At 38.5% G+C, this 136,846-nt stretch overlaps 3 protein-coding genes across 4 annotated transcripts; 2 read left to right on the forward strand and 1 right to left on the reverse strand.

Moving 5' to 3' along the window:
• Positions 1-13,233: 13,233 nt before the first annotated feature.
• Positions 13,234-91,586, reverse strand: LOC134616411 (T cell receptor alpha chain MC.7.G5-like). The gene is made up of 7 exons (XM_065469544.1): positions 91,483-91,586; positions 87,919-88,229; positions 20,263-20,332; positions 15,195-15,401; positions 14,940-14,984; positions 14,745-14,852; positions 13,234-13,512 (listed from the first exon to the last, which is right to left on the reverse strand). Coding segments are annotated over exons 1-7 (798 nt in total). The 5' UTR covers positions 91,538-91,586; the 3' UTR covers positions 13,234-13,510.
• Positions 91,587-92,139: 553 nt separating this feature from the next.
• Positions 92,140-96,395, forward strand: LOC134616412 (zinc finger protein 658B-like). 2 transcript variants are annotated; one of them, XM_063461285.1, is made up of 3 exons: positions 92,140-92,312; positions 92,566-92,776; positions 94,992-96,395. In XM_063461285.1, the coding sequence occupies exons 2-3, from the start codon at positions 92,740-92,742 to the stop codon at positions 95,528-95,530; spliced, it is 576 nt and encodes a 191-aa protein (XP_063317355.1). In that variant the 5' UTR covers positions 92,140-92,312; positions 92,566-92,739; the 3' UTR covers positions 95,531-96,395. The 2 variants fall into 2 exon arrangements, with proteins under 2 accessions (XP_063317355.1, XP_063317354.1); XM_063461284.1 differs by lacking the exon at positions 92,566-92,776.
• A 730-nt stretch (positions 96,396-97,125) lies between these two features.
• Positions 97,126-100,969, forward strand: LOC134616387 (zinc finger protein 570-like). Its single transcript, XM_063461248.2, has 2 exons — positions 97,126-97,355; positions 99,093-100,969. The coding sequence occupies exons 1-2, from the start codon at positions 97,184-97,186 to the stop codon at positions 100,046-100,048; spliced, it is 1,128 nt and encodes a 375-aa protein (XP_063317318.1). The 5' UTR covers positions 97,126-97,183; the 3' UTR covers positions 100,049-100,969.
• The last annotated feature ends 35,877 nt before the right edge of the window (positions 100,970-136,846 follow it).

A 136,846-nucleotide genomic window follows, 5' to 3' on the forward strand; every position in this document is an offset into this window, starting at 1 on the left:
AATATGATATTAGATCTATGCTACAATAAACAGCTGTAACATGGATACTGTGTAAGGTTTACAGACTAATGATGCTTTAATGTTGTTATAATCATAAACTAATTATAATCAATCATCACTTCTCTGATGTCCGACATTCAGACCAGCAGAACAAGCTGTCACTTTGAATCACGTCTAACACTAGATTTTTACACACTCGTCGTAGTGGAGTTTGTTCCACAGAGTTTGTTCCACAGAGACAGTTTCACTTCTGAATCTTTCAGTCAGAATGAAAAAGAAGCTCAGACTGAAACCACGTTTGCTCGTCTGTGCAGCCATAATCCAACCATGACTAATCTTTAAACTGTGAGTCTTTACTGAGCTGTTGGTCTCACACGTTGGTGTTTGACTGTTTCTCACATTAAGCAACAAAAACATGACCTTAAAGCCTCCACCCAAAAATCCCCACAGCTCCATCACAGCAAACCAGTCCGTACAGACACACACTCCCTCAGTTATTTGTAATGAATGGATACATGAATGTATTATTAATGTATCATCTTTTTGTTTTTGAATCTCAAAAAGAAAAAAAACAAGTGCTGCATAAATATCAACTCTAAATACTGAAGTCGATTTATTTCCATGTTTAACCATCACGTCTCGTCTGTCATATATTCATATATTTTCTTTATGTCAGAAGATTAATTAAATGTTCAGTTTTTGGTCATTTATTTCACGGTTCAGGCTTCATAAATGTGTCTAAAGTTTTTAATGTGTGGTGTCAAACATAAGGCCAGAGGCCCAGAGTCGGCCCACTGCATGTTTTGGTAAATCTGTCTGTGGACGGTTTAATTAAGACTCGATTGCTTCACAATAACTTTAACTGTAATAGTTTTGCTGATCCAGCCAAAGTGACAGTTTTAGGTGAACATGCGCAGCAGCATTCAGCGGTCACTGACAAACACACACATCGGTCTGTGTTTGTTCCTGCGCACAACACAACGCGCTCAAACAGAGTTTGTAGCAAAGCTCCAAACGACTGTATGAGTCATTACTGTGTTTGTCACAAACACTCGGCACTAATAAAGACGTGAACAAAGAAACACTTTTCCAGTTTGATGTGGAAGAACTCTGAGCGTGTGCAATCACATGTTGTGTCCCTCTCAGAGCTTCCTGCTCTGCTTCCATCAGCGATGAGAGTCGCACCTGATTGGTCGCTACATTCTGCATGTAAAGTCCAAATATGAAAATAACATAATAATAAAGATCACAGCATGTCGACAGCGCTCAGCACTGACCTCTGGCCCTTTCCTGTGTTTCCTGGTTGGGTTGATGTCGTTCTCTCTGGTCTGCACACAGACTCAGTCCAACACCAGCTGAGGTCCAGATCAGGTGAAATAACACTGCTGGAGCTCAGTGAGGATCTTCTGTCTGAGAAAATCTGTGCAGCAGATTCAGTGTTTGAGCAGAAAGGATCACGTTTTACACGCATGCTCAGCTGTCAGTCTGCAAACATTATCTGTTTCTTTCAGTCTCGTCTGCTGCTCTCAGCACAAACCTGAAGATGCTTCTTCAGAGTTTTTGAATCCAGTTGTTAACATGTTGTTACTGTTTGTCTGCTTTAGCGTTTATATGTGGAAGCTTTAACTCAACAATCAGCAGATAAACATGTGATGCACAGATCAGAATACAGCTGCATTTCCCATGTGTCTGTAAAAGACTTGAGCTGTGCTGCTACACTAAAATAAACTGATGTTGCTGTATTCTAATGTATTATATATAATGAATATTTGCCTGTATTATAATGACTTTAAATGGTCATATTTTTATTTCTTGAGAGGCACAAAGTTCCTGAAAGTGTGCAGGCTGCTTCAGCTGCAGCTTTTTTTCCACCACGTGTGTTGGAAACATTCTGAGGTCGGGTTTTTCTTCTTCTGCGTCTGCTGCCGGATGTTTGTCAGGTTGTGAGGCGACCTCAGAGCCTCCCACCGCTGCAGCGCCGCTTCCTCGCTCTGCCCTGCTGCTGCTGGCTTCCTGTCAGCGGTGAAGCTGCAAAAACAACAAATAAAACCCACCAACAAACAGACACGGTGATGTTCGTGTGGTTACAGCCACGTCTCTGACACTCACAAAAAAACAAGGTCACACTCTTCATAATGAGGACGATGATGGTGACATCTGTAAACATCTGCAGGGACTCTAGAACAAAGCAAAGGACACACAAGGACAGTGATGTCACACTGGACAAGTGCAATGATGAAATGATGAATGATGAGTGAAACTGAAAGATGTGTGATGACAGTGGACAAAAGAGAAACACCAGAGTGAAACATGCAGGGCCTCCAGCAGCAGCACCCAGGGTGACGTCTGGGACCAGTTCTTCCAGTCTGAAACATTTGTTGGTTCATTTTCTGTGTGGAGCTTTTTACTAAATCAAGTTGTGTTTCTTCAAACTCAAACACAGAAAACATGAAGCAGGTCAGATTCCAGCAGACGGCTCTGATTGGGTTCATAATATCAATAAGGGAACATGGAGGCTCCGCTGCAGTGTGTAGCACACGATGAAACAGGAAGTCCTAATAAAATACACAAAGTAACGCTAAAATAATCCCCGAAGCATTTTTCTGTGTCTGTTTGTCGAGACATGACAATAGTTCAACACTTCTCACTGATCTGACTGCTGCTGTATATAAAACAGAAATCTCACATAAACTCAAAATCCTTCTAAAGTGTCACAACTTGTCAGCCTTCTTCAAATGCATGTGGATGCTAATTTATCAGTTTGTTTGTTTTTTGAAGCATTATCGAAATTCATTTTAATTTCAAAGCTACATGTGCAGAATCAGGAAAATTCACCATCTGAACACAAAGTCAAGGAAGCGATGAAATAATTTCAGATAATTACAGAAACAAATACAAATAAACTGAACATGTGTCCAAGTAAATGAATCTTCTCATCAGACTAACTGACATATTTGTAAATTAAAGAAATGAAACAAGCAGACGGTTTATTAAAAATAAAACTTTGTAATGTCGTTAAAGTTGACTCGTCTGTAACATCAAACTGTTAGTTTTAGATGATGCATTTTAAAGGCCCAGCCAAGGTTCGGTTTTGCTTCTGAGTTATAAAAGTCTATAATTACTCAGTAAAAGGATTAGAAACTGAAACTATATAGATTTTCTATTTATGACCATAATTTAGGTCATTTCTAATAAAATGTCAAATATAATATAAAATGGAGCTTCTAACATCAAAGGTAAGATGTGATTGTTAAAGCTGCTCCAGTTTTCTAACTGAAACATCTGTGGCCAAAACACAGAAAAATATCCAAATAAGACAAAGAGCTTCATTTATGCAACATTTTACTGAAACGTTTGGATTTTAGTGAAGATTTGGGAGCAAAACTTTTACTTTGGCCTGAAAAGTGTTTCCTGTTTCAGCCACAGTTTGAGTGCTGACCTAACCTGGTACACTAAACCCTGTGCACTGAAAATTCACAAGACTGCATTCTTTATTTTCATTTTCTAACATCATGTAACATCATCATAAATGTACACGTGTGTTCACAGTAATTATCTGTACTCGTGTGCGTTTCACTGAATACTGAACTGAGAGAAGGTCGGATTTCATCGGAGCAGCTTTGTCATATGTTTGAAAAAGAAATGAAAAAATGAGACAATAAATATTTCTGATCCTGTGACACCAACTGAGGAGGTTCTGACATCAGAACAACAGAAAAGCTAACGTCTGTTTTCTTTTTCCTGTAATCTCTCTCGACCCTTCGAGCTGGACTTTCATTCATGCTTCAGAATCTGTAGAAATCAGTGAAATTCACCCATGATAGTAAAGATATTATCAGACATAAATAAAAATAAATGGAGATATTTAAGAGTCAACAGTAGATATAATAAATTAGCAAATCACACAAATACAAGTTTGAGCTGCTCCACACTAACAAGAACAGCCCACTATCACAGAGTCATTCATTCTGTTCACGTCTCAGAGATGAAAAGCTGAGTTTGGCTGTTGGTGAAAAACAGAGCCGTGAAATGTGAAACAGATTTCTTTGATCATTAATATTTGCTGAAACAAGTGAAAGTGCACAGATGAATTTGGGTCTCCTGCTGCAGCTGTTGGCGTGTCCACCTGCAGTCGGATTTTTGGCCTCATCTCTGTGACGTGAAAACTGCGGCGGTGCCACTGGCTGCACACGTTTCATATTTAGGCGTCTGATCTGTTTTCTCACACCGATTGTGAGGCCACACCTGATCGTACATCCTTACCTCCAGCACCGCCTGACCTCGATTTCCCCGCCCACCCCCACTGACACGCTTCCTGTCCCAGCAGGCTTTGAGGCAGAAACCGCAGCCGCCTTCGTCTGTGACGCAGCCATCACGCTGCAGCTCGATCACATCGGGCGACCACATCCTGTGGAAACAGTGAGGCAGAAGATTTTCCAGCAGCAGCAGCCAATCAGATCGCAGATTCAAACACCTCCGCAGAATGACAGCTAATCTCTCACACTACAGAAAAATGTGTCAACTTTCACACTGAGATAAAGCAGGCAGATTAGAATACGGTGCTTTTGTTAATTATATGCATTCAGTTGTTGGATGTAAATGTGCCTGCAAATGTAAAACATCTGTCACAACCTTTCTGAAAATGAAAAACTGCAGTTTTCTGCAGAAAACAGTCCAAAACTCTAAAACTGTTCTTTATTATTCGTCCTTTAAATGAGCCTCAAACTGTTTTGTCTTGACACACAGAAGTAGAAAGTTGGCTTTAGGACAGGAATGCGACCGAGCTGAGGGCAGCATCTGATCAGACATGCACGGGGTTATTACACACATCTTAGATGAAAATGTCACACACACAAAATCACACAAATTTGACTTTAAGGAGAAAAGTCGTATAGCTTTGCATCACCTGCTGCTACTGTGACTCAAACCCGCACAGAAGAAAATGGACGGAGCGTTATGAGCCTGCAGACGGCTGCAGTTTAACTGAGACACGCGTGCAGTCATTCTGTGATCAAATGTTTCTGTTGTTCAATCCTGATAACCAGAAGTATTTGGACAGCAGGTCGTTCTACCCAGATACGTGGTATGGTTTATTATGGGATTCAACTCCCAGTTACTGTGACAACTGATGTTACCTCATGAAGCCTTGATCACAGTCAGTGTTTGATTGTTTCTTTAAATATTAACATCATCTAACAAACACTTACTTGTTGACACAGTGTGAGTGGAAACTGTTCTTAATGATCACTGTGTGCTGCAGGATTAAGATTAAGCATTATTAGAATATGTGGACGGGACTGCTCGTATACTTTGAGCACAGAGTCAGTGCGCTCAGACAAACAGGAAGTTTAACAGGTTAAATATTTCTTTTAAAATTTGAAGCATTTCTCATTTTTTCAAAGATATAAAACTTACAAAGACAAAAGGTTACAGTTTGCAGCTAAAATGTCTTAATCTGTACATATTATATTAAAACACACAGTATATATCAATAATGAGTGTGTTTATGTGTATATATGTACTTATATGTTTCAGCACACAAGCTTGCATACAGTATGTGTACAACACAGAGGTCAGAGGTCATGCATTCGGAGCGATGAACAGTAAAAATCTACCTCACATAAGGTTACTTCATTTAAAAACAGTTTGTCAGCTGCAGTCTGAACGTTTAATCTGCACGTTGTTACATTAAAGACAGAAAAGAATCTAAAGAATAAACACAGACAGATCCTCTCTGCCTGTGGAAAACAGGTGGAGTGGAAGTGGTGTGGATGTCTCTCTCACACACACACACACACGCACACACACACACTGTTTCCACTGAGTGCGGTTGTGTAACCTGGAAGTGTCAGCGATCAGTGATCAGACCGACATGATTCATCCTCACAGATCTGATGATCTGCACTCAGATCAGTAAACTGCACAAACAAATGAACTTTATATCTCACAACAAAACATCCCAATGACGAGAAATGTGTGATTGGACCGTGACGGTAAACACATCCTCTGTATCATTATGAAACCTTATGCTGTGTATGCACATGTAAGGTTCATCTAACCTGTTAGAAACTTCAAAGCACAAATAATCAAACTAATGACACTGATAACTATAAATCAGGGTTATCATGATACTAGACTTTCAAACTTGATACCAGGACCCAGGAGAACTCTGGATACTCCTCATACTTTTCTGTCCCATGGGAAAATCTTTGTCTCCATCCTGCAACAGCAAAAACAGTGAACAAGTAATTTATTTAAAAAGTTGTTAATCTTTCATTTATTTTCCAAATTATTTATTAGATTTGCCAAAATAACTCTTATTATTAATTAATTAATTTTTAGGGGTTTTTTTTGTTTTGAAAATCATTTAGATCATTTCATCACATTTGGTAAAGGTAAAGTAAAATCTAAATCTACAGGAGAGGCCAGCCACCCTTCAGAGGAAGCCCATTTCTGCCGCTTGTATCCGCGATCTCGTTCTTTTGGTCACTACCCACACTCGTGACCATGGGTGAGGGTGGGGACGTAGATCAACCGGGAAATCGAGAGCTTAGTTTTTACACTCAGCTCTCAGACTGGTGCAGCGGCTGCAGTGATGCAGACGCTGCACCAGTCCATCTGTTGAGCTCCCGCTCCCTTCTCCCGTCACTCGTAAACAGTCGTGAGATACTTAAACTCCTCCACTTGGGGCAAGAACCTGACCCAGAGTGGACACTCCACCCTTTTGCGGTTGAGGACCCTGGCCTCAGATTTGGAGGTGCTGATTCTCATTCCTACTGCTTCACACTCGGCTGCAAACTGCTGCAGTGCAGTTCCAGAAAAAAACACATTAGATAAAAGGTTTGCATGAATTTACATGTTCTTTATGTCATTGACAGAAATCTGACTCCCACAGATTACAGTCAATCTGTCAGTTACTGATACTCATCTCTACTTGTTATAAAGCACATCTGTCCCAGATTCAGTTTCTTCCAGTCCAACATCCAGTCCTTCCATAAAGTAAAGAAACCTTAAATTCTTCAGTATTTGCATACTTTTTTTTTTTTTTTTTAACTTTAAATCAGCAGTTTTAATTAAAACTTTGTTTTACAGCTTCAGGAAGACAAGACTTAGTTTGGAAGTGAGATTTTTTTTTAAGGAGAATTGAGACTCTGTAATTAATATACACTTTATCAGCTTTCATGATTTATATCTCTTTAAAATGAGACTGTCTTCAAATCTGAAACAAGTAAATATATTTTCTTTGTTTGCTGGTGACCCATCCCACAGCCTCACATCCACTTTGCACCAACGAGTGTATTTCTACATTATTTATTTAAGTTTATGTTAGAATGTACTCACAGGAGGATAAGAGCACACACACACACACACACACACACACACACACACACACAGTTATCTTTGTGTTGTTGTTATATTTTGCGCAAACAGGAAACAGAACAAACAACAAACCACAGAGAGAATCGCAGCTCGCTCCAGTTTAAGCAGCTCTGCTGATCTCAAACACTGATTACTGTTTTCTGCATCGAAGAATTATCTTTAAAATCAGCAGCCTGTTACAGCCATCTTAGGAGTCATGATTGAAAATAAAAATTTCAATTAATTAAAATGTAAAAATGGTGCAGTGAACAGTGCTGTTGACTCAGCAAGAAGGTCATGGGTTTAAATCGATGATGTTTGGAGTAACTGGCAAAAAACAGGTGTATGAATGTTTGTCCCTGTGTGTTTACCCTGTAAGCTGTGTATGGTACACACTGCCTTTAATCCTGTGGCAGCTGGGATAGGCTGCCGACCCCATCATTTCATCATAATTTCACTAAATCCGTCACGTTTCAATGCAAAAAATAAAACAAAACAAAACCAATTGAATTACCTATAATGTCCTGTTATTTGTTTGAATACTCACATTTTTTTAATCAATACTAAATGTTGTGGGTTACAAAGTAATGTTATTCTCTCTTTTTACATTCTGTGTGTAGTACAGAGGTAAACCTTTCACACTGATACATAATACAACTGAAACATTATTAATATGTCTTCACGGTGTTCAGTGTGAATTGGGGGCAACATTTCAATTGTTTTAATTTATTGATTCATTTTCAAAAAAAAAAGTCTTCAGATCAATTCAACTTTTATGAATTAAATTTATATTGTAAGGTAACGATTCTATATTAATACAGAGAAAAACACAACGATCAGATGACTCTCTATGCACTTTGGTGACAGTGGGAAGGAAAAACTACCTTTTAACGAAAGAAACCTCCGACAGAACCAGGCTCAGGGGGGAGGAGTGAGGAGCAGGATTTTGAATTCTGGATTTAACAGGAAGCCAATACAGGAGAAATCTGCTCTCTCTTTCTAGTCCCTGTCAGGACTCTTGCTGCAGCATTTTGGATTAACTGAAGGCTTTTCAGGGAGTTTTTAGGACTTCCTGATAATAATGAATTACAGTAGTCCAGCCTGGAAGTAATAAATGCATGAACTAGTTTTTCAGCGTCACTCTGAGACAGGATATTTCTAATTTTAGAGATGTTGCACAAATGGAAGAGGCCATCCAGGTCTTTATGTCCATAACATGCAACTGTTTCAATTAGATTGATTGTCATTTTAACTGACTTTTTATTTTTATTTGAACTTTATTGAATTTTATTGAATTTTATTTTATTTGTATTGTTTCATTTATTGTTGCATGTGCATTGTTGCTGCCTGTATTTGAGTAATTTCTGTAACCGTGAGACCTGGCCAAAATAGGCAGGTCTCCCTTGAAAAAGAGGTTTTTAATCTCTATGGGATCTTCCTGGTTAAATAAACATTAATAAAATAATGACTTAGTCCCAGGATGCAGTTTCTTCTTCACTCAGTCAGTAAAATTATAATTCAGATCAGCAGTGATGACAGACTGATTTATGACAGAATAAATGATGACAGAATCAGTGTGTAACTTTGCCAAAACAATGTCGGACTCTGTAGTTTTCTCTGGTCCCCTCCCCAATCAGACCAGGAGTGACATGTTTAGCCGCATGTTCTCCTTAAATTGCTGGCTGTCTGAGTGGTGTCCCAGAAACGATGTGGGCTTCATAGATAATTGGCAAACCTTCTGGAGGAAACCTGGTCTTGTTAGGAGAGACGGCATCCATCCCACTTTGGATGGAGCAGCTCTCATTTCTAGAAATATGGACAAATTTATTAAACCCCCCAAAATATGACTATCCAGAGTTGGGACCAGGAAGCAGAGTTGCAGTCTTACACGCCTCTCTGCAGCTTCTCTCCTCCTGCTACCCCCCAAAAACCCATCTCCATTGAGACGGTGTCAGCTCCCAAACAGACAAAAACAAACTAAAAACCAGCAATAAACAACTTAAACATAAAAATCACAAAGAAAGAAGAATACAGTATCCACCTCTGAACCAAAGAGTAAAACAGTGAAATGTGGATTATTAAATATTAGGTCTCTCTCCTCCAAGTCTCTGTTAGTACATGACTTAATAATTGATCAACAAATCGATTTACTCTGGCTTACAGAAACCTGGTTGCAGCAGGATGATTATGTTAGTTTAAATGAATCAACACCCCCGAGTCATTCTAACTACCAGAAACCTCGAAGCACAGGCCGAGGGGGTGGTGTGGCAGCAATTTTTCACACCAGTCTATTAATTAACGAAAGACCAAGACAGACTTTTAATTCATTTGAAAGCCTGATGCTTAGCCTTGTCCACCCCAGCTGTAAAACTCAGAAACCAGTCTTACTTGTTATCATCTATCGTCCACCTGGGCCTTACACAGAGTTTCTCTCTGATTTCTCAGACTTTTTATCTGATTTAGTGCTCAGCTCAGATAAAATAATTATTGTGGGTGATTTTAACATCCATGTAGATGCTAAAAATGACAGCCTCAACATGGCATTTAATCTGTTATTAGACTCAATTGGCTTCTCTCAAAATGTAAAAGAACCCACCCACCACTTTAATCACACTCTAGATCTTGTTTTAACATATGGCATAGAAACTGAACATTTAACAGTGTTTCCTGAAAACCCTCTGCTGTCTGATCATTTCCTGATAACATTTACATTTACAATAATTGATTACACAGCAGTGGAGAGTAGACTTTATCAAAGTAGATGTCTTTCTGAAAGTGCTGTAACTAAGTTTAAGAATATAATCCACCCACTGTTATCATCTTCAATGGCCTGTACCAACATAGAGCAGGGCAGCTATCTGAACGCTACTCCAACAGAGGTCGATTATCTTGTTAATAATTTTACCTCCTCACTACGTACGACTCTGGATACTGTAGCTCCTGTGAAAACTAAGGCCTCAAATCAGAAGTACCTGACTCCGTGGTATAATTCTCAAACACGTAGCCTAAAGCAGATAACTCGTAAGCTGGAGAGGAAATGGCGTGTCACAAATTTAGAGGATCATCATTTAGCCTGGAGAAATAGTTTGCTGATTTATAAGAAAGCCCTCCGCAAAGCCAGAACATCTTACTATTCGTCACTGATTGAAGAAAATAAGAACAACCCCAGGTTTCTCTTCAGCACTGTAGCCAGGCTGACAAAAAGTCAGAGCACTGTTGAGCTAACAATCCCTTTAACGTTAACTAGTAATGACTTCATGAACTTCTTCACAAATAACATTTTAATCATTAGAGAAAAAATTACCAATAATCATCCCACAGATGTAATATTATCTACAGCTACTTTTAGTACCATTGATGTTAAGTTAGACTCTTTTTCTCCAATTGATCTTTCTGAGTTAACTTCAATAATTACTTCCTCCAAACCATCAACGTGTCTTTTAGACCCCATTCCTACAAAACTGCTCAAAGAAGTCTTGCCATTAATTAATGCTTCAATCTTAAATATGATCAACCTATCTCTAATAATCAGCTATGTACCACAGGCCTTCAAGGTGGCTGTAGTTAAACCTTTACTTAAAAAGCATCTCTAGACCCAGCTGTCTTAGCTAATTATAGGCCAATCTCCAACCTTCCTTTCATATCAAAAATCCTTGAAAGAGTAGTTGTCAAACAGCTAACAGATCATCTGCAGAGGAATGGCTTATTTGAAGAGTTTCAGTCAGGTTTCAGAGCTCATCACAGCACAGAAACAGCTTTAGTGAAGGTTACAAATGATCTTCTTATGGCCTCTGACAGTGGACTCATCTCTGTGCTTGTCCTGCTAGACCTCAGTGCAGCGTTCGATACTGTTGATCATAATATCCTATTAGAGCGATTAGAACATGCTGTAGGTATTACAGGTACTGCACTGCAGTGGTTTGTATCATATCTATCTAATAGACTCCAGTTTGTGCATGTAAATGGAGAGTCCTCTTCACACACTGAGGTCTATTATGGTGTTCCTCAGGGTTCAGTGCTAGGACCAACTCTGTTTACATTATACATGCTTCCCTTAGGCAGCATCATTAGAAGACATAGCATAATTCTTCACTGCTATGCAGATGACACGCAGCTCTATCTATCCAAGAAGCCAGGTAACACACACCAATTAGTTAAATTGCAGGAATGTCTTAAAGACATAAAGACCTGGATGGCCGCTAACTTTCTGCTTCTTAATTCAGAGAAAACTGAGGTTATTGTACTCGGCCCTGAAAATCTTAGAAATATGGTATCTAACCAGATTCTTACTCTGGATGGCATTACCTTGGCCTCCAGTAACACTGTGAGGAACCTTGGAGTCATTTTTGACCAGGACATGTCCTTCAACGCACATATTAAACAAATATGTAAGACTGCTTTCTTCCATTTGCACAACATCTCTAAAGTTAGAAATATCCTGTCTCAGAGTGATGCTGAAAAACTAGTTCATGCATTTATTACTTCCAGGCTGGACTACTGTAATTCTTTATTATCAGGATGTCCTAAAAACTCCCTGAAAAGCCTTCAGTTAATCCAAAATGCTGCAGCAAGAGTCCTGACAGGGACTAGAAAGAGAGAGCAGATTTCTCCTGTATTTGCTTCCCTTCATTGGCTTCCTGTTAAATCCAGAATTCAAAATCCTGCTCCTCACATACAAGGTCTTAAATAATCAGGCCCCATCTTATCTTAATGACGTTGTAGTACCATATCACCCTATTAGAGCACTTCACTCTCACACTGCAGGCTTACTTGTTGTTCCTAGAGTATTTAAAAGTAGAATGGGAGGCAGAGCCTTCAGTCTTCAGGTCCCTCGTCTGTGGAACCAGCTTCCAGTTTGAATTCAGGAGACAGACGCTATCTCTACTTTCAAGATTAGGCTTCAAACTTTCCTTTTTGCTGAAGCATATAGTTAGGGCTGGACCAGGTGACCCTGAATGGAATTATTCATCTCTGGCTCTCTTCTATAGTGAGTCTTTGTCCATTCTTCCTCCCCTGACCCTCAAACGGTCACAGTAGCTGGTCACTCTAACCTGAGCCTGGTTCTCCTGGACACTTATAGTTTGTCAATAATTGAATTGCTTCATCAAACTCTGACAGTACTGTTCATAACTTCATCAAGTTTGACAAGGTCCTCAAAACTACTCACAGCCCGACACCATGACACGGCCTAAACCTGACAGGTAGCTGTATCACTGTTGTACCTCTCTCAAGAACTCTTCCTACACATTGATAAAGATTTTAATTTGTCACTCCATCAGACCTGTTGACACTGATTTAGAGCTGTTGCTGAGTAATTTGACACATCCCAGCCTTTTACATCCCATTTATCTTCATTAAGAGAGGCTTTGACAGTCACACTTCCATTGAGATTACATCTGATGAGGCTTCTGATGCAGCTCTCAGGTTCTGTGTCTATTTTCTGCCTAAATGTTTAACAGGTCACTGTGAAGTGACTTAAGCAACTAAACAACCAAGCAAACAAAAAGCTAATTTCTCTAAAACTTTCGGGGGCAAGAACTAGACTGACTGAGTGAAAAGGCAGCAAACGTCCAAAGAACACTTTGAAAGCCCGTCAGAGAGCTGAGAAATATTGCTCAGGGTCACTTTAGAAATCAGAAGAAAATAATGAGGAAATGAGGGAGAGCTCCAGATTTTTGCCCAGTTTGGTAGGTTCTTTGGAAAGTCTTGAATAAATTATGGTTAAACATGTGAACTACAGTCTGACGTGTTGTGAGTGGTCAGTAAAAATAGAATCATGCTATATAAATGCAAATAATCCAGGAAAAAAACAATCTCAGGGTCTTTTTTTAGCTTTTATTACCACATCACACAAGGAAATGATTGAAAGGACAATCTGTTAAACATAACTGTGACATTTACATCATCAAGTGAGACAGAGTTTAATTCATTCATAAAAAACATCAGTGACAATATGTAAAGATAACATAAAATCAAACTTTTTGGAACAATCAACAATGTATTAAAGGATAACGTCTATAAAGAGTTATTAACAGATGGTATGATAAACAGGTAATATGATATTTATACATGATATACACGCTGAAGCTCAGTGAACTTCAAGTTTCATCCAGTCACACAGAAGGTTGTCCTCTTGGGGTTTCTGTGAAGTTTCTGAAAGACAAAACATAAAAAAGAAATTTGATTCATGTGAACTGAACCTGCTTTAATACAAACAGTAAAAACAAACATGCTGCTGGTTTGAAACCTGACGTGTGTTATTGTCAGAGTTTCTTTTCTATCCAGGAGCGAAAGCAGATTCATGTTTACACATTATCTAAATATGAAAACTGACCAAAAATATTCCTGCTGTTTTAAAATAAAATGTAACTGCTGATTAAGACGTCAGTTAACTCTCCTTTTTTAACCTGGTCCTGTGAGAGAGTTTTCAGGACTTTGTTGACCAAACCAACACCAAGAGAATCATTTTCATATGTAACAGTTCCTGGTTTGTATGTAAAAGAAATAACAGAACAGCTTTTCATACAGACAGAGCTTTAAAGAATATCCAAGAGAAACCCATGCACTGTTACTGAACCACGTGAGTCACAGGTGAGGACTCTGTAATATCCTCTGCTGCTTCCCACACTGAATTTTTATCTATGATAATCTCAAAGGCAAAACAAAAGATTTTATAAGATCACCCAACGTTCATAAGACAGAGTTTAGGAAGTTTGACATTCACCTTGGTTTTATCCACATCCCTGATTAGACAATCAGGGAAAAAACAACTTGTTTTCTATCTCGAGGTCGATGCATAAATTGGATCTTCGTGTGTCGTCTTGTATCATTTCCACTGAGGCAACACAGTTCCATGGACTGTATTTGTCATGGTTTAGGATTTTTTTTTGGTCAGTTAAAAATATTTCATCAAATTTTCATGTTTAAATATTGGAAATTCTTTTTTTTGTTGTTGTTTAACAAGTCCAAACCGTTACCAAAATGATTTTATTCCCTAAACCTGACAGGATGTGGACTATGAATTCTGATCCAGCTTTGATTATCCAACAACTCACAATGGACATAAAGCAGATTTCCATTTCTTACATGCATTAAGTGTACATCACAGTTTGACTGATCCTGGGTTATTCTGCAGTCCTCAAATGTGTGAAAATTGGCAAATGGAGGTAAAAGTTTCCCAAATTCAGGCCCCATATTAACTGTCAGTGGTCTGTGTACTAAAACTTTACCTTCTCATTGGAAAATGAACAAAAAGGTTCAATAAAGCTTAGAAAACATGTTTGTCTCTCTGTGTGTGATGGAGATAACAGTCAAACAACCCAATATAGTTAAAGATCTCCCCAGTCACCAGGCCACAAACACAAACTCGTTTGTTTTGTACTCACACTGACTAATCCACAGCCGCAGAGTCATTATGATGTTAAAGATGATGGTCTTGATGAAGATCACTCTGAGAGCCAGGATGGTCAGAGACATGAGGTTCACCTTTGGATCTGCAAACAGCACAATCAGAAAAATGTCAACCAACAAACACAAACAGCTTCTTTCAATCCACCTGTTTAATCAGATCTAATACATACCTGGCTCCAAAACATCAACACATGCGCTGGCACGCTTGCCTGGTGCTGAAAAAAATCAAACAGATAAAAGTGGTAATTAATTCATTTCAAAGTAAATGCGCCTTTAATGCAGATTTCTGCAGTCTGACAATCAAATACAAATATGTAAGTTTACGTGTAAGATTAAAGGGTTATGTACACACTATATATAATATATTCTTATGGAAAAGTAAATTATATGATGAAAATAATTCCTATGAATTTCTTGATACTTACATTCACAAATCTTTGCATCGTTGCCTGTAAATATCACCTGGTTGTACAGATCCAACTTTGGTGATATCGCCACAGCTTTTGTCTTACTGAATTCCAAGCTATAATTCCAATGATTGGCTGTTGCATTGTGTCTGCTGAACCCAGTTGCCAAACATGCCGCATCATCGCCTTTTCCCAGTTTGAAATAGGATGGCTCGTACTCTACCCCTGAAAAACACAAACGAAGAACTCATGAACAAACTGGAATAATGTGGAATTATCTGCAGCTTCAGCATTCGCCTCAAAACCTCTGATCACTTGTTGACCAAAGAAACGAGGTTTAATGCAAAGAGATGAGTTCACTCACAGACACACTGTGATTCAAACATGGTCAAAAACATCTGAGCTGCCAAGATCAAACTCATCAAAAGGATCATCAGAATGATGCTGCACTCTGTAAAAGACCGTTTCTAAACTTTGTAAAACTTTGCTGATGGTATTTGTACAGTTTTCCATGTTATTCACACGAGAACACTTTCACTTAACTGCCTTCCCACTGGAAGTTTCTCATGTGGATTTACTTTCATTTGGTCCACAGCAGTACTCAGGGAATTTATTACTTTACCAGAATAAAATTACAACTTCAAGCAGCAGCTGTTGTGACTCACATGAGTACACATAGCCATCTTTTAGTCACTTTTATATCCTGAAATTATTTATGTGTTTTAATTTACTTATTTAAAGTACATTCATGGTGTTTAGTGCAGTAGTTTTATAAAAACAAATCATTTGTCTGTGTTGTAGTATTTAGTAATGAATAAATATAAATCTGTTCACAAATATTGTCCTTGAAATAAAATATTAAACTGGAGGTTTTTAGTTATGAGCGTCTGCTTGCTAAGGATTTATACAAAAGTTTATTTAGTTTAAAAATACTTCATACAATGAGGTGAAATAATGATCAGATATTACTTCATATTACATTAAGTGCAAAGTATTTCCTGTCATACTGAGATTATATATTTAACTCACAGTTTTGAATTCAGGGAAATGAAAAACATTTTATAATTTCAGTTATTTTTCAGGTTATGCAGACGATCCACTTACTTGAGGATGAAATTAATGTGATTCCTGATCCAAATATGACTTTGTAATTATTGTTATTCACACTGCAGCTAAACCAGTTACAAAAACCAGTGCAGCTCTTAACCATGTATATGTAAATAATACTAGTTCAGTAAATGTCTGTCATATTGTTTTACTGTAGTGTAATATATCAGTAACATTACAAGCATGTTTGAGTTGTTGTTAACACTATTACTAACAGGATACAGTTTTGGTAATAAAATGCAAGCTAATTTTAGTTACAAGTTACAAGTGCTGATAATGTATCTTCTATCAAACATGTGGGATTGGTGAAGTCGTGATTATTTATAACTTTAACAATGTGAGATTTACTAAACATCAAACGTTGATGTGCAGTTTTAATGAAAGGAAACTCTTACTCTGTTGTACTTTCAGCTCAGTTCCTCGTCCAAAGATGAGCTTTTGTGTCCCATCATTCACACACTGACTTACTTCATCACAGTAACTGAACAGGTTAAAGTTTCACCTGCTGTTTGTGGATCGAGGACATTTAAGTGCAGACGTATTCAGAACATATTCAGGACCAGTGTCTCTGGCCTGCTTAAACATTAAAAACAAACATTAAGCTTTCATGTGAATGAAAAGGATTATTTAAGGATATTAGTTTGCTCACTCATACCTCACCCTTAAAGCTGCACTTTGTAACTTAAATGATTATATAAATATACAGTGTTTGGACTCTTAGAATGAATAATAACTATCAAATTAAAACCAAATTAATAACTAATAACTTCTAGTAACGCCTCGTTTTTCTTCTTCTCTTGCAGTAAACACGACTCACTCACTGTCAGAGGTGATGAGTTTCATTCCAGATCCAAACTGTAGTTTTTCATCAGCTGATGCAGTCGCACAGTTAAAGAAGACTGATCAATAACTTATCTACACCTTACAGGACGTTTGTGTTCAGTGTCATTTTTCTCTTTGCATGTATTTAGATAAATGATCGTATTTAAAAAATTATTATTTACTAAAAATCTTTTTTGAGAAAAAATCTAGATTCCTATTTTCTGTGAATTTAGTAAAAAAAAATCATAATCGAAATGTAAAATGAGAAATGTTCAGTGATGTTTCTTTGTTTCATACTTTTCTCTATTTTCAGCTCGGTTCCGTCTCCAAACACGAGTTTTCCCGTCCCATCGTTCACACAGTGAAACACTTCTTAACTTAAACTCAGTAATCAGCTGAATGTCTGACATCTTCACAGTAACTAATAACATATAATTATAAGAGTAACGATATTAACAAGCACGTTGGATCAGTTGTGTATTTACCTCAAATTTAACCTAAAAGAAACTCAGTGATGATAATCTTGGTTATTCATCAACTTTGGTTTGCAGATGAAGCTGATCGCTTCAAGATTATTTTGGGTTGTTAAAATATTAACTTTTGAAATCTCATAAGAATACAATAAATACAATTACTCAGTGTTGTGCTGACAAACTGTGGCTCTGTAACAGACGTATTAATGTGTAATGACGTTCAAGAAGACGTCTGGACAAAAGAAAAACTGTTTCAAAGACAGAAATCACCCATTTAGTTCTAAGTCATGATTAATAAATGATAAATGGCTCACGAGTTTGAATAATCAGCCTGGTTCCACCTCCAAAGTGAAGTTTTCTGCCTCCAGAGTCAGTCACACTGCACGCTGCTACAAACCAAAAACCTCAACTACAAAACTGCATTTAGTTTAACTGGTTTGTTTGTAACAATAACTTCTGATAACTCAGTAAAGTGGTCTCTTACATATAAAACTCAAATTTCATGCATTTAGTTATTAAATTATGACATTTTGTCCAAAGACTTTCTTGAATACATCAAACCATTCTAATGTTTCTTTTAAGTAACTGCAGGAAATTTAAAGTTACTGCTGAATTATGACTTTTTTCAGTGGTTGACGTTTAAAGCATATTTTTGTGTGTAATGTTGTAGAGTTAATCTGAATGATGTCTCATTGCTCTGCTGTAATGTTGTGATTGATAACTTCTTTACACGATCTTTGGATTCTGAATAAAACGAGCTTACAGGCATCAACTGTGAGTTTGGTTTAAGAAAACAAAACCCTGACAAAGTAAATGACAATAATTTACCAGCTGATGTTACAATAACAGCTGACCTCAGTTTTATTTAAGACTGAATATTAATGTTGTAAAACTACCTTCAGTTCCATCTACAGTTCAGACTTACTGGTTTCTACATGCAGAGTTGTTCCAGTGCTGAAGAGGAGCTTAACACCGTCATTCACACACTGAGAACAGACTCAGCAAAAACCAGTGAGGGCTCAGTGGGGGGCGAAATACATGAAACCAATTTAAGGCTGGACATTTGTTCCTGTGTTTATAAAGGATGTAAAGCAACTGGAATTAAAAAACACATAATGTTACCATAAGGTAGACGTGGCAGACACAATATAACCATAATTACCAAGGTTACCAAAGTTACAGTCTCCATACTCTGTTAACCTCCACGTACTGAACTACTCCTTTGGTTAAACAGGGAAGATGGACTTACTGAAGCCATCAGGTCTGTGCCTTCACCACAGGTGAGTTTATAAAGCCCAGAGTCAGTCACACACTCAGAGACTGAAAAGATGCAGCACCATGAAGTGAAATACATTTAGGGGCCAGATGAAGAATAACCACAGAGAAATGTTTCTGTTCTGATGTCAGTCATAATGATTTAGTTCATCATGTATTTTAAATATATTATGTGATATTTATTCTCCTGTGAGAACACCATCTGACCATGATGAGGTCAGACTTTATAAACTGAAAGAAACCTAAAGTTATTCCTTTTATTTGTATATGATTTCATTTTAGTTGTTTTGATGGCTCAGCAGGAGAACGAAATGAGAGCAGAAGAAATTAGGATTTATTTTAAGTCTTCTTTCTCCAAACAGCAGTTTCCAGTTTGTTCATCTTTCTATCCACAACTTGACTCCATGTGTTTTGGAGTCAATTAATAAAAAAAACTGTTAACATTTTTTTTTAACATGTTTTTGTTTGTAAATCTTAAAACTGTTAAACTGATCCTGTTAACAGCTGTTTAAATGTTCTGACATGTGGCACATTAAAACTACATGTGACTTTTATAAATCATTCTTTTGCAACTGAATCAAACTCCAACACTGTCATGAATAAACTGTATTATATATTTGGATATGGAATATTTGAATTCGACTCACTGATGTTTACAGTCAGTTTAGTTCCTTTTCCAAACAGAAGTTTCCAGTTTGCTCCTGAGGCAGTCACACTGTAGAGCTGACCTCAGCATTAACTGGAGTCATAATCAAATCATCAAATCATTGATGATGGGACAACTTTGGCGTTTTGAACACTTTGTTACTTTTAGTAAGTTTTTTATCTGAGAGACAGTGAAGAGTAACAACATACAGACGTTTTAGAAACAGACTTTGTGTCGACTTTCACTTCACAGATATCTGTGGACTGCTGGTATCATTGTTCTGGGTAAAAATGGGGACAGTTAGCTGAGAAAAGTCAGCTGTATCATTTCTGTTCCCTAAATAAAAACGACTTACTTGATTCAGTTCTAACTTTTGTGCCCAAACCAAAGATGACTCTGGAGTTTCCGTAGCCAGGCACACAACAAAAAACACAATCACACAAACTGACTTCAGTTAAGTTTCCTGAGTGCACATGTCCACAAACAACATATTAACTTATTCATAAAACATCTTTGGCTAATAATATTTGACTTTTTATTTTATTTTTTACCAAATCTCATTTGGCTTAAAATGAAATATTAATATATATAAAAATGTAAGAGTAGCCAAAATCTACAGGTGACAGTTATATGCAGGTCAGAGTGTGATGACATGTGTATGTCAGGTAAAGATTAATAACATAAGTAATAATTACAGAACTGAAAGTTTAAAGTTTCTGTCCAAATAAATAAAAGATAAACTCAGATGTTTACAAACACTTACCTGACTGAACTATGAGTTTACTACCAGAACCAAAGACCAGCTTGTTTCCATAGTTGTTCACACAGTAACACTGACAGTGACATAAAGAGATAAGCTCTGACATAGAAACTAAAATTAGTGCTGATGAAATGTGGAAAAAGCCAAAACGCAGGAATAATTTTCATTGTTTGTACTGAGCTAAGTTGGTTTTTATTACTAACTGTGCTTTGATTTGATGAACTGCTGATAATAATTCCACTTACTGTCCATCACCGTCATTTTTATGCCGTTCCCGAAAACTATTTTCCAGCTGCCTGTCCCAGTCACACAGTGTGTGTGCGCTCAGCAAAAACTACCTGAGAAGGTCATCGTCTGTAAGAAGCTGTGCGCTAATCAGTAGAGAACTGCTAGATTATTAGATCTAGAGGTTGGTGGTAATTAATGTATAATGTTTTATATCTTTTTTAATATTTAAAAACCTCAACATTAGAACTAATTATAATATGAAGAATATCATTAAACTGCAAACAGATACATGGGATGAAGTGTGTTTGTATAGATGTGAACAGTTACAGTATTACAGTCATGTGACTGTTGGGTTTTTCTCTGTGTGTATGACTGTAGGGTCTATCTTACAGTATAAAGCACCATGAGGTGACTGTAGTTGTGATTTGATGCTGTATAAATAAAACTGAATTGAAAATTGAATCATTACAAGAACTGTGTTTGTGTCTAATAATAATAATAATAACAATAATGATGTAACATTGTTTGGGATGTGAAAAAGGACTTACTGGAGCTAACTGTCAGTGTAACGCCAGACCCAAAGCTGAGTTTGGAGGATCCAGAGAACGTCACACTGTGACTGCTGTCAGCACTTAAACCCAGAGGTGGACAGCTGCAGGTGAGCGTGAGTGAACGTCTTCACCTTTAGAGGTGTTTAAATAAATCATGAACTTCTTGATTAACCAAACTGCAAAATGAGTAAAAGCATTTGATTTAAAGTCATTGTCGACGACGCCACATAAAGGACTCAGTTGGTGTTTAGTTGCTGCAACATGTAAAACTACTTATCCAGCTAAATTACATGAAAATGATTTTTAATTCCAATACTTAATATTTACTAAAGTCACTCACTGGTTACTATGGTTACTTTGGTCCCTTCTCCAAACAGGAGTTTGAAGCTCGCCCCTCCAGCAGTCACACAGTGGAGTCAACATGAACATTTACCCACAGGAAGGATGGCAGAGAAATGAAAACTTTGTCTGGACGTCTTTTGTGTATTTTATATTTTGTTGTTTTATGACTGTTTCTCAAACCACTATTTAGCAAATTTGTTTAATCAAACTAACAAAACAGCAAAAATATAAACTGCACTTACTGGAACTGACGGACAGTTTAATGCCAGAACCAAACAGGAGTTTGGCACCTCCAGTCACACTTGGAGAAATGCTACCACATAAACTCATAGCTGACACAGTGAAGAGCAACAGGTAGTGAACATGTGCAGCATGTTTACTGATCTAAAATATTTCCAGTATTTGAAAATAATTAAAACTTTAACACGGGTCTGTTTTGAGTTTGGCTGCAGTTCTTCCAAATAATGATTGAAACATCTAAACTGCACTGCTATTCTAACTGTAGTGTCATTAGCTGAAGGTTATGTAATGGTCATTAGCGCTTTGATTAAGGACTTAATGTTAAGTATCTGTATTAAATCAAAAAGCTGTTTTTATTCACAAATCAACAAGTAGCTGTAACTAATGTGGGCAGTGTTTCAGTCCTGCACTGAGCTCTCGTTCTCAGTGTTTCACAGTTTTATCACTTTAACAAATGTACAGTATGTATGTTTTATGTTACAGGAAACAGTAAATATATTGTTTATATATTATTTGAATTATTTGGATACTCACTGGCTTCAGTGATTAATTTAACACCAGCCCCAAAGAATAACCTCCAGCTTGCTCCAGTAGCAGTCACACAGTCGCTGCTCTCACACAAATAACTGATGAGTAAGTGATCGACAGTGATGAACACTGAAGACGTGATCTGTGAGCTGCATATATGGAAAACCTCAACATGGACACACAACATCACTAGTACAAGAGATACTAGTATAAGTGTACGAGTATCACGTATCCAATGCTCAGACAGTAAATGTGTTTTCCCCAAATGTCAGTTTTTAGGTTTGTGAGCAGCAGTCAGAGAGTGGATGTGTTCCAGGCTGTAACTACATGCACCACTGCTCTAATCCAAACTAACACTTTTATAATCTGTCATTTATTAAAAAAGCACTTTGAGCTCTGCCAAAAAGCCCAAACAGAAACAGATGACATCTTTGTGTGGAAGCAACAGTTAAAAACAGCTGAATGTATCAAAGAGCTGAGGAAGCTAGTTTAACATGTTATTATCACTCATATTTCACACAGTGTTATCAAAGTACAAACTCCTGACACTCACTGGTTTGTAGAGTAAGTTTGGTTCCTTCTCCAAAGATCAGTTTGAAGTTTCCTGATCCAGAAGTCACACAGTGGATCTGCCCTCAACACAAACTGGCTGCCACTGCACACATGTGTGTGACAACACAACAACAGCTAATCTATACTTGGTTTTTCTAAAGGTAAATATAAACAAAGACTTATAATGTAAACTTGTACAGGACATGCTGCTGATTATCTGTTTCCTCTTAATGAAGGTGGAATGTAATGTAATATGAAGCGCCTTGAGGTAACTTTTGTTGTGATTTGGCGATTTATAAATAATATTGAATTGAATTGAATTGAATTGAATGCAAAATGAATTTACTTAATTATAAATTTGAGGTTTAACTTTTCTTTCAATCACTATGAGCTTTAATTTTTTTTTAAATCTAAAAATGCAAAATAAAAATATTTGAACATGATGAAGTTTGTCTGTACAAAGAAGGAATGATGAGATTTTTCCACCTGATTGTCTTTTCACAGACTGGAGTGACTGTGACCGCTTTACAGTCAGACTGACCAACACTGTTAGAGGATTATTTGATTTTATGCACTTGATCTATAACAGAAAATGATACTCACACAATTCAACAGTCAGCCGAGTTCCCCCACCAAAAACTATTTTTCTGTTTCCAGTTGCAGACACACAGTGCGCCTACGCTCAACAACAACTACGAGCTCACAGTTTCATTTGTCAGGATATGTGTGTGTGTTTCCCCTGATGTCTGATACATTTAGTTGATATTTGGACTCTCACAAATAATTATTCACTGAATGATCAAACAGTTTGTTGACATGAACCACTGGTGTTCCTAAATGTCACGCATCACTTTCCCGTTAATTGTAAATGTTTGACACAGCAGCTGTTTACTGCACAGAGATACTCACTCGTTTCTATGATTAGTTTGGTTCCTGTGCCAAAGACAAGTTTGTAGCTTCCAGACAGAGACGCACAGTGAAAGATATCAGCACAACCTCACGCAGAGACGGGTCAAACAGAGCAGCGATCAAAGCTAAAGTGTAACATATATCGACATATAGATTTTAAAACTTTACTGACAGACTGAACAATTTTACTTGTTAAAATTTACCAGCGAAAATTCAGTTAATAAAAATGATAAAAATAAAACATAAAACTTTTCATTGTGTCCTCCACAGAACTTTGATTTTGTTATCAAAGTTAGTTTAAATCATTCGGATTGGACGTTAAAGTCACTGAGATTAACATTTATAAAACATTGTTTTTTCATTATTTAATTTTTATCAGTGTAAAGCGCATCGTCATTATATTCAGTTTATTCTGATCATGGTTTATAGTACTGGTCTTACTGGTTTCAGTGTTCAGTCTGATCCCTGCTCCAAAGACCAGCTTGTTGTTTCTATTATCCACACAATAAGAAACAGCCGTACACAAACTCATAGTGACAGAGCTGATGTCATCAGCACACCAAATAACATAATAAATAAATTATGTTTAACCTTTGGATTTCATGATGTATCTTTTTATATCTTTTTTGGAGACAGAGTTCAAATCTGCAGTTGAAGATTTTGCATTTCTAATAAAAGACTTAACTGTTAAAAAAGAACAGAACTCTGGAGATTTCATTTCACTTAATAATAAATGAACTTGATGAAATATTAAAGTGATTTATGTTGAATAAAGTGTATATTATGTGTGGCTGATGGAGTTTGTCTGGTCAGACTCACGTGTTTGACCCACAGAACAAAATCTACCAGAGTCCTTTCAAACATCCATCATTGTTCTCATTCCTCATGTAGCAGCCATGTTTGGAGCTCAAACTATTTAAATATCGTTTATATTAAATTTCTGTTTGTCTGAATCCTCAGGACTTCTTTTTCAGTGACGGTTTCACAAAAGCTGACGTTTCTTCTACTTTAAACATTTATATATGTGATATATTTAATCACATGTACACTAATGATACAAAGTAACCTTAAGATTAAAATGAATTCAACTTACTGGCAGCAACATGTAGCTTTGTGCCTCTTCCAAAAATAATCTTATTAACATTCACACAGTTCAAAGTGCCAGTGCTAAAACATCATCAGTGCAGCTCTGCAGAAACCACCTAATCCCAACGCTGCCGAGACAGACTTCTGAAGTCTGAATATATGTTTCAAATATTTCAATCAATTGTCATTAAATCATCATGTTAATCATTCTTTAAAAAATCCCCATAGCAACGATGTTAGGGATAAATGAACTGGACTTTTAATTTGGTCCCACTTCCAGAGAGAAAGCTGAATTGTGGTGACTGTGACTTTCTTTGTATCATTTTTGAGTCCCTGAATATTGATTTGAATTGATATCATTACTTACAGGTTTCAACGACTAATCTGGTTCCTCCTCCAAACAGCATCTTATATCCAGCATTCACACAACATGAAGCTTCACAGCACAAACGTCTTGTTGGGCTTAGACTAAATATTTCAGTGTCGATGCTTCATACAATCAAACTCGTCAGCTTGATTATCATGATTCATCATTATTATGATTTAGACAATATTAACAATACTTGTGGTTACTCTTGATCACTTACTTGGATTAATGGTTAATCTGGTTCCCTGTCCAAAGATGATCTTACCAGCAGCGTTCACACAACATGAAGCCCGAACACACAAACTGAACACTGAATAACTGCAACAAGCTGAATTTAGAAACACTTTCTTCTCCTTTGTATTTCCTAATACTCCTGTTTGTTTAGAAATAAATAGAAATTAATAATAAAAATTAAAATATTTCATGTTTTTTATTAAACCACATGTGTCACTGGCTTCTAAAGATATAACATATCTGTGGTCTGGATCAGAGAACTTACTGGTTTCAATGGTTAATCTGGTTCCTTTTCCAAACATTATCTTAACTCCACCACCATCCTTCACACAACATGTTGACCCTTAACACAAACTCAGCACTGCTGTTTATTAGTTATGGTTTTACTTATTTCTTCAATGTTTCTGTTAGGCTGGTGTAATATTAACGTGCTGTGCTTGTATTTACTGATTTCAATGTTTAATCTGTTTATTTCTGTGAAACTAAAAGAGTTAAAATTCTCTTTTCTAGGATCTTTTATTTCCACACTTATCTAAAGACTGACAATTTTCAAAATAAAAGTATTACATAAGCCTAACATTTACTGAATCAGTTCCACATACACACGTTTTTCATATGAAAACAACAGTGTACTCTGTACTTACTGGGTTCCACAGTTAGTTTGGTTCCACTTCCAAATATAAGCTTAACTCCACTGCCATCCTTCACACAACATGAAGACTCACAACACAAACTCAGCACTGACTCTGAGTCCTCTCAGAAAGATAAAAACTCATATAATTGATCTTATTACAAGCGGGTTGTGTTTTTTATGTTAACAATGGATTATTGAGCCTTAAGAATCAATTATTAATATTGAGACCAAATAACTGGAAATCTTTTTTTCAAAGAGCTCTTTACAGCTTACATTTGTGACTTGCTGACACGAGTCGATAAAGAAAAATGATCTTTGTTTGATACTCACTGCTCTCCACAGTCAGCTTCACTCCCTTTCCAAACATGATTTTCCAGTTTGAGGAAGTAGTCACACAGTTCAAATCATCTCAACAATAACTGGAGCTATAAAAGCATCCATGTATAAATCTAGAAGAAATATACATATAAATTCTATTAAAATGTATTATTAATCAGTTAGTCTTATGAGTAGCGTGGACATAGAAAATGGGCTTTTCTGAAACAACAAACAGTCCACAGACAATAAATGTGTGACTGACAGTCAGACGGGTCCTGGATAATGAAACTAACACTAAAGGATTACAGTAAATCATACTCACACAAATCAACAGAAAGCTGAGTTCCCTCAGCAAAAAGTATTTTTTGGTTTCCAGTCACACAGTGCAGCTCCCCTCAACAATAACTCCGACACAGTTTCAGTTCAGGATTTAAATTTGCATATGTGTTATTAGATATTTAAGTCTGAATTAGAAATATCCAATGAGAGGTGAAACAAACAGTAATAAAAGAGAGAAACATGGATCCTATTTTGTGTCGTCCTCCGGACTTATTATTAGAAAACAGGAAGTTGCTGCGTGAATAATTACATGTTTGAATATTTCGTTTTAGTTCATTTTGAATTCAAACTGGACTTACTGGTTTCAACGTTCAGCCTAGTTCCCGACCCAAAGATGAGCTTGTTTCCAGTATACACACAACAGGAAACACTTCTACACAAACTCTACACAACTAACAGTGATGCCGCTCATATTATTAATTCATCTGACTCATCTGAATAAATAACACAGTTGTTGATATTGTAAAATAATGTAATATAAGGCAGAAACGTTCATTATGAGGTTCCTGTGTGTCAGATCTGTTATGGAAGCATTTTTAGAAAAACAGAACTGTAAAAAAGTCTTTTTAAACTTTTACGCTCCAAAGTTTAGAAACTGAGTGAAAACCAAACAGACTGAAAGCTCCACAGCAAACATGGTTTCACACACAGTTCATACTCTGACCAGTGACCCAGAGCCAGGAGCCAGAAGCTGAACCTGGAGTTCAGATTCAATCACATTTGACTTTTACTGATTGTTTTGTGTGAAACAGCAAAGGTGAACTTCAGACTGACGTTTCTCAGAGTCGGTTTTATTATTTCATTGTTAGTTTGTATCCTCGCTGGACCTGTTTTTGTTTTTAATGAAATGACACCCAATAACTCAGATTAATAAATATAAAGATGATTTGTTAAAAAACAACTTTACTTATATTACTTACTGGTTTCAATGGTTAATCTGGTTCCCTTTCCAAAAAAGATCTTATATCCACCTCCTCCAGTCACACAATGAAGAACTTCATAACACAAACGTCTCCAATGATTCATGTTGAAAAATCTAATCACTGTTTGGCAGAATTGCAGGTTTCTGACTACACACCATTCTTCTAGACTTATTCTTAACTTTATTTTTATTTTATGCCAATTTTATCTACTGTCCTGCATTTATCATTAGCTTTCAAATGATAAATCATCTGAATCAGTTCCACATACGCACGTTTTTCATATGAAAACAACAGTGTACTCTGTACTTACTGGGTTCCACAGTTAGTTTGGTTCCAGTTCCAAATATAAGCTTAAATCCAGCACTGCCATCCTTCACACAGCATGAAGACCCACAACACAAACTCAGCACTGACTGGGTTCAATGGTTAATCAACATGTTTTATATCATTTCCCTTTTGATTGAGTGATTTCTTTTCATGAGCCTTGAGAATAAATTGTTAACATTTGCAATATATGTTTGTATAATTATTAAATATTAAGATGACATTTATTAATAAAATGACCATTAAATACTATATATGTTGTTTATATCCAGGTTTTACTCTGAGCTGTGTTTTTCTTTGGTTTCCAGCTGTTTAAAAATATTTAATATTTACTGTTCTTATTTTAACACTGATCATAATTAATATCATTACTCACTGGGTTCAATGGTTAATCTGGTTCCACTTCCAAATGTCACCTTAGCTGCACCAAAATTCACACAGCATGAAACTCCATAACACCAACCTGAGACTGAGTCGTACTGAACTTGAACATGAATTTCATATTTGACAATTTTCTCTTTACATTAAAATAACTACTCTATGAGAGAAATGATCTACCATGTTATTTTCATAGTATTAACATTGGATCGATTCATTCTTTGTACAGGGATTTATGTGATGAGATTAAAATTATTACTGAATATTTCTTTATGATGGTTTGATGAGACTCAGATGAGGCATTAGAGCATCACTGCCATTGTCCATTTAAATTCATACATTTAATGTCGTATATTGTTTTTAATACTTACAGGGTTCAACAATTAATCTTGTTCCACTTCCAAAGCTGATCTTATTTCCACTACTAACAGTCACACTGCACACAGCTCCATGCCGCAAACCTCAGCTGTGATCATCTCAAACATGAAGACACGAGCCAAACTAACCAGAACAGTTATTAACATATAAATTCTGATGTTTAGTGTAAATCTGATGTGCAGTACTGTTTGGTTTTACTGAATACAGGAATTCTTAGTTAATGTATTTGAATGACAAAGACAACACAGCAGTAGTTACATCATTTTCCCCTGATTTCTGTCAAACAACCATATTTTATCAATATATTCACATATTCAGTCTGTTTATGTTTCTTTCATTTGTCAGTTTTATAATCCTGTTACTCATTTTCATCACTGTTGAAAGATTAATTAAATTAATGTGAACTACAACATTTGCTATTACTGTTATCTAATATGACCTGTATATAAACACTTACTTGGATTAATGGTTAATCTGGTTCCCCGTCCAAAGATGATCTTATTACCAACATTCACACAACATGAAGCCCCATGACACAAACTAACACAAACTAACACAAACTAACACAAACTAACACTGGATAGCTGAATTTAGATAAAGAACGGTGTCACCATTAATAATTACACTGTTCGATACTCTTTTCTAAGAAACAAATATACATTCATTCTTAATTTGTGTCTATTTTTAAAAGTCTCTCCTTCTATTTTAGAGATGCAGGTTTCTGATTTCCCAACATAATTTATCTCGACTTAATCTTAATTTTATTTTATTTCATGACAGTTAGTTCTTCTGCTGTGGTTGTTTAAACACACACATTATGCAGCCACATGTGTGATTTTAGGGTTGTTTTTAAAAGTAAAAAGTCTTTCAGTAACCATAAAGACTATTTATTCGACATTCTAAAATTAAACTATATAAATGTGTGTCATCGGATGGCAGCGCTGCTCTGAACTGTTTCATGTTTTCTTTTTCGTCAGATTGTTTGTTTGGTGTTGATTTGACAAACATGTTGAGACTGAATCATCTAATATTCATAATCATAGATTTTCAATCAATGGATTTCTGAAGTTAATGTAAACCTTTTCTCATCAACATCTAGCATAACATAAAATACTAAGACTTACTTGGATTAATGGTTAATCTGGTTCCCCGTCCAAAGATGATCTTATTAGCAGCATTCACACAATGAGAAGCCCCAGTACACAAACTCAGCATTGAATAACTGAGTTCAACTACACTTTAAAAAGCACATTTTTCACAGCTGATAATTATTTTTATTCTTGTTTCTTAAGAAACAAATATATTAAATTTGTCTTTTTTAAATGTTTTATCTCAGAGATCCAAGTTTCTGACGTGATTTTTCTAGATTTGTTCATTTTATTCTTACTGTTCTTGAGTTTTTGTTTTTTAAGTAAAACCCATCATCATACTACTTACTGGGTTCAATGGTTAATCTGGTTCCACTTCCAAACATTAGCTTTGTTCGACTGGCGTCATTCACACAACATGAAGGCCTTCAACACAAACTCAGCAGCCTTCTGTTAATATACATGTGAGCCATTCTTGGCTTTAAACTTAGGCTGCGTTCTAATTTTCTCCCATTTCCAAAACAAATTTCGTTTCTCAGCTTTATATTTTCTGATTTTCCTTCATGAACCTGAGTCAGTGCTTTACTTACTTGGTTCAACAGTTAATCTGGTTCCACTTCCAAAGATAAACTTGTATCCACTGCCACTCGTCACACAACATAAAGACCCACAACACAAACTCACCGCTGACTTTGACTCAACTCAGGAAGATCATAAAACATATCTCTTACAGATTTTATGCTCTTGCATGTTGATATAAATGCTTAGCTGTATGGTTTAGTTCTTTTTTTCTTTAATGTTACAAATTTTCTTCTTTTTGTAACAGTGTTTCAATCAATTATGTCTCAGCGTTTATCAGATTAATCATATAGATTTGTTAAGTACAGTTAAGTTGTGCTTTAAAAATATTTTGTATTTATAATCAATAACAGTACTCACTGGGTTCAATCAATAATCTGCTTCCTCGTCCAAATGTCATCTTAGCTGCACCAGTATTCACACAGCATGAAGCTCAGTAACACAAACCAGCTAATGAAATATGATGTTCATGTTTCACAAACATGTTGATAGTTTACTTAAAAAAACAAGCAAAAAAAACGACTGTGTGAGAAAAATTAGTAATCTGCCAGTTTGGATTGTTGGTGTACAGCTGACATGAAGAACAGGTATTTGCATATCAGTGAGTTCTTTGTTAATAATGTGATAAAGATAAGAATCAAACAAACTGTTTTATTGTAATTTTGATAAAACTCAGATGAGACTTTAAAGCTTCACTTTAACATGAACACTATGTTCAGTCTGAATAAGGTGTGATGTAGTTTATGATTTATATAAAATATTTGTTTTACTCACTGGATTCAACAGTAAATGTGATTCCTCTCCCAAAGAAGATCTTATTCTGATTGGCACCAGTCACACAACAAGAAGCTGCATAACACAAACTCAGCAAAGCTAAAGATCAGAACTGAGACGTTAACTCTAAACATTAATATTCAGACATGATTAAATCATCGAGATCCTCTCACATGTTTTTACATTTTGCTCTGTTATTGACCTCACATGAATACACTGATGATGCTGGTCATGATTCACATATAATTAGGTTTTAATGAATCAGTTCATCAGCATGCACTGTGTTTAAACATGATTCAATTTAAATATAAATACATACATAAAAATATGTTCCACTGCATATAATTACTTAATTACTTAATTATCACTGTCCTCAAATTGTTGTCTTTTACTATACAACATGATGTTTTGTGCATATAAAATCACAAATTTAATTACTTAGAATATTTTGGTGTGTACTTACTGGGTTCAATAATTAATCTGCTCCCCCTCCCAAATATCATCTTAGTTCCAGCTCCAGCATTCACACAGCACGAAGCTTTGTAACACAAACTGAGCACTGGCGAACTTCACTTATCAACAGTGATTTTGTCTCATTTAAGACATTTGTTTATTAAAAATACTGCCATACGACCTCATTATTGCATTTATATTTACATAACTGGTATTACTGGTATACTGATGATTTTTATGTTCAGTCTGTGTTAAATATGTTATTCACATTTACTGAAGCATTAAAAGTCTATTTTTAGTATTTGTGAATTTGTATGTAACTCTAAAAAACTAAGGTATGATTTAGTTTATGATTTATATTAAACACTTTTGTACTCACTGGATTCAACAGTAAATGTGATTCCACTCCCAAAGAAGATCTTATACTGACTTGTAGCAGTCACACAACAAGAAGCTGCATAACACAAACTCAGCAAAGCTAAAGATCAGAACTGAGATGTTAACTCTAAACATTAATATTCAGATTTGATTTAATCATCACCTCACATGTTTTTACATTTTGCTGTGTGATTTGACCTCACATGATAATGTGCATTAAAGTAAAATGATTATACTGAAGATGCTGGTCATGATTCACATATATTAGGTTTTAATGAACCAGTTCATCAGCATGCACTGTGTTTAAAGATGATCAGTGTTTAAATACATAAATAAAATCATGTTCCACTGCATATAATTACTTACTGGTTTCAATGATTAATCTGGTCCCACTCCCAAAGATGATCCTATTAGCATTGCCAGTATTCACACAGCATGAAGCTTCATAACATAAACTCTGCATGTGACCAACTGTGATCCACTTATATGTTTGTAAAATAGAGGAAATCAAATTTCTAATATTAAGATTTGAGTTTTATTCACTTTTGTATTTCAGATTATTTCTAAAGAACACTCATTTTAGTTTTCCCCTGTTATTAATAGATTAGTACTTCTTAATCATCTTAAACCTTTATTAGCTCTCTGAGCTGTTATTACACCACAGCATCATGTAGATCAAACAAAAACTCTTAATTTGTGAAAATTTGATGTTTTGAAGTTTTCCGCTTGACAACAGTGTTATATATTTCTGGTTTTGTGAAAGCTATATTAACCCTGATTTTCATAAATATCAGAACTCAAATGATTTTAATGATAGTTTTAGTTCCACTTCCAAAGAAGATCTTATTCTGACTTTTAGCACCCAAACACAAAACCATATATTCTAATTTACTGACATTTTCAGTTTCTCAGCTTCATATTTTCTGATTTTCCTTCATGAACCTGAGTCAGTGCTTTACTTACTTGGTTCAACAGTTAATTTGGTTCCACTTCCAAAGATAAGCTTGTATCCACTGCTAGATGTCACACAACATGAAGACCCACAACACAAACTCACCACTGACTTTGACTCAACTCAGGAAGATCATAAAAAATATCTCTTACTGAATTTCTTCTCTTACAAGTTTACATAAATATTTTAGCTGGGTGCTGTTGATTTTTATCTTTTACAGTTGTTGTTGTTTTCATGTTACAAGCGTTTTGTGTAACAGAACAGTCGTTAGCCTTAAGAGTCCATTTTTAATACTGACACCAAATAACTGGAAATGTGTTTTTTTTTCAAAGACCTCGTTATATCTTTTATGTTTGACTTGCTGACGTGAGGCCATAAAAGGAAACATGTGATTTGCATTTTTGTCACATGAACTGTGTCAGGTTATTCAATGTTCAAATTAATTTGCAGATTTGTTATTATAAAAACTATCAAATATTTTATATGTATATATAATTTTAAAGTGAACTGAGGTTTTCTTTGTGTTCCAGTGATTAAGTTGTTATTTTAATTATTTTATATTTACAGTTGTCATTTTAACACTGATTATAATCAATAACAGTACTCACTGGGTTCAATCAATAATCTGCTTCCTTGTCCAAATGTCATCTTAGTTCCACCAACACTCACACAGCATGAAGCTCAGTAACACAAACCAGCTAAACGAAACAGGATTTTCATGTTTCGCACGTTGATGTTTTCATTAAAATAACTACTGTAAAAATCTGCAAGTTTAGATTTATGATGTACAGCTGATATTAAAATCAGTTATTTTTATATCACTAATTTTTTTATTCAGGTCTAAGATAAGAGTCAAACAAACTGTTTTATTGTACTTTTGATAAAACTCAGATGAGACTTTAAAGCTTCACTTTAACATGAACATTATGTTCAGTCTGAATAAGGTGTGATGTAGTTTATGATTTATATGAAATATTTCTTTTACTCACTGGATTCAACAGTAAATGTGATTCCTCTCCCAAAGAAGATCTTATTCTGACTTGTAGCAGTCACACAACAAGAAGCCCCATAACACAAACTCAGCAAAGCTAAAGATCAGAACTGAGACGTTAACTCTAAACATTAATATTCAGACATGATTAAATCATCGAGATCCTCTCATATGTTTTTACATTTTGCTCTGTTATTGACCTCACATGATAATGTGCATTAAAAAGCACAGCTGCTGAGTAAACAGAGTAAAATGATAAAACTGATGATGCTGGTCATGAACATGATTCACATATAATTAGGTTTTAATGAATCAGTTCATCAGCGTGCAAAGTGTTAAAGATGATCCATATTTAAATATAAATACATAAATAAAATCATGTTTCACTGCATATAATTACTTACTGGTTTCAATGATTAATCTGGTCCCACTCCCAAACAAGATCCTATAAGCATTGCCAGTATTCACACAGCATGAAGCTTCTTAACATAAATTACACTGATTTACATATAATTATGATTCTTGCACTTTTTAAATTTGTATCCATGTAAACAGCATATTGCATAATATGATGTGACAGGTAGCACTTATAATGTCACACCGTTTATAATATATATATAATATAATATATATATATACATATATATGAGTGACTATACTTTATCCTGCAAATACGATTACATTTGGTTTCCCTCCTAACAACAGTGTTATGTTACTGGTTATATGGTTTTACTATTATTATTATTAATATGAAAACTTACTGGCTTCAGTGTTTAGCCGGGTTCCACTGCCAAAGAATATCTTATACTGATTTGCACCAGTTGTCACACAGCATGAACCCCCATTACACAAAGTCCCAGTAAGGAACTGAACCAAACACATAGAAACCAATAACTTTTACAGTTTCATGTAAAGTATTTCTACAGTAAAGGTAAATGTACTTAATTGATGTTAACAATGGTTTGAATTTATTACAGATAAACTGCACTCAGTGCTGCTTTCAGAGACATCTATATAATAATATAAATAATAATTATAATCGATGTCAAAGCACTTACTGGGCTCAGCAGTTAATCTGATCCCTCTTCCAAAGATCAGCTTATTACGGTTTGAATTAGTCACACAACATGACACACCAGCACACAAACCAGTAACTGACAGGAACCAACCACACAAACCAGTAACTGACAGGAGCCAACCACACAAACCAGTAACTGATAGGAGCCAACCACAGTTAAAACAATTTGAATGAAAAGACTCAACTAACTTTACTTATTTGTCTTCTAACTCATCCTTCTTTAAACACACTTAACTATTTCACTGACTTTACTGAATTACTATTTGCTGACTTACTGTTTATTTACTCAGTTATTTTTTTAAGTTTTTCAAACATTATATTTTTTAATCAATTCCATTCAAGTTACTTCAAATTGTAACTTTTAAAAATGATTATTATAATACCACAACTACACACAAACTGGGCTACTGTTTTTTTTGTTGTTTGTTTGTTTGTTTGTTTGTTTTTGTTTTTTGAAAGGTAAAAACAATTTCTAAGCATATTTCATGCTAAACCATTAAAAGATATATCAGCACTTACTGGGTTCAGTGGTTAATCTGGTTCCACTGGTTCCAAAAATGATCTTATAACCACCTCCAGTTTTCACACAACATGACGCTCCAGCACATAAACTGTGATGTAACATCAGAAGCCTTTAGAAATGTTTTTCTACTCTCAGAGTGAGGATGTGTCAAAACTGTATTTATATTATATTATATATTATATTATGCATCTATATTTAGTAGAAATACTGTGTAAAGTCATAACATCCACTTTGATTTTGTATCTTATCTTTGTGTCTTATTTTTGTATTTCAAAGTAAATGTGCTTCGGGTAAGTTAAATTGACAAATGTTCCAATTTCAGCATTTCAGCCACTGACACTGACATGTCTGCTTCATCTTTAGGGAATTTCATGCGTAACCTGCTTTTGTATTAAAAATATGATTCTAAATGTTTGCTTTTTACTTACTTTGTTCAATATTTACTCTGGTTCCTCTTCCAAAGGTAAGTTTCTGTAAGCCAGCATTCACACAGCATGAAGCTCCCTCACACAAACTGAATCAAACTTCATTCAAAAAATAAATTCGACTCTGATGAGCTTTTTGTAAGAGTGTTTGGTTTTCTGTCAAATTGATGTAAAATTGTTCAGTTTAGTGCAAACTTAAATTTAAACATTAGTTTTACATTTTAATCACTTTTCAGTTCTACAGAACAATTGAAGGTCAGAGAGTTTGTAGCTATCCTTTTGTTGCTTATTAGATTTTTTATTGGTTTATTTGCACTCATATACATATCAGAACAATAAACTTACAGGTTTGGATGGTTAATCTGGTTCCTCGTCCAAAGATGAGCTTGTTTGTATTTTGAGTCACACACAGTGAAACTCTGTTACACAAACTCAAAGCCGTTTACATGTGAGACTGGTGAAGAATATTCAGCTAATATAAGTTTAAAATCAGGTTTTATTTGTATGTATTTTTATAGCAACCTTTCCTTAACAAACTGTATTTGCTTATTATTATTTATCAATAGCAGTACTTACTGGGTTCAATCAGTAATCTGGTTCCACTTCCAAAAATGAGCTTAAACTGATTCCCAGTAGACACACAATGTGATGCTACACAACAAAAACCCAGCAGTGGCCCTTTACGACTCAGAACAACTTTGTAACACAAATACATTTAAGAACAGACAGTTAGCTCTCATTGTGTAATTGTCATTGTTCAAGATCTGACTCTTATTTATAAATATGAAGGAAAACAACTTTAGTTTCATAAACGTCTTTAACAAACAAACAAAAGATAAAATATTATTCTGCTGTCTGATATTCTACTGAAGGGAACTGGATTTAAGTTTCAACCAAAGTAATCTTACATATTTTATGTGTCCATAGAAAAAACTGCAGTGAGTTTTTCCTACTATTGCTTGTATATTATAAATATATACTTTAAATTACTTACAAGATTTATCTGCATTGAGTTTTAACACTTTGAACATATTTATTATGCAGAAACACAAACTGACTTACTGTCATTAACATATAGTTTGGTGCCGCGTCCAAAGATAACCTTGTTTGCACTCCCGCTGTATGTCACACAGTCTGCAGCCTCAGCACATTAACCTGACTGATGCAGCAAACTGACAGTGTTTATGAAAATCATTAATACTGTTTCATTTTATATTAAATCTTTTTGTTTAAATAATTACATTTAATTATACTAATAAGCAAATTCTTTGGTGAAATATAGAGTGTTTCAAAAATAACCAAAAACATCAACTTTAAAGTTGCCCAAATAAAGTGGAAACATCAATGTCATCATCACCTTTTTAAAGCTAAATCTTTAACAAGATGAAGTTTATCAGATAAAATCTGTCTCTTCTTTGCTCTCAACGATTTCCAAATGAACAAACTTCTGGAGGGCAGTGTTGCTGTTTATATTATCTATCAATATAAAGCATTAACGTTAATCAAAGTGTTTGCAGTAATGAAAATAATTCTTAGTAATCCTTTTATACACTTACTGGGTTCAATCATCAGCCTGGTGCCGCTTCCAAAGGTGATCTTATATGTAGCAGTATTCACACAACATGAAGCACTGTGACCAAAACTAAACCAGGCTCCATTCACACCACCATGTTTTTACATTTGATACTTTATATGAAAATGCTGTCTGTAAATTATAACTTTATATTTCATTAAAGATGTTGATTTGACTTTATTTTTTGCACTTTGCATGATTTTTTATACTTTCATTGGATAATTAAATTTGTCTTTTTTTCTTTTCACGCACTCAGTTTTTCACCACTAAACCAAAAGAATTGAACTTACTGTCATTAATGAATAATTGAGTGCCACTGCCAAAGATCACCCTGTAGTTCCCACCAGTGTTTGTCACACAGTCTGCAGCCTCAGCACATTAACCTGACTGACTGCAGCAAACTGACAGTGTTTATATTGAATCCTTTTGTCTAAATAATTATATTTAATTAAACTAATAAGCAAATTCTTTGCTGAAATATGCAGTAGATGGAAGTTAGACATGCGTTTGTACTGCACTGATGTTTCTTTGTTTTAATGCACATTCAACATGCACAGCTTCAGCTTATTCTAATATGAATGTTTTCAAATAAACTAGTTTCTCAGTTGGTTCAGTGGATGTCTTTAAGTCTCAAGGTTTCACTGCATTTAAAGTGAGTTTGCAACAAAGTACTGGTATATTAAATGATGAATGTCAGATTTACTTACTGGGCTCAATGTTTAATCTGGTTCCCTTTGCAAAGATGAACCTGCTTCCAGCATTCACACAGCATGAAGCACCAGAGCCAAAACACAGTGATAAACTCAACCAAACTCTGTTTAACAAACTGCATTATGTGACCTTTGACCTGCTGTTTAGTTATTATACACCATTAATCTGTTGATTTTAAAAACTTTTGAATATTTGTTTTATGTTCCACATGTGAGTAATCATCAGTTAAGGTGCATTGATGATGTATATTACTTCATACTTCATGTACTTGGGTTGCCATCACTAAAAGAACTGAACTTACTGTCAGTAACATAGAGTTTAGTCCCACGTCCAAAGATCATCTTGTTGCTACCACTGCTGTATGTCACACAGTATGAAGCTGCAGTGCATAAACCTGATGCACTCAGTGTTTCCAAAATAACCAAAAAATAACCAAAAACATCAACTTCAAAGTTGAAGTGGAAACATCAGTGTCATCATGACCTTTTTAAAGCTACATTTTAACAAGGTTTCACTTGCAGTTAATCAATAAAGCCGATAAAATCTGTCTCTACTTTTGTCTCACAGATTTCCAAATGAACAAACTTCTGGAGGGCAGTGTTGCTGTTTACATTACAGTGATGTTATAAATTTGTATCTTTCAATAACAATGCATTAAAGTCCAAATATTAGCAGTAATAACAATGTTTCTGGGTGATCCTTTCATACACTTACTGGGTTCAATCATCAGCCTGGTGCCGCTTCCAAAGGTGATCTTATTTGTACCAGTATTCACACAACATGAAGCACTGAGACCAAAACCAGTGACAAACTGAACCAGGCTCCATTCACACAACCATGTTTTACATTTGATACTTTACATGAAAATGCTGCATTTAAGATGCTGATGTTAACTTATTTTTGCACCTTGTAGGATTTTTAATACTCTGAATGAATAATTAAAGTTGTTTTTTCATGCACTCAGTTTTTCACCACAAACTCAGCATCAAGTGAGCCAAGCATTTAGGAAATATATATATATATATATATATATATATATATATATATATACATATATATATATATATATATATATATATATATATATATATATATATATATATATATATATATATATATATATTTTTTTTTTTTTTTTTTTTTTTTTTTTTTAAATTAAAACACTGAAAATATGTTTCAACAGCTGTTTATTGTAATGCTATTGAGCATGGTATAAGCTCCTTTTTGTGTTTTCCTTTTTTTATTGCTAGTATTTGTATTATTGGAAGATTAGATTTTTTTTTCATTTATAAACTTCATAAATGGTTGTAAATGTTGTTTTTAACCTGAACTAACTTCACTTCAAATGCTCCAATGGGAGACCAGTTTACCTGACAGTTTACAATAATACATGTAATTACATTTTTACTTATATTTGTGTTCAGTATCAGCACTTACTGGGTTCAATGAGTAATCTGGTTCCTCTGCCAAAGATGATCTTAGCTACACCTCCAGAATTCACACAGCATGAAGCACTGAGACCAAAACCAGTGACAAACTAAACCATCCACACAACCATGTTTTACATTTGATACTTTACATGAAAATGCTGCATTTAAGATGCTGATGTTAACTTATTTTTGCACTTTGTAGGATTTTTAATACTCTGAATGAATAATTAAAGTTGTTTTTTCATGCACTCAGTTTTTCAACACCAAAAAAAGAATTGAACTTACTGTCATTAATGAATAATTGAGTGCCACTGCCAAAGATGATCTTAGCTACACCTCCAGCATTCACACAACATGAAGCACTGTGACCAAAACTAGTGACAAACTAAACCATCCACACAACCATGTTTTTCACCACTAAAACAAAAGAATTGAACTTACTGTCATTAATGAATAATTGAGTGCCACTGCCAAAGATGATCTTGTTAACACCAGAGCCGTATGTCACACAGTCTGCAGCCTCAGCACATTAACCTGACTTACTTACAAATACAGCCTAAAATACTGTTAATCCCATTCAAATGGATAAAAAGAGTCTGAATATAATGTGACTACAATGTTACCCTAATAGTTACTATATTACTCTGTTAGTTTGGTTCTGTATCACTGAGGTGATTTACATTCAGGGTGATGTTGTTTGTATTCTTCACTGAGATAATAAGTCTGGATATAAATCAAGGAGCAGCTGTGCGTGCACATCAAATATACGAGATAACCCTGGCCTCCAAACATCATGTCTGCTTGTACATGTGTAAGTAAGAAAAACTCGTTTCTGAACTGAACTTACTGTCATTAATGAAAAGCTTAGTGCCACGTCCAAAGATGAGCTTGTTAACACCAGAGCCAGAAGTCACACAGTGTCAAGCCTCAGTGCAAAAATCTACAACTACACAGACCTACTCAAACCTGCACTGTAATCCAATAATAATAATATAATAATAATAATAATTTGGGCGATGAGTCATTCCCACCTGTTATTATCTACAGTTCTTCTGGGCAGTGTTGCTTTTTAAATTACAGTGAAGTTATAAGTTTGTGTCTTTCAATAAAAAAGCACTAAAGTTAATCAAAATATTAGCAGTAATCATAATATTTCTTTGGTGTTTTGCATTTTGTAGAATTTTTAATACTCTGAATGAATAAACAAAGTTGTTGTTTTTACCACTGAAAGAACAGAGTTAAACTTACTGTCATTAATGAATAATTTAGTGCCGCTGCCAAAGATGATCTTGTTAAAATTAGCGCCAGATGTCACACAGTGTCAAGCCTCAGAGCAAAAATATAGAACTATATAGACGTATTCAAACCTGCAGCATAACTCCAAAAATGATATTAATTTTGGAGAGAAGTCTGTTATTATCCAATTTATTGAGTATGTTATTGCACATTAAGTTCATTTTGCACATTAAGCTCCTTTGTACATCCATCTACATCGACATCTGCATACCTCACTTGTCTTCACTTACTTATTTTTGTACTTATTTATTTATCTTTCATTATTTTTATCCTTATTTATCTTGTTCCTTCAACCTAACCTAACTTGGCATTTGTGTATGGACAGCAAAGGAAGAATTTCATTGCACAGAGAAATGCTATTTCTTCTGTACACATGACAATAAACACTTTGAATCTTTAATCTATGGTATAAGCTCCTTTTTATTTTTTATGTTTTCCTTTCTATTGCTATTACTATTACTAGAAGATTAGATGTTTTTTTTTTTTTTATAAACTTCATAAATGGCTGTAAATATATATATATTTTTTTAACTGGAACTAACTTCACCTAAAGTGGTCCGGTGGAAGACCAGTTTAGCTGACAGTTTACAATATTACATGTAATTACATTTTTCACTTACTGGGTTCAATAAGTAATCTGGTTCCTCTGCCAAATATGATCTTAGTTACACCTCCAGTATTCACACAACATGAAGCACTGTGACCAAAACCAGTGACAAACTAAACCAGGCTCTATTCAGACAACCATGTTACATTGTTGCAACCATGTTACAACATTTGATACTTTATATGAAAATGCTGCATTTAAGATGCTGATGTTAAAATATTTTTGAACTTTGTAGGATTTTTAATATTCTGAATGAATAATTAAAGTATTTTGTTCCATGTACTCAGTTTTTCACAACTGAAAGAACAGAATTAAACTTACTGTCATTAATGAATAATTGAGTGCCGCTGCCAAAGATGATCTTGTTAACAGCAGAGCCAGATGTCACACAGTGTCAAGCCTCAGTGCAAAAATATAGAACTATATATAGACGTATTCAAACCTGCACCGTAACTCCAAATAACAATAAAAATTTTGGAGATAAGCCATTCTCTGCAATTATTAACTACTTTATTGTCCATAAAAGTACTTTATTGTACTTTTATATCACAAAAAGTTTGCATTAAAATCTTGCCTAAATGCATTGAAAGGAACAGCAACAAAAGTTTAATCTGATCTGTGTTGAGTAATAAATGTTATACTGAAAAATCTTCGTTATACTGTCGGTTTTGAAAATATTTCACTTACATTTGTTTTGTTACAAGTTCCTTTAAAAACCTTGCATATAAATAATATTTTAATTTGTATCAGAACTTACCAGGTTCAATGGTTAACCTGGTTCCTGCTGCAAATAACAGCTTTTGCCCAGAATTCACACAACATGAAACTCCATAACACAAACTCAGAGACAGTAACTGGACCACGCTTGTTTACATTGGAGACTGTTGCAGAATATTAAGATCAAATAAGCTTAATATTAATCATATTATTAATAAACAAAGACATGAGCTGCTTTCTTTCATTTAACATTAACGACTGCTATAAATATTTTATTATGACAAATTCTGACAGCTAAACAAATCCTGAAAAACAATATTTCATTTTTATTATTTCATTATTGTTATTTTGTATGGTAAAATGTACTTAAAAACGAATTTATTTATGTATGTTTAAATCGGTGGCTGCACTTACTGGGTTCAATCAGTAATCTGGTTCCACTTCCAAAAATGAGCTTACGTTGGTTTCCAGTAGACACACAATGTGATGCTACACAACAAAAACTCAGCAGCGGCCGTCTGAACCCAGACATTTAAGAAAACATCATTTTAACAACTGAGACTGTTCACTTTATAGTTCAGATGGTTCTATTCAATCAGCTATGTGGTAAAAATTAATTCCAGAATAGCCGGTTACCTCTCAGTATATGACTGCCATATTTTCAGATCTGCATCTTATTTTTACATCTGAAGATAAAACAATCCTTATTTGGTTTTATAAACTTCTTTGGTCAGACGAACAAAAGAAAACAGATTATTCATCTGACATGATACTGAAGGCCATGATACTGTCACAGTGATCTTAGATATTTTATGTATCCATAGAAAACTGTGTTTGGTCTTCACAGTATGGTCAGTAATAACATTATTTCATGTGGACCAGTAAAACTTACTGGGTGCAACTGTTAATGTTGTTCCCTTTCCAGAGATGACCCTGTTTCCACCAGCATCCTCACAGTCTGAAGCACGTTAACAAACACTGAGTAATAAGCTGCACCAAAGCCTTCTGGGAAAATCAAAAAGCTGCTGTTTATACATTAAAACTTTATACTTTTAATTACTACTTTGATTTGTTTGTATTGAGTTTTAATACTTTGGGTGAAATTTTAAAGCTTTTTTTATGAGGTCAGGATTTTACTTACTGTCACTGACATATAGTTTGGTGCCGCGTCCAAAGATGAGCTTGTCTGTGTTGTAAGTCACACAGTCTAAAGCTGCAGCACACAAACCTGACAGACTGCAGCAAACTGCAAACTCTCTGTTTTAAAGATGTTCACAGTAACATCAAGAGCTCCAGAAAACAGAAAGACAATGATCTTCAATCTAAACAAAAATGGTTTCCACCACTGAAACAGCAGGATTTTACTTACTGTCACTAACATATAGTTTGGTGCCGCGTCCAAAGATGAGCTTGTTAGTGCTGCTGTATGTCACACAGCATAAAGCTGCAGCACACAAACCTGACAGACTGCAGCAAACTCAAAGTGTCATTGTGACCTTTAAACGCTAAATCTTTTGTTTTAACAAATACATTTCAGTTAATCAATTAAGTCAATAAAATCTGTCTCTACTTTTGTCTCAAAGATTTCCAAATGAACAAACTTCTGGAGGGCAGTGTTGCTGTTTACATTACAGTGACGTTATAAATTTGTGTCTTTCAATAACAATGCATTAAAGTCCAAATATTAGCAGTAATAACAATGTTTCTGGGTGATCCTTTCATACACTTACTGGGTTCAATCATCAGCCTGGTGCCACTTCCAAAGGTGATCTTATTTGTACCAGTATTCACACAACATGAAGCACTGAGACCAAAACCAGTGACAAACTAAACCAGGCTCCATTCACACAACCATGTTTTACATTTGATACTTTACATGAAAATGCTGCATTTAAGATGCTGATGTTAACTTATTTTTGCACCTTGTATGATTTTTAATACTCTGAATGAATAATTAAAGTATTTTGTTCCATGTACTGAATTTTTCATGACTAAAACAAAAGAACTGAACTTACTGTCATTAATGAAAAGCTTAGTGCCGCTGCCAAAGATGATCTTGCCAACACCAGAGCCAGAAGTCACACAGTGTCAAGCCTCAGTGCAAAAATCAACAGCTATATAGACGTATTCAGACGTGCAACATAACTCCAAAAAATAATAAAAAGTTTGGAGATAAGTCTAAGATTTGCACTATGATTTTGTTCAAATACATTGAAAGGAACAGCATCTTAAAAAAGTTTGAAAGTCATCTGTCTAATCACTAAAATCATACTGAAAAACTGCTGTGTGTCATTTTCTAAATATTTCACCTACTGTTATAAGTTCCTTTAAAAACTTCAATATAAATAATATTTGAATATGTGTCAGAACTTACCAGGGTTTGTTTTTTTTTTTTTACATTAAAACACTGAAAATATGTTTCAACAGCTGTTTATCACAATGTTATTGAGTATGGTATAAGCTCCATTTTTATATTTTCCTTTTTATTGCTATTATTATTATTATTAGATAAGACTTTTTTTAGTTATAAACTTCATAAATGGCTGTAAATATTGTTTTAAACCTGAACTAACTTCACTTCAAATGACCAGTTTACCTGTCAGTTTACAATAATACATGTAGTTACATTTTTCTGATTTTCAGTCATATTTGTGTTCAGTATCAGCACTTACTGGGTTCAATGAGTAATCTGGTTCCTCTGCCAAAGATGATCTTATTGAAACCTCCAGTATTCACACAGCATGAAGCTCCAGCACATAAACACATGTTGTCATGCGCAGCCAGCTAACGCTGTAATTTTAACTGTAACATTTTTTTTTAATGTTAACATGCCATACTTCTTTACAGTCTTTGTGCTTTTGTTTTCCTTTGTTAAAAACATATAATAATATTACAAAATTACATCTGCACTGCAGTCAGTGATTGGCCAGCTCATGTTTACAACTACAGTTGTTTTTTTAACTGAAAATCAGCTGATAGTTACATGATGACATTTTATAGATCAAATGTAAAATGTAAAGAAATATTTTAGAGATGGTCATTTTCACCTGTGTTCATTATGGTCTCCATTTATAAGGTTTTTATAACTATCTGATATATTTATGTAGTGTGTAAAGTTTATTTTTGATTATACTGATTCTACAGTTTAACAGTAAAAGTGCAACACACACATGTCAGTTTGACAGTTTCATAATTTCACCTGTTTCTTCTTTAGCTTCATTATTGTTGTCTACAAATTAATATTAATGTTGTATAATAAGCACTTACTGGGTTGAATGATTAGTTTGGTTCCTTTTCCAAATATGATCTTATTTCCACCTCCAGCATTCACACAGCATGAAGCTCCAGCACACAAACGGAGCAGATGATTGACTGGATCAAACTGACAAACCTTACACATGATTCTTTAAGGTTATGATTTTTCAAACATTGAATGTAATTCTGGTTTGTTTTGTCTCATTTGTTTCAAAAAAGCCAAATTATTTTGGTGCTAATCAATTTTGTTACAATCACAATTTTTCAGACACATTTTTCTTTTAAATTGTTTATAGATGCAGAACACAAGTAAATAAATACAATAAGTGATCTCTGTCAACACTCACTGGGTTCAATGATCAGCCTGCTTCCTCTACCAAAGATGATCTTTTGTGTATTCACACAACATGAAGCTCCTGAACATAAACTCAACCTGATCCACTGGATTCAAATCTGTTTATATCTTTAGGTAAAATCATCATTAAATTTAAAAATGTTTAAAGCTGACAATTTTTCTAAGTTGAAGTGTCATAATTATTATAATTATCATTTGTCAGAAATTATTTTATCTTTGAGTCTCGTTTTGAACCAAACACCATCTGGACACATGAATATTCAGCTCTCGGTTAATGAGCTTGTTTTCATCAAAAACAGATGTTTTACGTGTATGATAAATGTAAGCTCTATTTTCACTTGAGTGGAGAACAAAATGCTTTCTGGGTTACATGTGTTCAGTTCTACACTTTTACTGTTATTATTCAGACTGTAAGGGACATTTAAAATTCAAATATCTGGCTTTTCTCTCTCTTCTGCCGGTTAGTGACTCGGCTGTGAAACACTGGATAATATTCAGATATGTAAGATCACATGTTGTAATTCCAAAAACACATCCAGAAACACATTTCTGTCCCTCTGGCATCGGTGACTAACCTGGCTCCACTTCCATAAACAATCTTCGATCCACTTTGTTTACTTTGTGCCAAACAGTTTTCACCAAACTACAAGCGAATGTTAGAAACTCTTAACAGATACTCACTGCTGCTAACTATCAGTGTGGTTCCTTCCCCAAACACAATCTTCCGTCCTCCACCAGAAGATGTAGTCACACAGTATTTATGTCCTAACACTTAATCTGAGCCACATCACCTCCACAGCATTCAGCTCAAAGAGCCTCAAATTAACATTTTTTTATCTTTTACACAAACATACATTTCCACTGATTTAGGTAACTTTGGGGGGGTTTAGTAGTCTTTGTCACAATTTGCAACAGAATGTGTGGTTATATGATCACAGTCAGAGACTGATGTAGAAACTTTCTGATTAAACACCAAATGTGCACCAACACCAGCCTGCAGCTTAACTGTAAGTAAATGAGCTTAAAATGAGAATAAAAAGATAAAGATGAGCAGACTTACAGGTTTCAACAATCACTTTAGTTCCTGTTCCAAACAAGATTTTATCGACACCAGAGCCCTTCACACAGCAACACACTGCCTGACAAAAAGCACAACTACACCAACACACTCGCTCTTCTCTAATATTCTCAGGATTTAACAGCATCACTGAGAAAATCTCTGAGTATTCAGACCAGAACACAACAAGCTGAAACATCAATGAGACGCTTGAAGCTGCTCAGACTTCAACTTGATTTCATCTGTTTTACACAAACGTTTTTCCAAACTCACAGCTGTTACTGAAACATCACCAAGCTGAATGTGGCAATATGAAAAGTCACATTTCTAACAACTACAGACACTATTTATTTGGACTTTTATTTAATTACTCACTGAACATTAAACATCAGACAAAGAACTTTGAGTCACTAATTCAATCTAACCTGTCAAAGTGAAAACAGTTATTAATAAGACTGATTATTGTCTGTTAGTCTGAAACTTCTTACTTGCTTCCACAGTCAGCAGAGTTCCTTTACCAAATATCATCTTCTGTGCTGCTCCAGTCTTCACACAGCACAAACCAGCTCAGCAAAAACCATCAGCCCACAGAAGCAGCTGAGCTTCACTATAATATGTTTATGATATTTATTTTCTTAAAACTATTTATCAGGAACAATTTGATGTCCTGACGTTAGGACTAATATGCAATCTGAATTTTTTAAACGACACCAGCTGCTGTGTTTCTTACTGTTTGCAGATAACATGTTTCTAACTCAGTGTTCAGCACCAATAAGCAAACAGCAGCGTTTCACCTTTACTGTTCACACTCACTAAAAACAGAGCAGCTCAAAACTCAAAGACACAGTTAAACTGTAACTTTTCACCTTCAGTCCGAACATCCTCATGAAAATGTGTTTAATGTTCGTTGCCTGTAGCTTTAATTTAAAAATTAAACTTACTGCTGTGGACGTTCAGTCTGGTGCCCGATCCAAACAGCAGCTTATTATAATCAGTATTCACACCATGAGAGGCAGCGTGACAAAAACTGGTTCCTGGCTGCCTCTGCGTCTCGCTTTTACAAACTGGACTAGAAACATGTTGAAGTAATTCAGTATGTTGTGGGTCAGAATCTGTCCTCACAGTTAGAATCTGAAAACAAATATCTGCTGGGAATGAAATCTTGTGACTGATGTTGGTGTTAAACTTACTGCTGTGGACGTTCAGTGTGCTGCCCGATCCAAACAGCAGTCGCCCGTAAGAGCCAGTCTTCACACCGCGATGTGAACCATGACAAAATCTACTCTGAGCTCAGCAGCACAACCTTCATACAGACTGATCCCACTTTAATTTAAAAAAGGAAAGAATTTTTTATTTGGCTCAGCACATGTTTAGCTCTACTAAATCAAACTTGTAAACATCAATATGACGTACAATTGATGCAAATTTTTGTTTTTCCTAATTTATTTACAGAAAAAAATTATTTTAATTGATTAGTTTTTGATACTTTGATCTCTTCATTATATTTATTCTGATATTTGTTTTGAAGTTTTAATTGAATCCATAACAGAAGTCAAATAGAGACATGGCAGCACTTACTGGCTTCAATGATTAACCTGCTTCCTGCTCCAAAGATGATCTTTTGCCCAAGATTCACACAACATGAAGCTCCATAACACAAACTCAGCACATCATACGTTCATCAACTTCTTTGACTTTTTTATGAATAAACATGAACAAACTTCTAAAGTCGATCACTTGTGTCAGTTGTGTTTATTACGAGTGAATGTTTTTACTGTGATCATGATTTATCTGAAGTATGTTAAACAGATGGATCTTTGGCTTCAGAGCAAACAGACTTTGCTTCAGATATGAACATTTCACGTCTCTGCAGTCACTTTTTGGGCCAACAATAAACAATATAACTGGAGTTTTGGACAGCTGACCTCTTTCTATTTGCTCTGATTGTTTTCTGAATAAAACAAAATGTAAATTCTGACATTTTCCTGTAGATCATTGAAATCTTTCAAAGTGATCCAGAGTGGATATGTTTGACTAGTCGTGTATGTTTGATGAATGTTTTTACTCTTCACTGTTATTCTAATTGTACCTGTAAAAGCAACATTTTATTCTTAATGCTCAGTTTGCTTCATATTCCAGCATTTCAACATTTGGTGTTGCTTTGTGGCCAAAATTCAAATCCATTTATATCTAATACACTGCAGATGTTTCACCTCTGTTTGCATTACTGCAGTTAACTTAAAACTATGACTGTTACTGTCACTTATAAATGGAAGTGTATCAGTACTTACTCGGCTCAGCGGTTAATCTGACTCCTCGTCCAAAGTTAATTTTTTCTAAGCCGACATTCACACAACATGAAGCCCAATAACACAAAGTCAGGAAAGGATCAGCTGAACCAAACTCTGTGTTTGATCTTTACATTTAAAAATACACAGAAGTTTAACATATATCATAAACATAAGCTCAGCTATTTTCACTATAGTGAAGAACAAAGTGTTTTATCATTAGTTTGTTCAGTTGATGTATTTTCCTATTTTTTTCTTTATCTGTGTTTATTTATCTGTATAAATGTTACAGAAATATTTGTAATTTAGAGATGATTTAACATCAACATTTCTCGCTGATCTTCTGACCTTTAAGGGATCAGAACATACTGATTTAATGTCCCTCAGCTGTAAACACTGGTCAACATTTAAATGTGATATTTACAAATCTAACCTGATTTTGCTTGTTTGCCATTAAAAAAGGAATAAACAATAAACATTTTTCAGCACTTACTGGTTTGAATGATTAACCTGGTTCCACTTCCAAAAAGCATCTTAAACCCAGTATTCACACAACATGAAGCCTCATAGCACAAACGTAGCAGATGATCAACTGAACAAAAGCTCATCTTAGACGTGATTTCTGAGTTTTCTAACTACTGTCATATTATTTTTAGAATTATTAATCAGAACTGTGGTAGAAATATTTATATTTACAGTAACTATACTGCATATAGTATTGGTGTCCGTGAGTAATCTTTTGTTAGTTGAAGTAATTACTGTATTTTTGTAACTGCACATTTTACAAGAAATCACAGATTGTGTGATTTTATGCAAATTTAAAAATACATGTAAATTTGAATGTGAGCATTTTTTTTATTTCTTTACTTAAAATGTTTTGTCAGTTTCTTCTTTATGCTTTGACAAACTCTAACTTTCACAGACTGAACTTGAATGAATTTCCAGCACACACTCACTGCTGTTGATGATCAGTTTGGTTCCTTCCCCAAAGACAGTTTTCCATCCTCCGGTGGAAGACGTACTCACACAGTGTTACTGATCAGACACTTAATCTGAGTGCAGATCGGCTCCACATCACTCAGCTCAAAAAGGCTCAAATGAACATTTTATTATCTTTTACACAAACTTATATATACTCTGTTTCACTGTATGTAGAGGGAAGAAAGGCTTAGTTTTAAATACCTGACTGTGTCCAATAAAAACATACATGAGGTAAAACTTACTGGACTCGACCGTCACTCTGATCCCAGAACCAAAGACCAGTTTCTGGTAGCTTCCAGTTTTCACACAGCAACAAATGTCACTGCAAAAACTGTAACACATCACTTCAGTCTGTGTGAGACTGATATAATAATCTTAATATACATTCATGTTTTCTGAGTTTGGTCTTTCAACTAAAGATAAGAAATTAATTTTGAATGCACAGATGTCCTGTCACAACACAGCCGAACATCCCTGATAAACTTTAGTTTTTAAGTGTTTATTTATGAGACTGATGCAGAAACTTTCTGATTAAACACCAAATGTGCACCAACACCAGCCTGCAGCTTAACTGTAAGTAAATGAGCTTAAAATGAGAATAAAAAGATAAAGATGAGCAGACTTACAGGTTTCAACAATCACTTTAGTTCCTGTTCCAAACAAGATTTTATCGAAACCAGAGCCCTTCACACAGCAACACACTGCCTGACAAAAAGCACAACTACACCAACACACTCGCTCTTCTCTAATATTCTCAGGATTTAACAGCATCACTGAGAAAATCACTGAGTATTCAGACCAGAACACAACAAGCTGAAACATCAACGAGACGCTTGAAGCTGCTCAGACTTCAGCTTGATTTCATCTGTTTTACACAAACGTTTTTCCAAACTCACAGCTGTTACTGAAACATCACCAAGCTGAATGTGGCAATATGAAAAGTCACATTTCTAACAACTACAGACACTATTTATTTGGACTTTTATTTAATTACTCACTGAACATTAAACATCAGACAAAGAACTTTGAGTCACTAATTCAATCTAACCTGTCAAAGTGAAAACAGTTATTAATAAGACTGATTATTGTCTGTTAGTCTGAAACTTCTTACTTGCTTCCACAGTCAGCAGAGTTCCTTTACCAAATATCATCTTCTGTGCTGCTCCAGTCTTCACACAGCACAAACCAGCTCAGCAAAAACCATCAGCCCACAGAAGCTGCTGAGCTTCACTATAATATGTTTATGATATTTATTTTCTTAAAACTATTTAATTTTAAGTTTAATGCAGTTGTTAGATTGTGGACAGTTATCATGATTTCTTATGGTTCTGATATTATTTTCACTTTGCCAAAAAGAAAGAATACATTTTTTAAATATTAAATATTTTTTTAATGTTTATTTGTATCTGTTTGTTTGGATTAATGGACACTACCATCAGTTTAGTTCATTTCTAACAAGTTTAACTGAACACTTATAAGATCATTCTCTGTGTTAGGTATGACTGTTACATCATCACAAATCGAGGGAAAGGCTGATTAAACATGTTTTATGATTCTACTGAATAAGTTTAGTAGAAGAAGAAAACTCAGACTACTTTACAGCAGGTTTAATAATTTAATTTAAACTTACGGCTCTGGACCTTCAGTCTGGTCCCTGATCCAAACACCAGTTTGCCATAACCGCCCCCAGTATTCACACCATGACAGACAACATAACAAAAACCTGGTTCTGCCTCTGTGTCGTTCATCTCTCCTGTTTAATTCTTTCCTGACCGAAACGTTCCTGAGCTGAAGACTATTTCACTGTTCCAGGTGATTTTCACACCAACTGTAAAGAATCTGATTGATGCTGTGTTTAGACTATTAGAATATGACAAATAGAAATTCCATCTTGTGACTGATTCTAGTGTTAAACTCAGAGACTAATCCAAACACCAGTGTTGTGCTTCCAGTATTCACACCGTCAACTAAACCATGACACAGATTTAAGCCTAATTGTCTGTTTGTTACTAAACTGAATCCAAATGTTTCAAATATTTCTTGTTTATTTACTTTTGTGCTGCCAGTACATGAAAATATTTGTTCCAGATTAAGAAATAACTTTCTCTGTCATGTTTATTTTCATGTACTTGTGCAAGGTTTTCATAATATTCTCTTTATGAAACAAATGTAGCTTTTACTGTTGAAACAAGTTACAGTTACATTTCTCTCTCTTTAGACTAAATGTTTAAGTCATTAAATCATAAACACAAGAAATGATTTCATATTTTCTTTTATCCTGTGGTGATATTTGTTTTTATCAGCAGATTAATGAAACTTTCAGTCTAAACTGACCTGATTCAACGATCAGTCGAGTTCCTCGACCAAAGATGAGTTTTTCTGCACTTCCTCTCACACAGTGACTGACAGCTGACTCAAATCCTCACACAGTCTTTCTACTTTTGTTTTGGTGTAAACACCAACATTAAGAAATATTCACTGAGACATTATTATAGACAGAAATGGAAGCAATGCTGAGACTTTCTTTAGTGTATGTTTGTTTTTGAAGAATCACCTTCATCTCACCCGACGAGGAGTCGGATTCCTCCCCATGAATCAGTTTGTCTGCACTTAGTTTCACACAGCTGACTAAAATGCTTCACCCACAGTCTGACGTGGAGACTCGGTTTAAAACATTTTGCCTGTTTCTACAATGAAGTCCTGTCAAAATTAAACTGGTTAACAGGCTCTAAACTTCACAGCGGTGCAGCATTACTGCACCGCACTGACAGATAATATGAAAATAATATAACGGGAGATTGCAGTCACAGATCACGTTCTTTGATTCGTTTTTATTTTCAGTCGAGTTCAGGAGAATATTTTAATGTTTGACACTGAAATTAACTTTTTTTCTGAATGAAAACTTTACGTCTCTCATAGAAAATAATCTGTGACAGGTTTAGGATCTAATCATTGTTTCTGCCTTACAACAGTCGAACTTTCACTTTGTTCTGATGGCGAAACCGTCACATGTTAAACTGGATTTTGAGCTCTAAAAATAATATCATGTTGTTCTGCACATAATGTCCTAAATATTTGTTAAATATATATTTAAACTCACCTGAGCTGACAGTCAGTCGAGTTCCTCTGCCAAAAATCATTTTCTGTGCATTTCCTTTCACACTGTGACTGATCGCTGAATAAAAACCTCCAAAGTTCAAACTCATGTTTCAATCTTATGTTTGAATCGTTTCAGGTTTTGATGATTGAAATATTTTCATTGCACTAAAACAGGGATTTACCTTTTTAAAGAAACCTTTAATGACTAAATATAAATCATTAAAAACCTTATTCCTTATTACCTGATTCAACACTCAGTCGAGTTCCTCTGCCAAAGATCAGTTTGTCTGTAGTTCCTCTCACACAGTGACAAACAGTTTGATAAAAACCTCACAGCTGCCTGACATTCATCATTTAGTGAAATGTTCCTGATTAATCACTTTTAATCCACTGACTGGTTTAAAATGACAGAAATATGTGTTTAATATTGTGGCAGTGGTGTGGACAGAAAAACAAAAAAGCTTTTTTTTGTTTCTCACAAAAGTGAATGTTGAGCCCTCCAACATGTAATCAGATCTCATTATAGCTGCATTATAGTCACTTATAAACAGTTATCACAAACGTTTGTCCTCATTTTAAAGTTCAAACAAATGTTCAATTTTCAGCAGAATCATTATTTATCAGTTTTCTGTTTGACTTCATTCATAGTTTACAGCTTCTGTTACTTAAATAAGTGAAAATATTCAGTGTTTTGTAGAAACTTTAAATAACTTGGGTTTAAGAAATGTTGTTTAAGTTCATGTGTTACTGACTGATCTGTAAAAATCAGGCTTTCATTAAGATTCATGTGCATCAAACACATAATCCTGGATTATCACAGCATCACAGTATTTAACCTTTTCTGTGATCTGCAGCTTCAGTTCATGTTTTACATCATTTTAAAGTTACTTACTGGACTCTACACTGAGTTTTACTTCTGGTCCAAACACAGTCCTGTAGCCTCCCTGACCAGTCACACTAAGATACAGTGCTCAGCAAAAACAGCTGCCTGCAATGGGACCAGTTTAACTGCTCAGTTTTCTCCCATCTGAGTCAGAATAATGCAAATCTTTAACTTCTGCTCGTCACGTCTCATTTTTCCTCCTTAGCCCTACAAATGCAAAATCTAAAACTGTAAAACTCACAAACCTCACATACACAAACCTCACATACACAAACCTCACATACACAAACCTCACATACACAAACCTCACATACACAAACCTCACATACACAAACAGAAGACTCAGTTTATCAGTCACTGAAAGAAATACTTTGCATTTACACTGAAATTCAAAACCAAAGTAATTTTTTTACAACAGACTTTTCATTCAGCATTTCGAGGTTTTTCAGAATGGTTTACTTTTTATATATTGTCATTTTTCTAATTTATTTAATTTAAATTATTTTCTTTCCCTACAGTTTTTTTTACTCCATCTTGGATTTGCTCATCTCCTAAAACTCATTTTACTTAAATTTGCTTGCACATACAGTCTGCATGTGAATCCAGTCTGCATCCACTAAAACTGAAGGTTCTTTAATGAAAATGTGTAAAATCATGAAAATAAAAAAGTCTTACCGCTTTCTACAGTCAGTTTGGTTCCTTTGCCAAAATAAAGTCTGTTCACTCCCTGATTATTCACACAGTAACAAACACTGTGACAAATACTGCTGCACAATTTTTATGTATCTGTTAGTTATTAATCATGTTTCACATCAGGTCTTTGTAGAGTCTCAGTTTTTGGTTTGTTTGTTTTTACATTAAAAGTCACATAAAAATATACAAATGTTTATTTATTTCTATTTGCAGCCGGTTTGCACCAATAAAACCATCAACACTAAAACTAATAAAAGTATTTTTTAATCTTACCAGTTTGTACGATCAGTTTGGTTCCTCTCCCAAAAATCATTTTGTTTCCTGCTTGATTCACACAGTAACACACACACCAGCAAAAACTGCTGTGTGCCAGCATATCTGTCTCTTTTTATCCATATCTATGTTTACACCATGGTTCTTCATTATAATCTAATTTCAGCAGTAATTTATGATATTTCTGTGAATCTGAAAATGTTTCTGAACCTGTTTGTCATCATTGTCTGTCCTCAGCTGCAGTTTTTGACACGGTTCATTTATTAGTTGATGGATTTCACTGCAGATGTCTCTTTTTTAAGTTTCACTTAAACTCAGTTTGATTTTCTTTGTTTTCATCTTTTGAATTTCTCATCAGTTTGTTTAATAAACTGGAAAAAGCAGAGCTGATATTTGTTCATTTTAATGCCACAAAATAAAATGTGTTCTTTCCTTTCTGACATGATTCCTGTCTGCAGCCTGCACGAGTCCAGAGCTGTTTGCATCTGCAAAGTGTGAAATCATTAAAAGAAATCTAAGTCTTACCAGCTTCTACAGTCAGTTTGGTTCCTTTGCCAAAATAAAGTCTGCCGGCTGCTCCCTGATTATTCACACAGTAACAAACACTGTGACAAATACTGCTGCACAGTTTTTATTTCCCATCTGTCCTACTTTATGTATCTGTTAGTTATTAATCACGTTTCACATCAGGTCTTTGTAGAGTCTCAGTTTTTGGTTTGTTTGTTTTTACATTAAAAGCCACATAAAAATATACAAATGTTTATTTATTTCCATTTGCAGCCAGTTTGCACCAATAAAACCATCAACACTAAAACTAATAAAAGTATTTTTTAATCTTACCAGTTTGTACGATCAGTTTGGTTCCTCTCCCAAAAATCATTTTGTCTGCTCCCTGATTCACACAGTAACACACACACTGGCAAAAACTGCTGTGTGTCAGGTCCTCTGTCTCTCTGTTCATGTCTGTTTCTACACTCTGGTTCTTCATGTTCATCTAATTATAAGAGTCATTTATTTTGTTTCTGTGGATCTGAAAATGTTTCTGAACCTGTTTGTGATCACTGTCTGTCGTCAGCTGCAGGTTTGGACACGTTTCATCAGTTTGATTTGAATTTTCTTCTTCTTTCTTATTCGGTCCAAATAAAGCTCTAATAATCTCATTTTAAAATTACTCCTAAAACAAAACTACTTAAAGTAATTTCATGAAAATCAGCATCTTACCAGCTTCTACAGTCAGTTTGGTCCCTTTGCCAAAATAAAGTTTTCTTGCTCCCTGATCATTCACACTGTCACACACACTCCAACAAATACTGACAGGGCTGAGCTCATTTCATATTTCTGATGCAGTGTTGTTGTTTCTTATGTCCGTCTCTATTTGTATCAATATTTGTTATTCTGTTGATTTAGTTTTATTTATTTTTCATCTTTTGAATGTTTTTTTTTTCTTGTCAAATTTATTTGATGAAAGCAGAGCTGATATTTGTTCATTTTACTGCAACAAAATAAAATGTGTTCTTTCCTTTCTGACATGATTCCTGTCTGCAGCCTGCACGAGTCCAGAGCTGTTTGCATCTGCAAAGTGTGAAATCATTAAAAGAAATCTAAGTCTTACCAGCTTCTACAGTCAGTTTGGTTCCTTTGCCAAAATAAAGTCTGCCGGCTGCTCCCTGATTATTCACACAGTAACAAACACTGTGACAAATACTGCTGCACAGTTTTTATGTATCTGTTAGTTATTAATCATGTTTCACATCAGGTCTTTGTAGAGTCTCAGTTTTTGGTTTGTTTGTTTTTACATTAAAAGTCACATAAATATATACAAATGTTTATTTATTTCTATTTGCAGCCGGTTTGCACCAATAAAACCATCAACACTAAAACTAATAAAAGTATTTTTTAATCTTACCAGTTTGTACGATCAGTTTGGTTCCTCTCCCAAAAATCATTTTGGTTCCTGCTTGATTCACACAGTAACACACACACCAGCAAAAACTGCTGTGTGCCAGCATATCTGTCTCTTTTTATCCATATCTATGTTTACACCATGGTTCTTCATTATAATCTAATTTCAGCAGTAATTTATGATATTTCTGTGAATCTGAAAATGTTTCTGAACCTGTTTGTCATCATTGTCTGTCCTCAGCTGCAGTTTTTGACACGGTTCATTTATTAGTTGATGGATTTCACTGCAGATGTCTCTTTTTTAAGTTTCACTTAAACTCAGTTTGATTTTCTTTGTTTTCATCTTTTGAATTTCTCATCAGTTTGTTTAATAAACTGGAAAAAGCAGAGCTGATATTTGTTCATTTTAATGCCACAAAATAAAATGTGTTCTTTCCTTTCTGACATGATTCCTGTCTGCAGCCTGCACGAGTCCAGAGCTGTTTGCATCTGCAAAGTGTGAAATCATTAAAAGAAATCTAAGTCTTACCAGCTTCTACAGTCAGTTTGGTTCCTTTGCCAAAATAAAGTCTGCCGGCTGCTCCCTGAGTCACACAGTAACAAACACTGTGACAAATACTGCTGCACAGTTTTTATTTCCCATCTGTCCTACTTTATGTATCTGTTAGTTATTAATCATGTTTCACATCAGGTCTTTGTAGAGTCTCAGTTTTTGGTTTGTTTGTTTTTACATTAAAAGCCACATAAAAATATACAAATGTTTATTTATTTCCATTTGCAGCCAGTTTGCACCAATAAAACCATCAACACTAAAACTAATAAAAGTATTTTTTAATCTTACCAGTTTGTACGATCAGTTTGGTTCCTCTCCCAACAATCATTTTGCCTGCTCCCTGATTCACACAGTAACACACACACTGGCAAAAACTGCTGTGTGTCAGGTCCTCTGTCTCTCTGTTCATGTCTGTTTCTACACTCTGGTTCTTCATGTTCATCTAATTATAAGAGTCATTTATTTTGTTTCTGTGGATCTGAAAATGTTTCTGAACCTGTTTGTGATCACTGTCTGTTGTCAGCTGCAGGTTTGGACACGTTTCATCAGTTTGATTTGAATTTTCTTCTTCTTTCTTATTCGGTCCAAATAAAGCTCTAATAAACTCATTTTAAAATTACTCCTAAAACAAAACTACTTAAAGCAATTTCATGAAAATCAGCATCTTACCAGCTTCTACAGTCAGTTTGGTCCCTTTGCCAAAATAAAGTTTTCTTGCTCCCTGATCATTCACACTGTCACACACACTCCAACAAATACTGACAGGGCTGAGCTCATTTCATATTTCTGATGCAGTGTTGTTGTTTCTTATGTCCGTCTCTATTTGTATCAATATTTGTTATTCTGTTGATTTAGTTTTATTTATTTTTCATCTTTTGAATGTTTTTTTTTCTTGTCAGATTTATTTGATGAAAGCAGAGCTGATATTTGTTCATTTTACTGCAACAAAATAAAATGTGTTCTTTCCTTTCTGACATGATTCCTGTCTGCAGCCTGCACGAGTCCAGAGCTGTTTGCATCTGCAAAGTGTGAAATCATTAAAAGAAATCTAAGTCTTACCAGCTTCTACTGTCAGTTTGGTTCCTTTGCCAAAATAAAGTCTGCCGGCTGCTCCCTGATTATTCACACAGTAACAAACACTGTGACAAATACTGCTGCACAGTTTTTATGTATCTGTTAGTTATTAATCATGTTTCACATCAGGTCTTTGTAGAGTCTCAGTTTTTGGTTTGTTTGTTTTTACATTAAAAGTCACATAAATATATACAAATGTTTATTTATTTCTATTTGCAGCCGGTTTGCACCAATAAAACCATCAACACTAAAACTAATAAAAGTATTTTTTAATCTTACCAGTTTGTACGATCAGTTTGGTTCCTCTCCCAAAAATCATTTTGGTTCCTGCTTGATTCACACAGTAACACACACACCAGCAAAAACTGCTGTGTGCCAGCACATCTGTCTCTTTTTATCCATATCTATGTTTACACCATGGTTCTTCATTATAATCTAATTTCAGCAGTAATTTATGATATTTCTGTGAATCTGAAAATGTTTCTGAACCTGTTTGTCATCATTGTCTGTCCTCAGCTGCAGTTTTTGACACGGTTCATTTATTAGTTGATGGATTTCACTGCAGATGTCTCTTTTTTAAGTTTCACTTAAACTCAGTTTGATTTTCTTTGTTTTCATCTTTTGAATTTCTCATCAGTTTGTTTAATAAACTGGAAAAAGCAGAGCTGATATTTGTTCATTTTAATGCCACAAAATAAAATGTGTTCTTTCCTTTCTGACATGATTCCTGTCTGCAGCCTGCACGAGTCCAGAGCTGTTTGCATCTGCAAAGTGTGAAATCATTAAAAGAAATCTAAGTCTTACCAGCTTCTACAGTCAGTTTGGTTCCTTTGCCAAAATAAAGTCTGCTGGCTGCTCCCTGATTATTCACACAGTAACAAACACTGTGACAAATACTGCTGCACAGTTTTTATTTCCCATCTGTCCTACTTTATGTATCTGTTAGTTATTAATCACGTTTCACATCAGGTCTTTGTAGAGTCTCAGTTTTTGGTTTGTTTGTTTTTTACATTAAAAGTCACATAAAAATATACAAATGTTTATTTATTTCCATTTGCAGCCAGTTTGCACCAATAAAACCATCAACACTAAAACTAATAAAAGTATTTTTTTGATCTTACCAGTTTGTACGATCAGTTTGGTTCCTCTCCCAAAAATCATTTTGCCTCCCTGGTTATTCACACAGTAACACACACTGTGACAAATACCCTGTTTGTATGAGGACTGAGTTTACATTTGATTTTCACTGAAACGTTTCGGTTCATATTTTTATTCATCTTGTTGTTTTTGCATGAATCTGTATTTGTTTCCAGATTTCATGCTTTTGTCTTTTTGATGATTTTTATCTTTTGGTTTACTTGGTTGTTTCTGTTTGGAAATCATTTTAATACATTTTATAAATGTGTTCATATATTTTACTTCACGATGACTATCTGCAGCCTAAATTCAACTTCAATGAGACAAAAATGTAAATCATGAAATAATAAAGAAATCTTCGTCTTACCAGTTTGTACGATCAGTTTGGTTCCTTTACCAAAATACAGCCTGTAGTTTCCCCCCTGAGTCACACAGTAACACACACTGTGACAAATACTGCTGCTCTCACTTTAGTCTCCAGATGTTTCTGTTTATTTATTCTGTATTATTTATAATGTTGCACTCAGTCTCATTCTGTGTTCTCGTCCAGCAGTTTTGTTTTCTTCTGTTTGTTTTGGGGTTTTTCAAATGTTTAAACCAGTTTGGTAAATTCAATCGTTTCATCCCAACATTTAAATTCAGTATCACCAATCCTGTTTTTAACTGATGTTATTTTCCCACACAGTCGTCAGCCTGCAGTGTTAGCCCATCAAAATGAGTGAAAACCTTTCAAATATGTAATATTCAATAAATACAAACAAACAGTGATTGCAGACTCTGTGCACTGAGCTGATCATAAAATGATAAAAACCAACTTCACGTTAAATCTTACCCGTCTCTACGCTCAGTTTGGTTCCACTGCCAAAGACAAGCTTGTCGTTTCCTCTCGTCACACTACAGCAAACACTGTGACAAAAACTGCTGCACTCTGTCATGTTTCAGGGTCAGCTTTAGAGTTTCACTCACTTTCATATTGTGCTTATTTATTTCATTAATCAGTCTAACACTCGGTGCTCGTGTATCCATGGTTACTGTCTGCAGAGTCTGGATGGTTTGCATGAAAAAATGTTTCAGTAAAATATTAAAACATTTAACTGAGTCGCTCATTTCACAGTGTTAGTCATAAAAATATATAAATATAATCATCTTACCAGCCTCAACAGTCAGTTTAATTCCTTTGCCAAAATAAAGTCTGCTGTTTCCTCCCTGATTCACACTCTAACACACACTGTGACAAATACCACTTTTGTCTTTCACAGCTTACATTTGATGTTTTCACTGGAAATTTTACTTTTTTCATATTTTTATGGTGTTTATGGATGAATTTGCATCTGTTTGTGCTTCTGCTGAGTTTATTTATTAACTGATCTCATTGTTTTACAGTAACATGAGTCATATTTTTATTCACGCTGTTGAACATTTAATCATTTAATCAAAAAAATCTGAATTCATTTTAAACTCTTATTTTATTTACATGTGTTTGTCTGTGTTGCTCACAGCCTGATTATTTCTATCAATCAAAATCTGTCCAGTTCTATAAATACACAAATGCAACACACACATAAACTCTCTATAGACGCACAAAAAACTAAACACTAAAGAAAGCAAACGTCATCCTACCTGTTTCTACAGTCAGTTTGGTTCCTTTGCCAAAATAAATTTTGTCATTTCCTGCAGTCACACAGTAACACACACTGTGACAAATACTGCTGCTCTCTGTTCCTGCTGTTGTTGTGTCTGTTTATGTGTTATGTTAATTATTTGTCTCAGATATTCAAACTTGTGTTGCAGTTTTTACTGTTTTTGATGTTTTTTTCACTCAATCAGAATGAATCAGACAAAAATGCAGCGAAACAAATAAAAATCATGACTGCAGGTTCTGTACTGACACTTTGATATTATATTAAACGATCGTACCACTTTCTGCAGTCAGTTTGGTTCCAGCACCAAAGTACAGACAGTATCCACTCTGCGTGTTCACACTGCTGCGCTGTTTTTATTCAGTGTTTGTTTCTTCTTCTCTCGAATGTTTCACATTTTGTTCTGAGCTGAAGCTTCACACTGTGAGCTGATGTTTCACGTTTCTCACTAAGACTGTATGAAACCATCTCAGTTTGCACTAATGAGAATCTACAAAAAGTAATATGTTTTTAAAAAATGAAAGTTATTTTTAAAGTCTAAAATCATTTAACCAAAGAAACCTCTTACCTGTCTCTACAGTCAGTTTGGTTCCATTGCCAAAATAAAGTTTGTCTGTCTTCTGATTATTCACACTGTGACTCACACTGTGACGAATACTCACGGACTCGTGTGGATGTCAAATATTCAGATTTTCTGTCCATGATCAGTGTTTTTATTCCTCCTGTCACCTTCACAGTTTGCATTTATTTGGTTTTCTTGCATTAACTGGTCATTTCTGTGATGGTAGCGTGAAACATTTAGATAATTACACATTCAAGCTTTGCTATCAAAGAGTAAAACGGATATTTCCTCCATTGTGTCATTCACTTTTCTGTGTTGTTCCATTTTGTTTGTGCGAGACTTTGTTTATCCTGTTTGTTTGTTTTTGTTTTGTTTTGTTTTTACATAGAAATAATATTTTTCTAACACTGTTTGTTCAAATTAAAATCATGTAAACTGAAACTTACCTGAGACGATGTGGAAGAGTCACTGGGCTCGTTTTCAGATTTCCACCTTAATCCTTCAGACTGAGTCATTCTAACCAAACACGCTGTCTGTGTTACGCTGGATGAAGCATCTGTGTTTTCACTGGTCACCAGTATCCCCTGATCCAGTTATTCCCACCTCTGTCAGAGGGGTGTGGCCTAAAACCTAGATTACAAAAGTTCAAATTTACTTTAAAATGTTTTTTAAAGCTTTTAAGAGCTCACAACAGGTCACAGTGTGGTGCAGAAATAATCAGCGTTATATGAAAGATTATTCTGAGTAAACGATCTCCAGCTCATGTGGCCATCAGTGAAGTTTAGCTGTGTTACAGTTTAAGACTAGAACTGAACTTCAACAAGTTCAGCTGATTGTTGGTGTTGTTGTTAAGCATCAAACTCTGAAGAAAAACTTCATCAAACTTCCTCTAAAAGTGAGTCAGTCCTGCAACACGACCATGTTCACAGCGTCTATCTTCATAACAGTACGGGGGCTGATTTTAAGCTCAATGTTGGCATTATTGGGGGCGTGGCCTCTTTGACTGACAGGTGGATGGTGACACAGGTGGCTGCTGTCTGCTAGGCTTCACCTCAGTTAGTTAGAGTCCCTGAACTGGACCTCTGGACCCTGTTTGTGCTGTTGGAGCCTTTTTAATGACACAAAAATAACCAGTGAGCAATAATACAGCTCGCTGAGCGGTTACTGGCACTAACAGAGCTTTTATTACCATGTCGTGTTGTACAAACTAGTATCTGCGTTAGCGTTCAGTTATCACCTGATTAATATTTGGTGATAATCTACTCTGTAGTCCTGGTGACCTGATAACAGGCTGCCCAGCAGGTAAACTATGATGTCAGCATCACTATCACTTCATGTCGAGAGTTTGTCTGGATAACACGGGGAGGTGCCTACAGTCAGACGGATGCATGGCAGAGAGTGATGGAGGCTAATGTAACCAGATTTTTAAAAATGTCTGTTAACTCAGATGTGAGAACAACTGAAACACATGATGGAAATGATTGTGTTTGCAGATTTAGTCAAAAATGAGTCATTTGTGTAAAAGTAAAAGAATGAAAAACGAGCTGAAAGTTTAAAACAAGCTTACTGACAAATGTTCACAGTTTGAAGATTATTGCATCATTCAGGCTAAAAATAGTTTCGACTAAACTCATCAGAACTGTGTGTGTGTGTTTTACACATGAAACTCACAGTGTGTTTGCAGGAAGCCTGACTGAAGCGTCTCTTGGATTCCTGCTGCTGAGTGAATGGACGAGCGCCTCCTCTGCTTCTCCTTCTCTCACATACAAACTCATCCAGGACTACATTTATAGTTTGTGTGAGACGCAGGAAGCAGAGAGCAGAACTGATGTGACCTGTTTCTCAGACAAACTTCACCTGTGGCCTAAAAACAGTGTGAATAAAAGATCCAGCTGTTAGTGAGTATTTTGGGCTCTGACCCAGTTTGCAGACTAATTTGAGCTTAATCCAAGTTTCCATGTTTGCTAACTACAGCTCAGTTACAGTGCTGTCAACCAAATTCATCTGACTCACATTAGGCGGGCCTGTGGCAGTCAGACTCAGCCAACATCATCAATGTGTTTCAGACACAGCTGCAAACGTGGGCAGGTATGCAGGGCCCAGCATACCTGATGTTCTCCCTGTGCCGTCCACTGGGGGGCAGAGTCTCTCTGTGGCAGCCGCATTTGTGCTGCTGTCACTTCTGTTTTTAGAAAAACTCTGACAGGTTTTTCTGCGTTTGCAGGGTCTCCCCTGGCAGTGAAGCTGATTTACTTTGTGGGGATAAAATGCTGCTCATGGGGCTGCTGAAGGCAGGTAGTGATGAGAGTCAGATCAGAGGTGTGGTATCAGAGGCAGTGGACGAGTACCTGTCAGCTGTCAGAGATCACATGACTGCCTTCCACCAAAGCAGGTCGCTCCAGTGTTTGGTTGATGTTTTATTTTGTGGGAGCATGTAAACAGATCAATATCAAATGTCCATAAAGCAGCAGGATAACCAGGTTTAAGATGGAAATCAAAGATTCCTGCATCGAACAGTTTATCATTTATGCATCTGTGAGCTTAAAAAGAGGAGAAACCTCCAGAAGCTTAGTTCAGCAGATTTTACAGACATGAGCGCTGAAATTTTTACAACCATCAAAACAGGACATGTGTCTCATTAAATGTGTTTTAAACACATTTTTCTGTTTATGTTTGTTGTATCTGATTTTAGTGTGTTACAAAAGTCAAAGTTAATTAACAATAAAACAAGAGAATTGTATGTTTCCCCTTTAATGATCAGTGTGATGCTGCAACGCGTAACTTGCTGTGAAAGTGTTGCAGAAAGCGTGTGAGGAAACGAGCTGCTCACAGCTTCCTGTCGATGTGAAACTGAGCTTCTTGTTGGTTTCTGTCTGATTTTATCTGCAGCTTCACGTCTGACTGTTCAGCTTTCAGTTGAACTGTGGTTTCAACTGAAAGCAGGAAGACACAGTGAAGCACGATGAGGCAAACGGGGTCAACTGATGACGACGTCACAGGTGCAATAAGACAGACAGAGGCTTCACCTGTGAGCAAACTTAAACTGTAAATGATCCGATTCGAGGGAAGCTTTTAATCAAAGAGCAATCCTTTATTTAACCCTGTGGCAGGTCACATGCTCTGTGAGGGTGCAGCCACCAAAAACCTGCAGTGACTGTAATGATACTGCACGCTGCTCAAGTTTAAATCAGATCACTTCATGTTCAGTGTCAGAAAATGGAAGAGAAGATTCAAACACACAAACAAGTTTATTTTGTATTAGAAGCAAACGACGTTTCAGTGAGAGCGGTCAAACTGACCGGAGAAGAAAGTGTACAGACAGAAATCAGATACAAACGATGTGATTATAAATGACAGGAAGTAAAACTAAATGTAATGTTTGTACAAACAGCTGAGAAGCTGAGGGTGTTACACTGACAGGTTTTATTTACAGCAGCTCAAAAGGACGAAGCAGAGCGAAGACGAAGCTCCGACTGTGTCAGCACAGCTCGACTCACACTTTCACACATCAGCAGATTTAACACAGTTTTCTTCTTTGACATTCATGTTGAATCAATTCACTGGATTCATTAATTAGCCTTTGTTCTTTAAGACTAACGTTTAAATTAAAGTTTAGTTCCAGTTGGTGACGTCAGCGAGCTCGGGCACAGCCATGCTGCACACTGACGTTAAGTCTTTGCTGTATTTTGTATAAATAATTTGAAACATTTAACAGATTTTATGTTTCTGGTTTAATGTTTATTACAGGTATTTACAACAAAATGATAAAAATGTGTTTCCATGTTTTTCCATTTGGGTCCAAATTTCTGTGTTTACTTTTAGATTTTGTTGGAATTTGAAACGTTGCTCTTATATGAAGGCAAATGATCCTAAAATCAGACCCAAAAATGTTTGTGCTTTATGTGTGAATTTACAGAAGACGTCCTGAACGTTTGTGCTTTTATCAAAAACAGGAGAAAGAAACTGAAGCTGAAGCTCTGCTCTTATCTCGCCGACCTGCTGATGGACTCAGACCAGCAGACCTCTGATGGTCAGGATGGTGTTGAAGGCCAAAGTCTTGGTGAACAGCACTCTGACTCCGTTCATCACCAGCAGGTAGAAGTTGAGCTTTGCTTTTTCTAAACAGAAGTGAGACAGACGCGTTAGCTCGGACTGAATCTTTGACACGAACACGATTTCAACAGGAAGGTAAAAAAGATAAAAAAGGTTCCCGTGTCGATCATCACCACGGCGTGCTCAGTTTCCAGAGACAAAGGACACAGAAGAAATTCATTTTCATGACTGCAGTTTAATTAATAAACACTAATACTCACTAAACTCTTTATATTTATGTTCCAGCATATTTCTGCTTGTTTGTTAACGTGAACACATCAGTGTGTTGTTCTCTGTACTGATGCATCAGCAAGCTGGCGTCTGTCCACAGATGAGACTGAGGTGTGGCAGAACTGATGACATGTTTTATCATATTTACACTTCAGTTCTTTTTTACTTTTATTCGCTTTTGTTTTGTTTTTTTGTTGTTGTTTGTATTTTTGGAAATGAAACTTTGAGTAAAAAGCAAACAGATGTTTTTCTGCTGCTCTCTGATATGAACTGCATGTTTTCAGCCTGTGTGACTGACATTATATATTATATATAATATTTGAGGTTACACAATAATCTTTCAGAGCACAAAATCGTGTGAATGAATTCAAAATCTTCCCGACAGCAGTGATGTTGTTAGTGATGAGTGCTATGATGACGACCTCGTTCATGTGACTGTGAAGCAGCTGAACGTGTGTTCAGGTGTGTTTGCACGCTCACCTGGGTAGACGCTGCTGCAGGCGTCATCTGTGTGGAAATATGAAGTCCATTAATCACACAAACACGTCACACAAACACGTCACACAGATTCTGTGTGTGAGCTCAATGAACTGTTTTTATGTCTCAACCCAAAATAATATAAGAAGGGTTGAAATTTCGAAATGTCAAACAAAGTCTCAACCGACTATGACATGAAATCATTTTATTTATGATCTTTTTTATTAATGACCATATTTACATGTTTGTGTTAAAAATAAAAGATTAAAAGTGTCTGAAACCAACACAGCTGAAGTTTAAAGTGATTATGATTCTCACACTGACGTTTCTTATTGTTTCAGTGAGTTTGTTTTCATACCAGCTTCGTTATTGGAGGAGACTCCTTGCAGCTCGCAGGAGTGGATGGTCTCGTTGCTGAATCCAACAAAGTAGTAGGCTTTAGTCTTTGTGGACAGAACGGCCTTGCTGAAGTTCGCGCTGACCGGCCCCTGCCTGACATTCATAATCATTTCTCCGTCATTTGAATGAAAATCAGTGGCCAGACAGACCTCTGGGCCCAGAGCATCAGCGGGCAGCGGTGGATAAGCAGAAGGTGCCAGAGGGGTCAGAATGTGAACGGCCGGGGTCACATTAGGGCGATCTACACAGGAAAACAGGATAAACCAAAACCACACAGTCAGACAAAGTTATAAAGTAGAAAAGGATCATAAGAAAATAAACAAGTTTCAGTGTCCACAAACCAAACGTTAATGTTTCAGCTTTAAAACAGGTTCATTTATCTGACATTTGTAAATGAAATCTTATGAAACACTATAACTCCAAACATGATGACTCAGGTGACTCTGAATCCTTGATTCTACATTTAGAAGTGCCGTGATCGATATTTCTGTTCTGTTACGTTTAGACTTTGATTGTTGTGGGTTTGTGTTGCAGTTTGCAGCTAAGAACAGTTTGCTCGTGTTCAGGGTGTCTAAATGTTAGTAAAGACTGTGCGATGGAGAAGACACACAAAAGCCTTTCCCCAAATTTATGTTGTATAAAGTTTGTACATTAAACTTAAAGGATAACAAAATTATTTTAGTTGTTCTTTGTAAGTACAGCAGGCTGCAAATCAGCAGTTTAGTAGAGTCGCCCGCTCTGAAGGTGACATTAATTATTGAGGCAACGAGTTTGTGTGTTTTTTATAAGTCGACTGTTTGACACGAAGCTCCTGTGGATACAAACTAACAGTTAAACTGAGAGGAAGCCGACAGCGACTGTGGACTGAGACGCTGCTCGGTCCGCTCCGAACACTTTAATCATTTTATTTTAGGATTTAAGAGTTTGACAAAAACACTGTGACATTCACACTTCAGCCATTATGCAGCATGTTCGTTTGTATTTCACATAACTAACGATGAGTTCTTTGACCTGAGAGTCAAATTTCAGTCCGACAAAAATAAAATAAACTGATTTTGGTCCAAAACTGAGCCAATAAATAAAAATCAGATGTTGAATGTTTGAGTAAATATTAAAGTTCTTTATTTCTGTTGTATAAACTTTAATTTCAGATGCATTTATCTTTGTTTAATGCAGCGTCCACAGTTTATATCATCACTTGCCGACATACGTTCGACCAAACTGTTCAGTTCTGCTTTTTTATGCTTTACACATAATTTAAGACGTAATCATATCTGAGTGTTTCCTTGAAAGCTCTGATATAAAAACAGATATTATCTGTGCCAAACCTTCACTGCTTTAATTTGATGTTTTTGACGACAGTTTTCAGAAAATCCTTTTTAGAAAACTGAACTTTTCTCACAGCTTTTACCTTTATTTTCAGTTCAGACAGTAACAATCAGAAAGTCACTGCGAGCTCATGTTCAAGTATTTTTAGCCTGTTGTGAAGAGTCAAGTGTTCAACCACCAAAACCTGAACTTCTGTCCTGTGTAGTATTATAAGTATTTATCCAGGATTTTCTTTCTTATGTGCCAATTTGCAAAAACAGCTTCATGAACATGATGCATATTCTTTTATTTACGTCACTATAATTGTTCACATTTATAACTCTTCTGCCTTTTTTGTGCACTAAGTGCTTTACAGTCACTCTCAGCAGCTCTGAGAGATTTCTGTTACATTTTGTTTTGTTGTTTGTTTGAACAGACTTGACTCTTTGGCTCTAACATTAAATATATCTTTACTATTTGTACTCATTAATATTTTTAGCAGACTCATCAAAACTGCACACAAAGACGTTTCAGAGAATTCAGGCCGACTTTGTTTGATTTTATATTTTCAAAATGAGATTTTAAAAACAGAATTTCAGATTTTAAATCTGACAGTTTGTTGGTTTGTTGACATGTTTCTGTAGCTATTGTTCAGGTTTCCCTCTGAGCTTTTTTTTTCTTTTTTTACTGGTGATTATTTTACTTTGTTTTACTTTTTGCTTTGCTCTTCATTAAATTCACAATTTTCTGGTACAATAAATTCATTATTCAGTCATCAAAGTCTGTCATTATTTGCAGAGTTATGACACACTAACTACATGTTGCAGCTGGCTCTGTTTTGGACACTTTCACACTTTGAATGAACAGAAAACAGGATTTAAGGCATTTTCAGGACATCCTGTGTGAGACAGAGCAGCGCTGACTCACAGCAGCTCGTCGTCACGTCGCTGCAGTACTGATCCATCAAATTCAAGCTTTAAAACATAAAAACTCAGTTTTGGACTAAACAGACCTTTAAAAGGAAATTATTTCTCACAGTATCAGCCAAGAAAAAGGGATTTTTCTTACCTTTAGGGCGGACGGTGAGAGGGATCGGATCTCCAAATGTTAGTGCATCACAGTGTTACAGCCCCGTACAAAAACCTCTCGGCTGTCAGACGTCCTCAGAGCAGCTCAAACACGTTAAAAATCCACTTCCACAGGACAGACACTGAGCTGTTACACCAGAGGAACAATCAGAAAGTTATTTGTAAGTTTTCATCAGGTTAAAGTACAAATATAAAACCGTCTACCTGCACACAGAGCAGAGGCATGAGGGTCAGAAAAGTGAAGAAATATTAAATTTCATGTAGAATTTGAGCTGCAGAGGACTCACCTGAAGCAGATGTTTTGTTTCTTGATGTTTTTCTGAACTTTGGTTGATTCCATGTTTTAAAGACGGTTCAGATGAAGCTGCAGGGTTTTTGTTCAGCTCTGTGTGGATGTTCAATCACTGTGGACCACCCCAACACAGTGAAAAACCCTCGTACAAAAACCTGTCACAGCAGCAGGAGGAAGCAGATGTGAGTCGCTGCCACATGAACAAAAACTTACTGCTCACTGTGACTGTTTCTCTGTGACTCTCTGTCTTTCCTGACGACTTTGCTTCATTTCTGCATGTTAGGAAATAAATGCTGCAAACACATAAATCAAAGACATAGTTTCAAATACCTTTCACGACCTTATTACACTTCACTGTATTTGATTTAACAAATATCTTCACTTGCACAGTGCTGCGTAGGGAGAGGAGGGATTTTAAGGAAACTTGAAGCACACTGAGGAAGAGGAGCTAAATGAAGGACATGAGTGGCAGTCCAGTCTTTAATCCAAGCACAGGTGATACACAGAAAAGTCATCAAGGAAATCAATCAATGCAGAGAAAGAGCAGGAAAATACAGAACACTGAAAAAGACGAACAAAATTAAAGATTAAACACCAGGAGAAACAAAAACACTGGTAAATGTGCTAAAAAAGGATCATTTGTAGTACAAGGAGTGCGAGGCAGGTCTATCCTGAGCAGGCTGATAGATGAACACAGGTATGGATGGATGGGAAGTACTGGAAGGGCAACAAAGTGAACTGGAAGTGTGACACAAAGCTGCTGAACTGTCCATCATCTTCCTCCAGTTTCCTCTTATATTGTTTGAAATCCCTGAGAATGAATTTGGCAAACACCAGGTTATATTTATCTTTGCTAAGAAATAATCAGCCTTTAGCTAGCAGACATGCACACAAACAGTTTATGATGTTTGTCGAGATACTGTTCTTCGGGCCTGCCGTTGCTTGTCGACTTCACCAACTATTAAAACAAAATTGTATCACCTGCTTTGGAGAGAAAGTGGCCATCTTGGTTTTCATTTGCTTCAGTTTGATTTCCTTGTGGTTACCTTTAGTTTTGTGATTGCACCCATTCATTAGTTCTTTTTGACCAATAGCAGACCAGTTCTTGTGAAAAATCCAGTTGATCATTTCAAGAATCATCTTTATGCAACATAGTGTTAAAGCCAGGTGGCCATGGAGAGAGAGCCTGGACCCAAAGACAGTGCAGAGGCAAGTTTGGTTTTCACTAGTTTATTGTGTATTTACAAGTTATGGTGATGTGATGTAGTGTGACTCTAGGATCTCTGTTTCTGCTGCACGAGGGACAACGAGTCTCTGAGGAAAAGACACTGCAACAGAGGAGAGAAGAGTTGATGATCGGAGGGGAGAAAATCAAAAATCTCAGTAACAGAGGTGTGGTGAGGGGCTAACTTGAATCTGCTGGTGAGTAGATGTGAGGGGAGGGAATCAGGAGAAAGCAACTTCCAAGCTGTTATCCAGTATTCCAGCAGCCAAGGAGGAGGCGAGTAACTCAGCATGACTGCTTGGAGGTGAAGAGATACAATCAAAAACACAGAGCAGAGAATTTCTACTTGGCCTGGTGATAATGTTAGGGTTGAAAACTTTTGTTATGAGTTGGCACTCCGTCTTTTGAAGGTCGAAAGCTTCGTTCGGCGTGACTGCTCAGACTGATATTGTAGGAATTATATTGCAGAGGGTTGTTTGCAAAACACTTACACACACAGAAAATGGTTAGAATAAGTCTCTGGGTTAGAGCGTCCGTACAAGATATCCTGAACCAGAACTTAGAATCAGTAGAAGAACAATGGATAATAACATTAGGCTTTTCTGTGACAGAGGAGGGAGCAGATACCAGACATTATACTTCCCTTAGGCAGTATCATCAGAAGACATAGCATACATTTTCACTGCTATGCAGATGACACCCAGCTCTATCTATCCATGAAGCCAGATAACACACACCAATGAGTTAAACTGCAGGAATGTCTTAAAGACATAAAGACCTGGATGGCCGCTAACTTTCTGCTTCTTAATTCAGATCAAACTGAGGTTATTGTACTCGGCCCTGAAAATCTTAGAAATATGGTATCTAACCAGATTCTTACTCTGGATGGCATTACCTTGGCCTCCAGTAACACTGTGAGGAACCTTGGAGTCATTTTTGACCAGGACATGTCCTTCAACGCACATATTAAACAAATATGTAAGACTGCTCTCTTCCATTTGCGCAACATCTCTAAAATTAGAAATATCCTGTCTCAGAGTGATGCTGAAAAACTAGTTCATGCATTTATTACTTCCAGGCTGGACGACTGTAATTCACTATTATCAGGATGTCCTAAAAACTCCCTGAAAAGCCTTCAGTTAATCCAAAATGCTGCAGCAAGAGTACTGACAGGGACTAGAAAGAGAGAGCAGATTTCTCCTGTATTGGCTTCCCTTCATTGGCTTCCTGTTAAATCCAGAATTCAAAATCCTGCTCCTCACATACAAGGTCTTAAATAATCAGGCCCCATCTTATCTTAATGACCTTGTAGTACCATATCACCCTATTAGAGCACTTCGCTCTCACACTGCAGGCTTACTTGTTGTTCCTAGAGTATTTAAAAGTAGAATGGGAGGGAGAGCCTTCAGTTTTCAGGCCCCTCTTCTGTGGAACGAGCTTCCAGTTTGGATTCAGGAGACAGACACTATCTCTACTTTCAAGATTAGGCTTCAAACTTTCCTTTTTGCTAAAGCATATAGTTAGGGCTGGACCAGGTGACCCTGAATCCTCCCTTAGTTATGCTGCAATAGGTGTAGGCTGCCGGGGGATTCCCATGATGCACTGGGTGTTTCTTCTTCACTCACTATGTGTTACAGTTTTTCTCAGTTGCTTTGGTGCATTTCTCACAACAGAATTACACTTTGCACAACAGTTAGTTCAACCTCCACAACATGTAGTCGTTTTGGCACAACCTTGTGGCGGTTTCATGTTCATTTCGTCCAAAGTCAAATGCCTTTCGACATGAAGCAGTTGAGTAAGTACAAATATCTAAAGAATGGTCACTTTTGACTTGCTATTCATCACTATCTCCTTGCTTTCATCATGAATGTCACAATTATTTATACTTGTACCGGCTGAATAGTCATTGTCGACACAACTAATAGTCTTCATTTCATTGCTTGTGTCAGTGCACTCAAAACTGTTGAACATCTTGTCAAACAATTTGTACACCCATTTTGAAAACCCTATTTTTAAGGAGTTTCCATGAAAATCTCCATAAATTACTTTTCTCAGGTGAACCTTATCTCACACTAATGAAAATTGGTGTGTGTTACTCTTACTTGCAACCAATGAAAAGCCTCTTCTACCCAGTCACAGGTGAACTGCGTTACAGTATCCCCTACCCTACAAGTATATATATAATGTAAACCAACAGACAGGATTGGCATGAGGTGCATACTGAATCTACAAAACTGGACGCTCTTTATAGGGACCTAATCCCACAAAATGAAAGGGATGATCCTGGTGACAATCGGACAATGTATGTAGTGGTTTGGGATAATGTTAGCTTCCATCACTCTGCTGTAGTCAGGCAGTGGTTTGCAGCACACGACAGGATGCTTATGGAGTTTCTTCCTCCTCACACTCCATTCCTAAATCCAATTGAGGAGTTTTTCTCTTCCTGGAGGTGGAAGGTATATGACAGGCATCCACATACCCAAATGACCCTGCTAGCAGCTATGGATGCAGCTTGTGATGACATCACAGCAGAGTCCTGCAGAGGGTGGATTCGACACTCCAGAAGATACTTTCCCCGATGCATCGATAGAGCTGACATTCGCTGTGATGTTGATGAAAATATGTGGGCAGACAGACGGGAGCGTCTAGATATCAATGGTTGATATGCAGCAGTGTCTGTTTTTCAGGGTTTTTTTTGTTTCATAACTACTGCAGTAAGGTTTACTGTCTAAGTGAGTTTATGTTTGCTGTAAAATGTTTGATTTACTGTATTTCCCCAGTTGCACAATGCTGTGCACAGTTTCAATTGAATATTATCAAGAGTGCATATGAAGTGTCTTGATTTTCCTTTACAATTTATGGTTTTCAACATGCCATGCATGCTGTCCAGACTTGACATGTCATTGGGAAGCACCTACAAAGAAATCCGTCACAATGAGAACATGTTCAAACCATTTGATTTTGTGACCAAAGGTGCTGGTGTAATGACTTGTAATTGTGACAGCCCTGACACTTTGATTGATATAAGTACTTGCTTTTGATGAATATATTATCTGTTTTGATGAAGGGACTTGCTTTTGCAAGTTATCCACCATGTTTTGCAGTTTGCACTAATTGTTTTGAGAAAAGCCTTAGTAGTGGTGCAGAGATCAATTCTGTTGTGAGAAATGCACCAAAGCAACTGAGAAAAACTGTAATAGACCTCTCTGCACTGAATCATACCTGTTATTAATCTCTGTCTCTCTTCCACAGCATGTCTTTATCCTGTCTTCCTTCTCTCACCCCAACCAATCACAGCAGATGGCCCCGCCCCTCCCTGAGCCTGGTTCTGCCGGAGGTTTCTTCCTGTTAAAAGGGAGTTTTTCCTTCCCACTGTCGCCAAAGTGCTTGCTCATAGGGGGTCATATGATTGTTGGGTTTTTCTCTGTATTATTGTAGGGTCTACCTTACAATATAAAGCACCTCGAGACAACTGTTGTTGTGATTTGGCGCTGTATAAATAAAATTGAATTGAACTGAATTGAATTGAAATGAATACCAGACGAGGTCAGACATGGACGGGGAGGATTTGCAGGAAGACAGCAAGACTGCCTCGTCCGTGTGGGAGCAAGATAGCCATGATAATCTTTGTTGTTGTCTCACTACAAAGTTGTACAACCCCTTGAGGGTTATCCTTTTTATAAAGCAGGCTGCTGGTTCACACAGAGGTCCACAGCTCTGTGTAAACTTGTAATTTCAACTGCCAAAGCAAATTAAATCTTTTTAAAAGACAGAACTTTCTCCTGAAATTCTGTCTGAACAATTTGAACACAACAAAAACCATAAGGTAGTTGATGGACTGGAGGAGAGTTGGTGGAGACGCTGATCTTAAATGCTCCTCCTACTGATTGCCAGCAATGAAGAACAGGTGGACCAGGCAGGTGTGGACTCTGGACTCCACCCAGAGTGGGCGGACACTGCAGGACCAGGCCGGAGCAGTGAACACTCACTGGGGACTGAGGAAGCACTGAGGAAGCATCTAGTCAGACAGCTGAATCACCTCAGTGGGCTTCGATTTTTCTGTTTTATCAGTTACAGTTTCCTTTGTGTTCTGATGCTTGAAGGATACTGAACTTGCTTTTTAGTGCAAACCTCAGATGTTAAACCAATTAGCCAAAGCTCCCTGCGGTCAGTGAGGGAAAATCTCTTATCTAACAGTTATTTTGCATCACGATAGGAAACCTTGAAGCTGCAACAATGGCTTACTAAATTAGAGATCTACAAATTAGCACAGAGGGCTACACTACAAGTTTAACACAGGTTTTCTTTGGATTCATTGGCTCCACAAAGCTAAAACTACACTCAGACATAACAGATCACATCAGAGGTCATTAGCTGTCAATGTGCAAGATCATGTTGTAGTTCATTTGTCTCCTAAAATGATCCCTATGAGTGCTGCCTAATAAAATGAAATACAGATGATGATAATAGAATATAAATAAAAGTTGAAATCTGTAAAGAACATTTAAAAATATAATAAAATGTAACACTGTTGCAAATAAGACAACATGCTGCAAAGAATCTGCATTCTGGTCATTTAGTGCACATAGCAGTAAAATAAGCTTTTTAATTCTAGTTAATTCTTTTATAACTGTGAGGGAGCGTGTGCTCTCAGTGCTGCTGTTTGTTTCTAATGTGATGCCTGCACGTCTGACATTCAATATTCAAGCTTACTGTCCTGCAGCCTTAGAGGAGACGCGGGAATCACTTCAGTTTGTTTGGAGATTAAAGTGAAATGGATCGACTGAACAGGATTTCTTGTTCTGTGTTCTTGCAGCTGCAGTTCCAGCAGCGTAAAAGAGACTTAGCTGTCATGAACTGGGTACACTGGTGGTAAAACCGAGTCAAGAGCAAAACCCAAACAGGGAGACGGGGAATGGTTGTGCTTAAAAGTCTTTTATTAACAAAGTTAATAGAAGTTTGTATGTTGCATTGGCAGGACTGACTGGGAGCCACACAGAGGAGGTCCAGGGTAGAGGGTAGAGACCAGTTAGGGATAATCTTTTCCAGAAGATTGCACAGAGAAATAATAAAAGGCTTGAGCCGGGGTGCTTACTTTCTGCCTTTCAGAGGAAAGTCAGGGAGGTCCACTGATCTGTGTTACCACAAAGGAAGGAGCGGTTGGAGCTGCTGAGGTGACCATCAAGGAGTAGTTAGAGAAGTGAACTTACATTAAGTCCATGTCCAATATGTAATTATAACTAGAATATGTTTCAGTAAACATGTAAATAAACAAATCTTGTGTCAGTGTCCAAATATACACGGACCTAACTGTACTGTTTAAGACCCACACGTATAAGACGAGAATATCTTTACTGTCATTGTACAAGTAGAGCAAAATTAGTACATTATATAAATAATATACACAAAATAAATACAAGGAAATATGAACTGATAAGGCTAAACAATATAACAGACATGAAGTAAATGTGTACACTAGTCCCTGCAGTCATGATATAGTAATACTTCAAAACTACTCTTTAACTGCATTTAATACAAACTGATGTTATTGTGCTGTATTGTGCTATTGTTTGGTCGTTTTTGCATTTTGCTGGTATACTTCTGTTGACTCATCAAACCAACCTCAGTCACCTCCTTCAACTTCTCCACCTGCCAGCTCAAACCCGTAATGCTAAAACTTACCTGGATTTCAACCAGCATCCTGTTCCCTTCAAAGTAAATCCCTACACACCTTCTGTTCTCACTCACCATTACAGCAGTTACTTTGGATTTAACACTTCTCTCCAGTCTCTAGTGGATTTCTTTCCCTCAGACCTGGAAGAAACCACCCACCTCCCTGGATTCACCTCCACCTTTTTTGTGTGGAGTAAAAATTGACGTTTTTGAACTTCATCTCTATTTAGTCAATCTTAGTGCTAAGTTCCTCTTCAGGTAAGGATTATACACCAAAACACAAATCAGACAATGCAAACCTTTAAAAATCAATCCAGTAGATTCAAGCTGTTTGACATCATTTACGATTAAAAACAAAAAGTGGAAGTAAGAAACTGGTCTGAACTATCTAACAATAAACATATTAGTAAAGACTTAAACATGAAAAAACATGTAAGGTTTGTTTGAAGGATGAAACCTGCTATTCCATGAGTTTCTTTTAAAGTCTTTTTTTTATAAAGTTTTTACTTTCATGGTGAAAAAAGTCTCCAAAGAACCTAAAAACAAACACAATATGTGTGAACCTGCTGACTGAACAGAGGCCTTCCTGTGAACTTGGAAACTTTATTCATCTGTTCTGTATGAGCAGCGTTCAGACCTGGAAAAGCTGTGGATGGGTTTTTGTAAGGGTGTCACACTGACTTCAGTCACTGTGCCCCGTAAACACGGTGAAAAACACTCGTACAAAAACTGTTGAACTGTTTCTCTATGGCAGACGAGCAGAAGCAGCTGAACACGGCTTGAGGTTTCTTCTCTGTGGTTTGTTTGAAGACAGGAGATGCTTTTATCTGACGGAACTGAGCATCACTGCACTAGTTGCCTATTTGCACTACTCTGCCTGGTTTACACTCAATGTCATCTACCCTTACTTGAATATTGTATATTGTATATTGTATAGCTTTCTTGGTATTCGAAAAACTGTACTGTATCTATTTAAATTTTTACTTTTTTTAATTATTTTACTTGCATTCTTTTTTAACCACTCTCTTATATTTAAGTGTTCATTTGCTATTCATCGAGGGTTTGAGAGTAACGTAATTTCTATTCTCTGTATGTCCTGTACATGTGGTAGAATTGACAAATAAAGTTGACTTTGACTTTGACTTTGATCAGTCTAAAAAAAAGGGCTTCAGAGGTTTTACTGCCATGCTGAGCAAAATTACTATTGTAATTATATTTAACTGCTGTGTTCTGAACAGGCTGAGCATCACAGGAATAACAAAGAGCCTCCTGACCTTCTTCACTGCAGTGCCAGCTGCTATCCACAGGATCACATCACTGTCGTCTTCTGAATTCTTTTTTTAAGCTAAATCTCAGTTTCACCTCAGCAGACCGATAAATCTGTTTATATTGCACACAATATTATTTGATCTGTAATATTTAATGTAGAATATTACACAATAAGTGCCTTATTTTTAATATTGCTCCTCATTTTTGCATACAGTTACATTTACTATCTCTGGTATTTATATTTTTATATTTATATATTTGCAGTTAAGCTGGAGGTTTCATTAGCAGCCAGCAAGTCACGACTCAAACGAGGGAAAGTCTCGTTTAGCATCAGGAGATATCTACAACATAAAAGCTGAGGTTAGAAACCTCACACATAACTCATGTGATCTCAGGAACAGTGCTCAGATATAAAGAAAAGCTTGTTGGGAGTTTTTGTAAAGGTGTCACACTGACTTCAGTCACTGTGGTACGTCGACACGGTGAAAAACACTCGTACAAAAACTGTTGAACTGTTTCTCTATGGGAGAGTCGCACAAGCAGCTGAACGTGGGTTGAGGTTTCTTCTTATCAGCCTCTGTGGCTTGTTTGAAGAGAGGTGGATTTTTATCTGATGCAACTGAACATCAGTCAAAAAAAGTCATTTTAAAGGTGAATTCAAACATTTGACATGTTTGCACTCAGATTAACACAAACGTTTGCTTTTTGTAGCTTTTTGACTATTTTCATTGTGTTAAACTGTCATGTTTTCTTTTATAAAAATACAAATATTTCCATAAAATGCTAAAAAGTGTAGAAATTAATGTATATAACTTTATCATCAAAATGCAGCTAATTCATTGTGTGATGCTCAAAATCCTCCTAATGTTAAAAGGGAGTTTTTCCTTCCCACTGTTGCCAAAGTGTTTGCTCAGTTGTTGAGTTTCTCTGTATTATTGTGTTTTAATGTGATTTGGTGCTATATAAATAAAATTGAACTGAACTGAATTAATGCTGTGTGATGTTTCTTGCTCTCTCATTTCATTTCACAATCAAGTAATAACACCGCCACACAAAGAGCTCTGTCCATGGTTCTGAAATCACAGCCTACATGCATCTCTGTGAACGCCTTTGTTTTGTTGTTATTTCGTGTATCTGTATAAAATGTACACAGACATTTGAGCCAGTGTGGATGCTAACTTTACTGACACGAGCTGTCAGATTTCATAACATTGGCTCTGCTCCAAATCTGGGAGATCCAAGATCCTGTTCTAGCAGAATTAGGTACCCTTTAGCCCTGTCCTCAACTCAACAAGGAGCAGCAAGTGGAGAAATCATCTAGACTGGACTTACTAAATAGGGCCAGTTTTGTGATTCCCTGGACTGTAAAGTTGTAACTTCTGTATAACGTCTTTTTTTATTTTGGTAAAGGTTGTCTCTGTATCTTGTGTCTACTTCCTCCCATGCTTGATTGTGCACCCGTGTCTATTTGTAGTCTTAGTTTCCTGTTGTTCCTTGTCAGAGTGGCTGTTTGTCTCCCTTCTGTGTGACTTTCTCATATTTGAATCCACGTGTGTGTTTTTTGGCTTCATTTGAAGAACTTCAATGTAGTTGTCTTTGGATTGTTTTCTTGGACTTTGCTGAAATAAAAGTTTTTGCACTTACCTGTTTCATGCGTTTCGGTTCTCTTCCTTCTGCGTTTAATGACGAATTTTGCTTTTAGGTATGCTCAGTGTTTAATGTTTTCTTTTTTTTTCTGAGCTGATTTATTTTTCCTGTTGTTTCTTTGTTTTTTCAACAATATCTTTGTAATGTTTATAAACAGTGTATGAATTATCCCTGAACCCTGAAACCATACCTCTGAACCTTTGAGAAAGGCTGTAAGAGCCTAGAAGATGCATTCTTGCTAGACCTTTGTGAAAAGAATCAGTTCATTGTCAATATTAGGAAATCACAGGTAGGAAGGCTTGGCTGTGCAACAACATAAATAAAGTTAAAATGTATAAAAACACTGGCGCCACCTTGCCCTCTGACCACCACCAGTCACCACCATGCCAAAAAAATGGACGACTTTTTCAAAGTGGTGATTTTACATTTCATATGAGGACTCACACGGAGAGACTTTACCCCTGCAACACCTGTGAGAAAATATTTAAAGGGGTGTGCACACGTACACACATACTCACACATGAAAAAAATACTAAAAGAGTTTGGCCAAACATATTTAAAGTTTCTGATGAATTCTATCATTTAAAACATTTAAAGGTATAAAAGCACTGACATGTCACATCAGAGAGTTTCATCAGCTTTCATTTTGTTGTAATTGTTTTACCATCGACATGAGTCTTACAGGTTAGAAAGTCTACTCCTGCAACACCTGTGAGAAATGAAGCTTATAGTACATACGAGAACGAACACAGAAAAGAAACCCCCTCACCTCACCCCTACAACATAGTTAGGAAAGTTTTAAATTAATGAAAAAAGTGAATTGACATTGACGAATCTCACACAGTAAAAGCTATATTTGTGAGAAAAGATTCAAATCTGTGATTTTACCATCCACATGAGGACTCACAAGAAATCTCACCCCTGCAAAACCTGTCAGAAAAGATTTAAAGACGTTAAAACAGTAAAATGTCAAATCAGCACTTAAATGTTTAAAGATGCATGTTGGCCAAATGTTACATTTTTAACTGTTGATTTTACTGATAATATGATGTTCACACAGGTGAGAAACCTTATCCCTGCAACACCAGTGAGAAAGGTTTTAATGTATTTCAATTCAGTTTTATTTATATAGCAGCAGTTCACAACAGTCGTCCCAAAGATCTTATATTGTAAGGTAAAGATCAGAAGGAAACCACAACAAGCAAACAACCCCTATTATCAAACACTAACAATGGAAAGAAAAATCTCCTTTTTAACAGGGACAAAAAACTCCAGCAGAACCAGGACTAGGGAGGGGCGGCCGTGATGGTTTGGGGTGAGGGGAGGAAGACAGGACAAAGACATGCTGTGGAAGAAAGCCAGAGATTAATAACAACAAATGATTAAATGCAGAGACTCCCATCCCAAGACCCTTCAAAAACACCTACATGTTCATTCTTTTTCTCCGAATTTAAACCAGTCTCATTATCCCATCTTACTGATATAATAAGATGGTTGGTTTCATGCACATGAAACCAACTACTTGCCCCTTGGATGTGTTACCTACGCCATTTCTCAGAGATGCGCTATTGTAAACGGAAGTATCTCAAATGGAACTGTTCCTTATTCGTTTAAACAAGCTGTTGTCTAGCAGCTTCTAAAAAAAAACCTGGTTTGGATCCGTCAGTTCTTGGCAATTTTAGACCAATCTCTAAGCTGCCATTTTTGTCTAAGGTTCTCGAGAAAGTTGTCCTCCACCAATTATCCTCATTCTTAGACACACATAATATTCTGGATAAATATCAGTCTGGTTTCAGAGCCTTCCACAGCACAGAGTCCACTCTACTGAAGGTGTTCAATGATGTGCTTTTAGCTGCTGACTCTGGAAAAAGTACAGTTTTAATTCTTCTAGACCTGAGTCCAGCATTTGGTAGTGTTGACCACACAATCCTATTAAACCGTCTAAAGATGTGTCGGCATAGAAGGAAGTTATAATTTAAGGGATTTTGAAAAAGCCTTTTGATTTCTGTGAGTGGAGCGAAGCTGTGGAACAGTTTGATTTTGGAGCTGAAGCAACGTCCAAACATAAAGCTGCTCAAAGAGTTATACAGATGTGATATTCATGAGTTATAACGAAAGGAAATTGATGAAATTCAGCAAATATCTCTGTTTAGGAAGTTTTATGGTGTGTTGTATATATTATATCAGAAATATGTTTGTTATTATTACTGCAGATTATATCAGTAAGGAAGCTGATGAAATATTGACTGATAACTTATGGTGAAGGGGTGGGATTAAATATGCGTGTCCTTCTTCAAACTCTTTTTCGATATGTAACTGAATCAGAACAGGTGAAGCAATGTTGAAATGTATTGGGTTTTTTTGTATACCATTTTTTCTCTTCTTTTCTTTGCTAAATGAACTTTGTATATTGTTTACATAATCAAGATAAATTAACAAACAAACAAACAGTCTTTTGAAACTGATACTCAGTGCAGATGACTGAAAACAAGACCTGCGTGTCAGTGTCTTCATTCATCTCCCTTCACTAATTCCCTGGTTTTAGGGCACAACACATGAACTAGTTTTTCAGCATCACTCTGGGACAGGATATATATTTCTAATTTTGGAGATGTTGCACAAATGGAAGAAAGCAGTCCTACAGATTTGTTTAATATGCACATTGATGGACATATCCTACTCAAGAACAACTCCAAGATTGCTCACAGTGTTACTGGAGGCCAAGGCAATTCATTCCAGAGTAATAATCTGGCTAGACAACATCTTTCCAAGAATTTCAGGGCCAGGTACGATAATCTCCATTGTTAATTAATATAAAATCTGTAAAAAAAAATATTATGGTAAATGGTAAATGGCCTGCATTTGTATAGCGCTTTTCTAGTCCATAGGACCCCAAAGCGCTTTACACTACATTCAGTCATTCACCCATTCACACACACATTCACACACTGGCGATAGCAAGCTACATTGTAGCCACAGCTGCCCTGGGGCGCACTGACAGAGGTGAGGCTGCCGGACACAGGCGCCACCGGGCCCTCTGACACACATCAAAGATTCCTCCAAGCCAAAAAATGTGTGAAAACTGGTGATTTTATCATATGATTACTCATATGGATGAACAAGTAAGAAACCGTACCCCTGGAAAGACCTCAGAGAAAATCTGTAAAAGCAAACTCCATACCACACCAGAGACAAAAAATGTAAACGTATCAAAGCATCAAAACATCAAAACATCAGATCTCAACGATTTAAGACATAAAACACTGATCTCCCATTAGTGTGAAGCAGCATTCTTGCGAAAAATTGGAAAAGTTTCATTGATTGGTGATTTGATTGTCCATTTTAACACTCACATGTGTGAAACTTTACTCTGGGAACACCTGTGAAAAAAGGTTTAAATGCATAAAAACAGTAAAGCATTCACATCAGATGTCAAAGACACATTATTGCCAAAGCAATGAGTTAAACACCTGCATGATACACAGGGGAGAGAAACCCTACCCCTGCAACACTGGTCAGAAAAGATTTAATGACATGAGAACCCTCCACATTGCTTATGATTTCTCTAGAAAAGAGTCCTAAACACATGAATCATAAGCAATTTTAAAGATTCAGCGATATATTTGTCATGATCCTGAGTCCATGATTCAGTGATTTTGTGTTTGGTGTATTTATTGTTATTATTTTCATTATTATTTGTGGGCTGTTTTGGGATGGTTTGTGTTTTGGGATTTTAGATACTGGGTTTCTGGGTTTGTGCTCCCTCTGTTGGTCCCTGGTGTTAGTGTTCCCCTGTCTCGTCAGGTTAATCAGGTCCAGCTCTGTCTCCCACCTGTGTGTGTGATTTCCCAGTGTCCCTCTGTGTATTTATAGTGTGTGTTTGCCTCTGTTCCTCGTCGCGTCGTCTGTGTTCATCCTCTGTGTCACCCTGCGTACTCTGCATTTCTCCGTGAATCCCCTGCATGCTCTCCCTGCTGTCCTCCCTTCATGTTCAGGTTTGCTACTCTTTGGTTTAGTTTCTCCCAGTTTAGTTCATCCTTAGTTCTGTTTTGCCATCCCCACTTTATGTTCGGTATTCTTAATAAATCACCCTCACATCTGAATAAGTGCTGCATTTGAGTCCTCCTTTCCATACATTACACGGCTGCTGCCCCAGTCGTGACAATATTTGTGTGTACCAAATATAGTTTGACCATCACATTATTGCTCAATGATTTAAAGCCAAAGTCCTACCAAAATGTGAGGACTCATGCAAATGGGAAACCTTACCTCTGCAACACTAGCGAGCAATGTTTTACACAGGTGGTGGAAATTATCCATCCATCCATTCGCTTCCGCTTATCCTTTTCAGGGTCACGGGGGGCACTGGAGCCTATCCCAGCTGTCATAGGGGGAGAGGCGGGGTACACCCTGGACAGTCTGTCACAGGGCTAACACACAGAGACAGACAACCATTCACACTCACATTCACTCGCGCATTCACACCTATGGGCAATTTGGATTAATCAATTAACCTATCCCCACAAACTGCATGTCTTTGGATGGTGGGAGGGAGCCGGAGTACCCGGAGGGAGCCCATGCAAACACGGGGAGAACATGCGAACTCCACACAGAAAGACCCTGGCCTGATGATGGAATTGAACTCAGGACCTTTTGTGCGGCAACAGTGCTAACCACCGTGCCACCGTGCTGCGGTGGAAATTATTTCAGAAGTAAACATATAAGCAATAAATAGTAATTATTTATTTCTTATATGTTTATACAAGCTTCAACTTCATCAAAGTCACAGATACGTTTAATAGGTATCCTTGATGTTAGTGACTTAGTTAAGAAAAATCAAAGTCATCGATTGAGTGAATATTTTATTTTCCTTAGAGCTAAGCAGTGCCCAAAGCAGTGAACAAAGGCTTCTAATCAACCCTTATGTCCCATGACAAAAAAGCAAAAGGAGGACGTCTGAAGGGCGATGATTCTCAGGTGGAAAAGGATGGCGTGCCCACTCTAGGTCAGCGAAGAGTTGCTGCCAAGAGTGCAGAAGTTTAAGTATCCCCAGGTCTTGCTCATGAGTAAGGGGAGTAGCAGAAATGAGCTTACTTAACTTAGACATCAGGCGAGTGACCTCCTGTGCTTAATTTATGTTATGTTTTATGTCCCACAAATTTCTTTTGACTTTATTTTAACGACAGACTTTGTGTGAAAGTAAACTGTTAGTCTTCAGTTTCAGTCGTCTTTTTTTCACAGCTCTGAACAGTGGAGCTGAAAGTTGTAATTTTTCAAGTGTGCTTGAGCTTTTCAAGTTTTTCCCTGGACACTAGCAACTTTTTCACTTGTTTTCAGTCTTGTCCTCGTGCCTGACCATTTTCAGAGAATTTCTCTTTGTTTGTTAAACCTCTTAAAGATGGCACATGACTCAGTGAAACATTAGAAAGGTTCTTAATTCAAGGGATGAACTCAAGATTTGTGTTTACACATAACAGACAAGCAAAGAATTACTTTTAAATTGTATCTTTAGGCACTTTGTTACAAGCAAAAACACATAATTTCTTCATATGTACTACACTACCATGTACTTTATTTTGATTTATGTTTGTAAATTTTAATACATTGCAATACTAGAGAACTGTAGCTTGCCTCCACCAGTGTGTGAATGTGAGAGTGAATGAATAGTGGAATTGTAAAGTGCTTTGAGGGCCCCGAAAAGCGCTATATAAATGCAATCCATTATTATTATTATTATTAATACATTAAAATTCCTGGCAAAATATAAAAAAGAGGCTCAAGACTTTTGCACAATACTGTATACTAGCTGTGGAAGAAGGAACAGAAAGTCAATGACATCCTGTGCTGCTCTGGTCTGTTTGGCAAAGCTTTGGTGACCTCTGGTGGTCAAACAGGTGAGGTGAGAAACCAAAGCTGCTGTGTGTGTGTGTGTGTGCGTGTGTGTGTGTGTGTGTGTGTAAATGGCAATGGACTGGTTCTTATATAGCACTTTTCTACTCTTCTGAGAGTATCCGATGTGGAGTATGAGTGTGTGTGAATGTTACTTAGATGGATGCATCGGAGTATGAGTGTGACCAAGGATATTTGGCGTGCAGACTAGAGGAAGCCAGGAATCGAACAACCAACCTTCGGATCAGTAGATGACCTGCTCTACCGCCTGAGCTACAGCCACAGTGTGCGTCTGTGTGTGTGTTGTGTGTTTTATAGATCAAAGAAAATGTAATGGATATACACTTACATAGAAATTTATTGTTCTGCTTATTAGTTCAAACCTCTCACTAATAACTGTTAGTAGGGTGACACCTGGTGGGATTAACTGGATATGACAACTAATCGCTGATGAGTCTCTTACTACTTATAAGAATTCTCCAAATAAGACCATAAATCATTACATAATCTTTGCATCTTGAGTCTAAAATCAACCAGAACAAAAACACAAGGAAACGTGTTTGTTGCTCGTTATTGTTTCTTTACCCTAAATTTGGTCGGACTCGAATAATGTTCATAATTTATGCAGGAGTCAGGCACCACAGTGACTCTCCCTGAAAAAAGATGAGTATGAAAACTGTGATGATTGTAGTTTTTATTTCTCATTGTTTCTCTTATCTATACTCTTTAATTGTGAAGATGAGTTTTTGTGAAGAGTTTAAATATGTGTATCACACGACTCCTTATTCTGGTGATTTTGCTGAACTTCAGTGGTTATTACACATGAATATCTGGTCCTAAAACAGTCATAGTCAGTCATATTTTAACTTCCCTCACAGAAAGTCTTGATACTGAATTATAAACTGCAGATCTCCTTATAAATAGAATGTTTCATTGATAAATAGATGATTAATCTTTAATTCATCTTTCAGAGAGCAGGGAGATTTTTTTATGAGATTTTTTAAAAATTGTGTTTTGGAGAAAAACATCTACTTTGACAAAATATTATGTCCTGTTTTACCTGAAACATGAAAACATAGGAGGCATAATGATTTGCATATAGTTTACTGAAAGTAAAAATATATGTTCATGTATAAAAGTGTCCCTTATACTGTCCTCACTGCTATATTGTGAATAAAACATACTTGTGTACTTAATAATTAGATCTATAATAATCAATGATAATCTAACATTAGGTTAACACACTTGGTTGGAAATCACTCTCCACACCATTAACTAAACCTGTGAACTCACACAAAAAAACCCAAAAAGGCTGAAAGTGTTGAAACATTAGGAACAAGCAGAGACGTCTGCTTTCAAATGCAAACATGCATCAGTTCAGATTATTTCTCCTGGAGTTCTGTACCAAACTGTCCCTGTTGGATCTCCTCCCTCTGGAAGCTCCTCACTCCTCTTGAACAAAGATGGATGAAAATGTGACCTTTGACCTCAGTTAAGCCTCCGGGAGCAAGTTAAAGTCAAACTTCAGATACACAGTGACCTCTAGTGGCAGTTGAGTGAAGACACAGCAGCTGCAGTTTCTGAAAGCAGGTTTAACAGGTTTGGACTCACTTTAAATGAAAGAAACAGTTCAGACGTGCAGGAGAGCTTTTCTCCAAGGTCTCTGCAACAGTTTTAAGAACAATAACTTCCACTGTCATAGCAAAGATCAAATGATATCAAAATATATAATGACAAAATGACATAGCTCAACTTTTGGTAGGTCTCTGGATGTCAGGTGCAGGAGATGAAAGTGAACTTTCATGTATTACACATTACCTAACAAGCAAAAGGTCCACAGTCTGAGGAAAGACATGAAACCTCAGACACGTGGAACGACTCGCTGTGGCGATTATTTCTCAATCAGGGAGCAGGTGAGAGCAGCTTCTCTGTAGCCACACCAACTCATAAAACACACCATAAAGTACCACAATGTGTGCTGGTACAAGAAATGATTATTACTGAAAATGATCTTTAAAGTCACCCATCATTTACAGCTGGAATGTATTTTATCTGAGGCTCTTTCCTCCTCTGCTGGAACTTAAACACAGATCAAGCAGCAACACATTAAACTGATGGTTTGTGATGGGAGCAGCTGAACATTTGTTTCCAAGATAAAACTGTTTTCATTTTGAGACTGAAATCAAACCCACAGAGGTGGATGTTCCACACACGGCTGCATTTATCAGTGGGCAAGTGTAAACCTTGTGTTCTTTAACACAGCCGTATCTTGTGATGAAAATGGATCTACACTGTCTCCTAACAAACTGCAGAGGTTTAACAGTGTGTGGCTCCCTCTAGTGGATGTTGTGGAGTATTCTGTTGTCTTTGCTCCAAAGGTTTTTGTACAGAGTTTTGGTGTTTCCTGTCACTGTGGGCTGCAGAGCACAGTAGTACACAGCAGAGTCAGACAGCTGAAGCTTCTGGATCTTCAGAGTAACTGATCTGATGCTGGAATCCAGTGTGGATGAAAATCTCTCCTTGAACTCGTCTGCTGTGTTTCCTTGGTCCTTGCTATAGCGCATCAGGATGAATTTGGGGCTGTTGTTTCCATCCTGTTTGTACCAGAAGAGATAATTATTTGTTCCACTGCTCTCATACTGACATCCAAGTGTAACTGTGTCTCCTTCAGCAGCAATGACATCTCCTTGTTCCTGGATCACTTTGTCTTCTCCTTTACACTCTGAGGAAGAACAGAACATGCAGAGGAAGAGATGGATCAATAAACATGATTGAAGTTATTGAAAAGTTCCACAGTGTAAAATGATGAAATCTCCTCTTTCTGTCCTTGTTGTGAATCGTGTGCAGAGGAAACATGTTGATGTTTGTATCTTACCAAAGAAAAGAGCAGCAAGAATAATCCACAGCCAATGTTCCATCTGTACAACAAGGTTTAAATCAACAGGAGAAACTAGCTGATGTTCAACATTCAGTCTGAGAATTGTTCTCTTCACAGCAGCACTTATTATTGACACAATGGTTGAACACAGTGCAGAAGGAGAGCACCGCCTACTGGATGATGTCGCCCTCTGTCTCCTCTTTGAGCTGGATGTTCACTTCTCTCACTTCCTCTTCCTCCTGGTTCACAGACTGTTAGCAGCATTTGAATCACTGTGAGGAGGGAGGATGGAGCACTTTGCACTGTGTGCAAACACAGCGACCCAAATGTTCTCCATCACTGAGGTCATTAATGCTTCTCATGCTTAAAGTGAGACTTGAAAAGCTTTGATTATGGTTTAAATGATTTGGATTTATGAAGCTGTATTTTTCTTTAACATGAAGCATTACATGTTTCACTGAGCACAGCGAAGAAAGAAGTGAAGCAATAAGTGAGAAAAGAACAAAAGTAAACCATAAAAGTTAAAGCAGTCGTCTGCAGCAGCAGAACTCAGCGTTAATAAACCAACTGCCACATGTAGCTGATTCTATACTGGGGATAAAGTGAGATTTGGCAGGTGGGTTAACCATCAAATATGGACTGATTCATATATAGTGCTTTTCTACTCTCCTGGAGTACTCAAAGCGCTGTATACAACATGCCTCATTCACCCAATCACACCCACTCATACAAGCACTTCTAAACTCAAGTGCAAACTAATAAACATTGACACTCCAATGAATGCATCGGAGGGCAATTTGGGGTTAGTATTTTGCCCAAGGATATTTGGCAGAGCCAGGAATCGAACTAGTAGCTGATCTGCTCTACCACATGAGCCACGGCCTCCCCTTATAAATAAGGGACACTCTGCCAGAAGCACAACACACAACCAGCTGAGCTTAGTGTAGGATCCACAATGCAGGTACTGGCTGGGGTGCGAGTGAGTGTTTATTTGTAATGAAAGTAAAGTACAAAACAGGAAATAAGGAACAGGGAGCAACTAAAGCCTCAACTGGGAAAACTAATAAACAAACCTGAAAACATGAGGCCATGCAGGGAAAGGAGAGCAGAGAGAGGAATACCAAAATACACAGACAGAGCGACGACAAACAGAGGCAGACACACACTATAAATACACACAAAGTAATGAGGGAATGACACACAGGAGGGGAGCACAACTGAACAAAGCAAAACAGGAAATGCACAGACTGTTTTACAAACATAATCTCAGAGACACGAACAGGACACCGGGAGAGGACACCAGGAGAGGACACAGGTAGGGACGACAGAAACACTAAACACAAGACTCAAACCCTAAGAACTAATACGAAACAGAAGAAACTAGAAAATAATAACAATAAACTCAAAACACTGGGCCAGCAACCATGACAGTGTAAATATGCACTGTGACACTGCAGGTAACGGTCACTAAACGGGGCATTTAAAGTGGAATAAAGAAGAAAGAGTTTTGCTCATTATGGGACAGTTGGCAGCTCTACAGGTGGGGACCCACATCAGGTGAAGCAGTGCAGCACGGACAAAAGAAAATATTAAAGTAAATAGAATAACTGAGACTGTGAGCTTCAGCAGGTGTGTTTGCTTTGTGTACAGACTAAGATGAGCTGAGCTGCTGCTCTTTGTGCGTTTACACAACTGACAGAAGACATAAGTTCAGGACACAGAAAGCTGCTTTAAAAAGTTGAATCTGACGAGTGAATCGAGTCAGATTAGTTATTAGTTCAGTTTAAACTGACGTCAGTGACCCTTCATGAACCTGACCTTCTCACCGACATCATTCAGGTTTTCTTTGTTAGTAAATAAAATTTACAGTGATGATAAATAATCAGAATGTTGAAGCGATTCTTTCTGAGCATGTCATTCAGATTTTCTTTGTTATTTATAGATTCATATCTCAGCTGATAAAATGTGACTCAGCAGCTTTTTCACTGTGGTCGATTCAGAGAAACATAAAATGCTGCTTTGACTACAAAATAAAGGAGCTCGTGATGAGCTGCTGGAATCCAACATCTCCCACAAACTACAGAACACAGTTCACACTGCACCAGTCGCTGAGTGTGAGTCAGATGGGCTTTGAAGCAGCCTGGTGTCATCTGCAGGGGTTTAATGAGGCGAACCACAGAGGGGTTCATGCGTCATGTCAGAGCGCTCTGTCCACACATTCATCAACACATGTGTCCTGCTGCCTTCAGGTGTCTGGAGGGCTTCAATGTGACAGAAATATGGTGCAAACTGAGTCGCTGTCTGGGTATGTGTGGGTGTTACTGTGGGTTTGTAAGGACTCTGCTGCTTTGCTCCTTCAGGACTCTGCTTTGCAGTGTCTGTGCTGCTGCTCCTGACTTTAAACCAGAGACTGATGTTCATGGATTATACCAGAGGACAAGGTAGCTGAGAACATTATTGCAGAGGCCACAAGAACTGATTATGTTAAAGAATTACTGTTGTTTTATACTTCAAACATTTTTCAATCTCATTCAAACTACAAAGACTCTTATGTTTCCTCACAATCCAGAGCAGTTTAACAGTGTGTGGCTCCCTCTAGTGGATGTTGTGGAGTATTCTGTTGTCTTTGCTCCAAAGGTTTTTGTACAGAGTTTTGGTGTTTCCTGTCACTGTGGGCCTCACAGCACAGTAGTACACAGCAGAGTCTGTCACTGCAGCAGAGGAGATCTGAAGATCCAGACGCTTTTTTCCAGACAGTTTTGTGGAGAATCTTGCAGCTGATTTCAGAAACTCTGACGGTCTAGAAATATTCATCCCTGATATGTGGATCAGGAACTCTGGCGGTTTCCCTGGATATTGTCGATACCAGAAGAAATGATCATTGAGATCTGCATCTTGGGAATAAGTGTAGGACAGAGTGAGAGTGTTTCCTTCTAAAGTGGACTCTTCATCCTTGACTGCAGTGAGTTGATCACAGCTGACACCTAAAGGAAGAGATAAATGTTGTTAAAGACGATGTTAAACTGTGAGCGCCTGTTCCAGTGATTTCTAGCAAACAGATCCTTTAAAGACATTTCTTCTTCCTGCTTTAACCGACCTGTTAGTGTGATCAGAAACAAAGGAAACATGAGCCAGTAATGCAGTGACAGCATCTTCCACACACTATCTGTTCTGTATGCTTCAGATATTGAATGTATCTGACAGTGGGAGTCCTTTTCTGCTCTGTGACAGTGTTGCTCCTCCTTCAGCCTCTTCCTCCTCTCATATCACTGCATGTTACAAACACCAAAACCACACCTCAATACATGTTACAGCTTTCAGCACAAACTCCTTTGTGTTTCATACTTTTGAATTTCATCTTAGACTTAGACAGTAAATAAAGACTGACTGGCACAGCTGGATTCATGCTTTACATTATAAAAATATAAATGATTTGGGTACTTTTAGTTTCGGGCTGCTGTGGCGTGAACCTGCCACTGGGCGGTGCGCTATTGTCAAGCATTGAGTGTTTTCTGTGTTCTGGAGTTATTAAAATGAGTTTATGAGATTAAAATCATTGCGATTTGTTTTCACTTTAAAATATTGTGTGAAATTGTGTCTTACTCAGTGAAGTGAACATTGATGATTTATGTTCATGTTTATGTTTCAGGAGTAAATATTCTGTCTGACCTGAAACTGTTTCCAGCGGAACTTCATGTTAACGGTTCTACTTCGCCGGAACTTCACTGTGACACCAGGCGGAAGTAAACAAAGAAAAAGCGGAAGTACCGTTAGCTTTCCTCCTGCTAGCCTGAGTAGCTAGCTGTTGGAGTAACTCAACGACTGTAGAAAACAGTCATTGGAGTAACATGTCTGCTGTTCAGCGTCTCGGAGAGTTTATCAGCGAGGAGGAGGAGGACTCTGGTGACGAGGAGCCTCACAGAGCAGGTCTGAGCTTACAGCACAGCTTTGTGTAATATTTTAGTGTTTTACAGTTTTTTGGCTCACAGACTGAAGGTAAATTCACATAAATGTCTATAATAGCAGAAACGTTCCGCAGTGATCACTCAGTTCGTCGGTAAAGCTAACATCAGACTGAGCAGCTGCTCAATACACACATTTATTTAAAAGCACGGAGGGTGAGCCTCTGAAGGTTCCACGTGGTACTTATTTCAATAAAAATAAGTACTTCTGTCAGCAGCGTGTCTGTGAGGAGGAGGAGGTTCTCTCTGAGCAGCAGCTCTGGAACCAGGAGAGGAGCTCCAGTGTGGAGCAGGAGGAACCAGAACCTCCACAGATTAAAGAGGAACAGGAGGAACTGTGCAGCAGTCAGGAGGAAGAGCAGCTGGGACTGAAGGAGGAGACGGATACCTTCATGGAGTTTGAGTGCAGCACCAACGATGAACACACAGGTATCGCCCAGCATGCAGCAGCAGTGTGTGACTCTCTGCTGGTTTGAATGACCTCAGCATCAACAGTATGATATCAGAGCGAGCAGATATCCCTGATATGGTCGTCTAAAGTGCACAGCAGCCCCACCTGCGCTTCAGACCTGCTGTTTTCAAAAGACAGCCAATCACAGTGAAGTTGGATTAAAGGATAAAGGAGCTAAAACATCATGTTTCAGGATGAGCTGATGGGCTGCAGCAGCTCCAGTGTGATAGTCCAAAATTTAAAAAGCAGCACGGCCTCCTCGCTCACTGTGAAACATTCAGAATGCTGGACGAGCGCTTTTGCCAGTGTCATTAAAACAAAGCTCACTTTGTAACTACAAATATATATATTATTTATTAAAGTGTAGAATATAAATGTTTTACATACTCATAGTTTTCTTTTGTCGAGGTCAGTGCAGACCACACAGCCGTCATGTTGCCACCAACATCAATGACTTTCATGTGATTTCATTGATTCTAAAGTGTTTGTAGCAGTGAAGTGTGTGTCAGTGTGAGCTGTACACACGAGTCAGTGATGTGGTTTCTCTGACTTCGTTCTAATGTTTGATGTGACTCAGCGTCTTCAGTTGACTCTGTTTGTAGCAGACTGACAGCAGGTCTCAGGTCTCCAGGCTGGTTTCCAGTTAAAGTTAACATTCGACTTCTGTAGTACAGCAACACAGCTGTGTCATGGACCCGGCTTGACTCACACCCCTGAACGCCACCCTCCTCTGCAGCCACAGACCACACCCAGTTACAGTGAGTTACACAGCTGGTGGAGCTGGGCTGACAGCACCTGTCACCTCCATCATAAACAGTGGCTGCATTTGTTCTGGGGAGCAGAGACAGAGTTCAGACTCAGCACAGCCCGTCAGTTTTTAATTTGCTTCATAACAAGCAAAAATGATGTTTGAACTAAACGCTGTGTCGTCTGTCAGAGCTCCACTTCAGTCATGTGTTACATCTACTGCATGGAGAATCTCTCTCTTACACTGTGATAGTTCCATCTGAGGCTTGAAGCACAGACGTGTAGCCCACATTAGCACCGTGAACTGTGACGACACAAAGACGGAGCACCGACTGACTGACTGTCGTTTCACTGTTATGCCGATGAATCTCAAATCTACTTTCCTTTTTAAAAAAATGTACAGACTCTTTAAAGTTTTGCTGGACTGCCTTGATGACACGAAATCATAGTTGGCATTACATATTTTGAATGTAAACGATCAAAAAACTGAGATCTATTTGGACCTTCTGACCCTCGTTCTTCTCTAAAGGTTGACCTTGGCGCTCTGGAAAAGTCCAGAACTCTCTTTGATGGCAGTTTTTCATTTGACAAACAAAAACTTCTGTTGTAAGAGCCAGCTCCTTCCAGCTCAGGGCCTTTGGAAAAATTATGAACATTTTGTCATCAGCTGACTTTGAGAAAGTGATCCATGTATTTCATCCAGGCTTGACGACTGTAACAATCTTTATTCTGGTATCAGCTCTCCTGTCTCATCTGCAGCTAGTTCAGGATGCTGCAGCCCGACTCCTCACAGGCACTCGTAAACACCACCGTATTTCCCAGTCTTGGCTCGTTTACACTGCCTTCCAGTACATGTAGAATTGATTTTAAGATTTTATTGCTTGTTTTTAAATGGATTGGCCTCCTCGTCCCTCTCTGATCTTCTAACTGAAAATACTCCAAACAGAACTCTCGGGTCAGCTGATAAGTTGCTTCTGATTGTTCCTAGCAGCAGCCTAAACCACAGAGGAGACGAAGACTTTACGATGCTGTGCCTAAACTTTGGAGCAGTCTGCCTCTTCAGTTAGCGTCTCTCCAACACTCCACATTTTTAAATCCCGTCTGAAACACATCTTTACTCAGCAGCTTTTAACTGTGACTCCGTTTTGTTCTCTTTGTGTGTGTTTGTTTTACTTTGTGCAGCACTTTGTTCAACCTGTGTTGTTTTTAAATGTGCTTATAAACTCATAATGCTGATAATGTTTTTAACTGTAAATATATAACAGTGACCCTTTAACCCAACACTGAGAGCTGAATCACACACACTGGCTGAGTGTCACAACTCAGAGTCTCACTCTGGTGCTGGAATCTGACTCTGCTCTGAGTTTTTGGATCTGTTTTTTTGCTCAGGTACTTTTTTTGTCCTTACATAAGTAACCTTTGTCTCCTCTCTCTTTGTTCCTCCAGACGTCCCACAGCAGCATGTCTGTGAGGAGGAGGAAGTCCTCATTGACCAGGAGAGGAGCTCCAGTGTGGACCAGGAGGAACCAGAACCTCCACAGATTAAAGAGGAACAGGAGGAACTGTGCAGCAGTCAGGAGGGAGAGCAGCTGGGACTGAAGGAGGAGACTGATACCTTCATGGTGACTGCTGCTGAGGAAGGAGACCACAGTGAACCAGGAGGAGACGAGGAGCAGCTCCTCTCTCACAGCTCTGCTGGAGCTGAGAGTCAGCATCTGGAAGGAGGCAGGAGTGCAGACTCAGGACGTCTGAAATTAGAAACAGAAGTGACAGCAGGAGGTTCCCCTACATCAGAGAGTCGGTGTAACTCTGACACGGGTAAAAAGCCTGTAAACTGTGATGGTTGTGGGAAGGACAGAATCCACACAGCTGAAGAGTGTGGGAAAAACTTCAGCTCTCGCTCTCACCTGAGCCTCCACGTGAGAGCCCACACAGGCGAGAAGCCGGATTCATGTGAAACACGGAAAAAGGAGAAATCCATGTGAAAGGTGGACTGTTTCCATGGCAACTTTCTGTCTGTCCTAGCCCAAGATGCTCGTACAACAGAAACTCTCAAACTCAAGAACAGTTAAGAGATGGGAGCGGTATTCTGTGAAACAGAGTAAAGGTTTCATTTAAAGCAGTGAAACAGGAAAAGCTGCCTGATGTTTAAGTGAAGCTGTGCTTTCAGCAGTCACACGTCTCTGTGCAGATTATTCATAAATACTGTCTGATTTTATCTGTTTTTGCATCCTTTTTTATTTATTTTATACTTCAAATTGTGTAATAAACAAAATCAGATGATATTTGTCTTTGAATGTGACGAAACCTAAAACTACAGCTGCCTTCTAACTGTGCTGTTTCCACATCAGGACAGAATTAATAAAACTCAAAATGTCCCAGATGCTGTTAAACAGAGCAGAGAGCTTTAACAAACATCCTGCTTTTATTTTGGATGCTTGTAATTTGATGGATGGAAGGTGGGGGAGAGGTCCTTATCTACACAGTGATGGTAATTGTTCTGACCATTAGAGAAATCATAATGTTAATGAAACTCTGTAAAGCACCGGTATAAATAAATAAATAAAAAGTATGCTGATATTGGAACAGTCAGCTCATAGCACTCACAAAGAGTAGATCACTCCTGCCTGAGTGCTGATGCAGCAGAGGGGAAGTAGGTCACCCCTCCCTCCCTCACCTCCAGCTGTTTTCCTCCCAGACTGAAAGAAACCAGTTCAGCAGCTGTCTGCAGCCCAGATGTTTCCTCTGTAGTGTATGTGTATATTAAACTGTTTCCTGTGTGGGTCTAGTGTCACTGCTTTGTTCATGATGGCCTCTCTTACAGTGAACATGAACGTGGATGTTTTATATTCTCTGCACAGCTTCACTAAGGTCCTGAATATTTAAACCTTTATTTTGAAAAGAAATAACAATTTTCTTTAATTTTTTTTTTTACTTTATTTGAAATTATAATTTGAACAGTCAGTCATTCCAGTTCAGTTTGTACAGTAGACATACAGGGCAAATAAGAGTAACAATATACAGTACAAAGAAATAAGATGGATAAATAAATAAAGGATAAAAAAAGAGAGGGATGTGACAGACTTCATAACAACTTTGTACTTGAAAGTTGTATCTGTGACAGCTCATTCGTTAAACATTTCTGAATGAATTTCAATCAATGATAAACCTTTTTTATTGGAAGTTAATTTAAGAGAGTTTAAGTAATATTCAATTTCAATCAAAAACAAATTAAATGATGGGGTTGAGTTTTGAAATTTACATTTATGTATATGGAATTTCTCTAATAAGATATAAAGACTGACAATGGCACTTTTTTTTTTCTTTAGTTTCAAAATAAGTGATAATGTTCTTCCCTTCAATTTTGATTTCGTATTTTTGAAAAGAAATAACAAACCTCTCCAGCTGTCTCGCACTCTGACGTCATCATTCTTTCTTACTGCTCTGTTCTTTGTTTTTATCTCATCTTTTATTTTCTGCTCAGAGCTCGAAGCAGTTAACGGTCTCCGGAGGGCAGCACCGCGTCATATCCGGCAGAAGCACCGGCGAAATGCTTGGACTTAACCGGAAGTGTGTTGTGTTGTTGTTGCTGTGTGAGCCGAGTGTGTGAGCCGAGTGTGTGAGCTGTGGCAGTAACAATGCCTTCAGTTCAGTCTCTGAGAGAGTTTATCAACGAGCGACTAACTGCTGCTGCTGAACAAATATTCTTGGAGTTTGAAAAAACGATCGTCCAGTACGAGGAAGAGATCGACCGTCAGCGCAGACTGCTGGATATCACCTGGAAACCCCAAATCAAGCTGCACAGGACAGGTGAGTGTCCCTCTGAGGGAGGATCCTGATCACAGCTCTGCGGGACATTTATGATTGTGAGGACTTTTTGGAGATGTGAGCTAACAAAGAGCAAACAGAGGACAGGACTGCACTGTGCTCCATTCAAACAGCAGGCGGTGGATTTGAGGCTTTTCTCTGACCTGAATCACTCAATCAGTTTCTTTATGTTTGCTGACAAAGTTGGAAAACATCGAAAATCGAGGTTCAGAGTACATCATTTATTCCAGATGGATTTTATACATATAAATATGACGTTTATATAAATGTATGTTTCCTGTTGCACTTGTGAAAGTTGCAAACAAATGTTGGAAACATAAAGTCGCTGTGCAATAATAAAATATCTAATGTGACTGATCTACAGGCTGTTTCTCGTCCTCAGCGCTGTGATCTGCTGCTGTGCTGAGGACTGTTTGAAACCAGTGAGTGTCTGGGGGGCCACAGCCCATAAAAAGCTGCATGAGGGGCTTTAGGGGTTCTGTTCTTTGTGCCTCGAGCAGTTTAATCTCTGACCAGTCTGACCACAGAGGTGAGGAAAGTCACTTCTCTGGTGGACGAGCGACACCAGCATGATGTAGTCGGGTTTGCCAAAACACACAGCTCGTGTTATAAAACGAGTCAGCTGGAGACGAGCTGCACTCTGGCCTGGATTTGCCTTCTGTGAGCCGGGCACTCGTATCCCCTCTGTGGGTGTTTCCACAGGACAAAGTGAGGATTCAGAGGTGCTCCTGCAGGAGGACGGGGTGGACTCCACCCTGGCCGTTTCCTGTCTGGGGGTGCTCCTGCTCCCTCCCCCTTTCCTGTCTGCTCTGCTGCCCTAATCATTAAAGTGAATCCAGGCCTCGTACTGCTGTAACGTTTCATGCTGGAGGACGGTCTGACGTCTCATTCAGCTTCCACGGCTTCAGATGAATTTTCACTCATATTTACTTTTTGCGAATTCATCATTTTCTGCAGGGCGTCAGACACTCAGAGTAAAACATCGATTCATCATTTCTGCACAGATCACTGACCTTTGTTTCCATATTGAACCCAGAATCATTCAGGCTCCATGATTACAGGTTTGGACTATGACAGTTGCATGTAGTGTAGCATCTTCTTCTCATACAGCAGTGACCTGTGTGTGATGCATGGAGGGTGTGGGAGCTTGCACAAGTGATGCAGGTTATCTGACCTCTTGTCATGGAATTTTCTGTTAATAAAATCTGCAACACCGTCAGCTGTGGTCAAGCTATTTTACTCACTGCATGGAGGAGAGCCAACACACATCAAATATCAAAGTTCACAGTCATGGGAGCTCTAACCCTTTTATACCCTCACACACAACTCTGTCTCTTTCAGTTACAACAGGTTTTTGTCACACAGCCTGTTGCTGGGCAGAGAGCAACTCCCACTATCTTTCCCAGGAAGCTCCTGGCACTGGTCTTCTTGGGGGGTTTGTCCTTGTACACCCAAACAGTTAGCAGATAACTTAGTGAAACATCGTTAAGCAAAGCTAAACAGTTTTCACCAGGTCATACTGACACATACACACAATTCATCTAAGCACCTCAATCTAAATGTGGAAATGTGAAAACTAGAATATTCCCATTACACTCTTTAACAGAGAAGTACTTCATTTTATTCTAGTTTTTGCTCTTATACACACTTATGGTTGCAGTGAATATTTACTCAGTTTTCTCTTTTTCATCACATCAATTTTAATTTTCTGTCCTCCAGACGTCCCACAGCAGCCTGTCTGTGAGGAAGATGAGGAGGAGGAGGTTCTCCCTGAGCAGCAGCTCTGGAACCAGGAGAGGAGCTCCAGTGTGGAGCAGGAGGAACCAGAACCTCCACAGATTAAAGAGGAACAGGAGGAACTGTGCAGCAGTCAGGAGGGAGAGCAGCTGGGACTGAAGGAGGAGATTTATAGCTTTATGGTGCCTTGTATGTATGAGGAAAGTGACGACAGTGAATCAGAACTCCTCGGGGAGCAGCTCCTCTCTCCCAGCTTTCCTGTGGCTGAGTCTGAGGATCATGAAGGAAGCAAAAATAGAGATTTAGGAGTAACTGAGAATGCAGAGGTGAAGCCAAAGAAGAGAAATCACAGTGAAAATGCAGAGAACCCTACTATGCCAATGAGTCAGTGTAACACTGGCACAGGTAACAAGTCTGTATCATGTGATGTTTGTGGAAAAGCCTTTAAGAAAAGGTACCAAATGAGGATCCATCAGAGAATCCACACAGGTGAGAAGCCGTACCTTTGTAAAACCTGTGGGAAGGGATTTAGTGACCCGTCATCGGTTAAAAAGCATAAGGCGGTCCACACAGGGGAGAAGCCGTATTCTTGCACCACGTGTGGGAAAGGTTTTACTCAGAGTGGTAGTTTGTTGAGCCACATGAGAACCCACACGGGGGAGAAGCCGTATCTGTGTAACACGTGTGGGAAACGTTTCAGTCAGAATAGCGGTTTGTGGGTCCACATGAGAAGTCACACAGGGGAGAAACCATATTCCTGCAAAACGTGTGGGAAGAGTTTTAGTCAGAGCAGCAGGCTGTCCATCCACACCAGGATCCACACTGGTGAGAAGCCGTATCCCTGCAAAATGTGTGGGAAAGACTTTCGCTCTCAGTATCATTTGACTGTACACATGAGAAACCACTCGGATAAGAAGCCTTACCCTTGTAACACGTGATGTTTCCAGTGTCCACAGGAGAGTCTGCGTCTTTGTAGCGTAACTTCACAGGATGAGATGGCTGCTTCCAGCTGCTGCTCATGTTTGCCCTTCCTGGGTTTGTGTCTCCAGCTGAACTGAACCAGCAACCTCTCACTTGGCTAGCAGCTGTGTTACCCATCACACTATGAATCCTCTTATTTCACCGATCAACAATTTGTGTATAAAAAGTGTTTGAATCTGGGAAAAAGTCAGTTTCTGAACTGCAGGCTGAACCGATGCTTGGCTCATAAAGTCAGCTGGGTCTGGTTCTCTGTCTACCAGCAACTAGACGAATCACTGGCAGAAGCACAGGAACTAAACAGGACTGCAGCCATAGATCACGTGTTTTACTGGGTGTCAATCTGGCAGTGATATAAAAAGTCTGATCAGTGGAAATCAGTTCCTGGGTTCTGTTTTCTATAAAAACTGTTTTGGAGGATTTCTTTGACTCTGGAAGAAAACATGTTTGATGACGTCTCTGCTTCAGTACAATCAGCAGCAACAGTGTAAAAATGACAAAGATGCAGCTCTGATCTTCCGCCTGCATCACGCTCGAGGTTTTCTTCTTTACCTCCATCAGTCTGTTTGCACCTGAACGTTTAATGGAAGATGTTTGACTGTCTGGATATTGGTTTGTGTCCTCTATCTTAGTGATTTTTGGATTGAACTCAGATGTTGAAGTGTGTGTTTCAAGCATGCTTTGTTTTGTGTTCTCATCTTTTTAAACATTACAGTCTTTAGAGCTGACACTAACAAACTGTACGAACTGTTTGACGTGTCAATGTGAAAGGATCTTTATATATAAAGTTTCCTTTGTGCTTCCACAGCAGCTCTGTCTCTGTCTCTGATCTTTACTGCTTCATTTCTCTGTTGTCTTTGTCATCAGTCCAATGACACAAGAATCAGAGGTTTAACAGTGTGTGGCTCCCTCTAGTGGATGTTGTGGAGTATTCTGTTGTCTTTGCTCCAAAGGTTTTTGTACAGAGTTTTGGTGTTTCCTGTCACTGTGGGCTGCAGAGCACAGTAGTACACAGCAGAGTCAGACAGCTGAAGCTTCTGGATCTTCAGAGGAACTGAATTTTCTGTTTTGTTGATTTTAGCATCAAATCTGTCGTTGTTGAACTCTTCAGATTTATCTGTTTTTTCTGAGAAACATTTCAGCATATACTTTGGGTAACTGTCCACTTCTTGTTTGTACCAGAACAAAGTGGGACTGGGGTAACTGGTCTCATATTTACATCCAAGTGTAACTGTGTCTCCTTCAGCAGCAATGACATCTCCTTGTTCCTGGATCACTTTGTCTTCTCCTTTACACTCTGAGGAAGAACAGAACATGCAGAGAAAGAGATGGATCAATAAACATGATTGAAGTTATTGAAAAGTTCCACAGTGTAAAATGATGAAATCTCCTCTTTCTGTCCTTGTTGTGAATCGTGTGCAGAGGAAACATGTTGATGTTTGTATCTTACCAAAGAAAAGAGCAGCAAGAATAATCCACAGCCAATGTTCCATCTGTACAACAAGGTTTCAATCAACAGGAGAAACTAGCTGATGTTCAACATTCAGTCTGAGAATTGTTCTCTTCACAGCAGCACTTATTATTGACACAATGGTTGAACACAGTGCAGAAGGAGAGCACCGCCTACTGGATGATGTCGCCCTCTGTCTCCTCTTTGAGCTGGATCTTCACTTCTCTCACTTCCTCTTCCTCCTGGTTCACAGACTGTTAGCAGCATTTGAATGACTGTGAGGAGGGAGGATGGAGCACTTTGCACTGTGTGCAAACACAACGAGCCAAATGTTCTCCATCACTGAGGTCATTAATGCTTCTCATGCTTAAAGTGAGACTCAGGGTCAGATATTTCTGCAGATTATTTGTGGTTTGTGTCTTACAATAACAGGAGGTTTAATAAGACATGATTACTCATGACTAACATGTTTTTGAGTATAACTAACTGAGGAATTATATTTAAGCAGGAGTTTTTCACTCATGGGAGGCACACAGCGATGTTAGCACACAGCCATGCAATAAAGCAACACACACACACACATTAGCTACATGCTTTATGGGGTCAAAACAAAAAAATTACTTCCTTCCCAAAGAAAATATAACATTTAAATCCAAAAATTAGGGTCTTGGAGGAAGTTTGTCATGCCATCCAGTTTACATCCCCCAGATCTGCTGAAATCAAACCTTTTCATTCATGATATTTATGATAATCTTATATTTACACAAACAAAATTGTGCTTCCTCTGCTGGAACTTCACCGTGTTACACCAGACGACAGAGCAGAGAGTGTGTTATTGTGTGTGAGCTGAGTGTGTGAGCTGAGTGTGTGAGCTGTGGCAGTAACAATGCCTTCAGTTCAGTCTCTGAGAGAGTTTATCAACGAGCGACTAACTGCTGCTGCTGAACAAATATTCTTGGAGTTTGAAAAAACGATCGTCCAGTACGAGGAAGAGATCGACCGTCAGCGCAGACTGCTGGATATCACCTGGAAACCCCAAATCAAGCTGCACAGGACAGGTGAGTGTCACTCTGATGGATGGATGGGGCTCATTTAAAACTAGAGATTATTTTAGACACAGAGAATATTTGCTGAAATATTAATAACATGTTAGCACAGACCGAAAGACAATATGACGAAGTGTCAGGACCACGTTAAGAAAAATATAATTGATCATTTTGAGGATGAAGTCTAAATGTGCAGGTTTCAGTTGTTGTTCCTGCTGCTGTTCTCTCTATAAAAAACCTCGTGTTGATGAGTCAGTGAAACAAACCGATCAGCTGTCCTGTGATACAACATCCATCCTCTTTACTGTACAAGGCTGTAACCATGACGACGACACATCTGTCCACGACCATCTGTTTCATTTTCGACAAATCGGGCCTACTCTTCCTGTTGAGAAGACGCAGCTTTGTGCAGCATCTCTTCAGCATCCTCGTGCTGATCGCCGCCCTGTGTTTATGAGCTGAAGACAAATCATTTCCTTCCTTTAACTAAAACTGATTCTGAAGTACGAGCTCTCTGACTCAGAGGACACAGCAGCCGTGGAAGTTTGCCTTCAAACAACAACTGTAATCTCCACATTTCAGCTTTTTCTCAAAATGATCAGTAATATACATTTTCTTAATGTGGCCCTGGTACTCCATCGTAGGACAGAGACTGCACTGGCTTCAAATATCTGCTGATGTCGAGTACTGATCTGAGACCAGTGTTAATTGAAGAGACTGTAGTCATCATTGCGAGAGGAAGATGGCAAACTAAAACTTAAAGAGTGTGTTCACGCTGTCCGTGTGATCTATTTGCAGAGGTGAGAAGTAATGAAGTACAAATACTTTGTTACTATAGAAATCTGTATTTTACTCGAGTATTTATTTTTCTGACAGCGTTTTACTTTCTTTTTACTTTACTAACATGTTGTAACAGGTCATTTCAACTTCACTTAGATCATGATTTCATCCAGTCCGAAACCATAATTATGTTGGCTATTGATTCTGCCCCTGATGAATCACTACATATCTTGCTGGAAAGGCTTGTGCATCACTGTGATCCTGGGAGCTGTATGGTCTGGAAAGTAGCCCCAGGAAGGGTCTCTTAAGGCGAATTCATAGCTAGAGAGACCAGAGTCAGAGTGATTTGAAAAAGCAAATGTAACCCAAAGTTTGATGGTGTATAATCTTGCCCATAAGAGGGAAACAGGGCTGCAGGTCAGCATCTGGTGGGCAGGCCCGAATTCATGGGGCGTGTTCATGTGTGTGGATCCTCAGCATTGCAGACTGGTTTCTAGGATGTGCAGCATCACGTCACTGATGGGAAGCACTGCTATATTAGGCATGTTTTGGGTATAAAAGATATCACGAGGTGGATCATAAGTATACTTGGTAGTAGAGAATCTAAGGCCAGTGTTCACAAGGGTATTGGTGCCTGTCATGGCAGCAATCTAAAGACCCACTGGTGGTCATGGTAAGGACTGAAGGGGGGTTTTCTTAGGGATCTCCTGAAGTAGCAGGTGGGAAATGAAGGGCTGTGGCTTTGGCAGACACAGAAGCAAAAGCTGAGGTGTGAGAAGAGTTTGGAGAGACCTTTTGGTCTGTTTAAAGCAGTTCAGGAAAGCTGTCTGCGTTCAGCCAGGAAGTTGATGTAGACTGGGGTGTGTCCGGTGGTGGAGGGAGTCTTTGAGAAACTCCTGAACAGAAATGTCCACTGTGAAGGCAACAAAGCCCAAAAGAGTCCTGTAAATTATGAATTATTAAGGTGTGAATATAGATGTCCAGATGTGTGTCCCAATCATCATATTACTAAAAAGTCTCTAAAAATTGATATTTTTGGAAAAGTCTGTAAGAAAAAGTCTAGAATGAAGAAACATCACAGCGTCCACATGGGTGAGAAGCCTTATCCATGTAAAACATGTGAGAAGAGGTTCAAAGCTGTCGTTTGACTCACCACAAGAGGGCACTCAGAGAATCCTTACCCCTGTACCACCTATGGGAAAGATTTATTTACCCCTCACATTTGAAAGGTCGCATGAGGAGTCACACAGGCAAGAAGTTGTCTTCATGTGTTGTGTGGGTTAGGAAGGAGATTGTAACCATGGATACAGCGACTTAGACAGTTTTAGCTTGAATTTACATATGAAATGATGCAAAGACAAATCAATGGGAAGGAGTTCTGTCAAAGTCGCAGGAGGAAGAGGACCCAAAATGCGGAGCTCAGGTTAGCAGGGAGAACAGTGCGTTTATTTACAGTGTCCAAAACAGGTGTCACAAACAGTTAAAGGTGCTATCCAAAAGGTGTTCCAGTTAAATCCATAAGTGCTCCTTCGTCTGTGCAATCCCGTGTGTGAGTAGTGCTTCCTGATCCTCCTCTCCGAGCCAAACTCCTAGGTGAGGAGAAAGCAAACACTGAGTTAGCAGAGCTCTTAAACCGACTATCAACTTCCCTTAAGTAATGAATGCTACCGGCTTGGAATAATAATCCAGCGTCGATGGTTGCCGCCCATCTTCCTTATATACCACAGCTCTAAGATGGAGGCAGATTAGGAGCAGCTGGCAGAGCGATCAAGTGCAGGTGAGGCCACAGCCGTGCAGAGGAGCTTTCAGGTGGAAGGCTGTCCAAGCCACGCCCTCCCCGGAAGCGCGAACTTCCGTAAACAAGAAACAGGGAGAAGATACACACAAAATTCCAGATCGCCCGGGGAAGACCGTCTGTTCGCTGTTTTACAAGAATACAGTCTTGTGAAATCTGTTTTTACTTTACTGTATACACACACACACACACACACACGCACACTCTACATATAAACATTATTAGATAACATCTCAGTATAAGAATGCAGTCGTACGTGTCAGCACTTCTGATATTTGATTATCTGGAGTTAAGTGTGACGATGGCTCTGCCTGTGATTGGATGAGCCTTTACATCTTCCTAGAAGGTGAAGGTTCAAACAGGAGATGATCTGAGTTTGATGGTGGTTTCTAGTAGTTTTATTTTGATGTATAGATATTTTTGAGGAGAGGAAGTGAGCAGCTCATGATGCTTTGGGCTGTAGTGATGACCTCTGGAGTGCCAAACCAAAGAGAATCACGGGTTTGTAGTAGCTCAGAACACTCAGTGGAACAGAGGTCAGAAGGACAGCAACAGTTTCTCAAAAAGTTTGTGCTTTCTGAGAAGCTTCGAGACATTAAGTTGGTAATGAGCATTGTTGATGAATGTTGGTGAGGGGAGGGGAGGTTGTCTGCTTAGTGTACTCCAAGGACCCCGTGGACCCTTTCCACACAGTTATTAATGTAGATGGATCTAGATCATCTGTATTCTTGCTATGATGAATTCTTTGGTGTTTAGAGTCCACTTATTGAAGGCCCTGTTTGTGGACTCTTTTTCATATTTTTCAAAAGCAGACATGCTGAAGATGAAAACACTGCTGCTTTGTGTTATATTGAAATCAGTCCATTAAACATCCACCAAACATTCTCAGACACAGCAGATTTATGGTTTTTGTTTTTTTTGAAAAACTTTATTGTCTATTATGAAATCATCCAAAATCTTACCTACATGCTTTGACCATTTCCAGGTTACAAACTCTCAGATTACTTAGCCGTCGACCACGTTTCACTGTTTTGATTTGCTTTTGTGTTTTTTGTCTGAACGTTCCTACAGTTGGTTTGTGGTTGATGTGGATTTGCTGCTCATGTGAATCCTCCCTCAGTGTTTCATTAGCAGCTGTAACCACAGTGACTCTGATAAAACAGGAATTAGCAGAATCCATCTGATATGAAGCTGTGCTTTGAATACCACTTCCCTCCTCTTTGAAGAGTAGTCAGATATCTGTGTTCAGGTTTTTGTACAGCCTCTTCTACACTTTGTATCACTGTGTTTGTAGAGCACAGTAGTAGAGAGCTGTGTCTGCCAGGGTTAGGGCTGTTATGGTCAGAGTAGTTGATGTAGGTGATGTTTGGGTTTTATATCGTTTATCAGGAATATATTCATCACTGCCTCCTTTTCCTTGTTTCCAGAGTATAAACTGAGGAGCCTGAAGGTCAGAATGATGTCTGTACCAGTGAAGCCAAGCATAACTATCACTTGTCTGATAGCTACATGTGAGTGTGACAGGTTCTCCTTCTATTTCAGTGACTTCATCTCGTTGAGGAGTGATTGAGTCTCCAGCTGTTAGTCCTGGAAAAAGTAGAGAAAATGAAGCCATCAGATTAACATTGTTCATGAGGCTGAGAGGAGAAGAAAGTGGAAATGAGGAAAAGTAGGACAGAAGTGAAAATCTACAATCCTCCAGACCACTGATTCATTTCTAGCACAGGGTTCAGAGCAGAGAAAGAAATGTTGTGTTCTGAGAAAAGAGACAAAAGTTCACCTATGAAGTGAGATGAAAACAAAAAGAGGTGCAGCAACATGTCGTTGGAGCTGCTGAAGCCAGACAGACAGCACATGAACAATGTTCTTCCACTGCAGCAGATTCACCAGGTTGTGCTTTTATTTCCTCAAACTTTTTGCTCTGCAGACAGAAATCATCTCATTGGTTGAATTTGACTTTTGTGGGCGGGGCCCACAAAATAGTGAAGTTAGTGGAAGAGAAAATGTACAGAACTGAAAAAGTAAAAAGAGGTTTAACAGTGTGTGGCTCCCTCTAGTGGATGTTGTGGAGTATTCTGTTGTCTTTGCTCCAAAGGTTTTTGTACAGAGTTTTGGTGTTTCCTGTCACTGTGGGCCTCACAGCACAGTAGTACACAGCAGAGTCAGACAGCTGAAGCTTCTGGATCTTCAGAGGAACTGACTTTTGTGTTTTGTCGACCTCGGCATCAAATCTGTCTTTTGGAAACTCCTGAGCGTTATCTGCTGTTCCAGAAGTGCCACGCTGTAAAGCATACTTTGGAAAGTTGTTTATTTCTTGTTTGTACCAGAACAAATATGGATATGCATCTGTTGTTTCATATCTACATCCAAGTGTAACTGTGTCTCCTTCAGCAGCAATGACATCTCCTTGTTCCTGGATCACTTTGTCTTCTCCTTTACACTCTGAGGAAGAACAGAACATGCAGAGAACGAGATGGATCAATAAACATGATTGAAGTTATTGAAAAGTTCCACAGTGTAAAATGATGAAATCTCCTCTTTCTGTCCTTGTTGTGAATCGTGTGCAGAGGAAACATGTTGATGTTTGTATCTTACCAAAGAAAAGAGCAGCAAGAATAATCCACAGCCAATGTTCCATCTGTACAACAAGGTTTAAATCAACAGGAGAAACTAGCTGATGTTCAACATTCAGTCTGAGAATTGTTCTCTTCACAGCAGCACTTATTATTGACACAATGGTTGAACACAGTGCAGAAGGAGAGCACCGCCTACTGGATGATGTCGCCCTCTGTCTCCTCTTTGAGCTGGATCTTCACTTCTCTCACTTCCTCTTCCTCCTGGTTCACAGACTGTTAGCAGCATTTGAATGACTGTGAGGAGGGAGGATGGAGCACTTTGCACTGTGTGCAAACACAACGAGCCAAATGTTCTCCATCACTGAGGTCATTAATGCTTCTCATGCTTAAAGTGAGACTCAGGGTCAGATATTTCTGCAGATTATTTGTGGTTTGTGTCTTACAATAACAGGAGGTTTAATAAGACATGATTACTCATGACTAACATGTTTTTGAGTATAACTAACTGAGGAATTATATTTAAGCAGGAGTTTTTCACTCATGGGAGGCACACAGCGATGTTAGCACACAGCCATGCAATAAAGCAACACACACACACACATTAGCTACATGCTTTATGGGGTCAAAACAAAAAAATTACTTCCTTCCCAAAGGAAATATAACATTTAAATCCAAAAATTAGGGTCTTGGAGGAAGTCTGTCATGCCATCCAGTTTACATCCCCCAGATCTGCTGAAATCAAACCTTTTTATTCATGATATTTATGATAATCTTATATTTACACAAACAAAATTGTGCTTCCTCTGCTGGAACTTCACCGTGTTACACCAGACGACAGAGCAGAGAGTGTGTTATTGTGTGTGAGCTGAGTGTGTGAGCTGAGTGTGTGAGCTGTGGCAGCAACAATGCTTTCAGTTCAGTCTCTGAGAGAGTTTATCAACGAGCGACTAACTGCTGCTGCTGAACAAATATTCTTGGAGTTTGAAAAAACGATCGTCCAGTACGAGGAAGAGATCGACCGTCAGCGCAGACTGCTGGATATCACCTGGAAACCCCAAATCAAGCTGCACAGGACAGGTGAGTGTCACTCTGATGGATGGATGGGGCTCATTTAAAACTAGAGATTATTTTAGACACAGAGAATATTCGCTGAAATATTAATAACATGTTAGCACAGACCGAAAGACAATATGACAAAGTGTCAGGACCACGTTAAGAAAAATATAATTGATCATTTTGAGGATGAAGTCTAAATGTGCAGGTTTCAGTTGTTGTTCCTGCTGCTGTTCTCTCTATAAAAAGCTTCTTGTTGATGAGTCAGTGAAACAAACCGATCAGCTGTCCTGTGATACAACATCCATCCTCTTTACTGTACAAGGCTGTAACCATGACGACGACACATCTGTCCACGACCATCTGTTTCATTTTCGACAAATCGGGCCTACTCTTCCTGTTGAGCAGACGCAGCTTTGTGCAGCATCTCTTCAGCATCCTCGTGCTGATCGCCGCCCTGTGTTTATGAGCTGAAGACAAATCATTTCCTTCCTTTAACTAAAACTGATTCTGAAGTACGAGCTCTCTGACTCAGAGGACACAGCAGCCGTGGAAGTTTGCCTTCAAACAACAACTGTAATCTCCACATTTCAGCTTTTTCTCAAAATGATCAGTAATATATATTTTCTTAATGTGGCCCTGGTACTCCATCGTAGGACAGAGACTGCACTGGCTTCAAATATCTGCTGATGTCGAGTACTGATCTGAGACCAGTGTTAGTTGAAGAGACTGTAGTCATCATTGCGAGAGGAAGATGGCAAACTAAAACTTAAAGAGTGTGTTCACGCTGTCCGTGTGATCTATTTGCAGAGGTGAGAAGTAATGAAGTACAAATACTTTGTTACTATAGAAATCTGTATTATACTCGAGTATTTATTTTTCTGACAGCGTTTTACTTTCTTTTTACTTTACTAACATGTTGTAACAGGTCATTTCAACTTCACTTAGATCATGATTTCATCCAGTCTGAAACCATAATTATGTTGGCTATTGATTCTGCCCCTGATGAATCACTACATATCTTGCTGGAAAGGCTTGTGCATCACTGTGATCCTGGGAGCTGTATGGTCTGGAAAGTAGCCCCAGGAAGGGTCTCTTAAGGGAAATTCACAGCTAGAGAGACCAGAGTCAGAGTGATTTGAAAAAGCAAATGAAACCCAAAGTTTGATGGTGTATAATCTTGCCCATAAGAGGGAAACAGGGCTGCAGGTCAGATACAGATACCACGAGGTGGATCATAAGTGTATTTGGTAGTAGAGAATCTAAGGCCAGTGTTCACAAGGGTATTGGTGCCTATCATGGCAGCAATCTAAAGACCCATTGGTGGTCATGGTAAGGACTGAAGGGGGGTTTTCTTAGGGATCTCCTGAAGTAGCAGGTGGGAACTGAAGGGCTGTGGCTTTGGCAGACACAGAAGCAAAAGCTGAGGTGTGAGAAGAGTTTGGAGAGACCTTTTGGTCTGTTTAAAGCAGTTCAGGAAAGCTGTCTGCGTTCAGCCAGGAAGTTGATGTAGACTGGGGTGTGTCCGGTGGTGGAGGGAGTCTTTGAGAAACTCCTGAACAGAAATGTCCACTGTGAAGGCAACAAAGCACAAAAGAGTCCTGGAAATTATGAATTATTAAGGTGTGAATATAGATGTCCAGATGTGTTTTCCTACCATCACATTAGTAACATGTTTTTCCATTGTCTGTGAAGGTTTTCAGTCATCCAGGTCATCGTAGTCTAAGGAGCTTGGAAAGAAAAGCGTCTGGACTTCTTGAAGTTGCTTGAAGACGTTTCACCTCTCATCCGAGAAGCTTCTTCAGTTCTAAGGTCAAATGGTGGAGAGTCCCAGATTTAAACCCAGTGGGAGTTTCCCCCCAAAGAGGTACAAAGGACCCCCTGATGATCCTCTACCTAATCACATGAGCCAAGGCGTGAAAACAGGTGTGGGTCACAATCAGCCAGGGTTTCGGGTGAGCTCATTGTTTTTCCATTCCTTTATCCCTTCAGACATCCCAACACAGCATGTCTGTGAGGAGGAGGTTCTCCCTGAGCAGCAGCTCTGGAACCAGGAGGAACCAGAACCTCCACAGATTAAAGAGGAACAGGAGGAACTGTGCAGCAGTCAGGAGGGAGAGCAGCTGGGACTGAAGGAGGAGACTGATACCTTTATGGCGACTGCTGCTGATGAAAGAGACCACAGTGAGCAGCTCCTCTTTCCTCTTAAGTTCTGCTTTAGCAAAGATACAAGATCAGGACGGAAGCAAGAGAATCTATTAAGGATCCTCAAGAAAAGCAGAGCACAGGCCAAAGAAATATCATAGAAGTCAATGTATAGAAAAGAGCGAGTGTCTGTTACACTCACTCACTAAAAGGTCTCTAAAAATTGATATTTTTGGAAAAGTCTGTAAGAAAAAGTCTAGAATGAAGAAACATCACAGAGTCCACATGGGTGAGAAGCCTTATCCATGTAAAACATGTGAGAAGAGGTTCAAAGCTGTCGTTTGACTCATCACAAGAGGGCACTCAGAGAATCCTTACCCCTGTACCACCTATGGGAAAGATTTATTTACCCCTCACATTTTATAGGTCACATGAGGAGTCACACAGGCAAGAAGTTGTCTTCATGTGTTGTGTGGGTTAGGAAGGAGATTGTAACCATGGATACAGCGACTTAGACTGTTTTAGCTTGAATTTACATATGAAATGATGTAAAGACAAATCAATGGGAAGGAGTTCGCTGTATTACAGGAATACACAATCTTGTGAAATCTGTTTTTACTTTACTGTACACACACACACACGCACACACGCACACGCTACATATAAACATTATTAGATAACATCTCAGTATAAGAATGCAGTCGTACGTGTCAGCACTTCTGATATTTGATTATCTGGAGTTAAGTGTGACGATGGCTCTGCCTGTGATTGGATGAGCCTTTACATCTTCCTAGAAGGTGAAGATTGAAACAGGAGATGATCTGAGTTTGATGGTGGTTTCTAGTAGTTTTATTTTGATGTATAGATATTTTTGAGGAGAGGAAGTGAGCAGCTCATGATGCTTTGGGCTGTAGTGATGACCTCTGGAGTGCCAAACCAAAGAGAATCACGGGTTTGTAGTAGCTCAGAACACTCAGTGGAACAGAGGTCAGAAGGACAGCAACAGTTTCTCAAAAAGTTTGTGCTTTCTGAGATGCTTCGAGACATTAAGTTGGTACTGAGCAGTGGCGGTCCTAGCCTGTTTGGCGCCCCGGGCGAACACTCCCTCTGGCGCCCCCCCCCCCCCGCCCCCCCCACACACACACACACATAAAACATATTAAGGATTATACATTAATATAAAACTGTTGTCGGAACCATACTGAATTTCGCCAGAGAAACACACACACACACACACACACACACACATGAAGAGAGAGAGAGTATGCATTGTATGCAAACAGCTACCAAACAGCCATCATAATTCGTCATACAATGACGAAATCAACAATTGACACTGACTAATTAATATTAAAATCTGTAACATAATGTATTGTTTGGAGTTTAGTTTGGAGCAACTGTAATCCACATTATTTCCTTAGGGATTAATAAAGTATTGTGATTCTGATTGTTTCAGGATGACCTGCCATTATCCAATCACACATCTGCTTACCTGTATCTTTTGCTCGTTTCTCCTCCTGTTCTTTTCTTTTTTCTAAACTGAGCACCTGATGGCTTTGAGCTTTTCTTGTCCATCTTCCATTGGTTTTAATTTTGCACTCCAGTATGAACACAAATCCCCCAACCCGAGGATCGCCACAACATAACCTAATAGACCTACACCTTAGTTCACAGATTCACTTTGTCTAAGGTGTATTTCTGGGATTTCACACAACCCAGGATTTAAATCATGAATACATAATGGGCTTGGATTTACTACGGTGGCCCCTAGAGGCAAAGCACTTGCAAACTCCAAAGCACTTGCAAACTCCAAAACACATGCAAACTCCAAAACACATGCAAACTCCAAAGCACTTGCAAACTCCAAAGCACTTGCAAACTCCAAAACACTTGCAAACGCCAAAGCACTTGCAAACTCCAAAGCACATGCAAACTCCAAAGCACATGCAAACTCCAAAACATAACGGAAGTGCTCCGGGACGCTAGGGGCGGTGTTGAGCTTTTGTTACCTAGTAACTACACAAGCCATGAAGTACCAATGACCGTCGCGCTTCCCAGGTTGCCTAGCAACCATGATACTAACCACTGGAAACGAGTCATACAACTTTGACAGAAATGAAGGAGAACATATTTTGTTCATTTGTTTGTTTGTTTCTACAAGAGCTTTGTGTGATTTGATATGTATCTGAGGCTGAGACCACAGGACAGTAAAACATGATTTTTGGGCTTCATTTCTGTACTGAACAGTCATTTAAGATTAGTTAATAAATAACAATTTGCTAATGTTGTTTATGAGACTAAAGTCATATCACATTGGTAATGTAAATATAATATGGCCAATATAATAGTTATTATATTGATCATTATTAGCTATTGCGGCAGTTAACATGAACTCTGTGTTAAATACTGAGCTTACAGATTCAAGTTGCAGTTATTTATGTCTTATCACCTTAAATCTTCACTCAAAGACAAGTATCTTTGACAGTGCATATATATATATATATAGGTGTATCATATATAAGAGACAAATGTTGGTGCTTCAGTATGTTGGCATTACTAAATTTGGCTCAATGCTTACATATGTGTGTAAAAAGCAAATGTATGAACTGTGATAACTGTTTCTGATAAAATGAAGAGTAGACTGATATATTAAATATTCCTTTATTGGGTGAGAAAATCAGACCATGTCATAACTGCTTTAAGTCATACAGAATAGATATCAGAGCCTTAAACAGACTGACTTCTGCTAAATGGGTCAAACTGGGCAGAAAGTCTACAAACACATAACATCCTTATAGAATATGATGTAACACTATAGATCAACTTACCTCAGAATATATAAAGCATATAAACAATCACAGCAATATGATGCAACAAACACAGCAGTGCTACTAATCCAAAATACTCAAAGCTTCATAGAACTGAAACAAACATTTATTTTTAGCTCCATTCTGCTGCTGATACATACTTTAGGTTTCTGAATATTAAACTTGTTGCTGCCTTTCATAGTGTGTAACTTGAAGGCCCTGAGTACTTTCTCCCACACTGAAAACACTGGAATGATAACATTATTTGAAAATTACCTAATAAGACTGATTCAGGACAGACATTAGTGATGTTAAACTTTCCTAGCAGTCCTTCACAAACAGGGAACAGTCTGTCTATTCTCTCCATCTGTCAGCTGCTGCTGGCTCTTCCTCCTCCTCCTCTTCCTCACACACTGCTGAGTTTGTCCTGGTGGATCATCAGGGGTGCAAAGCCTCACAGATGATGTGCAGCAGTGGGTCCCTCAGTCTGTCCTCATTCTGGACACTTGCAGTTGTCACACATGGAAATCAAATGTGTGATAAGCTGCAGGATTCAAACACAAGTGTAACTTAAAAACACATGTTCATACTTTTATTCCACAATCAGAGAGAAAGAAACAGAGAGAGAGTGCAGGACAAACAGACAGGTGACAGTCTCAGGTGTATACACTGCTACAAAACAGCACAAGAGAAGGAGGATTTAGTGTTTGTGTTATTACGAGTGCTAAACAAGAAGAGTTCCCAGATGGTACAGTGGACACACGTGTGACTCCTGTGATTAAAGCATCTTTCTTTCAGCTTAACGAGTGAACCGTCAGCTCGTTCAAACACACGTTAAAGTCCGTTTGGCTCGACACCACCGAACAGAGGCAGCAATATAACATAGCTAACATTAACAGTGCAGTGAATCCTGCTTGTGCCGTGATATTCAGGACTGCAAACCGAGCAGCATCACTGACTTTCAGCTTGTTGTGTTTGTGGATATATGACTGACTTTAATTATCCATGAAATCCTCACATTCTCTGTAAGACTAAGGTCGACTAATATTTTTAAGTAAAGGCTTTAAAACCAAGCTAATGTCACATAACTTTCCCAACATGTGGCCAACAGTAATGTTTTAATGATCTTCATTATAAAAATATTTGCGCATAAATAAGTGACATAATATTCAGCACTTACTTCTGAAAGTTTATTCTTCGGCCGCTCCGCTTCCGCCGTTTTTTCGGCAAAATTATCCACACCACCGCAGCACTATGAAATCTGGGGTATGTTGGGCCATGAAGGCTTCACCGACCCATCCTTAAAATTCAGGGAAATTAAGGACCGCATTTGAGGGCCGCAGTTGGAGCAGCCTTTGAATTAGGACAGCCTTCGTCGTGTCACTGTGACGTAATCGGCCTTAAAATGCGGCCTACAGCCCAAATCCGGTACTTCATGGTTTGTGTAGTTACTAGCTAACAAAAGCTCAACACTGCCCCTAGCGTCCTGGAGCACTTCCGTTGTGTTTTGGGGTTTGCATGTGCTTTTGAGTTTGCAAGTGTTTTGTAGTTTGCATGTGCTTTGGAGTTTGCAAGTGTTTTGGAGTTTGCAAGTGTTTTGGAGTTTGCATGTGCTTTTGAGTTTGCAAGTGCTTTTGAGTTTGCAAGTGTTTTGTAGTTTGCATGTGCTTTTGAGTTTGCAAGTGTTTTGGAGTTTGCAAGTGTTTTGTAGTTTGCATGTGCTTTTGAGTTTGCAAGTGTTTTGGAGTTTGCAAGTGCTTTTGAGTTTGCAAGTGTTTTGGAGTTTGCAAGTGCTTTGGAGTTTGCAAGTGCTTTTGAGTTTGCAAGTGTTTTGGAGTTTGCAAGTGTTTTGGAGTTTGCAAGTGTTTTGTAGTTTGCAAGTGTTTTGGAGTTTGTACGTGCTTTGCCTCTAGGGGCCACCGTAATTTACAACACTATGAATGGAATGTGTTCTATTTGGAAGCAGCCGCCCCCTCCCCTTTCGACGGGTTGTGTGTGAGACTCTAAATCATCAAACTGTAAATTATAATTTTTAAATTGTCATTGATCCCTTTACCCCTGGTCCTAAAGTGTGTATTTGTTTTCTTACTCTTCTTATATTTATTGATTGTTTACTTGCACTGCTGTAACTGGAGCCTCATCGTCTCGTCTCTCTATATACTGGACTGTATGTAGCGGAGATGACAATAAAGTTTACTTTGACTTCAGCAGCGAGCAGGCGCACCGAGGGCTCTCGCGCTCACTTTTCGCGTATAGAATTTCAAAAAAACATCGGTGCAAATTATAAGTCTGCATCATGATGTCTGGTGTTTTCGTGTTTGTTGGTTTGTTTTATTTTGTTTTATTTTGCGAGTTGATTATTAGATGCCGCTCCAGCCAGCCAGAGAATCCCCCGCCGCCTCGCCCTCTCCTCCCTGTGCAGCAAGCAGCAGGCGCACCTCGCAAACGGAGGGCGCCCTTACTCCCAGCGAATGGGCGATAGAAAACCCATCGGTGCCTATGCCATTCCCAATATGCGCTGGCTGACGTCAAGGCAGCATGAGTACGAGCAATTTTTTTTTTTTTTTTTTTTTTTTTGCCGATGCCCGTGATGCCGCCCCCCACCACGATGCTGCCCCGGGCAACCGCCCGTGTCGCCCGTATCAAAAAACGCTACTGGTACTGAGCATTGTTGATGAATGTTGGTGAGGGGAGGGGACCCAGATAGCAAGACGACATTGAATCTATGTTGATTTTTCATCCGAACCGTCGTATATGGTCGGGGTTGAAATGCCAATGTTGTAACAACATTGAAATACTGTGGTAAACCGACGGTCTTACTATAGAGACGTTGTAACGATGTTGATTCACCGTTGTTTTTTTGTCATTGATATTTGATCTATTTATAGTCGACCAGGTGACAACAACAACGTCGAGAAAACGTCTATTTATAGTTGACGATCATTCGGCTCCGGTCACCATCAAAAACCATCGATTTGTAGTTGAGTATTAAATTGCATTGCAACTGATCGGGTATAAAGTACCAGAGAAAGTAGATTTATTGTTCATTTGTTATCAATGACTTGGTCTAGTTCACCAGCTTTAAAAAATCGTGTCTACGTGCAATTTATGTATAGTTGACCGGGAAATTAAAGCAGCGATCACTTGGACTATTCCGCAGCACCCCTCTCACATTGGTACACCCCCCCCCTCCCCCGGTATTCATTGTCTTCTACAGTAGAGCGGGACATTTGATTTACTCTCAGCGGAATTGACCGGAGAAGGCATCAGTTCATGCACTGCACTGGCCTGCACCACGATTAGTATAAGGTAAGAATGAATGATTTTTTTTTCCTACTCGGTATTTCCATGTTTGCATTTGAATAACAGTAAAAAAAAACTTGTTAATGTTGTACATTAACAAGTTTTTTAAATTGTGTCTACTTCTTACAATCTGGCAACAAATAAATTGCACTGCGAACAAAGTATATCAACAAAGAAAACATTTTCGTTTCATAATTTCTTCGTTATATTCCCTTACAAAGCTAGCTTTAACGCTTCGAGGTTTCCTTTGTTCTTGCCGTCGCCTCGGCGCTTGACCCAGACTTTCGCTCTGTAGTTGCTTAGTACTACAAAAAATTCTAAATCTGTGATATATGATTGATAAACGTAAAGTTAACTGTATAAACGTGTTCAATGACTTTGTTACTTTTGATGATTGGAGAGCACTCGCTTCAATTCGCACACGAAAACTTTAGACTCAGTTTGAAAGCTCACGCAGCATGCGTGACTGTACGTTGCACGCTCAACTAACTTTACGTTGCACGCGTACATGACTTTCCGTTTGTGCCTTGAATAATGAATAAGGCTACGTCCACACGTACCAGCGTATTTTTGAAACCGCTGATTTTTCTATGCGTTTGCACCTTTTGTCCACACGTAATGTATGTCTGGCCGTACATTGTGTTTGTATTTCCAGGCACATTTCACGAAGCAGAACGCATTCTTCAGAGATATCCACGTGAACGCTGTGATACGTCTGACCTTCAGTCCGAAGAAGAAACCCAGACCAGTCTTAAAAGAAAGCACAAGTAAAACCTTTATATTCACAAACATATCTTTGATTGTTAAGAATTTATGATCTTGTCTTTTATACATATCTGTGGTGCTTGCATACTGCAATATCACCACATAATATAGTCCAAAAGTGGAAGTTTGTAAACTTTTTAAAAATGCAAAGCCGTGTACACTTGTGCACTTCAAAAATTCATTGTATACTGTACCTTCTTGCACGTCTCTGTTTCCTGTGTGTGTTGTTAGAAATCAAACTAACTTTAGGAAACAATATGCCAAAAGCATATTTACAATTACTTAAGACCGTTTTTAATTTCTTTTCTTTAGACCAAATCCCCTGTACACATATACGGACTCAGAGGATGAGCAGCCTACAAAAAAACAGTTTCCCCAGGCCCCTCGAGTGAAAATACCAGGTAATAAAATACTGTCTAGTGTCTGTGTACATATCTGTGTCTGACACAAGGAAACTTTTTTGACAAGTTGTCTGTATTCTTAAATACTTAAAAAATTATCTTTTTCTAAACAGCCCTCATCACTCCGCAGTCTGCCCCCCAGCCCACTGATAGCAACCATCATAATGCCCCACCCAGCTTCCGGCACCTTTCGCCACTCCGGCACAAACCGACACAGCTTTGCGATCTTCCCAGCATGCAGGGTCTGATGTCTTCCCTACAGATGGTATGCTTTTAAAAAAGCTTTAAAGCTGCATCACAATGTCATTGTACTCTTATCTTCAAAACACCAGTTTATACTCCTGAATGTCATCTTGTTGTGATTTTTTTTTTCTGTAGATTCCAGAGACTCTGTGAGGCCACTATTACAAGGCAAGTTTGAAAATCTTGGAATTTCACAGTTTACATGGTATAACAAATATATGTGACAGGCAAAAACTAGTAAACACTTTTAACAGTTACAAGAACTAACAAATGAATATCCAACAAAAGGGAATAGAAATACATTGTACTGCCAATACTTTGGTTTATTCTTTGTATGACTTGAAAATCAGGCTTTAGGGAAAACCAAATGACATGTTTCTATCATCAATTACATGAAGTAAACACACAAGCACTTGCATACACATTTAAGACATGAGACACGCTAATTCCATCTCTTAAAATGTGTCTATAGGTGAGACGCTTTGCGTTGATTGGTGCTGCTGGACCACACTGGAGGTGCGAGTCCGCCGTGTAATGGTTTATGCCATTACAAAGGAGCTGGCCTCTGTACTCAACTGGACAGGGAAAAAATACCAAGGACCAGACAAAGCAAAAAAGGGCATTTAAAGAGACAGCGCTGTGCAGATGCATATTTGGTAAGTTTTAACATTTATTGTAGTTTTATGAGCCTAAAGTGAACAATAAAGGGATCAATTGATGTGCTGGGTGCGTTTCACATTTCCTATGTCTGTTTTTTGCTATATTACTTTGTCTTTCTTAATAACAAGACTTTCATGTCCGGTTAATCTGGAGATGGAGTCTTTGGTCTTCGGCTTGTTTTGTCCTCGGGTTGTACACTTTGTACAGCCCGAGGACCCCATGTTTTCTTTTTCTTTTTTTTTTTAAAGGATACACGACACACCATGCTAAGACATATCACATTTTCAGCTTATAGCTCTTTGGGAATCAAATGCGGCAGTTTGCTGATTTCCGCCTGGTGACTTTCATGTTTATTAGCCTAGGAGTTTACATACTTTCTCCCTGCTGAAGACAATTAACAAGAGCTTATTCATGTGCTCTAATTCCCTTTTTTTGTCTTTGTTTTTTTGTGTGTGTGTCTATTTTTGTCCTAGATGGCCTGGCGCAGCAGGTAGGGGCGAACTCTATGTCTGAGTTGGTCTTTGCTCAAGCAGTCCAGAAATGGCTCAGATATGCTCCAGATCGTACGGGTGGCGCGCAGGACGCACATCATCCATCCCCATCCCGGAGTAAATAATAAAAAGTGACGTGAAACATAGAAATGTAAATAGGAAACTTTGTCTTTTAATAAAGTATTTTGCAAATGATACATGTCTATTGACCTTTTTTGGTTTTTGGTTTTTTTTTCAATAAAAAGCAACTGTGCGAAAGAGGTGGAAAATCAACACCATAGCTCAACAGTGTTTCAATATCAGAATCTGACATTGTTTCAATGTCAACAGTGTTAGAAAATATAACATCGAATCAATGTCAGGTTTCAACATTGATTCAACATCAAAACCTGACGTTGTTTCAACATTAAAAATGGGTGCAAGAGTGACGTTGGGTCAACGTCAGATCTCAACGTTGGTTCAATGACATCGCCTGATATTGACTCAACATTGTTTCAATGTTTCCTTGCTATCTGGGGAGGTTGTCTGCTTAGTGTACTCCAAGGACCCCGTGGACCCTTTCCACACAGTTATTAATGTAGATGGATCTAGATCATCTGTATTCTTGCTATGATGAATTCTTTGGTGTTTAGAGTCCACTTATTGAAGGCCCTGTTTGTGGACTCTTTTTCATATTTTTCAAAAGCAGACATGCTGAAGATGAAAACACTGCTGCTTTGTGTTATATTGAAATCAGTCCATTAAACATCCACCAAACATTCTCAGACACAGCAGATTTATGGATTTATTTATTTTTTTTGAAAAACTTTATTGTCTATTATGAAATCATCCAAAACCTTACCAACATACTTTGATCATTTCCAGGTTACAGACTCTCAGATTACTTAGCCATCGACCATGTTTCACTGTTTTGATTTGCTTTTGTGTTTTTTGTCTGAACGTTCCTACAGTTGGTTTGTGGTTGATGTGGATTTGCTGCTCATGTGAATCCTCCCACAGTGTTTCATTAGCAGCTGTAACCACAGTGACTCTGATAAAACAGGAATTAGCAGAATCCATCTGATATGAAGCTGTGCTTTGAATACCACTTCCCTCCTCTTTGAAGAGTAGTCAGATATCTGTGTTCAGGTTTTTGTACAGCCTCTTCTACACTTTGTATCACTGTGTTTCTAGAGCACAGTAGTAGAGAGCTGTGTCTGCCAGGGTTAGGGCTGTTATGGTCAGAGTAGTTGATTTATCTGATGTTTGGGTTTTATATCGTTTATCAGGAATATATTCATCACTGCCTCCTTTTCCTTGTTTCCAGAGTATAAACTGAGGAGCCTGAAGGTCCGAATGATGTCTGTACCAGTGAAGCCAAGCATTACTATAACTTGTCTGATAGCTACATGTGAGTGTGACAGATTCTCCTTCTGTTTCAGTGACTTTATCTCGTTGAGGAGTGATTGAGTCTCCAGCTGTTAGTCCTGGAAAAAGTAGAGAAAATGAAGCCATCAGATTAACATTGTTCATGACGCTGAGAGGAGAAGAAAGTGGAAATGAGGAAAAGTAGGACAGAAGTGAAAATCTAAAATCCTCCAGACCAATGATTCATTTCTAGCACAGAGAAAGAAATGTTGCGTTCTGCGAAAAGAGACAAAAGTTCACCTATGAAGTGAGATGAAAACAAAAAGAGGTGCAGCAACATGTCGTTGGAGCTGCTGAAGCCAGACAGACAGCACATGAACAATGTTCTTCCACTGCAGCAGATTCACCAGGTTGTGCTTTTATTTCCTCAAACTTTTTGCTCTGCAGACAGAAATCCTCTCATTGGTTGAATTTGACTTTTGTGGGCGGGGCCCACAAAATAGTGAAGTCAGTGGAAGAGAAAAATATACAGTGCTGAAAAAGTAAAAAGTGGTTTAACAGTGTGTGTCTCCCTCTAGTGGATGTTGTGGAGTATTCTGTTGTCTTTGCTCCAAAGGTTTTTGTACAGTGTTTTGGTGTTTCCTGCCACTGTGGGCCTCACAGCACAGTAGTACACAGCAGAGTCTGTCACTGCAGCAGAGGAGATCTGAAGATCCAGACGGTTTTTTCCAGACAGTTTTGTGGAGAATCTTGCAGCTGATTTCAGAAACTCTGACTTTCTTGAAATATTCATCCCTGATATGTAGTAGAGGAACTCTGGTGGTTTTCCTGGATATTGCTGATACCAAAAAAAGTCATTACCAGGAGAAATTTTGGGATAGGTGTAGGACAGAGTGAGAGTGTTTCCTTCTAAAGTGGACTCTTCATCCTTGACTGCAGTGAGTTGATCACAGCTGACACCTAAAGGAAGAGATAAATGTTGTTAAAGACGATGTTAAACTTTGAGTGCCTGTTCCAGTGATTTCTAGCAAACAGATCCTTTAAAGACATTTCTTCTTCCTGCTTTAACCGACCTGTTAGTGTGATCAGAAACAAAGGAAACATGAGCCAGTAATGCAATGACAGCATCTTCCACACACTATCTGTTCTGTATGCTTTAGATATTGAATGTATCTGACAGTGGGAGTCCTTTTCTGCTCTGCTCTGTGACAGTGTTGTTCCTCCTTCAGCCTCTTCCTCCTCTCATATCACTGCATGTTACAAACACCAAAACCACACCTCAATACTAAGGGTGCAACAATACTCGTATCGATATTGAACCGTTCGATACAGTGCTTTCGGTTCGGTACGCATGTGTATTGAACAATACAAATTTTGTTATTTATTTTATCAACTTTTCTTCTGACGATGCTGTCTGTGTTGAGCGCTCAGTGGATCTGCGTTCGACTACTCCGCCTAGTCTGCACTGTTGAGCGCATATCCACTGAGCGCAGCGCAAGCTAGCAAGACAGAAGTTAAGCTGTTGCAACATGGCAAATTGAACCTCCCCCACCCTCATTCAGATCTGGCCTTTGGAACTATTTTGGTCTTCATGTGAAGTATGACCCTGAAGGTAAGTGCGTCATGGACAAAAGTAAAACAGTATGTCGGATGTGCCACGCAATGCTCAATTGGTGGAAACTAGTGCGTTAGCGCAGTTAGCTTGTTTACATGTTGACGCCGTCCAGCCCCACGCACGGGGCGATCCGCGGTAGCTCGTTAACGGAGATTTGCGTCGTTATGGCGTTAACGTCATTTTAACGAGATTAAAGCTGACAGCACTAGTGGGAACACAACGAATATGACTGCACATTTACTCCGACATCATCCTAGTGCAAAGACAAGTGGAAGCAGACAAAAACAACAAGCACGCATGCTACAAACTTTACCCGTGTCATTTAGACAGCCGTTAGCACATGATTCTCCTTATGGGGACCTGATATGTTTGATATGCTGCTGAGAGTATACCCCAGAAGAAGCGTATAGTATAGCTTTTATTTTGGAAAGAGCCATTTCTCTGTAATAAACTCTCTTTTCCAAAGATGAGTGATTTCTCGATCAGATAGATTTATTTTTTAAAATTATTTTGTCATTTCAGCAACATTAAATTTAAAAACTGTACTTTTGAGTAAAAATATATATTTATAATTTTAATAAATGACAAATTAAAAAGGCATGAACATTTTTTTGTATCGAAAAAATATCGAACCGTGACACCAAAGTATCGAACCGAACCGAAGCGAACCGTGAATTTTGTGTATCGTTGAGCCCCTACTCAATACATGTTACAGCTTTCAGCACAAACTCAGAAACCTCCAGTGGTTTTAACCTTTGTTTTGCTCTCAGTGCACTTTTGGACTTTTAAAGGTGGGACTGACGTCAGAAGATTGGCTGTAAGAAGTTCACAAGTTGGAAATTTCAGAGACACCAGAGAGCCACTGCCCAACGGTGGACTTTTAATTTGTTTTGATATTTTTGACATTTTCTCTACTCATTTGTGCCATGTTGGATTATAAATCTAAGAAGACTCAGTTTTCCATTGTTGTGCTGATGAGTTGCAGCCAAATAAGCTTATTATCAGGGATGGAGCACTAACTTTGGGAGATCAACAATCTGTCCGTCCTTAAAAAGAAGGAATGCACTGATCAGCTCAGCAACAATAAAAAGGCCCGTAAGACTAAAAAGACAAGTAAAGTGCATAAAGTGGTTTTGGTAAGAAAAATTCTTCAGTGACCAAAGTCAGTCAGCTGATCTCAAACCAGCAGAGCTGCTTTTCACTCATTAAATAGAAAACTGAGAAAGAGACCTGCAGCAGCTGCAACAAAGGGCTGCAGATTATGTTAAGGAGGAAACATGATGTCCACGGGGGTTTGGAGGAAGGTTCAAAGGAGGTTGTGGATTATTACCATCATGGCTCATTGCGGTCAGGATGAGAATGAACAGTCAGCAATCACTTGCAGGGTTTTTGTTTTTATTGAATAATGAACAAAGGAAAGACACATGGATTGCTATCTCTGAACGGCAGTGATGGGTCCAGCAACACTGACGCACCGGCGCATGTATCCAGCTCACAGAGCGAAGCCTGTATCGGTGCGTGGGTCGCTTTAAGAAAAAGTCACGTGATCGATACAGCACACTGCCAACGCGCCAAACTGTGTTTTTTTTGGGGGGGTTTTGTCTGTCCCATTTGGTTCTTTAGCCGTCAGAATTGTTGTCTGAAGACCAACAAGGATACCCAATGGATTTATTTTGCCAAATGGATCATCATGGCATTGCCGTATTGGTCCATTTGATCAACCTTTGTTGTTATTATTTATTTTATTTTCAGTTATTACAGACGGGACAGACATGACTGGGGGATAGGAAAGGGAGAAAGAAAGAGAGGAAGGAAAAGAAAAACAGAAGGGAAGAGGGACAGTGAGAAAGGGCACTTACAAAGACAAAGAAAAAAAATCTCCTGGATCACCTGTTGAGAGAAAAAGAAGAGAAAACAAGCAAAAAAAACAAAGCAACATACTAAACACAACACCATCACGTTAATCTAGCTAAGTGTAAACAGCAGTAAATACTAAATATTGAATGTTGTTGTGCAGCACGCAGGACAGACAGCGCACAATGTGCTTTGAAGTAGCAGCTAAGAAAGGTGTAGTTTATGTCTACGAACAGTGAACACCCATGTGCACACCTGTGTGGATCAGCGCGCTTGTATACAAAAGGTTTCCCCATGTAACGGTCTGCTAGAGGGTGTAGAGGGCCATAGCCCCGTCCCCCAGGGCATGAAGCAGGCATGGAGGAGATCCAGGCTCCAGACATCCAGAGGCCCCAGAGTGCGAGAGCCAAAGGAGGACCACCGGAGGGGCATCCGTGCCACCCTCCTGGGAAGGGCTGAGGAGATCCCCAGACGAGGGGTCACCCAGTAGCCACAGAGCAGAAGCCAGAGGGGGCTGCACTGGCGTGCCCGCGGGCTCTGCCGGCAGCCAGCTGTGCCAGAGTGAACCGAGCCGCAGGCCCAGAGGCCGGAGGCCCGAGGGCCCCCTTTGCCCCGGAAGAGGCCTGACCGAGCAACAGGCGCCAGGCCCCGCCAAGTAGCCACCGGGAGTGAGCTGGTGCATACCTGAGCGCCCAGCCCCGGACACCAAGAACCACCAATGTTAGAGTGAATTGTTAAATGTTTGTCATTTTTATTCTTACCATTTGTACTTTAACTGTGTGTTGAAAGGAATTCTTTTGTTCTCCCCTCCCCAGATTCTCGAGGTTCTGAGTGGGGGGCTGTAGTGTTTTATCACAGGCAAACATCCTTGTGAAGGTCTGATGTGGTAAAACTGCCTGCCCTTTGTATGGCTTCACTGTGTTATCTAGGGTGAACCATAGATTGGGTGTGGGGAGGTTACCCTCTTTATGACCTAGGATGTTGTTCCTGCTTTATGACCCTTTTGGTCAGCAGTACACACACACACACACACACACACACACACACACACACATACACACACACGCACTTACAAAACCACAGGCAAGGTACTCTTTGTGTGTATGTATACATCATATGTTAATGACCCTATGCATATTCAAGTAACCTCAATAAAAGGAGTGCTATGGGGAACCTGGCTGAGAGTCTGACGGAGGTCAAGTAGGTGGAACGACACTTGGCTCCAGGCAGGCCTCCCTCATGCATGAGTAACACAAAGGACTTTGCCTACTTCGTGTCTTGCTTGCTGTGTAATCACATTGCCTTCAACGTTCCAGCGAATAGGTTTAAGCTACGAACCTATCATTAATTGGTCCTTCGAGCCGGATCCCTGGAGTCGGCATTCACCGAGGAGAGAACCCTGACGTCAGCGAGACGTGAGAATTTGTCATTGGGCCGGTGGATTAGCTGTCCGTTTTCTCTCCCCGACGAATGACGATCGGCGGGATCCGAGGCTGATATTACACGCTAAGCAACACCGAGTAAGTTGGAAGAGTTGACTGGGTTAGTGTCCCAGAACTGGGTTAGGGTCCCGAGAGAGAGGTTTTGGTAAAATCGCCCAAGGACCCAAGCGTCCGGTGAGTGTCCGGTTTTGAAATCGCCCTGGGTTTGTGTCCCGAGCGTCCCTTCACTGGGTTTTGAGTCGCGCGACTGGGTTAGGGTCCCAGAAGAGTGTTGTTGTGTTTGTGTGAATGCTGCGGAGCAGGCGTGGTCTGTGACACGGTTGTTGTTGTTATCATGGGTTCCCGAGCAAGTAAGACTGCCTCACAGGGAGATGACACATTGATGCAAGAATTCACTCCCGGCAGCGCGAGCCATTTATATTCTCATAACTGTCATGAGCGTAAACTAGTCACGGGAGAATCTCAAATGTTAGAAGTTTTCAGGAAAACAGCAGCCTTGAAGAGCTTGTGGAGAAGGCCAGTCCACATCAGCAGCAGTTAAGCTATGCTCTGGTGAATGGCTTTCACCCACCCCTTGCTGACACAAAATGTTTAGATGATTCTTTAGATTTCCCTGATCAACAACAGCCTGTGCTCCAGACCATTAATTTAACCAACTGTTAAAAGTAATCTGCATTAAGCTAAAGGTTGCTCGAAGTCAGTACAATGACATATGAGATGAAGTAAAATAGATAAATATTTTACCTAATTACGTGCATAGAGGCACTTGACCTGTTTGAAAATTGTCATCCTAACATGAGCCATTGTTGAGATATAGAGCACACCTGTGAAAACAACTAATATGCTGAACCCTGTATGAAGCAGCTGAAAACTACATGATGGAGAAGCTGAAAGTGCAAGTCTTTGCCACTGTGGGCAAAGCACGCAACCACTGTGTGAGGTTGTGTTGCTGTCTCTTCTGAGCTGATGAGCAAGCTACACATTATCAGATCAGGAGCTGGCTGGGAACTCATCAAAGAGAGAGAAACAGAACTATGATAACTCGAGTATGTAGCGTATCAGTGAGTTCAGCTTCTTCTTTCAGGTGCGCAGCAGTTTTCCTAGATCTTGACTCATGTGTGTAGAGTGTTCATAGCATCAGCATCATGTTTTTGTTTATTTGTTTTGTTGGGTTGAAAAATAATTCAATAAACTTGTGATCATACTTATGGATCACCATGGCACATATCATCAGCCATATGGTCTATTTACGCAGATGAAAAAAGTGAGTGTGAATGTGCCTGACGACGCAGTGTGTGTGTGTGTTGTGTAAACGTAATTGTCTCCAATTGTGAAAGCGGTGATTCTGCAGGTCACCAGCTAGTGTAAAGAAAGGAAGAGTAAAAAAGAGACAAAATCTACATTGTAGATGAAAAATCATAGGAAAAAGGTTTTGTGTTTATCAGCCAAGAACAACTACAATCTCATTTTCTGCTTTTAAGAAAGGAGAGTTCTGTGTGTTGTTTTAAGCAGTGATAAGAATGATCAAAATGTCTCAGTGTGTCACTTTCAGATTAAAGCAGACCTGGACCAATTTTCCACATGCAGCGGTCGGAATAAAGTTATAGTTTGACACTATTGGAAACATTCAGGCCAATTTCTGGCTAACTTATTTACAGCTCCATGTGTCCCTCATCCTCACAAGTGAGCTCTCACTCCTCCCTGAAGACAAGGAATGCAGTTCCAAAGAGCAATAACATGGCAGATAAAGAGACAGCAGCAAAGTCCTGAGCAAAGAGTCCCAGCAAGCAGCAGCAGTGTGGACAAACAGCAGTGGGAAAGAAAAGCAAACCATCATCCTGACTGATTGGATGAATGACACTGTGTTTCCAACAAGCTGCAAAGTCACTGTGCTTGTGAAAAGGACTTTTGAGGAGAACTGAGGAGACTGTTGGAGTTTGACATTTGCCACCTTTGGAGAAAATGGCAAGAAGAGACAGTGGAACACAGGACAAAGCTGAAGAAGAACTGCCGGCTGTTGGACTGTTGAAGTGGGAGAGAACAACAGAGTGAGAGTAAGTAAGGACACAGAGGAAAGCTGTTGTTTAGTGGAAAATTGTGAAGGAGTCTGAGCCACTACAAAAAGAAACATATACAAAATCACACACACAAGCAGAACATGCATTAACCCTACTAACACAAACACAAGAGAGCCCATGAAGATTAGACAGCATCTTGAGCATGTGAGTCTGTTTATCGTCTTGTCCAAGTCACCTCGTGTGATGAGAAGTGATGCAAAGATCAGTGGACTCATAGCACATTAGTTAAGAAAGGATCAATTAATAGCAGAGAAGTGTGTAGGAAAGGGAGCTTTAAGAACATGCCCTGCTGGAGATGCAGCTCCAGAGACATTGATTAAACCTGCCTAAGAACACACACACATGCAATGAAAATCAGCTTGTTATCTCTCATCAGTGTTAAAATAGTGTAAATTTAACAGACACTTGTTATCAAATGCTGAATTTATCCAATCCTGACAATTAACTAACTATGTTGCAGGACAACAGTTTAATTTTTGTGGGAAACAAAAAGAAAAGATTCTGGTTTGACCAACCACTGATCAGACAATAAATTTAGTTGTTAATATAGTAAATTGGGAGATGCTTTCTGCCTGATTGATGCAGCACAAAATATTTTACTGTATGAGGGTAATTTTATTTTTGTGATAATATTTTGAACATGCATTTCTGTTGTCCTGTCAACTTAGTGGGTTAATAGCTGATATGCAAATTGGTTGATGGTTCTTAAATTAATGAAAGGTGATGGAATTCTAGCACGAGTGAATGAGACGTGTTGGAGTTTGTTAGAGTGGAGACTCTAAAACACTGAGTTTCCTGTTGTGATGTGCGAGTGAATCCTGCACCCAAATACCAAACTCTGAATACATAACAAACTTCTTTTGCGAAATGCATGACAACATGTCACATGTTTTATGATGACGGGGAAAAAGGAAAACTAAATAAACTTTGTGGCCTAAATGAGTAAAAAGTACAGTCCTGGGGATTAAAATTCATAGCTAATGAGACATGAGGCTTACGTTGTGTGTTGTGCGGCTGATGGTTGGTTTTGAATTAATCTAGCTGATGATTTTTCTTTTGTTGTGAAGTTGAGCCTGCCAATTAGTATGATGGTATGATAAACCATGCTAATGGTATGATTTCCCCTCCTGAGATGAGGAGCATGTGTCATGACTTAACGAGGCCTTTTTATTTTGATACTTTCACAGTGCACTGAAAGTTTTATTGATAATCTCTGTTTGAGCAGATCTACACGATTAGAACAGAAGCGCTATACGACGCGTCGTCGAGAAAATTGTTGCAAGTGAGTTTCTCCACATTAAAATGGGCTCAGGAGAAAGTCACTTATCTGGGACAATTAGGAAATAAGTTCCTGTCCAAAAGGATTCAACGAGAAAATCCAGTCTAAATTCTTTTCTTTTTGAAATGACGTCATTTTGCTGAGAAGTGGAAATGAAAATGCGACAATAGGTTCCACTGTCAGCAAAGAAAGAATGAATGAATGCATGAATGAATGAGTGAGAGAAAATAAAACTGACTGACTGGTAAAAGCGGACAGAAGCTGACAGACTGACTGACATCACTGTGCGAAGTTAACCCCCACCTGACAAAGGTGCAGATGAATCTATGTGTGTTTCTCTTTTTTGGAGCAGAAAGATGACAACAACATTCGAGGTTGCATGATGATTTAACCTTTTAAATGCCACTTTCTGTGTCTGTGCATTTACCAGGGGTGTTATTCACTACCTTGTGTTGCTCACAGAGGTAACTGTGAGAAAGTGTGTATACACCTGCGCAGCGCTAACTTTTCTACAGCATTACAGTTCTTCATGTGAGTTGATCGTGTGATTTATACCAGGATAGCTGGTTGATGTTTTCTACTACAGGATTTCTGGCCTCATGTGTGAAGAAAACTGTGTTTACAGGTTATGAGTCGGTGATGCTGTTATACTGTGTTGTTGGGAAAATGTTAAAGGTTACTTTGACGATGTGAATAACATGCGAGACATTCCCTGTGTTGAAACTAGTGTCACTTCTTTCCACAGCTATGGATGGCTAACTTTATGGTCTCTTTTTACAGCACCTCTGGAACCTGTCAATTTGTGCCTGACCTCCAGGATTGTCCATGTGTGTTGCTAATGTTTGTTTTTCTAAGAGTGCATGCGGACGATTCAGCAGAGATGGACAAGTAACATGAGAAAGCAACTAAGAGATGCAGTGTTTATGGAGTAGTTTAATATGGGGCTCATTAGCTGGCCACTACTGAGCTCCTAGTGTTAAATACATGGAGTGACTTTGCTTAAGGGAAGTCACCGATTACATTAATGTTAACTGAGTACATGGGATGATCCATGTCTGAGGCAAATTATGTCAATAATTGTAGTTTACTGATTTGAGAAAACCTGCACATGATACTTGTCCTGTTGATGCTGAATGCTTTATTGCTCTAATGATACAATTGTTTATAAGTGTGGAGTTTGATTTCACTTCCAGATCTTGTTTTCCAGGCCATGATGGTGTGCATGCAGGCTCCAGGCGGAGCCAGGTTTTGAGCACACTTACTGTGCAAAACACACTAACATCTTTTATTGCAGGGTTACGAGGCTGCTCCAGAGGAGACGCCCTGATGTTGCCTGGGACATGATCTAGCTGACCTTTTTCTTTCAGACAGGAATCTAGGTTTGATGAGTTGACTCATGGGAGTGTCCATGCGTCAAGAGGAGGGGTCCAGAATTATAGAGTTACATGAAACTATCTTGCAGCAGTTAGAGTATTGCTGAAAGGAGTCTCCTGAGAAATCTTCTGAGGCCCAGTGAGATGCAACCCATTCCAGGCATAGCTGACAGTCCAGGCAGTGGTTGAGGTCAAAGGTCGAGCTGTTTGGGACCCATCATGAGATCAGACTTTGGAGCCACAGCAAGGACCACGAAGCTGCGTTGGAATGAGAGCTGTGCCAAGGGGGCTTTCCAGAGGCCAACAGAGGAGATTGTGGACGACAGACGGGCACCTGAAGGATGAGGGGAGTGTGCCAAGCTCCATCGACAGCGCAGGCGGAGTCCAAGGATGGCATCATGATTCTGTGAAAAGCACAGGAACCAGGAGCTATGGAGGTGATGACAGCAGTTTCCTATGAACATCACCTAATGCTGTGTCACTGTACTGTGCATACGATAGCACACTGAAGACTGCTGGGATCATAACAGCAGTAAGATAACTGGATCCAGCACCCTTTCCACAGAGAGTTTTCCTGCAGAGGATGGACAATGGAGGATATGTATCCCCCACAGGACAAGGAGGCCTGAAGTGAGGTGATGGGGGTTGGTAGAGGCCATAAAACTAGAGTGTTGACGAGGTCTGCAGCTTTGAAGATGAGACCCATGTTGACAAACAACAAACTCAACTGGTATGTTTGAATGTCTATTCTACATACATTTGGACTCTGGTCCTATGGACAGTGATGGGAACATCTGGAAGAGACAATTATGACGCCCTATAGAGCTTAAACCACTCTACAGAGAGACATGCTACTTACATGTCTTGCGGAGGAGCACCACCAAGCTGGAGTGTTTTTGAAGTGTTGCTTTCTTATTTTAACTATTAAAGTAACAATTCATTTGTTTGCTTATGTATAGGATGCATTTTACCATGTATAAGATCACTGTTAACTAAAATGATTTCTGATACATTTGTTAATTATGTACTTTTACAACATTATGAAATGACTGAAATGAATGACATGACAGAGGCCTGTGTATGAATGACGCCTGCACTGGAAATGTTAAGCAAGAGGTGCATGGCTGAGAATATACTACATAGGAATAATTTGGAGCATAAAAATCACAAAACAGGAGGGAAATGTTAGAGTGAATTGTTAAATGTTTGTCATTTTTATTCTTACCATTTGTACTTTAACTGTGTGTTGAAAGGAATTCTTTTGTTCTCCCCTCCCCAGATTCTCGAGGTTCTGAGTGGGGGGCTGTAGTGTTTTATCACAGGCAAACATCCTTGTGAAGGTCTGATGTGGTAAAACTGCCTGCCCTTTGTATGGCTTCACTGTGTTATCTAGGGTGAACCATAGATTGGGTGTGGGGAGGTTACCCTCTTTATGACCTAGGATGTTGTTCCTGCTTTATGACCCTTTTGGTCAGCAGTACACACACACACACACACACACACACACGCACTTACAAAACCACAGGCAAGGTACTCTTTGTGTGTATGTATACATCATATGTTAATGACCCTATGCATATTCAAGTAACCTCAATAAAAGGAGTGCTATGGGGAACCTGGCTGAGAGTCTGACGGAGGTCAAGTAGGTGGAACGACACTTGGCTCCAGGCAGGCCTCCCTCATGCATGAGTAACACAAAGGACTTTGCCTACTTCGTGTCTTGCTTGCTGTGTAATCACATTGCCTTCAACGTTCCAGCGAATAGGTTTAAGCTACGAACCTATCAACCAATGCACCGACCCCTGAGGGCATCAGTCACCGGCAGGGAGTGTGGTGAGGGGAGATAGGCCTCCACACTTTGGAGGGCCTGGGAGTTCCCAGAGAGGTGGAGTCTAAGACCCGACCTGACATATAGACACAGACAAACAGGCACACACAGACACAAACATGCTTTCCCACCCTCATGCACACATGTACAAACACTCAGCACTCACCCAACGTAAGGATAGACATACATGGACATGTACACACAATCACACTCCCCAAACATACTCTATACCCCGGGTCTAGGTACCCTCGCCCCCAGAGGGGCAAACGGCACCCAGACCCAAGAGATGTTACCCTTCCCCCCGGGGTGGAGGCAAGCAGACCGCCCCAGGCTCCGCAGCAGCAGGGAGGCTGATCGGACAGCCAACACCTCCTCCCAGCCCCCCGCCCCAATAGCTAGTAGAGAACGGGGGTGTGTGAAGACCCCATACCTCCCTCCTCCCGCTCATGTGTAGTGTTGCTGCGTGTTGTTCTAAAGTGCATTTAAAACAAGGGAGGGCATGGTGCTGCTGCCAGAGAGCAGCAGGTGTTAGCACGGCCCCTCCCGAGAACCCTCAATGTCTACATGGATTTAAAATTGAAAGGTGGGCACCGGCGCCAGAGGTAGGGTTGAATACACAGACCGTCCACTGGACGCCGTTAACGTGGCCACCCTCAAGGCCCTATATATATATATGTGTGTGTTATGAGAGTGTGAGTAATGTGGATGTCTAAGTTGTGGAATAAAATTGAGGCACAGGTGGCCAGAAGGGGACGGGGGGCGGGGGGGGGATGCCTCCCCTGCACCCTGGTGACACACCCGCACCCCAAGGCCCTACCTGTGTGGGTGGGTGTGGTGGAGCGGGAAGAGGGAGGCAGCCGGGGATGGGGAGGAAGAAGGGGTCAGCGGGGCCAGCTCCCCCGCTGACCCCAGTAGGCACCCCCGTCCTCTGGTACCCACCAAGGCAGGGGAGCCCAGGCCCATCCAGACCGGGGCCTACAGCAGCAGCACCGCCAAGCCCCACAGGACCCGGGGCAGCCCCACCCTACCCCACCGCAGAGGAAACTGTACCCACCCCAACATTCAATCATCTCCCAGACTACACAAGACAACAGACACCCAGGTTAAGTTTATTCTCCACCTCTCCTCTGTCTCTCCCCCACCTGCAGAGTGGACTTCTGCAAGGATGGAACAACCTCCCTGCCAGTTGAAGAGCCCCCCAGTTAGGCCGATGCACCAGAGGCCCCCTGCGCCAGGGCTGAGCCCCCGTGCCAAACTGTGTTTAAAAGCATCTGCATCTGCCAACGGAATGAGTCACCACCCAAAAAAACAAAATTACTCTCGCAAAGAAAAAAAAAATACATCTCTCTACAAAAAATAAAAATATACATCTCTCCATAACAAAATGGAGCAAGAAATTTCTGTTTCTGCTGTGTGGGATCATTTCAATCTTTTAACTGCAAATAAGGTAACTGTTTGTCTTTGTTTCAGTGTGATCTATCAGAACAGGAAAAACAGCAATGTGACCTGCAGTGTAAAATATTTATTTTATGCAGGTTAAATGTCGCATCTGTTCTGCAGAGCTTTCTTACACAAACAAAAGCACCTCCTCAGTGTTCAGAGTCAAACATGAAAATGAGACAAACACACCGAGAATGAACACAGGTCGGCCTATATACACATTGAACGCTTCATCATCTTTTTTTAATTAATATGCGTTTTATCATTGTGAAATCAATCATCTAGGAAGACTGTTCTGGACCAGGCAGTCCTGAATTTTATTATAACGGACTGCCAACCCCTTAGTATTGTGGCAGTTGTGCACATCTGTGTTGGGTGTGAAACACTTTCCACAGTCACACTGCAGACAATTTGGCCCAATTCAAAAAGGACATGATGGATGACTGGGCCATCACAAATAAGGTGTCTTGTGACCGATGCAGCACCAAATGTGATTGCAGCAACAAGAACTCTCCAAATTTGACATTCAGTTTGCATTGCACACAAACTCAATTTATTAGTCAAGTAATCATGTGATCAAATCCCTGAACTTTCATCCATAAGAGACTAATCCAGACAAATCGTATCATTCTTCAGATCCAGCACTACAGCCGAAGAAAAGCTTGCTCAAGTGCAGCAACAGATGGGACGGCCCGTCTTGAAACTTATAAGCAGCCACCCATCTCCATGACCAACTGAGGCGTCGTGTTACAGACACCGCTTCTAATCTGGAGTCATTCAGTGTGTTGACCTTTTAGACCCCAGATTTACAACACTTGGATTTCGTAGTTCCTCCAAGTGTAGTGAGGCAGTCAATCGCCTGAAAGTGGAGTGTGCTGCAGTAATTGCCCGCACAACATCTGAACCACAGCCTGGACCTTCATCAGAGCAATCACCTGTTCCAGGCAAGTTCAGTATTATTTTGATGCTGATGTGTACTAATTTGGAGTAGATGACAAAAACTAAAACAGCCATGCATTTTTTATTATTTCAGAAAACCTGTGGCAGTGGCTCGATGAAGAAGTTGGCAGACAAACAATGCAACAGCAGACTCCATCATTGAGGTCCAGCGCTACTCTGAGGAGAGAAACACGATCAGAGGATCCTTTAACGTACTGAGGGAATAGAAGAACATCTTATCAGAACCTTTCCCACCTGGCTTTACAGTTTGTGTACCCCAGCTTCATCTGTGCTCTGTGAGCGTGTTTTCCAAAGCTGGGGAGATGGTGTCAAAACAAAACAAAACAAAAAAAAAAACAAAACAAAACAAAAAAACCCACAATAGACTGAATGCAAAAACATTGGATAAACTTATTTTTCTGAATAAAAATTTATAATAAACTCTGAGTCAATTACATTTATATTACATTTACAATACTTTCTAATTTTCACTTAATGTCTTACACAATATATTTTAAAGATGTCTACAACATTTGAAATGTAAAAAAAAAATAAAATTATTCCATGGAAAGTACAATACCTTACAGTGTACACAAGTATGACTGGGTCATTGAATCAGTGTCTGTTGCGAGTCTGTTGTAGTTGCCTGCAATGATATTTAAGGTCCAGCAGGTGGCAGTATGGAGCAAAACAGCAACACTGAGCCGACACAGTATCGATACAGTTTGGGGAATGTGCTGAAACGCTTCACCTCATCTACACATCACTACTGAAAGGAAATAAAATATGATTTAAGTAACTCAGTGACGCAAAATAATGCATGAACTGAGGAGACGCAAACAGAAACTCACCTCAGCTGCTGCCCCATGTGGGAGTGAAGAAAGAGTGAATCTTCTTTCTTACATTTGTATTGGCGGTTGGCAAACAACTGAAAGGTGCATTACCGCCACAAAGAGTGAATCGTAGGTGAGTGCAGTCCTTATATAAGGAGTGACAGGTGAGCGCAATTAAGGGAAAGCACCACATCCAATCAAAGGTGAGGAAATGAAACCAGGTGCATCCGGTAAAGTGAGTGTGCTGAAAGCTGAGCCTTTACCCCATACGGTAAAAAAATTAACTTTTCCTGGCCAAAATATATTTCAAATATATGGTAAATATATTTTGTATTTGTGATGCTCCAAAAAAAAATTTTGAAATTGAAAATATATTTCTTTCAAACCAAAATACATTTCAAAACATATTTTAGGGTGAAAAAAATACATTTCCAACCTTACAGTAGAATGAATATCAAAGTATCCTTCATTTAAAATGTATTTAGTGCAATGATGATAATGATAATAATACTAAAAGTAACATGTTTTATGCACATCTGCAAAAAACAGTTGGATTCAAACAAAACAGAGTCAAAGGTCTATCACGAATTAGGTTGTTTATTCATTTGCTTACAGTATTTCACATTACACAATATCTCACTATAATGTAGCGTTCACTTGACTTTGAAATTATCTGTCAGTGATACAGTAAACAAGATACAACAACTGCTATGTACACTTTAGTTTTTGACAATATATACAATATAGTACTTAAAGGAACACACTCCACTTTTTTTGGAAATAGGCTCATTCTCCATCTCCCTCAGAGTTAAAAATGCAGCGTCTTCTTTCTAGATCCGTACGTTAATAGGACTCTGGAGCGTGATCTTACGGCATGGGGCGTAGCCAGGATTTTTGGTCGAGGTGCCATATTAGCAGGCCAAACAAATGCTTGCTGTGTGGCCGGTTGTAATGTTAGATTGCACTACCGGCAAAGGAATAAGCTTGAAAATGGGCTCTCTTTTCATTGTTTCCTCACCTGGAAGCATCATGAGGGAGCTTATGTGTTGGATGTTACCAAAAGAAGGCGTCTAGCCTGGATAGCAGCTGCGAGACGAGCTGATATTCAGTTCTCTACCATCCCCAGATATCTGTTGGTGTGCTCCAGTATTTTCATTCAGGTAAGTTCTAAATAAGTTCATATTATTCTTTATAGCCTGTTATTATTTTTTTTCA

The sequence above is a fragment of the Pelmatolapia mariae genome, linkage group LG18, assembly GCF_036321145.2.
Source record: "Pelmatolapia mariae isolate MD_Pm_ZW linkage group LG18, Pm_UMD_F_2, whole genome shotgun sequence".
NCBI lineage: Eukaryota > Metazoa > Chordata > Actinopteri > Cichliformes > Cichlidae > Pelmatolapia > Pelmatolapia mariae.

Coding starts and splice junctions, on each gene's coding strand:
- LOC134616411 (XM_065469544.1), bottom strand. CDS start 91,537: ATGCTGTCACTGCATTACTGGCTCATGTTTCCTTTGTTTCTGATCACA. Junction 88,230..91,482: donor GTTTCTGATCACACTAACAG/GTCGGTTAAAGC, acceptor GTTCTTCCTCAG/AGTGTAAAGGAGAAGACAAA. Junction 14,853..14,939: donor TGTTGATGTTTTGGAGCCAG/GTATGTATTAGA, acceptor TGCTGTTTGCAG/ATCCAAAGGTGAACCTCATG.
- LOC134616387 (XM_063461248.2), top strand. CDS start 97,184: ATGCCTTCAGTTCAGTCTCTGAGAGAGTTTATCAACGAGCGACTAACT. Junction 97,356..99,092: donor AATCAAGCTGCACAGGACAG/GTGAGTGTCCCT, acceptor TCTGTCCTCCAG/ACGTCCCACAGCAGCCTGTC.
- LOC134616412 (XM_063461284.1), top strand. CDS start 92,234: ATGTCTGCTGTTCAGCGTCTCGGAGAGTTTATCAGCGAGGAGGAGGAG. Junction 92,313..94,991: donor CGAGGAGCCTCACAGAGCAG/GTCTGAGCTTAC, acceptor TTGTTCCTCCAG/ACGTCCCACAGCAGCATGTC.